Source organism: Oncorhynchus clarkii, chromosome 29, assembly GCF_045791955.1.
Source record: "Oncorhynchus clarkii lewisi isolate Uvic-CL-2024 chromosome 29, UVic_Ocla_1.0, whole genome shotgun sequence".
Taxonomy (NCBI): Eukaryota; Metazoa; Chordata; class Actinopteri; order Salmoniformes; family Salmonidae; genus Oncorhynchus; species Oncorhynchus clarkii.
In genome coordinates, this window is record NC_092175.1 from 13,196,153 (window position 1) to 13,312,367 (window position 116,215).

The 116,215-nt window shown below is 42.1% G+C and overlaps 1 protein-coding gene across 7 annotated transcripts; it reads left to right on the plus strand.

The window, feature by feature from the left end:
• Window positions 1–265: 265 nt before the first annotated feature.
• Window positions 266–65,976, plus strand: LOC139387804 (electrogenic sodium bicarbonate cotransporter 1-like). Of its 7 annotated transcripts, none has more exons than XM_071134034.1 (27): window positions 559–672; window positions 18,164–18,237; window positions 20,390–20,566; window positions 25,954–26,089; window positions 29,725–29,885; window positions 30,092–30,274; window positions 32,425–32,565; window positions 34,368–34,444; window positions 35,519–35,676; window positions 36,107–36,194; window positions 38,789–38,943; window positions 39,168–39,296; window positions 39,797–39,971; window positions 47,201–47,334; window positions 48,921–49,195; window positions 50,485–50,540; window positions 50,889–51,074; window positions 54,345–54,458; window positions 55,473–55,634; window positions 57,033–57,211; window positions 57,579–57,651; window positions 58,955–59,023; window positions 59,242–59,415; window positions 59,733–59,897; window positions 60,511–60,613; window positions 63,179–63,249; window positions 63,409–65,976. In XM_071134034.1, the coding sequence occupies exons 1-26, from the start codon at window positions 653–655 to the stop codon at window positions 63,217–63,219; spliced, it is 3,405 nt and encodes a 1,134-aa protein (XP_070990135.1). In that variant the 5' UTR covers window positions 559–652; the 3' UTR covers window positions 63,220–63,249; window positions 63,409–65,976. The 7 variants fall into 7 exon arrangements, with proteins under 7 accessions (XP_070990140.1, XP_070990135.1, XP_070990136.1 ...); XM_071134035.1 differs by having other exon boundaries at window positions 63,179–63,257; window positions 63,409–63,579; XM_071134039.1 differs by lacking the exon at window positions 32,425–32,565 and having other exon boundaries at window positions 266–672; window positions 63,179–63,257; window positions 63,409–64,615.
• Window positions 65,977–116,215: the final 50,239 nt, after the last annotated feature.

Here is a 116,215-nt window from a genome sequence, read left to right on the forward strand (position 1 = left end):
CCAGCTGGTCATAATTCTGACCACTATGTTATGCGCTATGTTACCTACTAGTCAGGTTATTCGAGGCATTGTGAGACTCCCTGTTAGTGTAGAAAGTAAACAGGTACAAGTCAGTTTCACCTTGTTTTTTTTCTACACCGTGCTGCTGACATGAATTATTTCTCTGACTTTTTCTTACCTCTCCCTCCCACTCGTGGCGTGACGTTGAAAGGGGGATGGAACTTTACAAATTGAAAAAGACACTCCGCGCTCGAAGAGCTTCTTCAGACGCGCGCAGCGAAATACACAACGATCGCAAAAACTCGAATATTTACTTAGAATGCTGTGATAGAATATGTCGCGGTATGAATAATCTGAAACTCAGTTTCTATATAGTTTGTAGGACCGACGAAATAACATTGATTACTGCCAGATAGTTTCACTATAAGCATTTCTAGACGATATTAGGCTACTCCTCTTGGAGATTAATAGGCTACTTCTCAAATCCGGGAGAGTTGCTCTATGGAGTGAGACCCGTGTTGCAAAGTTATTTCGTTGTTTGAAACTCAATAACAACTTTCTTGATTTTATTGAACAAGAGAACTGGGACGTCGGCTTCAGCGCGCCTCTGGAGTCATCCCTGACTAAAAGCTGGACATAAAACTCCGGTAGAATGAGCACGGATAAAAACAAGTGAGTATGAACCAGTTTTACATCTGAAAATAGTTATTTTACGATGACCATAGCCTATCCAAAATTTGGACTTGAATTGTCCACTATATAGTGGGGCTGTTGTCTGTTGTGGCTGGGCATGTTGCGCTTCAAATATTGCCCCAGTCAGAAGTGGGGTAATTTATTTTCACGTTACTACTGAATAGCAGATGTTCCTAATACTACGACTTTGATAGAGTTCCTATTTCAACATACGCTATATACATTTTTCTAGAATCTAAGCGTAATTACGCATAGACCTTTTGTCGCCAAAAGTGTTCCATCATGGAACATCTTTCTGTCATTGCATTGAATCTGACATGGCATTGTGCCCCTTTTTTGAGAATTCCATTTTAAAATCAGGGGGGAACTACTTAAAGTGTAAATTACAACACCTTTCAAGGAAGGATGTTCAGCTTTGTGGTAAAGAGAATTAACTACGTGTTAACTATTTAGCAGCCTACATTTGCTCAATTCTCAGTAGCTAACGGATCTTATAGGCTAAGCAAATGAGGTCTGGATAAGCCGCATGTTACGGTTGCTTCTTCGAGACGGCTTGAGAGGGCACGGTAATCTTTTTCCCGAGATCCTGTCACAGTCAATTAGATTGGACGCGTCTAAAAAAAACACTAGAGCCAAGTGTTATCTCTCGTCGGGGTAAAATAATCCATGGTTACAAACATGTCTGTATATAAAACAACACCACAAAGCATGTGGCACTTCTCCTTCAGCCTGTGTGGCCTCTGTTGTAAAGTATACCCAACCAATTGTGCTTGCTTCTCAGGAACATGCAACCACGTGGAAAGTTTGAATGTTTGGGTTGTATAGGTTGTTACACTCCACTCATTCTCCTCATATCTAATCCTCCAGATGGCATTGTACTATTTTGCCCAGTTATTTGTACAGAGTATGTAATCCATTCATTCTGTAAATGTTATTCTGGTATATGTCTGAAGCAGTAACGGAGGGGAGGGGAGGGGAGTGGGGGGGAGGGATCAGCTGGTCAAATGCATTGAAAAAGAGAGCAAAGAGAACTTTTGGATATATTTGTGATCTCCTTCTGAATAATTTCCACACACATTCAATGTGCATTCATTGCTTCATAGTTTAACAAGGAAACACATTTTAAAAGTTCTGGCCACACCGTTAATCTGAAGTTGCCTGCTAAGAACCTTTAAAAAAAATAATTGATTCCTCATTCTTTGTCTATGTTCATCATCTATTTACTGTCTATCAGTGTATTGTTTCCTCTTGTTTCCGCTTTAGAGAACACAGAGCAAACCAGTGATAGACACTTCACAGACTGCATGGCACATGCTGGTTAGATTTTTAAAACGTCTCTTACTTCCTTGTTCTTTTCTTTCAAGTGGCGTCACACCTGTACAGGTATTGTTAGAGGAAATTCCAAAGTGACTTAAGACTTAAAAGTGCACAGTCACTAGGAAAGATACAGCCACTGTTTACACAATCCTTTAGAGCCGATAGCAAGTTTCCCAAAGATCGTTTTCCAAGCACACTGCAAAAACAGCCACCTTAACATGTGAGAGAGATAGGGAAGCGCAGGTGGGGAAAGTACTTCACCCTGAACCAGGGATGAAGGCCTATGCCTTAAGAGTGAATGCAAAGTTGAATACCAATCAAACAAGACTACAAAGAACCACACATGCCCAGACCAAGCATACCCTCCAAAGGACACAACAGTTTTTTGCTAGCCCTGAGAAGCTAGCTCTCTGTCACTATCTTTCTGTTATTAGCCTTGTAACTAGCTCTGTGCCAACACTGTATTAAGGTTAAAACCCCAGCCAGAGGCTAGGCTTAAGGACCCTCTTCAGGGTGGAGGACCTGACCAGGAACAGTGTAGTGGGATTGGGATTTAATGAGTCATGCTGTAAGGAGCCTGGGTCCAGGGATGATTTCTGATCCTATGGCCCTGGCCTGCTGATCCCACATCCTCACGCACTGACACACTAATCTGGGCTAGCCCAAGAGAGAGGTCACCTATATGCTGAGAGGTATAGTTAGCAAGAGGTCTGTTGGTAGTAGATAAGATAAGATTGTACTTTAACACTCTGTGGTGAAATAAGTCCTTGGTGGAGAGGTTTTGCCCTCTGGTGCATCAACAGCCTATTCAGATTGAAGAGAGTTGAAGCAGAGGTTTCCGAATGAGATTTTAATTTGCATAATATGTACATAAACTTTTATTTTTACATAAACAATGGAAAGGCATGTGCCGAGAGGGTTCGGAGGCTTGGCGACTAAACATTCTTTCCCCGCAGCTAAAATTTTAAGTCAACTCCCCTTCCGTCCTTGACTTTTCCTAAATAAATCAATTTAACAAACTGACTTTAGAATTTCGATATCACAAACAGAGTTTTTGTTATAAGCAGTTTTATGAGGACATGTCACTTTCCCCCCTGCCCTTCACCCGACAGATAGCTACCGATCTGACGATGTCCCATCGAAACTACACCTAATTTATATTGAAACAAATTTCACACATGTAATATTAAAGAAATTATTAAATTGAGATTAGTCTGATGGGTGACAATATATATCAATTGTCTTCTGAATGAAGAGACTGATGAACAGTGCCGTGTGTAATTGACAAAGAAGGGAACGGAACATCAAGGGATAATAAATCCTGGGCTGAAAAATAAAAGTGTCAATGTATGCCGATGACTCAAGTTTCCCCTTAAGTCTGCAATCTGGATACCTGCACGGTCTCATTGAAGATCTAGATTACTTCTCTTGCCCCTCTGGACTAAAACCAAGTTATGATTAGTGTACCATATTACGTATTGGATCGTTAAAATACACAACCTTTACATTACCATGTAGTTTACCAATAAAATGGGCTGATTGTGAAGTAGACATATTTGGTATTCATATCCCTAAAGATATAAGTTCATTTACCACAACAAATTTCCATAGAAAGTTAGCAAAAACAGATAAGATCCTGCAACCATGGAAAAGTAAATACCTGTCAAAGTATCACCCTTTCTTAAACAAGCCATACAAATCTAGTTACAATAAATAATTTATATTCCAGAAAAGACAGAACACATATTACAACAAATATTATGTTTAAACTCGTATACTGATTGATTAAAAAAAATCTTAATGACAAAAAAGGTAATATAGTCATGAATTATATTATGAATAGGAATGGTGGAGTTATGTCATACATGCAGCTATTCAAACTGATAAACAACTGATTGCAACATTAACGCAAAAATGGAGGAGGCAAGTGGAAGGGAAAGAAGTTAGGGAACTTGTTTGTCTGCCATATATTAAAGACAAATTCTCTGAAATACATTGAACAAAAATAAACGCAACATGTAAAGTGTTGGTCCCAAGCTTTTTGAGATGAAATAAAATATCCAAGAAGTATTCCATACGCAAAAAAAGCTTATTTCTCTCATTCTGTGCACAAATGTGTTCGCATCCCTCTTAGTGAGCATTTATCCTTTGCCAAGATAATCCATCCACCTGACAGGTGTCAGGTGTTAATCAAGAAGCTGATTAAACAGCATGATTGTTACACAGGTGCACCTTGTGCTGGCCACTCAAATGTACAGTTTTGTCACACAACACAATGCCACAGATGTCTCAAGTTTTGAGGGAGTGTGCAAATGCAATGCTGACTGCAGGAATGTCCACCAGAGCTGTTGCCATAGAATTGAACGTTCATTTATCTGCCATAAGCCGCCTCCAACGTAGTTTTAGAGACTTTTGCATTACATCCAACCGGACTCACAACCGCATACCACGTGTATAAAACCGAGGAACCGAGAATACCAAAAAGTGACTTTTATTCCTAAAATATGGTCAGAAACGGCAGATTCTAAGGTTTCTAAAACACCTACACTTGCCAAACAGCTCTCAAAATTGATTGGTTGGGCTATATTTAAACATATTTTCTGTTTTTGAATAACTAACACTCGTCGTATTAAGTAGACCAAGGTGCAGTGCAGAGTGGTACGTGTTCATGGTTCGTGATTATTCTCAGAACACTAAACAAAACAACAAAAGAATAAATAACGTCACGTTCTGTAGGCTTTACAGAGCTAACAAAAAAAACAACATCCCACAACCTAAGGTGGCAAAACAGGCTGCCTAAGTATGATTCCCAATCAGAGACAACGATAGACAGCTGTCCCTGATTGAGAACCATACCCAGCCAGAACATAGAAACACAAAACCTAGAAATAAAGAACATGGAATGCCCACCCAAATCACACCCTGGCCAAACCAAAATAGAGACATAAAAAGCTCTAAGGTCAGGGCGTGATAATAACCGCAATTCCATGCATTCCACACCAGAGCACTCGCAGCAGCATAGAGCCTAGGCTAGTGATCACAGACGGCAAACAAATAATATAATGAAGTGTAAAATATGCAAATACATGGCTCTGCTATTAAGATTTTTTACTGTAGGAGAATTACGTTTGAAGAGACAATTCTGTTTATATCCGACTGCTCAGAGAGGGTGGACTTGGGCAAGTTCGACCGCGACCTCCGGAGTTGGAGCACGAGAATTTCGCAGCTTTTTTGATACCTCTTGAATCTATCATAGAGTAAAAATGTTCTTAATCATGTGTAAACCTAAAACAATTCACTCAGGCAGTTATATGAGGAAGACGTGTGTTTGTGATTGACTAGCTACATAGCAGTCGAGTCGGACGGTGCAAAATCACTGGTCTATAAATCTCCATGCAGCCCAAATAGCTACTCATTATGTGATTCCGATGAGCTATTCTGCTCCTCTTGCCTTGCTCAAACTGATCCCCTCAAACATTGGATCTTAGGAAGACACACTATCTCCAAATAATGAGTTGAGTGACTAGCAAAACCGTTGTATGGAATGAAGCCAGTCCTGTAGAGACAAGCCAAACCACAGCTTTGCTGACCTTACACCTGACACAAAAATCAGCTCAACACCAAGGCGTGAAAAATCGTGTTAGGCCAAATGCCCCAGTGGTAACCTCTTGTACACTGCTGTGGCCCTATGTACATGGATAACCACGAACACTACAAATCATGAGGCTGGTATAGAGAAATAGAGTATAGAATATTGTGTCACTAATAGTGGGGAAAAAAATATATTCTGAAGATATTTTTCACCCCCCTGGTGTGTGTACATCTAGTCCTGCGTCCCTGTTGTGGGTTTACCTCCGGTCCTGTGCTGTGCATTACTCATAAGGCCCTCACTTTCAGAAACCGCATCATGGGCTGATTAACTGGCTTCTGTCCTGGGCGGCGTATGGGGCCCCTAGTGTGGTAGGAGCGTTATCCACCCTCATCCATCCCCATCATTGAGCCTGCAACATGACCCTGCTTTCTTTCTTTCACTCTCTCTCTCCCCCTCTTCCCCTTTTGGGCAAGCCTAGAATGAAGGCCCTATCACTCTGTTACTCGACCTGGTTGCCCCCCCCCCCCCGGCCTCACCCCTTCACCCCCTCTGAAGGCTAACCTGGTGAATGCTACGCTAAATGCTACTTGAGAGGGCTATGGTAAAGGCTACGCTAAATTCTACGTGAGTGGATCGGCTAAAGGGTTTGTCCCCCGTCTGTTTGGAAGATCATAGACTGAAAGGGCACTATCAGCCAGTACTTCCATATCACGTTTCTGATGTCCTTCCAATATGCTATATCACAACAATGTAATACTAAGGCTTTATAAAATAATGAAGGTAAGCCACTGTAAACTTCATTCACTCTTCACTTTTTCCAGGGAAATTGGCAAAATAATTAGCAGTTGCAACTTACAAATACACATTTGACAAAGCCTTGTTCTGTTCAATGTTCTCTACTTTATATAGTACTCTAAATACCTAAATTCATGTTCTTAAGTTCAAAAGAATAGTAGATAAAAAAAAATAGCTGACACCATTCAGGCAGAGGTAATTGTAAAGCTGGCTAATTTAACTAGCTAAATATTGAAAACCTGAATTATGCCAGCCTTACAATTACCTCTGCCTGTTTGGCTGTCTGTCTCATAAACCCTCTTAAACCACCAACCAGAACTCCCTACTCCTTTTAGTTAATATGAATAGGAATGACCTCTGACCCTGTACACCTCAAAGCTCACTCTCCCTAAGTGCCTGCAGCTGTCCGCACAGACATTACTCTCTGTCCTTAAACAGAGCTTCAGTTCCTCAGAGGAAGGGCTGGCCTTGTCATATCACCAATGACACCTCAGGGACTTGAGAGATTGACTGGCTGACTTACTGACTGGCTGGCTGACTGAAGCTATGGCCGGCTCTGACAAATAGGAGATGATTCTCTGTAGCTGTTCGCCTCGAAGGCACGTAGTATCTTGGAGGGATTGACTGAGGCCATGGCCTGCCCTCTGTGTGACACATATGACTCTATAACTGTTCGCACCAGGAAGGCACGTAGGCTGTCCTGGAAAGACCGAAGAAGAAGAACCAAGGAGATAATGGTGAGAGATGGAGTATAGTACAACACCCCCCCCCCCCCCATTTCAATCCCTCCTTTACCTCACAAAGAAACACAATGAAACTCAAGGCTGCTTTGATCCCGCTCAAAACACAACTCTGTGGTAACTAAACCTTTTCCCATTCTTTCCTCCATTCTTTCCTTTAAGAATGAAAAACCAAAGGAGGGTACATGAGTCTGAGTCCAAGCTTTGTCATCGCATGGCAGGATGGCCTAATGCCAGGCCCCCAGGCCACGCCTCTCCCCTGTGTGTTTGATGTTGGGAGCTTTGCTTCAACTTTATGGTTATGGCCTGACCCCAATCATATCTGAAGGCCAGATAATGGAGTGATAAGGCTGTCCCTCCACTGGGGAAATGCAGATGAGCTGCTTGCTAGCTGGTGCTATCTATCTCAGGAACAAGTTGTATCCTTCCTGTCTTTGTTTATTATTTATTTTTCAAACTGTGTAGCAGTGTTATTCCAGCCCGGGGCAGTGAAAAGGGAGAAAATAAACATTTGCTAGCCTACCTTGCTGTCCAAGGTGCTCGAATTAAGGAAGTTGAATGTGAAATACCACATTTATCTTCAGTAAAAATCACCTGTTGACGATGTGTCTACAGGACCATATTATTGATGAGTTAACGTATATGTTATTTTTTAAATCTAAGGACAGTGAGAAAGGGGGATGGTCACAGTTCTGCCCTTATCCTGTTAATGATCTGTATTGAAAACTGGCGTGCCCAATTACCCATATGTTGGGTAGATTTAAGAAGTATAGCTTACAATAGGTACTGTAGGTATGTTCAGTATGTATAGCTGCTGCCATCAAACCAACAGCCCCTCTCCAGTACCCTCTAATGTTACAACCCCACTGGTGAACCCGGAAACCATGTGGAAGCAAACTGCTAATTCCCTTACCAACGCCTTCACTCATCACCCTTCCACAAGGCCGGAACCACTGACTGTCTTTTTTTTCTCAATTTAAAGTACTGACTGACTAAAGGAGAACTTACCAGACCGATTGTCAGTCTGCACAGTACGGGGCCGTTTATTCGCCGTTCATTCGCTTGCTGTCAGCGCGGTGTGCTATGGGGACCACCTGCCATTGGCGACTGACAGCCGGCATTTTCCCCCGTTTCTACATGTAGAGCCGATTTGCATTTGGTTTACAAATTACGATGGCCCTCTGTTCAGAGATGCTAACTGCTCTCGGCCGGTAGACGCTTGACAATCCTACCGTTCTGTCCGTGCCTTAATCTGTCTCTTTATGTTAGCATAAAAAGGGGGGATAGAGATTGAGAGAGAATAAGAAGGGGAACAGAGATGTGAGAAGAAGAAGGGGGGTAGAGAGATGGAAAACTCTCTACTGATGTGACCCAAGTCTACGGGTTAAGAACATTGTGCAGGTATGTAGAATACCAAGTGCGCTTGTGTGCTGGGAGTGCGACCCTAGCCCCTGTATCTTCAGTATAGACACTCTAAGCCACGTGTCAAACTCGTTCCATGGAGGGCCAAGGGTCTGCGGGTTTTCGCTCCACCCTTGTACTTGATTGATGAATTAAGGTCACTAATTAGTAAGGAACTCCCCTCATCTGGTTGTGTAGGTCTTAATTGAAAGGAAAAAACAAAAACCAGCAGACACCAGGCTCTCCATGGAATGAGTTTGACACCCCTGCTCTAAGCGGTTGATTCACTGTGAACATTTTAATCCAAGAGTAATGAGGAAAACGGAAGTATAATGTGGTTTCTACAGGACAGATAGGAATGATAGGATTCATCAACACAGTAGTGTAACATAGTAGTACAATGGTAATAAGCTGGGATATTCATGAACAAAGTGGTAAAAATATGCATAATAATATGACGAAATGTACACATAAACATAATGGTAAACATTATAGGGAATATGCATACATAATACGTTGCAGGAATATACATAAGTAATGCAAACAATAACGAGTTATTAGGACCTCTCCGGGAAGTCATGAAGTGGCTGCCTAAAGTGGTCAGGACGTTGTGTCATGGTCCCCTGGAGGCTTTGTTTAGTTCCCGGTTAGTCTCAGGGACATCCCAGAGGATGTTTTTAGGACGTCCCCGGGACAAACCGGGAACTAGACAAAACCTCCAGGGGACCAGGACACAACGTCCCAAGAACGTTCAGGGGACCATGACACAACGTCCCATGAACGTTCAGGTGATCTTCAGGGGGCCATGACAAACCTGTAACTATAAAAAGATCCCCCAGAGAACGTTACCTTTGGACCATTGATGGGAACTACACAAAGGTCTCTCAGAGAACATACCCTTGGGACCATCATGCAACATTCTTAGAACGCTCTCAGAACATCAGTGGTATAACGTCGTGCTGAAACCTTTAAGGGAACTAATGGGAACGTTGCTGAATGTCCTCAGGATGTCCCCTGTTTCCTGGGATATTAGCTGTAATATAAACTGCGTGGGAGAACAATGTAATGCTTTAAATGGCTGACTACCATGAAGACGCCGGAAGGGGTAGAGCTAGTGAACAACAACCTGTTGTAACCAGGGGTGAAAGTAGATTGAGAAGTCGTGTGATTGATACTTCGAAGGAAGATGGCGGAAATGTACTTTTGGTTTAAAACGGTTGGCGAGTCGGTTGAAGATGATGGCACAGAGAGTGAGAATGAGTGGGTGACAGTGGTGAAAAAGAAAGGAAACATGAAGTAAATTGATGGTGGTAATAGGACTGTGGCGGGTATGACATTTTGTCAGCCGGTGATTGTCAAGCAAATGCCTGCTGGTCTCACAGTAATTGAACGTTAATTAACATAAACACGTTTAGCATCTCCTGGTTTCCACGCATAGCCTACAAGCCACTGATACAGAACTTTAGAACATCTACATTTTAAAAAGTCCCAAAAATCTATGTAATATAGCCTACACCTTCACAATAAATCCATTATTTACTTTAGACAGGTCTAAAGAAACATGATATGAAGGAAATGTAGTCTTTTTCAGAAGAACTGAATAGCATACTGATTTTTGCTTATGTTAGGTCCTGATCTGGCTATGCCAAATGGCTGTGGGCTACACTAGTTCATTTAATTTAGCAGACAAGATTTGCTTAGTTATTTTATACTATTTTATAGTATTAAGAATACAATTGAACATAGCTGAATAATATAGAATGGATATTTTCTCCAAATGATTTGAGGGAGTGTGCACACATGCGGCTATTCTGTGTTAAGCAGTTAACAAAGTTACAGGTCCTCCTATATTCTGAGGTGCGTATTGAAGATGTTGGAAGAACTGTCCACATTTACTTTTCTACAAGATGAGTAGGCCTAACGTACAGCAAAAGCACTAGCCTATGTCAATCTACTATCTTCCACAGTAAAAAAAGTAGATCTATTCTGTGCGAGAAACTCTTGCCCTGCGTATGTATGCCAGTTAGGCTCTACACCCGTTGTATAGCAGATTAAAGTTATTTGTCCACTTTAGTTGTAATACAAACCTTATCAAAACATATAGGCCTATGGACTAGGCTACATGAGGTGTGCGACTATGATCCGAAAAAGTCAACAACAACAAAAAAGGCATGCGCTATTTTTTGCCGTAGTGCCCACAAGCTGGGCATCACTCACAAGGATAATATATCATTCACAAGTGATAGGCTAATATTGTCACCCATCAGACTATTCTTTGATTTAATCTTGTCTTTACATATACTAAATTATTTATAAGTGTGAAATTTGTTTTGATTTAGAATTTACCTTTATCATGCACCTGTATCTAAACAGAGGCAGGGAAGAAAAATACATCTATGCACTATGCACTTAAATGGCGAATGGAGGATGCTTTTTTTTATGCCAGCCAGGTAGGCTATACTCCTGTTGTAAAGAGAAGCAATGTGCTTAATATTAGGAAAGTTGAGAAATAAATGTTTTTTGTCAGAGTGAAAGTTTTAGACCAATGTAACCTGGGAGATCCGTAAATGTCATAGATGCGTTGGGTGAAGGGGCATCCGCAGAGCATTAGAGGCGTGCATTGTGCCTCAAGGATATATATGAGTGGAATGTTTTGTGTATGGATCTTCAAAACAGAGTGCCCATCGAGAGGGTTATCTCTGGGGTGGGGGATTAAGTGTGTGCAGACGAAATACCAGAGGAAGTAGGTGGATTGGTTCGCGCCCGTCGACTGACCCGTATGGTTGATGGAGTGAAGAAATTCACTTCATCACACTTTTGTTATTTCATGTGATGTTAGGCTATATGAGATACCCTGTAAGACCATTCGGGTACAAACCCCTTCAGTGCCCTAAATGCAAAAGTTTTGGACATGTGTCAAGTGTGTGCAATTGGGAAGAGTATCGAATGCCAGTGGAGGTTAGATGCTGCATTTGTGGTGGCAAACATGCTCCCGAGATGGAGAGAATAAGGGCTGTCCAGCGTGTCTCCTATCTGCATGGCAGTGGAAGGAGCTGGTGGCTTTGAGGACGCAATGTTTTTATGCCTGCACCAGTGAATTTATCTCGGCAATCAATGGATCCTGATATATTACATGTGAAAAAGGTGGACTTTGTATCATTTATTACTGTGGTCATAAACTGCACAGCACAAAATAAGAAGAAATCATTGTGAGGGCAGCAGAACGCTTTTTTGGACTCTGAGTTTACAGCCGAGGCATTGCAAGAAATCCTGTAAAAGGATGTTCTGCCCTCACAGGCCCCTAAGCCTGTGTAGGGATGTGACTTGAATTGGAATGTGACGGAAGGAGTGGGATGTTGTTTATGTATCTATTTTTGTATTTTGTTGGATGTCGTTTTTTTTTGCCCTTTCCTACAATGGATATTTTTTCTATAGTATACCACCTGTACAGTAGGTGGCGGCATCCACCTCTACCGATTGTTTACCGACCGCCATAATACCATAGAAAAAGAAGATGGAAAGTAGAAGACAAAAGTAGATTGACATTCTTACCGGTACAGGACCTAATATGTCTGCACGCAACATTTTTGCATGGGTCTAATCATAGAATTATACAGGACCTTTATAGTGCCTTCGGAAAGTATTCGTATTCATTCAGACACTTTTACTCAGCACTTTGTTGAAGTGGCAATTGGCAGCAATTACAGCCTTGAGTCTTCTTGCGTATGATGCTACAAGCTTGGCACACCTGTATTTGGGTAGTTTCTCCCATTCTTCTCTGCAGATCCTCTCAAGCTCTGTCAGGTTGGATGGGGAGCATTGCTGCAAAGCTATTTTCAGGTCTCTCCAGAGATGTTCGATAGGGTACAAGTCCGGGTTCCCGCTGGACCACTCAAGGACATTCAGAAACATCCCCACAGCATGATGCTGCCACCACCATGCTTCACCGTTGGTATGGTGCCAGGTTTCCTCCAGACTTCAATCTTGGTTTCATCAGACCAGAGAATTTTGTTTCTCATGGTCTGAGAGTCTTTAGGTGCCTTTTGGCAAACTGCAAGCGGGCTTCATGTGCCTTTTACTGAGGAGTGGCTTCTGACTGGCCAATGCTGCAGAAATGTTTTGGTTCCTTTCCCCAGATCTGTTCCTCATCACAATTCTGTCTCGGAGCTCTACGGACAATTCCTTCCACCTCATGGCTTGGTTTTTGCTCTGACATGGACTGTCAACTGTTGGAGCTTATGTAGACAGATGTGTGCCTTTCCAAATCATATAATTTCCCACAGGTGGACTCCAATGAAGTCGTAGAAACATCTCAAAGATGATCAATGGGAATAGGATGCACCTGAGCTCAATTTCGAGTCTCATAACAAGGGGTTTGAATACTTACTGTTTGTAAATAAGGTATTTCTGTTTTTCAAAAAACCTGTTTTCGCTTTGTCATTAGGGGGTACTGTGTTTAGATTGCTGCAGATTTTTTAAAATGTAATCAATTTTAGAATAAGGCTGTAACGTAACAATATTTGTAAAAGTCAAGTGGTCTGAATACTTTCCGAAAGCACTGTATATAGAGGTCTCCTCTGTATCTGTGGCAGCATTGGCAGTGCCATTGAGGCTATTTCTATTTTAACATTGCATGCGCCATGCTATACCAAATGAGCTAAAGAGGATCACTATGTGGGTAGGGGACACTTCAGGAAACGGTGTAGAATATTGATATGTATAGCCAGCAGGGGGGCTCCAACCCTTCAAGAGCCCCAAAATTGACATATTTTTGGCCAAAACAAATGTCTATAATGTGCAATAATGTACTGTAACCTACTGTACTATACTGTGCTCTACTCTACTGTACTCGAGTTTACTCGACTTGAGTTTCTTACATTTTGAAGAAAGGACCCATGGACTCTTGATCTAGTTGTTTTGGTCTTGAGACTGCTCAAGACCACATACATTTTGTCTTTCACTTATCACAGTCTCAACTCTTTGGGTCTGGATCTTGGGATCAACATCCTCGTATAAATCTTGGTCTTGGCTCCTGGATATCACTGTAGTCTTTGGTTTACAAACCCGAGGCAACCCAATTTGATGAAGACATTGCTCTCTGATCATTGGCTGATCACTCCCAACCCTGATCAATCCCCACCCAGTTGACTACTTTTAAATGGTGGAAGTTATAAGTTACAACTTGTGTAGCTGTGGCAATATAATACAAACATAATACCTTACACTTTATAACATTAGGAGGATTACTTACACAGGCATAAATGCACACAGAACTAGAAAAGAACACAGCTAAATGTTTGTGAGGGACAGCTGTAGCTGTAAGTGACCACTGCCTTTGGTGATTGAGCTGGAAACTGATGGAGAGAATTGTGTGCAGACTCTCTCACCGGGGTGACCTCACACCCCAGCTCGTGTCTGAGGGAGCAGGGAGTTCTTCACAATGTGGAAATATTTGACTATCTCCTTCCTGCTCCTCTCCCTGTGTTGTGCCGTCTTGTTCTGACTGAGACTGGCTCTCCATGTGGTCTGAACATCTGGTCTCTAAAGTCTCCTAAGCTGGCTGGTCTCTGCTGGACTGGAGGAGCCACATTCCTAGCCCTCCCTGCTCCTGGAAGAGCCGGCTGGCTGGGGGATCAGGGGAGATTTTGTAGCCCCAGAAAGTGATCCGACTCTGGGACAGGGAACTGAACATGAGCCCTTACTTCCTCATACACCAGATGAGACCTGCAGACCTGTCCTGCAGCAGGCTTTTAGCACAGACTATTTTGTTCTCTCTACTACGACTGGCACGTTTGAAGCAGGTGTATGGTCATTGTCAGGCGTACGACTAAAGGCAAAATACACAATTAGTCCTACATACCAGTATACACACACAGGAAACATATTAGCATGGACACCGATAAAGGACAGGACATGCATGCATGCACATGCTCAAATCGTTTAACACTGTGTAACAAGTGTTTGGAAATCCTGCTCAGGAAATGCAAATCATTACTTTTCCAGCCTGGGAGATCGGAGCACACATGCTGGTATGAGCAGTGCCACACACTCTCTCATAGACACCGCGTTGTGCTGGTCAGTCATGGGAACGTGAAAGAGCATCTGACCAATGCAATGGAGTCGCATTGTGTCTCGAGACCTGAAGAGTTACTATCCAACAACGAGAACATAGAACTTTGCTCTATCACATGTTGTTCCATAGTCCATGCCAGGTTCGGTGACGTCCCATGAAAAAGATGAGCAATAGAGACTGAATGGGAGGAGTAATGATGTTCTATCTCTCCATTGTAGTAGCAGGATCCTCTGCCCTCTGGCACACTGTTTGACAGGTCTGAATAATAAAGGAAATAATTAGTTAGTCTGACAATGCACAACTGTGTGTGTGTGTGTGTGTGTGAGAGTGTGTGTTTGATACAGTAGAAGTGGGGGAGGTTAGCTATAGCAAGAGTACTTCGTCATTGAATGAACAGCAGCAGATTTTACTCTTTCTATTCCTACTACGCACTTGTTGCCCCTAGAATGAACAAATAAGCATAAAACAAGTTTTGAGACCCTTTACTACACGGCATCTAATGAGTCTTTCTACCATTAGCTTGTTTATCAATCTGCTCGTGTTCTTTTTTTTTTTTTCTCTGCACGCATTTGGATACACAATAGACGGTAGGTGGTGTGATCATACTATACATTTCACAACGGAGCTCATAACAGTCTTGATGTAAATAAACACTGAGCCTTTGATCTAGTAACTTGTCTCTTAGTGCAGGTAGCTGCAGTAAAGAAGCTTTGTGTGTGTATTTGTGTAACACGTGTTGTAGGTCTATTCCCCTGTTCAACTAGTGTTCTAAGTAAAGCTTGGCTAATCCCGACAGCCAGGGCAGATCATTGTAAGAAGCCAGCTGGAGGGGTAAGGCATGTGTGTCTGTGTCACCCTCATAACCACAGGAGTCTCTGCTCAGAGGAGCCTCTGATGTTAGGTTAATGACACACATCCTGCTCTCACTGCTACAGACTCTCTATTGATCTAATAATAGAATAATAAATAATCTTAATGATAATAATGTATATGCTATTTAGCGGATGCTTTTATCCAAAGTGACTTAGTCATGCATGCATGCATATATATACGTATGGGTGGTGTTTCCCAACCCTGTCCTCAAGACACCCTGACACTGACTTTTCACTTATCTTACCTATTCCAGTACTAGCACAACTGATTCAGGTCAACTTATCAGCAAGCCCTTGATAAGTTGAATCTGGTGGCTGCTGGTGGTCATGAGGATGGGTTTGGGAAAAACTGATGTTGCTAGTGGTCTATTCCTCTTGTTCTACAAGTGTCCTAGTTATATTCCCCTGCTCTACGAGTGTTCTAGTTATATTCCCCTGCTCTACGAGTGTTCTAGTTATATTCTCCTGCTCTATGAGTGTTCTAGTTATATTCCCCTGTTCTATGAGTGTTCTAGTTATATTCCCCTGTTCTACGAGTGTTCTAGTTATATTCCCCTGCTCTACGAGTGTTCTAGTTATATTCCCCTGCTCTACGAGTGTTCTAGTTATATTCCCCTGTTCTACGAGTGTTCTAGTTATATTCCCCTGCTCTACGAGTGTTCTAGTTATATTCCCCTGTTCTATGAGTGTTCTAGGTCTATTCCCCTGCTCTATGAGTGTTCTAGGTCTATTCCCCTGTTCTACGAGTGTTCTAGTTATATTCCCCTGTTCTACGAGTGTTCTAGTTATATTCCCCTGTTCTACGAGTGTTCTAGTTATATTCCCCTGTTCTACGAATGTTCTAGTTATATTCCCCTGCTCAATGAGTGTTCTAGTTATATTCCCCTGTTCTACGAGTGTTCTAGTTATATTCCCCTGTTCTACGAGTGTTCTAGTTATATTCCCCTGTTCTACGAGTGTTCTAGTTATATTCCCCTGTTCTACGAATGTTCTAGTTATATTCCCCTGCTCAATGAGTGTTCTAGTTATATTCCCCTGTTCTACGAGTGTTCTAGTTATATTCCCCTGTTCTACGAGTGTTGTAGTTATATTCCCCTGTTCTACGAGTGTTCTAGTTATATTCCCCTGCTCTATGAGTGTTCTAGTTATATTCCCCTGTTCTACGAGTGTTCTAGTTATATTCCCCTGTTCTACGAGTGTTCTAGTTATATTCCCCTGCTCTATGAGTGTTCTAGTTATATTCCCCTGTTCTACGAGTGTTCTAGTTATATTCCCCTGTTCTACGAGTGTTCTAGTTATATTCCCCTGTTCTACGAGTGTTCTAGTTATATTCCCCTGTTCTACGAGTGTTCTAGTTATATTCCCCTGCTCTACGAGTGTTCTAGGTCTATTCCCCTGCTCTATGAGTGTTCTAGGTTGATTCCCCTGTTCACTAGTGTTCTAGTTATATTCCCCTGTTCACTAGTGTTGTAGGTCTATTCCCCTGTTCTACGAGTGTTCTATTTATATTCCCCTGTTCTACGAGTGTTCTAGGTCTATTCCCCTGCTCTATGAGTGTTCTAGGTTGATTCCCCTGTTCACTAGTGTTCTAGTTATATTCCCCTGTTCACTAGTGTTGTAGGTCTATTCCCCTGTTCTACGAGTGTTCTAGTTATATCCCCCTGTCCTACGAGTGTTCTAGGTCTATTCCCCTGCTCTACGAGTGTTCTAGGTCTATTCCCCTGCTCTACGAGTGTTCTAGTTATATTCCCCTGTTCTACAAGTGTTCTAGGTTGATTCCCCTGTTATACGAGTGTTCTAGTTATATTCCCCTGTTCTACGAGTGTTCTAGGTCTATTCCCCTGCTCTACGAGTGTTCTAGGTTGATTCCCCTGTTCTACTAGTGTTCTAGGTCGATTCCCCTGTTCTACTAGTGTTCTAGGTCGATTCCCCTGTTCTACTAGTGTTCTAGGACGATTCCCCTGTTCTACGAGTGTTCTAGTTCTTTCTCCTGGTCTACTAGTGTTCTAGGTTTATTCCCCTGCTCTACAAGTGTTCTAAATTTATTCCCCTGCTCTACGAGTGTTCTAGGTTTATTCCCCTGTTCCACAAAGTGTTCTAGATATTTCCCCCTGCTCTACGAGTGTTCTACGTTTATTCAAATCAAATCAAATTTTATTTGTCACATACACATGGTTAGCAGATGTTAATGCGAGTGTAGCGAAATGCTTGTGCTTCTAGTTCCGACAATGCAGTAATAACCAACAAGTAATCTAGCTAACAATTCCAAAACTACTACCGTAAGGGGATAAAGAATATGTACATAAAGATATATGAATGAGTGATGGTACAGAGCGGCATAGGCAAGATACAGTAGATGGTATTGAGTGCAGTATATACATATGAGATGAGTATGTAAACAAAGTGGCATAGTTAAAGTGGCTAGTGATACATGTATTACATAAAGATGCAGTAGATGATATAGAGTACAGTATATACATATACATATGAGATTAATAATGTAGGGTATGTAAACATTATATTAGGTAGCATTGTTTAAAGTGGCTAGTGATATATTTTACATTTCCCATCAATTCCCATTATTATTCCCCTGCTCTATGAGTGTTGGAGGTCGATTCACCTGCTCTACAAGTGTTCTAGATCTATTCCCCTGTTCTCAGTGTTCCTGTTGTTCCTGCAGGGTGGAGGATGAGGCGGTGTTGGACAGAGGTGCGTCCTTCGTCAAGCATGTCTGTGATGAGGAGGAAGTGGAAGGTAAGAGCACTGAGCCTCTGACGTCTATGATGGCTGGCTAACAATGTTAATATATAATGTCTCCTTCTCTCATGCCTCTCAACCACCAACTCCACAAGTCTACCCCTTTTATTTCTCCCTCCTCTCCCTTCCTCGCTCTTCCTCTCTCCATCACTTCTCCCACCCCTTTCTCTCCTGCGCCATCCTTTTTTGCCAGCTGTCACTCTCCACTACCCTATTTCGTAGTACTCTCTCTCCAGGTCTGTGTTTTCTATTGGTTCTCTATTGTTGTGGTTTTCCCACTAATATCAGGATGACGTATAGGAGGGATTAATATTGAAGATAAAGATGTGGAGCGCATAACACAGGTTTATTGAGCCATGTAATGCCTGCCCTACTCCCCACATGAAGATGTTTACTCCTTTAATCTCCCCAATGGCCAGCACACACACACGCGTTTTCACAAACGCATACATTCTTACAAATTTTGACACCACACACACACACACACACACACACACACACACACACAGAGACAATCATGACACAGTTTAAGATTTGATAGGCAGTGTGTACACAGCCATATCTGCCAGCTATCTCACCTTTCTGTGAGATTGTGTCTTAGAATTTCCCCCAGTTCAAAGAAACTCCAAATCCAGAGTTCACCTCACATGGAGTCACACAGTGAAAATAATCAACAGCCAGAAAGCCACAGTCAAACTGAATGTGAAATCACTCAAAGCCACATTACTCAGTCACGACCAACCTTATGTTTGAATGGATTTCGCCTTTTGGTGGATGACCCCTGGTTGATCTCAACTCTTTTTTTATACATCCCAAGACAGCCTGTCCTGCCATGTAGTCAGTGCTCTGATTTTAAGTGACCTTTGTAAAGCCTAGTTTATAATATAATATTCATAATACTACTTTCAGATAAGATGAAAATATATAAGCAACATTTAAAAAGCAGCCTGTAAAATGTCTTCACTTGACTCCCTAAATCCACTGTGAATGCTACATATAGGCATGTTAGAATGTAGCATGTTAGAATGTAGCATGTAGCATGTTAGAATGTAGCATGTTAGAATGTAGCACGTAGCATATTAGAATGTAGCTTGTTAGAATGTTAGCATGTGTGTGAGATCACACTAGGGCAGTTCTTTCCAACCCTGTTCTTGGAGAGCTACCATTCAGTTTTCACTCCAAACCTAATCAACCCTAATCTGATTCGAATAATTAGCTGGTTGATAAGACGAGGGTAGCTCTCCAGGAACAGGGTTGGAGACCCCTGCACTAGGGAGTGAGGTGTGAGTTCTGTTTTGTATAGATTACCCATGCCAACCAAATCAAATGTTATTTGTCACATGCGCCAAATAAAGAGGTGTAGGTAGACCTTACAGTGAAATGCTTGCTTACAAGCCCTAACCTAAACAACAAAACTAACAACCAAAACTTGTTTAAATGTTTGTTTTTTTTAAGTACCGGTACAGAGTCGATGTGCTGGGGCACTGGTTAGTCGAGGTAATTGAGGTAATATGTACATGTCGGTAGAGTTGTTAAACTGACTATGTATAGATAATAACAGAGAGTAACCAATACCTACATTAGTGTACATTGGGATCGTGTATACAATCCTAAAGAACTTTGACCAGGCTGGGATGCAGAAATCTGTGTGCTGGAGCATCTGGCTCTGTGGGACTGTTTCTTTCTCTCTCTGAAATGACTTCCTGGAGATGTTTAGCAGTTTCCTGTCAGAGCTGCTGCACGGGAAGTGGTTGAAATTTATTTACATCCCCAGCATGTGTCAGGATGAGGACAGATCCCAGTCGGATTGGCCCAGGGGAAACAGCTTGACGAACAAAGGTTGTTTTGTCAGATAACTTTTGTTTGGTAACAGCCTAATTCATACCTAAAGGCAGGTAGCCAAATCGATCAGTAGTCATACATCTATATGTATTCTTTGACATCCAACCCTCCCCCTGTCAAATCTTATCCATCCCTGTCTATCCCACAGTTTTACTTACCGAACTGATCCTCATTGATTTTGTGCATTTCTTCCGTTTGATGCGGATTATCAGCATGGCAGGATTAATGTTACTTCCTTGGCATAGTAATCGTAGTCCTCCTAATCTAACCTGCGTCCTTTGCATTTTGTCCCCTCTCCCTCCCTCAGGTCACCACACTGTGTACATCGGCGTACACGTGCCCAAGAGCTACCAGCGGAGGCGGCGCCACCGACGCAAGTCCAGCCACAAGGAGAGGAAGGAGAGGCCGGTGGAGAACGTAGAGGGGGACAAAACGGACGGAGAGAATGCTGATGAGGCAGCGCCCAACATCCTCAAACCTCTCAGTGAGTTATGACAGGAGAGACTACACTACCCAGCGTGCATCTCCACTAGTAAAAACAAGGAGTGAATAGATCTATGGATCTTTCAACTGTTAGGTTCTAAATAAACAGAGTAAAAAACTCAGACGCTTAATCGAGCTCAAACCAAGTTTATTCACCCACTGGGTCATACAGCTGCATAAGACAATGGATATATTCACACAATCACTGATAATTAACCCTTTCTCATATGCTGAGCCCCTCCTTACAGATCTGAACAGCCAATACACCTCTGTTGCTATCCAGAAGATTAGTGATATATATTCTTCCCCACTTCATCTAACTTGACCTCTGCCCAAATTCCTCACTCCTCTCCAACTCACGGCTGTCATGGTGACTTGTACCAGACTGTTTCTCTTCTCCTCCCATAGGATCCCTAATGGCTAACATTAACATATCCTGATATAATGTAAATGTTATACATTACCGTCTCTTCCTCAGTGAAATTAATAAGTAGGGTGGCAGGGTAGCCTAGTGGTTAGAGCATTGGACTAGTAACCGAAAGGTTGCAATATCGAATCCCCGAGCTGACAAGGTAAAAATCTGTCGTTCTTCCACTGAACAAGGCAGTTAACCCACTGGGCCGTCATTGAAAATAAGAATTTGTTATTAACTGACTTTCCTAGTTAAATAAATGTAAAAAATAAGTATTTCTCATTATTTCAGAGGTTAAGAAATCAGAACCCATCACAACCAATATAGGGAATAATCAACCAACCAGTTCACTTTTCACTCATGAATATCCTGATGAATATCCTGATAACCATTTAATTAGATATATTTGGTAGATCTCTGTCAGCCTTGGGATACCTTACAGTATGTTGACATTAGAAAACTGTTCATCGACAGCATCGCTGACTGAGAAACTATTACCTAATTCCACTGGCCTAGTATTGCCTAGTAACACATCGTTGTTAACTAAACCTCACTACATCAGTATTCACGGATGTGTTACTTTTAGCTGTTGGTTCACACTAGACCACTCAACAAATAAATCCAGGTGGAGTTGTTTTTATGCTAAGAATGCTATTTCCATACTGCAGGCTTTAAACCAGAGAATAAATGGGCAGGACGCTTGTCCTAAATGTAAACTAACACCGAAGCTCATGATAGACTCATCTGTCTGTGATAACTCCGTTGGTGTCACGTCAAATAGAGACGTGTCAAAACCATAATAATCCAAACCACCACAAGCAACTTTCACACATTCAGGGTTTGTCTTGACTGTGCAGTTACCCCTCCTTGCAGTCAACTGCTTTAATCCAGCGTGTTGATAGCCCTTAATGTTGGTTTTATTACTTCGGGGCTCAAAGTTGATGGCCTAACAGCAATAAAGAGTATATCCCCCTGCAGAAATACAGCGGCAAGCAGCAGTATGTCTAGTTGATGATTGAAAAGAGGGGACAGAAGGAGATGAATTCTCCTCTGTTTGGGTCACTGATGGAGTTTAGATCTGGTTGAAAGATCCTGCTGACCCCATGGACGTGACCATCAGTACACACACTTGAAAGGGAAGCAAAGCGGAGGTAGACAGAGATCAGAGTTATGGTCTTGTGTAACTTTGACGGACAGAATGAACGGTCACACTTAATGTGGATAGTTCGGATTTTCCATCTGTAGATGCTCCACAGATGGTCATAACATCAACAAACTGTCTGTTGAAAAGCAACTGCTTGCTAAGGTTAGGGTTAGGTATATATGGAACGGTATAAAACAACACATAGCTACTCCCACCATCCTCCACTGATCCATAGAGATACTTGATTGAAATGTGTGCTCCATGGTATCTTATCTCTGTCAGTGTCTGTCCTTAATTTGCCCTGTAACATTTCTATGTTGTATGATCCACACAGAGCCATGCACACAAATAAAAACCAAGCATTAGCGGCTGTTTATGAAGTTCTTATCTCTGCTCGGATGCATTGGAACAGAACCAGGCGGACTCAGGGATGGGGGACTCTTTTGGCTGTGACAAGGCACCCAGCCAGCCAGACAGCCAGTACCTGTAGTGTGTACTTAACCATAATCCCCTCTCTGTCTGCCTGTCTGTCTGACACTACCTGTAGTATACACTTTTCCATAAACCACCCTCTCTGTCTGTCTGCGAAATGATGTTGCTGTAAACAGCTCTTTGTGGTTGACTGAGAGGGTAACTAGAGGGAATACTATCACACGGTCTTGAACCCCCCGAACCATAAATACCCTGACACACTGTATTGACGATGAACTTAGCTATTGCCAATTACGCCAAGTGTCAGTACACTGAAGAGGATTATATCATTGACACACATTGCCTTTACCTGGTCCTGTTCTTGGTCTATAGCAGGATATTGAGAAGGGTGTGGTCATGTCACCAACCCTGGTTAGCTACTAGGGATGTGCATCTTTCCCTTTCAAGACGATTCAATACGTATCTTGATACATGGGCTCCGATACGATACAGGAACGATACGGTTTAAAAAACAAGGTGAACCCCGAAAGCCAGATGGAGATGGGTAAATTAGACGTGCATTTGGTCTTTATATTACTGTAGCATAGACTATGCCCCAGCAAATGTAAGCCTACCTGTCACAAGAAAAAAAGTTACCATGATGAGATGAGGGGTTGACATGCATTGTGAAGTGTGCTCCGTACTGAGATGGGCGGTCTGTCCCCACCCTGAGCGTTGATTCGTCATTCAGTGGCCGTAGAGAAGCCAGATTTAGACATCACATATAATTGAACAGTTCCATTTCACGCCATCCTGTTCATCTACATCATTTATTAGATTTGACCGGTTTCACACATGTATTTATCCCAGGAAAAGGGAGAGGTTTTGAGCGATAAATCCCAGTAACCAGGTTCCCGCCACACAACCTTAGTATGGGCAACGTGCCATCGCATCACAACACACGCAGACGCCTATCCTACAAGTCTACAGCACAAAAAATGTTAACTTTGAGGATTTTCCGAACTCTGTTTTGCCCTCTGGCTAATTCCCCTTAATCCTGTTGATTTTGGCAAACAGTGTGAAGCCGCCCACCTGAGAGTTGTGTGCAACAGCAACAAAGCCCCGTTTTTTTGTATTGATAATACCAGTTGGTAGATTTCGGAGTTGAATGGCATAATGTTCTGTACGGCGTTAACAAACACTCCGTTGTAAAAGTCAGGCCCTAAAAGTCAGACAGAAGGGCACACGCGATCTAGCACGCATGTACACACACACACGCTGCAGACATCAGAGGGACAAAAGGTTGCGTGCGTGCGTGCGTGCGTGTTTGTTTGTTTTTGTTTTATTTTGTTTTGTTTTGTTTAGGGGAGCTGATATGCTCTAGTCTAGTGAAAATTTCCCTTATGTCTGTATGGTCTGTCAGGGAGTCCTAACAGTCTGGTGTACCATACACAGGACTGAAAATATAACTCTGTATTCCCCTTGTCTTGTCAGGAACATGTGATATTTGTTTACACTCTGTGATTTATTCCCTCTGTTTATTTTGAGCAGTTATGCAGTATGACTTTGTATATGAGCATCTCCGAATGGAACAGGACAAAGTTGTCATAGAAATGAAATCCATATAATAAACTGCAACAATGGAAAACTGTATTTATAGAGCACAAAGTGATTAGCCATGGATTAAAAGCTTACTTAAAAAAAAAAACTTTACCACTGCAAATTATTTCACAATTATTTTGTGAACTATGTAAAGCAACTCTTAAAGGGGCAATCCGAAGCTGAAACAATAACACCGGGGCATCCCCACCCCTGTTTTGGTAAAAAGCTGAGGGATGTGATTGGAGAAATGTAAGCACTCTCAAATTCATGAACAGAGCTAGGGATGCAAGGACTGATCATCTATGATATCAAAATGATAGTTTTAACTGTGTTTTGAGGCTAGACAGTGGTTTGTGACATTAACTTTAATTCTAAACATTGGCGTAAACAAGATTCTATTTTGGGTTCTAATGGGTGTACGACAGTTGAACTAAGCTCATGGGGCATTTATCAATGGGAACATATCATTAATTAATCAGTCAAAAAATGGATGTTGCAACTGCAGATTGACCCCTTTAAGCCCTCTTTGGTGTGTGAGAGTGTTTCTTAGGTGTCAGTAAGTCAGTTAGTCTTTGGAGCTTATTAATGGCTTCCGTAGGAAACTCTCGTCCTTCAGAAATAGCCTGGTGATTGACATCTTCACATCCTCTTTGTGACATCGACTCTACAGGAGTTGCACAATCTTTCCCTCTCCTATTCATAGAAGTGACAGCAGATGTCAATACAACTCTTATCTATTCTCACAAATCTACTTGTGACGAAATGCCTCTCGGGTGTCAGCTTATCGGCTTCTCCAACTTAAAAAAAAAAGAAGAAAAAGGACGTTCTCTGAAGCGACGTCTCTCTATGTATACACCAAGTTATTTGTGTTGCATTTTACGGCCTTTCTTAACGCAATCCCGGTTAACCCAAAACTATGCGTAACATGAGAGATTTAAAAATATGACTCATTAGTCACACACACCTGGTGACAAGTAGACATAACCCCTTTTCTTAGAAGGAAGTCATTTCCTGAAACACACATGCACACAGAACATTTCTGTCAGTCTATCAGGTGTGTGATTGCCTTCCCTTACGCTAAGCATTCCATCAGCTCTGGCTTAGTGAGTGTCTCATTCTGGAAGCCCTGCTCCTAGGAAGTAGGGAGATCTGTAGGGAGGTCAGAGGAGAGTGAGCTAAGCATACACGTATTTACCGTAACATTTATTTACGGGTCATGCACATGTTGTGACTGGTATTTTATTTCTGTCTGAATTCCCGTCTTTATATAATGAGTTATGATGTGATGACGTACAGATGGGAGCTGCCAGTGAGCACACTACAACATGCCCGCCAATAGTAGTGATCAGTAATATTACTGACACAGGCCTACCTCAGACCAGGGGTTTAAAGTTATCCGTCACGGCGACAGATTTCCGTCATATGGGTGACATGAGAGGTTTTGAGTAAGAATGACTGATTATTTTGGGTGAACCCCCCCCCCCACTCCAGGACACACTTGAATGTCTAAAACTACTGTAGATAAAGTATGTAGAAATGAAAATAGACATTTTGTACAGTATTTTTGAATAACTGTCCTTTTTCTTGCCCGAAATTGATTGTGACAAATGAATCGGTCATAAAACAATCTGTGCAACCCTCGATTTCAAAATTTCAATATGGCCCTTCAATATGACTTAAATTTCAGTCATGAGATTTTGTTGTTGTTGCTTTAACCACTGAGCCTCAGACCCTCATGTGATATTTCGCTCTTCTTTGCTCCCTCTCTTTCTCTCTCCACCTGCTCTCTCGCTCTCTCGCTCTTTTCCTCCCCATCCAGTCTCCGCAGCAGCAGAGAGGATCAGGTTCATCCTGGGTGAGGAGGATGACGGACCCCCGCCCCCTCAGCTCTTTACTGAGTTGGACGAACTGCTGGCCGTCGATGGACAGGAGATGGAGTGGAAGGAGACAGCCAGGTGAGCGGTCATCTATACACATGAATATGGTGTACCGTACACACACACTGACTCTTTCCTTTAGTTGGAGAGTTGGTCAGTAAATCACTCAGTCACTCATGTGCGTCAGTTCAAATGTCATGGCTTTACACATTTAACTTGGGCCATCAAGGCTTAGTAATGTTAACCCCTTGTCAACAACACACACCCAGCTATGGTATATTGCAGTATCGGGTGTGTGTATAGATGTAGGGGAGTGTTCGTGTGTGTGTACATGAATTAGGGCTGGGAATTGCCAGGGACCTCACGATACTATATTAACACGATATTTAGGTGCAATTCCATACTGCGCTTGTATTGCAATTTGATGTTAGGAAGGTGTTCTTAATGTTTTGTACACTCAGTGTATGTCTGCTGCAGAGAGAGCACAAGAAAATTAGTTTTCATCAGTCATGAAAATAAAAAAGCTGAAAATATTTTGGCTCACATTTGAAGATGGAGAACAAGCTATAGGAAGACAAATTGTTTTCTTGCAGGTACAGCTGACTAGCGCTAACGCTCCCCAACAAATTATATATTTTTGTATTATTTTGTATTTTTTTAGTGACACTTGGAGTCAAAGCATCAATATATTATCGTTCAAAATAATTTTGCGATATGTAACGGTATACATCCCCCCCATCACTAACATGAATTCCTGCACAGGAGAATAGTGTGTCCTCCAGTGAACTCCTTGCCCACTCTTATCTGGATGAACAACACTGCACTGTCCCCTCAGCGAACCCAGAACACAACCTCTGTTACCTACCATGTGATCTTCTTTCTGGACAGGTGGCTTTCTGACAGCGCCTCAGTGTTGATTTCGGATACATTATGCCTTTTGCAGATGTAGGATTTCAATTGGATCACTCTTTTGTTGCTGTCATTTTTCTGCAAAGCAGGAAATGCAAACTTGTAGTGTATTTGAGTTTTAAAAAGGCTTCTAAAGGTTATCATTTCCACTTTGACATTTCAGACTTGATTTGCCCTAATGGAAAATGTCAAACCCTAAAAAATTGTCCATTAATTATAATAATTCACATTTCCTGTTGCTGCAGGATTATTTTCCTGAACTGTGCAAACTGGCTCAAATTAAGATCCTACATATGTAGATGATTTAAGATTAAGCGGACGGATGGGGGGGGGGGGGGGTCTGATCCAACATCAGTATTAGTACTCTGATGCGCTTAATACATATAAAGTTTTGACCCTAAGGGCCCTGGTCAAAAGTAGTGCACTAAATAGGGAATAGAGTGCCACTTAGGAAAACAAGCACAGTAATGAAATAGAAATGAACCAGTTCCTGGTTGGCTCAAAGTGACAGACGGGCAGACGAACAGACGGACGGACGGAAACAGTAATAGCATTGCAGGTGGAAGACAATGGACATTATCTTTAGGGAAACAAATGTCTGCTTTATACACCTCTGAGTTTCAGTAGTAGGCTTATCTATTATCATACAGCCACACACTGATACTCACACCCTATCATTTTCTCGCTCCCCCCTCTCCACCTCTCTCGCCCCCACCCTCTCTCTCTCTCTCTTGCCCCCACCCTCTCTCTCTCTCTGTCTCTCTGTTTCCTCCCTTTCTTTCTCACCTTACCACTCACTGACAGAGACATGTACACACATACTGAAAGATACGTGCTCCTTTACCCATTCACTTAAAACCTCCAATAAACCCCTGCTGTAATACTTGAATTGAGTGCCTTGAGTGTCTTAGCCCTAGTTCAAACAATGCTCTATCGCCACTCTGAACAGAAAAAAATGCCACTCTTTGGAAGAGCGTGGGTAGAGTGCCGTCTGAAACAGTGCGCCTCGTCGGACATTTGACGATAGTTCGGCAGCCTCTGACTCTCTTTTGGTGCGGTGCAGGTGAAGCACGCCTCTGTTTCATGCAGCGAGCCAGAGCAGTTCTTCCACTGTCGGGAGAAATGGTCATGCATATTAATATATGATAATGCAAATAAAGGTTGCTTTCTACCACACCCACAACGGAAGCACAGTCATGATCTCAGATTTTCAGTTGAGGCTAAGGCTCATGGTTAGCGTCGTTTTTGGTGTTCTTTGAAACCAGAAAAGACGGTTAAAACATGGCTTTTCAACACAGCGGTTGAAACAGTCATAACCGATGGGCAATACATCAGCGTACAAATTGAATGTTTACGTTGCACAGTAGGCATAATATCGCTATCTCTAACAGATCTCATGGCCTATTATAGGGATGAGGAGACTCTTCCTGATTCCTTAGTAAAAGGGAGTTATGAAATCTGAAGACACGTTACATTAACTGGGACATTAAACCAATCATTCACAGTTTCAAACATTAACTTCAGCAATGCACGCACAGGTGTGTGAATCATCTTTATTTGTATTTTTAGTGCAATAAACTTGGTTTCTTTAAAACAAGAGGTCGGTGTTATGCCTGAATTTGACACAAAACCAACGAGGAAGTCTGCAACGGTTGTATGAAACCAATCAGTATGTCAAGCAAAGCTCTCAACCATGCCAGCCCACTCTTAATTTCTATTCAGTTCGCCTCGCCATATGTCCGGTGTCTGAATTGTGCGTTAGAAGATTTCAGTCCACCCCCAAACTCCCTGTGGGTTCCAGCTCCCTGTCCCTCTCCCCCCCTTCCCTCATCCCTGCCTCCCCATTAGAGGGAAAGTAAATCCCTAAGGCTGTAAGTGTCCCAGGGGTCCCCTACCCCTCCCTCCCTCCCTCCTCTCCCCTCCGGGGGCCTGAATGGAGGTGAGTCAGGGGGACCGAGGTTAGATGAGGCCCGGTGGAGCATGAGTTATGACCATAGGGACACTCTATCCTCCTAGGAAACCCCATCCCCTCACCCTCTCCTGGACCAGGTGAATAGCTCTTTGTTATGGAGAAATGTGAAGAATTCTAAAGGGATGAACCTCTCCCCCTCAAGGTTCTGACTGCCACAGAGGGTGTGTGTGGTCCTTGTCTTAGTTCAGAGGCTGTTATTTTAAGATGCTTTGATGTGTACGGTTACAGTGGTTCTACCTTTAAAAGTTTTGGAGCTTACGCCGCAACCGTTTGGTAGATGGTGACAGATTGTGGTAAATTGCGCCATTCTGGCAACAATGGCTGCCACTTAAATGACGTGCCATAGAATTCTGCGGCACCCCGCAAACTGTGCTGCAGTACGCCGCAACTTTTCAAGGAAGAACCACGACTTGGCAATGGAAAGAACCACGTTCAGCATGTAAATGTATAGTTTTTGTATTGGGTCGTCCCGCATCCCCTGCTATTTTCCGTGAACAGTGATGAAAGCATGACATAGAGGTCAGTAACTTAAACATTGTTTTGTAACTTTAAAAAAAGAACTGTCCTTGTCTCCTTTTGTCTTCGGCACGTTTTTGGCTGTGAAATGATATGAAAGACTTTGTTGGGATTATAACTTACCTTGCAGAACCTGCACCTCCGTAATGATTTAAGGATTTTTTAAATCAAACTTAACCAAGGTTATTCCCTTCTGTTTGTCTCTATCTATTTATTTCTGTGTCTCTCTCTCTCTCCTCTCTCTCTCTCTTTCCTCTCTCTCTCTCTCTCACCCCATACCCTCTCTTTCTCTGTGTCTTAATCTATTTCTCTCTAGGTGGATAAAGTTTGAGGAGAAGGTGGAAAAGGGAGGCGAGCGTTGGAGTAAGCCCCACGTGGCCACCCTGTCCCTTCACAGTCTGTTTGAGCTAAAGACCTGTATCGAGAAAGGCACCATCCTGCTGGACCTGGAGGCCTCCACTCTACCACAGGTGGTTGGTAAGACAACTACACTTCACATAAGCCCCGGCATCTCACTGCACCAGACACGCAAAATCATCAGTCAGTGTGTCTGACTGTACAGTGCTTTTACAATTGGGACATTGCAAAACAGTGTTCTTTGAAACCTAGTGTCCTCAATATTGACATGCTCTTCATTCCCCTTTGCCCCTCTCTGCCCCCCCCCCCCCCCCCCCCTCTCTCAGAGTTGATCACTGACAGCCAGATCGAGATTGGTCAGCTGAAGGCCGAGCTGAAGGATCAAGTCATGTACACGTTGCTACGAAAACATCGTCACCAGACCAAGAAGTCCAACCTGCGCTCTCTTGCCGACATCGGCAAGACAGTGTCCAGTGCAAGCAGGCTGTTTTCCAACCAAGACCAGAATGGTAATGCAGAGGCCAGTTTGTTGCAGTCTTTATTTTTTTGTCCTTACCTCCTCCTACCTACCTTATTCCAATCACATCTACAATGATACATGTTTTACCTCTGGTGGACTTTAACATCAATTCTATAGGATATGGTGTAGTGTATGTTCAACATTATGGGCCATCATTTGATTGCATTAAAGATGTTATAGCTACATACAGTTGAATTCACAAGTTTACATATACCTTAGCCAAATCCATTTAAACGCAGCTTTTCACAATTCCTGACATTAAATCCTAGTAAAAATATTAGGATCACCACTTTATTTTAAGAATGTGAAATGTCAGAATAATAGTAGAGAGAATTATTTATTTAAGCTATTGTTTCTTTCATCACATTCCCAGTTGGTCAGAAGTTTACATACACTCAATTAGTATTTGGTAGCATTGCCTTCGGGTAGCCTTTCACAAGTTTCCCACAAAAAGTAGGGTTAATTTTGGCCCATTCCACCTGACAGAACTGGTGTAACTGAGTCAGGTTTGTAGGCCTCCTTGCTCGCAAACACTTTCCGTTTCTCCCACAAAATTTCCATAGGATTGAGGTCAGGGCTTTGTGATGTCCACTCCAATACCTTGACTTTGTTGTCCTTAAACCATTTTGCCACAACTTTGGAAGTATGCTTGGGGTCATATCCATTTAGAAGACCCATTTGCGTCCAAGCTTTAACTTCCTGACTGATGTCTTGAGATATTGCTTCAATATATCCACATAGTTTTCCTCCCTCATGATGACATCTATTTTGTGAAGTGCATCAGTCCCTCCTGCAGCAAAGCACTCCCACAACATGATGCTGCCACCCCTGTGCTACATGGTTGGGATGGTGTTCTTTGGCTTGCAAGCCTCCCCTTTTTCCTCCAAACATAACGATGGTCATAATGGCCAAACAGTTCTATTTTTGTTTCATCAGACCAGAGGACATTTCTCCAAATAGTATGATCTTTGTCCCCATGTGCAGTTGCAAACAGTAGTCTGGCTTTTTTATGACGGTTTTGGAGCAGTGGCTTCTTCCTTGCTGAGCGGCCTTTCAAGTTTTGTCGATATAGGACTCGTTTTACTGTGGATATAGATACTTCTGTACCCGTTTCCTCCAGCATCTTCACAAGGTCCTTTGCTGTTGTTCTGGGATTGATTTGCACTTTTCACACCAAAGTACATTCATTTCTAGGAGACAGAAAGCGTCTCCTTCCTGAGTGGTATGACGGCTGCGTGGTCCCATGGTGTTTATACTTGCGTACTATTGTTTGTACAGATGAACGTGGTACCTTCAGGCATATGGAAATTGCTCCCAAGGATGAACCAGACTTGTGGAGGTCTACTATTTTTTTTCTGAGGTCTTGTCGGATTTCTTTTGATTTTCCCATGATGTCAAGCAAAGAGGCACTACCCCCAATTGACTCAAATTATGTCAATTAGCCTATCAGAAGCTTCTAAAGCCGCGACATCATTTTCTGCAGTTTTCCAAGCTGTTTATAGGCAAAGTCAACTTAGCATATGTTAACTTCTGACCCACTGGAATTGTGACACAGTGAATTATAAGTGAAATAATCTGTCTGTAAACAATTGTTGGAAGAATTACTAGTGTCATGCACAAAGTAGATGTCCTAACCGACTTGCCAAAACAATAGTTTGTTAACAAGAAATTTAGAGTTTTTGAAAAACAAGTTTTAATGACTCCAACCTATGTGTATGTTAACTTCCGACTTCAGCTGTATATCTAGGTGGCTATAGACTGAACTATTAACCATGTGAATGTGCCTGGCAAGATTATTGTAACCCTGAGTGTTGATGCTTGTTTTTTTTTCTTCTAAATACTATCTCCGAAATGGATTCAGACTTTACAGCATCTGATTTAATTATTTATCAAAACCGTAACTGCGTGGATAGCCACTCACAGTAATATGGTACTGCACTTTGAAGTGTGTGAGATTGTTCTTGTTCTCTTTAACCTCTAACTGCGCGCTTTATTCTCCTTAGCAGACTAACATTCTCTACACTGGCTTTGTAGGAAAAGTCTAAGTTCTTGTCTTTTCTCTTCTTTTCACTTCTTTCCTTTCCCTGTCTCCCTTCACTCATTTACGCTCTCTCTCTGGATGCTCTGTCTGCACTAAAGCACGCAGTCCCCATGAACACCCCCAGCCCTTCCCCCACTCCCACCCCCAGTCCCAGTCCCAATTTGTGCCTTATGCAACCCCGCTCGGCTCTGAGGAACCGATAGAGGAGGTCCAAAGGAGCTCCAGCATGCAATACATCAGTAAGTCAAGTTATAATGCATTTATTACACATGGGATACCTTATTACGTCAGGTTATAACACATATGGCACAAGACTTGCCTGTGTAAGTCAGGCTATAATACATTATGACCAGGGGTTGGAACCAAAGTTATTTTCCTATTGTTTCATTCTAAACAGAACCACTTATTTTTGTTCCACTGTTCCGACTAGCAAAATAAAGTTCTGAACTTGAAGCGCTGGGCAGCTTGTTAGGTGGATAACAAGCTTGTGTGTGCAGAGCGGTACCAGAGTTAAAAAAAAACATATTTTTGTAGTTATTAAATCCAATGTGAAATGTAATAACTATGCCTATAGTGTCCTTAAAAAAACGTGAATTAATAACAAATCTCTATCATCTAAATCAAGTTTGTAACGTCAGTACAGTAGCCATTCTTCAGTTGTGGGGATGGGCAGGTAGCTTAAACACACACAGGCAAAGATGATCAGCTTGCTGCCAGCCACTGGAATAAGTTTCGATTTACAGTGTGAGGGCTTTGCATAGGCGCTTTTGTTGCGTTTTGTTGTGGGACTAGGAAAAAATGCCTGTAACGTAAAAGTAATATTATTAACTGGTTCCCATGTTTTTAAAATAACGGATCTGTTCGGAAACAGTATGGATAACTTTCGTTCCAGGTTCCGTTTCTGTTCCTTACAAAATGTCATTATTTTCCGGTTTTCAGTTCTGTTCCCTGAACCGGTTTCAACCCCTGACTATAACGTTATAATGCATTATAACATACCCTTGTGTGGGATACTTTTGTAAGTCGGGTTACAAAACAATAAAACACTCTAAAACATGGACATTTTTCAGTAAGTCAGGTTATAATGCATTACAACACTCTAGTGTGGGATACCTGTGTAAGTCAGGTTATAATAGTCATATAACATTAGTCTATAACAGGTCATAACACCTACCTTGACAATAGTATATGTGCTAATTTGCGATCCAAAATCATATTGCTGATAATAGCATTGATGACTGAAAACAATACTCTCATGGGAAATCACAATCAGTCCACCATTTTTGGAGGATTTTTTTTATACGACTGCATCAAACAGCATCCAAGTCAGTCTGTCATGCCAAGGGAACTAGTAAACAACCAACTAGCTAATGTAGGCCCTACTTGACTTTTGAACAACTTTGTCAGGTTAACAGAACTGCAATGCAAAGCCAGCCTTCTCACTGAGTCTGGCTATCTCTCCCACTCGCCCACCAAATCCACCATAGACTACAAACAAGACTGTCCGTGCCCTCTCTCTGCTTTGAGGGCACGGACACACTGTCCGAGTGTCCGTGCCCTCTCTCTGCTTTGCCGTGTCAGTGAGTGACCAGTTGGCATCAGATCAGAGACGAACAGGGCACGGCAGTGGGAGATTTCAGTCAGAAGATCTGATCCACTGCAGCTGGCATCGGCCCTAAAGCTTAACTAAGCCCTGGCAGCCTTCCCGATTTTTATATTAGGCCTTCTGAAGTTTCTGTTCCTATTTTCTTCTGTTTCTCTTCATCTCCTTCTCTGAGATCAGTCTAATCTAACTGGGCCTTTGTCTTTTCTGTGACTTGTGCTTTACCTTTCATCTCAGTGACTTTGTTGGACCCCAGGGTTGTGTTCATTAGACACCAAACGGAAGAAAACTGCCTGAAACAGGGAGGGACTACCTGGTCCAATAAACACTCACCTCCACTTCAGAAAGCTATAAAAACCATTTGACTGTTTTGGGCGCTAATGAACACGGTGACCCCTCTCAGTCCTGGTCTTTGAACTCTTACCTCTGACCCCACAGGTAGCCCAGCCACGACCCATCGGAACCTGACCTCTAACAGCCTCAACGACTTCTCTGACCAACCAGATCGAGACCAGGTGAGGATATTATTGTGTGTGTGCGCGCGTCTGTTTGGGCACTCTAAATTTCAACTCCTGCTCTAACACTATGCAAGGTCAAAGATTGGGCACAGCGTGTGTGGTTGTATGTGATGGAGTGTGTTCCTAGGGGTGTGTGGCCTTGCTCGACTGATAAAGCCGATGAGCCCTGACACTCTCTCTTAAGTGTTTAGTGCCAATGTTGCTACTCCTCCTGAAGCCTGCTGAAACCAGTACACAGACACAGTAACTAACTCCGGGAATTACACTGACAACAGTAGCTCGTTTGTCAAATAGCTCTGGCTTTTGATAAAAAAAACCAAGGCCTTGCTTAGTTGATCATCTCCTCACCCGAGGTCTCTGGATGTTTAGTTTTTTTTAAACATTTCACTGGGACTAAGTAGTACGTCAGTGTCCCACTTAGGCCTTAATTTGAATTTAGCGGCATATTGACCTAAAGGGAAGGGCTGGTATTCACCTGGCCTGTTATTCTGTATACAGTTGCACAGAGGTGAATATTTTCTTCTGTTGCTACTGTGTTACATTCTCATTACATATCATTATTAGAGACTTGTTCAAGTGTATAACCAATGAACAGAAAGGACTTCATTATGTGTCCTTTTTCAGACGGCTTGTGAGTTAGTGAGTCACAGAGTGATAAAAACGCTTTAATCTGTTTCTACAGACGCGACGAGCTGCAATGTTGCCACATAAATCAGCATGCAATGCCAATGTGCCAGGGACGAGTTGTACTGTGCGGCCCCATTTAATTCATGGAACTATGTACAATTTTGGAGCATGTGAAATGTCCATTGTTACAGTACCTTTGCTGCTCTTCTCATTCTTCTCTGATAAGGACAGTCGTTTCAAGCACCGTGTCTTTTGAATGGAGGTCAATGTGGGTCAAGGCTAGGATTTCATTTCTTTCTTTCTCTTTTTCCATCTCTATCTTTGTTTCTCATGCTCTCTCCTCTTGCTCTTTGTTCAACTCTCTCTCTCTCCCCTTTCTCTTTATCTCTTGTCCCCCCCCTCTCTCTTAATCTCCCTTTATCTTCCCCCCCTCACCATCTGTAGCTGAGGAATAAGTTTATGAAGAAGCTTCCTCGTGATGCCGAGGCATCTAACGTCCTGGTCGGAGAGGTGGACTTCCTGGACACGCCCTTCGTGGCGTTCGTCCGTCTGCAGCAGGCTGTCATGTTGGGAGCTCTGACAGAGGTCCCCGTCCCTACCAGGTAACCTAATGACCTCTGACACCAACTACAATCACAATCACACCAGAACTAAACAAACCCACCAAATATACCACATATCTCATAGCCTGTAGAGCAGGCCTGGGCAATTCCAGTCCTCGGGGGGGCTGATTGGTGTCATACTTTTGCCCCAGCCCCAGCTAACACACCTGACTCCAATAATCGAATAATCATGATCTTCAGTTAAAAATGTAATTTGTTTAAATCAGGGGTGTTTGCTAGGGATGGGGCAAAGGTGTGACACCAATCAGGCCCCCACGAAGATTGGAATTGCCCAGGCCTGCTGTAGAGGATGATTGGTACTGTATTTATAGAGTTTAACCACTAGTGACCACTGTTTCACCCAATTTTGGCTTTTTGTTAACTGTCTATTTCTGAATATCCTTCTACTTTTTTCTCCGTTTCCTTTCAGGTTTTTATTCGTGCTGCTGGGGCCCAAAGGAAAAGCCAATTCTTACCATGAGATCGGACGCGCTATCGCCACCCTCATGTCTGATGAGGTACGTGACCACTGTGTCCAGCCCGCTTATATTGTATATTTACCAAGGAGTTGATACTGTCCAGTCTTCCTGGAGTTCAAGGGACTTGGTCCGTGTGACTGTATATTTTGTTTGTTAATCTGAGTGTGAGTCTATTGCTGCGCTGCTATGTTTGCCCTATGTTTAGTGAATGTCTGGCCAGCTGTAGTATTAAGAGATTAACATAGGCAGAAAGAGGACTCCAGGCCACATATAGCACCCAGGTGGCATATGTCTCAACACGGTGTAGTCTAGGAAACTAAGATGTCATGTCTTACACAAGGCTTTCTGGATCCTACAGTTGTAATTATGAAATTGGCAAGGCTTACAAGGTTGATCTGGGATTGAAGTCATGGTACGGTTAGAGTTGATTTTAGCCTTATACTTCCACATTTTATTTTTTAACGTTTTTTTATTTCACCTTTATTTAACCAGGTCGGCCAGTTGAGAACAAGTTCTCATTTACAACTGCAACCTGGCCAAGATAAAGCAAAGCATTGCGACAAAAACAGAGTTACACATGGGATAAACAAAGTACAGTCAATAACACAATTGAAAAATCTATATACAGTGTGTGCAAATGGAGTAAGGAGGTAAGGCAATAAATAGGCCAATAGTGGCGAAGTAATTACAATTTAGCAAATAAACACTGGAGTGATATATGTGCAGATGATGATGTGACAGAAGAAATATTGCTGTGCAAAAGAGCAAAAAAAGTAAATAAAAACAATATGAGGATGAGGTAGGTAATTGGATGGGCTATTTACAGATGGGCTGTGTACAGCTGCAGCGATCGGTAAGCTGCTCAGATAGCTGATGCTTAAAGTTAGTGAGGGAGATATGAGTCTCCAACTTCAGCGATTTTTACAATTCGTTCCAGTCATTGGCAGCAGAGAACTGGAAGGAGCGGTGGCCAAAGTGGGTGTTGGCTTTAGGGATGACCAATGAGATATACCTGCTGGAGTGCGTGCTACGGGTCGGTGTTATGGTGACCAGTGAGCTGAGATAAGGCGGAGCTTTAACTAGCAAAGACGAGTCGTGGAACGAATATGTAGTGAGGGCCAGCCGACGTGAGCATACATGTCGCAGTGGTGGGTGGTATATGGAATTGATCTTGCGAGATTACATACGATCAGGTCCATAATTATTGGCACCCTTGATAAAGGTGAGCAAAAAATATGGTATAAAATAAAGAATACAATACTGTGCTGTATTGTATGATTATTTTTTTGCAAATGTTTTGCTCATCTTTATCAAGGATGCCAATAATTATGGACCTGACTGTTTATAGTTAAATAAAGGTTAAATAAATAAATACAATATTTATAATTTATTATCCGTGTAGCAAATCATATATGTAAGCTTGTGAGATCAGTGTGGTAGTACAAGGCTAGGTTGACCCTCATGCCTATTGACAAGACATTATGACAAGACAATCGTAAAAAGGAGCAGCCGCGTACTGTACGACAGCTGTATCGTTTAGTGTTATTGCAGGGAAATGCCATATTCTCTGACTATTGTCTCCCAGCCTCATAGTAGGATATAAGGTGTTATAAAGACCAGCACTGCTCCTGCTTTAGAGTTTCTGTGATTGTAATCTCTCATGATTGTCACCATATTCTTATCCTGTGTTGGTGGATATCAGAGTTCTTATTTTACACTCCTCCTAACCTCTCCTGCACTGCCCACACAGACCCACAAAATGTTTACAAACACTCCTCTCCCTCCGATTACCCATATTGCACCTGACTCTCATATTCCCCACACCCCCTTTTTTCCCAAGTTACAGTTTAACTAAAACCTCAGTCCCATAGAGATCTTTATCTGACTGTGGCTCTGATGCTGCTTTTTGACTGTAACACCAGTGTTTCACTTAGTGTATACTGTACCAGGCAAGTTATACTAGGGGAGTTGTGTTTACCTAGCTAGGGCTGACAGTGAGGACTTGTGAAGAGCAGAATCGACAACCCCCGCACAATCAAAACAGTTGCTTTCTGAGAAGCTGTTAAAGCTGAAAGTACCAGTGGCCTGGCTTTGGCCCCAAGTGAGAGCTGGTCCGCCGGAGCCGTGGCCCAGTGAGACACGGGTGCCGGCCCATGTAGATGGAAACGAAAAGGGCTGAGCCTTTTGGGTTAAACACCTGGTTAAATCCTGTATGGAGTGATCTGCCCTGGCCTGGCCTGAGGGGCTCAATACTCTGTGCCTGAGATTTACAGAGATACTCTCAGTGCAATAAGAGGTCCTGGTGGTCCTCTGTAGCTCAGTTGGTAGAGCATGGTGCTTGCAACGGCAGAATAGTAAGTTCGCAACCCTGTACGTAAAATGTATGCATGCATGACTGTAAGTTGCTTTGGATAAAAGTGTCTGCTAATTGGCATATATGTATACTATTATTAAGAGATTATGGCTTAAATAGATTGGATACGGTAAGTCTTTACATAGAAATAGATGATAATGATTAGGATCCAATTACTCAGGTCACAATATGAGGAAGAGGCAAGTGTGAAACAAGAAATGTTTGGTTGTGTGCCGCTGTTGATGTTAATATGATTCCTCATCGGTTGTGTTGTGGTCAGGTGTTCCATGACATTGCCTACAAGGCCAAGGACAGACAGGACCTGCTGGCGGGCATCGAGGAGTTCCTGGATGAGGTCATTGTCCTACCCCCAGGGGAGTGGGACCCCGACATCAGGATAGAACCCCCCAAATCCCTGCCCTCATCTGACAAGAGGTACAGCCCTGTCCCACACACCTCTGGTCCTAGAAGGGTTAAACAATTCTGTAAATGTTCCTAGTTCCAGGAAATTACTTAAATTGCGCATGTTTCTTTTTAAAAGTGACCCGGACTATTCCCTCTCTTTCCTCCAAACTTGGTACTCATGGTGGACCACAAACAATCAGATGTGTGTCGGAGAGTGATGTCTGTGGGTTAACCTACTGTGTCTGTCTGTATAGGAAGAACCAGTATAATGCTGGGGGTGGAGGGGATGGGCCCCAGATGAATGGGGACACACCGGGACATGACGGGGGTCAGGGAGGAGGGGGACATGGACATGTCGGAGAAGAGCTCATGAACACTGGGAAGTAAGGATGACACTGCTCATTACTACTAGCCTAAACCATATGATATGGTGTAGTCTTGAATAACAGAGCAGTCTTCAACTGTCAATACAGAGCTGTCTTCAACTGCCAATACCAACATGCCGTACATTGATAGAATGTCACTCAGCAAGGGCCTCAACTCTCACTGAAATCAGAATGCAAAACTATTTACTTTTACACTGTAACTCCACGCATGTTTACTCCGGAATTCCAGGAAATTACACCTCATGTGTGTGGCCAAAGCAAGACACTATTTACCATTGCCTTTTAGTTACGCTTTGTGCCAGACACTGATTTGTGATGAGACAGCATCTTTAGTTATCTCGTAAACCAGACCGATTCAGTAGCTACGCTGACCAAAACAGAATGGGGATCGTAGCGATCCGTCTCCTTTTACGAGGCTACGTTTTTAAATCATTTGCCAATAACAAAGAGTTTGTGGCATAAATGTAACATTTTACTGTCACATTTTCATTGTTAAGGTTTTGCGGCGGCCTCATTCTGGACATCAAGCGGAAGCTGCCTTTTTTCGCCAGTGATTTCTACGACGCCATTCACATCCAGTCGCTGTCAGCCATCTTATTCATCTACCTGGGCACCGTAACCAATGCAATCACCTTCGGAGGGTTGCTAGGGGACGCTACGGAAAACATGCAGGTGAGCCCCACCTGTTTATGTCTTTGTGAAACAGAATCAGTTGAAATATTTATTATATATATTTTTTGCATAGGTATAACTGGATTTAAGCATTGGCAAATACTATATTAATAATTTGTAATGAGGGACAGGATATTGACCTGTGACCTCAACAGGGCCCTAGTTGTAGCATATAACTGGGACTCCTTGAGCATTTGCCATGACTGTACTATGACAACTTCTAAATCTAAATTGCTTTACATCTCCTTATAGCTCATCTTGTAATGTAGGCTATAATATAATTAACCTGACCTGGGACACAGCGCCCCACCCTACTTGTGCAGTTGCCACTAACTGTGTGTTAAGGGCATATGCCAAGACAGGTGTGTGTATATTGCTGGCTAGGATGATCTGGTTTACTGTAGATATGCAGACGGCTTGTTGACTGTTAGAGTATGAAGTGGGAGAGTTGGGGAGAGTACAACTACACACACGCACACACACACAACCCCCCCCCCCCCCCCACCACCACTACCACCACACACACAGCACGCTGCATCAGTCGTAGCTGAGTAAACGTAACTCCGTATACTGAACATCTCAATGGAGTTCAGCTGCAATGAGTTTTGGCGGAGTGCATCGCCGACTATATCAAGTCGGTATCTGTCGATACTTGTTAAAATGTTTTTAAAAAATTATGCGTACCTTGTACCTATGTTTGGACTGTATAGCTATGTTGTTTGCTTTGGGTGCTGTAGTTTTGGATAAAAATAGCATTTTATACAACCTCTGCCAAGGAAGCTGTTTGTAGCAGCCCCTTTATTGCACGGCAGATTTTTTTATAGAATACAATTTTTTTTTAATAAAAAAACTACGGATCCCAACTTCTATCGTATCGTATACTCCATTGGGAAACAGTGGATTACACGGCCCAATATAATTAAGTTATTAACAAAAACAATGGATTGCAGAACCCCCAAAAAATAACATAGTTATATAGTACAAACATATGTATGCATTCAAGAATGCACATTTTTGCAAGTATCGACTGATGCTGACTTGATGTAGTCTAAGTGACAACTCAACTGTATTGAGATGTATATGGGGTTGAGTTTACTCAGCTACGTCAGTCGAGGCAGGCATGCGTGAGCCGAGGAGAGCTGGTCTCAGGGGATTTGGCTCCACTAGAAATAACTAAAGATCCAGATTACTCAGCTAGCCTCGTCACTGCCCCATCTCCTCCGTCCTCCCCCAACCTCACTCCACTGTGTGGGAGGAGGGGAAGGGAATCCCTCTCCTGACCTCTGACCTTTCCAAGAAGCCATAGCTATCCAAGCATTGGTGCACAGCGTTCCAGGCAGCGTAGCTCTGATCCTGCATCCCATCTGTCCGTTGGCTCCTACCCAGGCCTGGTGATGGTGTGTAAAATACAGCTAGTATAAACACACGATGGCACAATGTGAACTTGAACAGGGCTGTCTGTCCTGATTGACCTGTATAACAGCTCTTTGTATGTCTGGAGCTGTGTGATGGGGGAAATAAAGCAAACACTGAATCGGCAGATTGATATCATGATGTCGAAAGCTTAAAATCAAAAGAAATTACATTTGTCACATGCTTCATAAACAACAGGTGAAGACTGTGAAACGCTTACCAAAAATGTAGAGAGAAAAAAAGATGATTAATATGAAAAATAATAACACTAGGAATAAATACACAATGAGTAACGATAACTTGGATATACATTGCCTTTGGAAAGTTTTCAGGCCCCTTGACTCTTTCCACATTTAGTTACTTTACAGCCTTATTCTAAAATGGATTAAAAATATATATATTTTTTGCAATCTACACACAATATCCCATAATGACAAAGCGAAAACAGGTTTTTAGATTTTTTTGCTAATTTATTAAACCTAAAAAAACAAATACCTTATTTACATAAGTATTCAGATCCTTTGCTATGAGACTTGAAATTGAGCTCAGGTGCATCCTGTTTCCATTCATCATCAATGGTGACTTTAATTAAAACTGAGCAATCGGGGGAGAAGGGCCTTGGTCCGAGATATGACCAAGAAACTGATGGTCACTCTGACAGAGCTCTAGAGTTCTTCTGTGGAGATGGGAGAACCTTCTAGAAGGACAACCATTTCTGCAGCATTCCACCAATCAGGCCTTAATGATAGTGGCCAGACAGAAGCCTCTCCTGAGTTAAAAACTATTTGATACATTATAGCCTTATTGTAAAATGTGGAAAAAGTCAAGTCGTCTGAATACTTTCCTAATGCACTGAATACACAGGGTACCAGTACAGAGTCGATGTGCAGGGGTACACGGTCATTGCGGTAGATATAGGGATAAAGTGACTAGGCAACAGGATAGATAATAAATGGTAGTAGCAGCATTGTTTTATTTTGATTTCACCTTTTATTTAACCAGGTAGACTAGTTGAGAACAAGTTCTCATTTACAACTGCGACCTGGCCAAGATAAAGCAAAGCAGTTCGACACATACAACAACACAGAGTTACACATGGAATAAACAACATACAGTCAATAATACAATAGAAAAAGTCTACATACCGTGTGCAAATGAGGTAGGATAAGAGAGGTAAGGCAATAAATAGGCCCTAGTGGTGAAATAATTATAATATAGCAATTAAATACTGGAGTGATAGATGTGCAGAAGATGAATGTGCAAGTAGAGATACTGGGCTGCAAAGGAGCAAAATAAATAAAGTAAATAACAATATGGGGATGAGATAGTTGGATGGGCTATGTACAGGTGCAGTGATCTGTGAGCTGCTCTGACAGATGGTGCTTAAAGTTAGTGAGTGAGATATGAGTCCCCAGCTTCAGTGATTTTTGCAGTTCGTTCCAGTCATTGGCAGCAGAGAACTGGAAGGAACGGCGGCCAAAGGAGGAATTGGCTTTGGGGGTGTCCAGTGAAATATACCTGCTGGAGAGCGTTCTAGGGGTGGGTGCTGCTATGGTGACCAGTGAGCTGAGATAAGGCGAGGCTTTACCTAGCAAAGACTTATAGCCGAATATTCTGGCGCCGAATATGATGCGAGGGCCAGCCAACGAGAGCATACAGGTCACAGAGGTGAGTAGTATATGGGGCTTTGGTGACAAAATGGATGACACTGTGATAGACTGCATCCAATTTGTTGGGTAGAGTGTTGGAGGCTATTTTATAAATGACATCGCCGAAGTCTAAGATCAGTAGGATGGTCAGTTTTACGAGGGTATGTTTGGTAGCATGAGTGAAGGACGCTTTGTTGCGAAATAGGAAGACGATCCTAGATTTAATTTTGGATTGCAGATGCTTAATGTGAGTCTGGAAGTAGAATTTACAGTCTAACCAGACACCTAGGTAGTTGCCCACATATTCTAAGTCAGAACCGTCCAGAGTAGTGATGCTGGACGGGCGGGCAGGTGTGGGCAGCGATCGGTTGAAGAACATGCATTTAGTTTTACTAGCATTTAAGAGCAGTTGGAGGCCATGGAAGGAGAGTTGTATGGCATTGAAGCTCGTCTGGAGGTTAGTTAACACAGTGTCCAAAGAAGGGCCAGAAGTATACAGAATGGTGCCGTCTGCATAGAGGTGGATCAGAGAATCACCAGCAGCAAGAGCGAAATCATTGATGTATACAGAGAAGAGAGTCGGCCTGAGAATTGAACCCTGTGGCACCCTCATATAGAGACTGCCAGAGGTCCGGACAACAGGCCTTCTGATTTGACACACTGAACTCTATCTGAGAAGTAGTTGGTGAACCAGGCGAGGCAGTCAGTTTGAGAAACCAAGGCTGTTGAGTCTGCCTATAAGAATGTGGTGATTGACAGAGTCGAAAGCCTTGGCCAGGTCGATGCATACAGCTGCACAGTATTGTCTCTTATCGATGGCGGCCATCTTGGCTCTCATTGTATGTGATGAGTCAAAAGAGTTAGTGCAAAAAGGGTCAATGCAGATAATCCAGGTAACTAACTGTTGGTTAACTATTTAACTAACTATTTAGCAGTCTTATGGTTTGGAGATAGATGTTCAGGGTCCTGTTGGTTCCAAACTTGGTGCATTGGTACCGCTTTCCGTGTGGTAGCAGAGAGTGGTAACAGTCTATGATATGGATGGCTGGAGTATTTGACAATTTGTAGGGCCTTCCTCTGACACTGCCTGGTATAGAGGTCCTGGATTGCAGGGAACTCGGCACTAGTGATGTACTGGGCTGTACACACTACCCTCTGTAGTGTCTTGCGGTCGCATGCCAAGCAGTTGCCATGCCAAGAGTTGATGCAGCTAGTCAAGATGCTCTCATTGGTGTAGCTGTTTAACTTTTTGAGGGTCTGAGGGCCATGCCAAATCTTTTCAGCATCCTGAGGGGAAGAGGCATTGTTGTGCCTTCTTCACAACAGTGTGTGTGTGTGTGGACAATGATAAATCCTTAGTGATGTGGTCACGGAGGAACTTGAAACTCTCAACCCGTTCCACTACAGCCCCTTTGATGCAGAGTGAGACGTGCTCAGCTCTCCTTTTCCTGTAGTCCACAATCAGCTCAGGGAGGTGTTCAGTCTCAGGGTCCTGAGCTTAGTGATGAGCTTGGAGGGGACTACGGTGCCTTCAGAAACTATTCACACCCCTGATCTTCTTCCACATTTTGTTGTGTTACAGCTGAATTAAACATTTATTAAATTGAGATTTTTTTGGTCACTGGCCTACACACAGTACCCCATAATGTTAAAGTGGAATTTATGTTTTAAGCAATGTTTACAAATTAATTAAAAAGGAAAAGCTGAAATGTTTTGTGTCAAAAAGTATTTGTTATTGCAAACCTAAATGAGTTCAGGAGTAAAAATGTGCTTAACAAGTCACATAATATGGATGGATGGATCATCAAAAGTGTGGTTATTCTGCAAAACTAACCTAATTGGCAGAGTGAAAATTTGGAAGCCAGTAAAGAATAACAATATTCCAAACATGCATCTTGTTTGCAACACGTCACTAAAGTAATACTGCAAAAAAATGTGGCAAAGCAATTCACTTTTTCTCCTAAATACAATACAATACAATACATTACTGAGTCCCACTCGTCATATTTTCAAGCGTAGTGGTGGCTGCATCATGTTATGGGTATTCTCGTAATCGTCAAGGACTGGGGAGTTTTTCACAATAAAAAAAAGAAAAGGAATGGAACTAAGCACAGGAAAAATCCTTCAGAAAAACCTGGTTCAAACAGCGTTCCCCTGGGAGACTGGGAGTTGAATTCACCTTTCAGCTGGACAATAACCTAAAACACAAGGCCACATCTACACTGGAGTTGCTTACCAAGAAGACAGTGAAAGTTCCTGAGTGGAGGTGTTACAGTTTTGACTTAAATCTACTTGAAAATATATGCCAAGACCTGAAAATGGTTGTATAGCAATGATCTACAACCAATTTGACAGAGCTTGAAGAATTTTGAAAAAAATATTGGGTAAATGTTACACAATTCAGGTGTGGAAAGCTCTTAGAGACCCAGAAATACCACAGCTGTAATCGCTGCCAAAGGTGCTTTTACAAAGTAAAATAGTTCTGTTTTTCATTTCCAATAAATTAGCTAAAGAAACCTAAAACATGCTTTAACTTTGTCAATATGTGTGTAGATGCTTGAGAAAAATAACGACTATTTAATCCATTTTGAATCCAGGCTGAAACACAGCAAAATGTGGAATAAGTTGGTTGAAGGTTGTCAGAGGTTGAAAATGTCAGTGAAAACACTTGCCTGCTCTGAGTATGCGTCCTGGTAATTTGTCTCACCCCACGGCCTTGTGAATTTGAACCTGTTTAAAGGCCTTACTTACATTTGTTGCGGAGAGCGAGATCATACAGTCATCCAGAACAGCTGGTGCGCTCATGTATGGTTCAGTGTTGCTTGCCTAGAAATGAGCATAGAAGGAATTTAGCTCATCTGGTAGGCTCGTGTCACTGGGCAGCTCACGGCTGGGTTTCCCTTTTATAATATGTGATAGTTTACAAGCCATGCCACATTGGAGCGTCACTGCCGGCAAAGTAGAATTCGATCTTAGTCCTGTATTGACATTTTGACTATTTGATGGCATGTCGGCGATACCGGGATTTCTTATAAGCATCTAGATTAGTGTCCCTCTCCTTGAAAGCTGCAGCTCTAGCCTTTAACTCAGTGTCGATGTTTGCCTGTAATCCATGGCTTCTGGTTTGGATATGTATGTACTGTCACTGTGGGGACGACATTGTCGATGCACTAATTAATGAAGCTGGTGACTGATGTGGTAAATGTTATCGGATGAATCCCGAACATATTCCAGTCCGTGCTAGCAAAACAGTCCTGTAGCTTCATTGGACCACTACCCTATTGAGCATGTAACTGGTACTTCCCGTTTTGAGTTTTTGCTTGTCAGCAGGAATCAGGAGGATGAGTTATGGTCAGATTTGCCAAATGGAGGACGAGGGAGAGCTTTGTATGTGTTTCTTTGTGTGGAGTTAAGGTGATCTAGAGTTGTTTTCCCTTATTGTTACACAGGTGACATGCTGGTAAAAATGAGGTTAGACTTTTCCCTGCATTAAAATCACCAGGCACTAGGAGCGCCACCTCTGGATGTGCATTATCTTGTTTGCTTATGGCCCTGTACATCTCATCCTGAATTTAATTTTGCTATCGATCTCTCCATGCGTCAGTCTGAACCTCCTATCCTAGAAGTCGTTTGGGCTGATGTCCCAATTACATGATTCAGGATCTGTGTAGGCCGGCTCTAGTCCCAGAAACCAAATGGGTTGAGCCAATCAGAACGTTTTGAATGTGTTCACATTTGAGAAGTCGTCAGGGAAAGGCAAATCCAGACGCATTGTAGAGAAGAAACAGTGAGTGTGGCTTTAGGCCGGAGCGATGCGGATGGGTAACCGGGCAAGCCAAGTGTGACCAGAGCTTTGCTCTCTTGTTTTTTTGTGAGTAGGGTACGAGAACAGTAGTTTGGAACCAAATCCTGCCTTCGGCCCTCCACCAATCACTCTCCTGTCCAGTCCCACTCGGTTTAAACATATCTGACAGTGGTTTGGATTTTGCCACTCTCGCTGTTTACTCTGTGTTCTTGACCTAGGACCTTTAACTAACTCCACCCGGAGACTAATCTTTCTCTGGATTTGGGACAAACGTCTCCATCTGCCTCTTTTTTTTCTATCTCTGTCTGTTTGTGTGTTTCTTTGACTCACCAGCCCCTCTGTGTCCCTCTCCTGTCCTCCAGGGTGTGTTGGAAAGTTTCCTGGGCACGGCAGTGACAGGGGCCATATTCTGTCTGCTGGCTGGCCAGCCTCTCACCATCCTCAGCAGCACCGGTCCTGTACTGGTGTTTGAAAGGCTCCTCTTCAACTTCAGCAAGTAAGTGTCACCCTCTCTATTTTTCTTGCATTATGAGTACCACAGATATTGATACTCCGTCGGGGAGGCTTTCAAGAGTAGGTTCCTCCAGGTTGTTAACGCTGTGGCTCCCATTATGCAAGTTAGAGTAAAGCAGAGAGCCAACCCTTCGTTTAATCATGAAATCCTTGAAGCCATTGAATGAAGGAACAAGGCCTTCCTATTATTTAAAGGGCTCAGGAATGAGGCTCAGAAGATTGTGGGAGCCAAGAGGGGGTACTATACTGACTACATTGCAGAAAACAAAAATAACCCCAAAAAGCTGTCAAAATCATTAAAGGAATTAAGATGTAGTAACTCGGCCACAAACAAATCCACTAGACTGGGAACTAATGAATTCAACTCATATTTTACCTCAGTAAGTAAGTTGGCAACTTTACCCACCACCAGTCGTTTGTTTCTCTCTCTCATATTTAAATGACCTCCTATGACTGTGGAAATATGTCTGAGAGAATTCAATAGAAGTAAAACAAATTAGCAACAATAATGGCCCTAGGGATGTCTTACTTTGCGCCAGTATTTGTTTTCAGAGCTGGACTGTTGTTGTGAGGATTACCAGTGGTATGTGGTCCTGGCTCAAGGGTACTGTGGTGCCCACTAAAAACCCAAACCCCAATCTAATTCACCATGGGAATGTGTTTAGTTCTCCTTCTGGCAAAAGCTGCATATTGCTTTTCTATTTATACAGGTTCTGTGTATCCTTCAATATAAAACAAGTAAAACTAAAATACAAATAATACACACGATAGACATAAACAATATGAAATTCATCTCCAGTCAGAGGTTGGCCACATTGTTTTGGGCTCAAGTTTTTGTATCTATCTGATTCTCTGGAACAAACAGTCCTTAGATTTATTCACAATAACAAACAAACTGCCTGCGGTCCCGTTGCCAGGCCGATTGTCCTTTCATTTCCCGCTGCGTCCTGCTCGCTACTTCCTATTTCCTCCACTAAATGGGGTCATGTGACCCCGGTCTAGACCTGCTCCCACACGGGCCAGACCAGACCAGAATTCTCGTTCTCTCTTTTTTCCCTCCTCCTTGCCATGCCAGAGAGAAGGCCATCTTCTAGCATTACATTACAGAGAACACTGGAGTGGTTATGTTCCGTTATGAATAATTCACATTCATTCAATGTCATAACGTGAATGGAGACTATCAAAGCTGAGGTGACGGCACCATGTTTCCACGGCTCGGGTCTGAGTTGAAGCCGCCATGCCCTTCCACTGTTTTCACGACTGGGTTCACTGACTCCTGAGTGGTGTTGTTTGCAGGCCTTACAGCCTCTGTCCATCTTTATGTCTGTCTCTGATACACACAAAATACACATACTGTACATGCTGTGCAAGCATCGATTTGGGATAGGAATGGCCAAGTGACTTAGAAGGGACTTCCTTTTTTAGATAAAGGTTAATATATTAATATGCTACCATCTCTCCCACCTGTCCCTCTACAGAGACATTGACTTCCTGGAGTTCTGGTTGTGGATTGGCCTACTCTTACATTAACTAACCATGGTTGTACCATCACTCTCTCTCTCCCTCCAGAGACAATGACTTTGACTACCTGGAATTCCGGCTGTGGATCGGCCTGTGGTCAGCTTTCTTTTGCCTGGTGCTGGTTGCCACAGACGCCAGCTTCCTGGTCCAGTACTTCACGCGCTTCACGGAGGAGGGCTTTTCATCCCTCATCTCCTTCATCTTCATCTATGATGCCTTCAAGAAGATGCTGAAGCTGGCCCACTACAACCCCATCAATGCTGACTACGACCCTAACTACGTCACAACGTACGACTGCCGCTGCATGCCCCTACCGGACGACGGTATGCTGATCAGCACTGTGCTCACAGCTCATTGGCTGTTGTGTGGTTTAAACCAATCAGATCAGAATGTGCTAATGATGATGATCCAGGTGACAACAAGGGTGTACCAAAGAGGGTTTGACCCATTTTATATATAATCCCTTTCTGGTTCTGTGGTTTGGCCAGTGTTGCTCTAGCTTTGAGCCGGTGATCTCACGTCCCATTGACATCCCTATAGCTCAGAAAACAATTTTTCACAATATTTAAACTGGTTATAATTATATGGTACAAGTATGTATTTACTCAAGAGATATCACTGTGTACTTGCTCAACAGTTTTACCAGGTCCTGTTTAGTGAGTGACTTGGCAGATTTCTATGGTTGTAGTGCTGAGCGATTAACCAAAATGTCTGTTATTTTTCCTTTTTTTAAACAATTAATTGGTTCAATTATTTGAATTCCATTTTGTTATTTTTTTCTGTGAGCTCAATGCGCAGTTTCCCTAGAGATAAATCAGATCAAGCCCGAACTCTACGATGTAGTAGGGAATTATAGTTTCCCACAGGCCAATATTCAACATAGTTTAGTGCAGAAAACATGTTAATTAACTACAATGACCATAATCAATTGCGAGCCTACTTGTTCGGTCTGTGTGGAGCAGATACAGAGAGGGAGAAAAGAGACAGAAGACACACGATCGAGAGGGATAGAGAGTAATTGCTTCGCAAAGTATCTCCAACTGAAAAGTATGCCTTATTTACTTTGAAGAACTACTAAAATAGTGCATAGGCAGCAGCTCTATAGAGATGAGATGAAGACTTGGAATGAAATAATAAAGTCATAAAATAAAACAAATGTAATATACACAAAAATATAATATTTTCTATTAAAGTAATGTCAAGAAATTATGGTTAATAAGTGATAAGCAGTAATGGTCAGTCACTACCGTCATGGGACTTTTGTTCTGTATTGTTACAGGATTCAACACACCTAATGCATTTAATAACACATTTAAATAAAACATTTTTTTTTTTTAAACGTGATTCTTTTTTATATTCGAACCGACCTCAAAAGCACTAATCGCTCTGCACTACTGTATATGGTTGGTGGGAGATATGTTCCTCAGGGGCTCGGAGTTAAGTAGCACAGCATATGCCTGAGCCTGTCAACCATCATCTCTCTCCTTTGACAATTCAGACAAAAGGCTAGTGCTTAAAACTCAAAGGAAAATGCATGTTATAGTTTGACAAGTAAAGTGGTTTTGTGGAGACCTCACTGTCGTTGTTTTTGTTGTGGTTTGTTTCCATCCAGGAAATATGACAGGTCTCTATAGCGATGTCTCTTCCTGGATAAATGATACTGATCTGGTAAGCAGCCACTTGAGTGTTTCTTCTCTGACAGCCATATCATCTTCAGTCACGGAGGTCTGAAGGAAGTCTATATTCCTGAGTGTGTCTCAGACAGGAATGTGTCTGAGCTGGTGTGGGTTAATTAGCTTATGACAGTGTTATCCATCAACAATGCAGTGAATTGTTGATGGACAATGCTGTCATTAACTGATTTCAATTAAATCAACATTTAAATAGTCTTTCTTTCACTTATGTCGTGAAATGTTTTTCCTAGGATTTAGGAGATTCTGCATGTACGTTAATCCTTTAGTCATGACTCATGATGTAATGGTTTTGTATGTGTGTGTGTCTGTCTTTCTCCCGTAGCCGGTAAATGCCACGTGGGCGTCTCTCGATAAGGAACAGTGTGTGAAGTATGGTGGTGAGCTGATTGGTCCAGCCTGCGGCTTCGTCCCCGACGTCACTCTGATGTCATTCATCCTTTTCCTGGGGACCTACACTTGCTCCATGTGTCTCAAGAAGTTCAAGTTCAGCCGCTTCTTCCCCACCACTGTGAGTGACTGACATCCCTGACCGCCAATCACATTTCAGGATCAAAGTTGTGACAGCCCAGTCGGCCAATCATGTTTCAGGGTCTTCGTTTCACTGCCCCGCCGGCCAATCATGTTTTAGGATCAGTTTGGTTGATTTTTAAGAAAGGGAAAGGGGCGAATGTAATTGAAACGTCAAAACATTGTATATTACAGGGACGGGGTGTGAACAGGTAGTGGCAATACAATCAGGTTACTTTCTATATATTTACAGATAGAATTGATTCTACAGCAGTCATATGATAGTTAGGCCTATATACCTACTGTATGACTCCTAGGATTTCATTACCTTCTATGTATTCTTGGCCAATTTCCATGATCCATGTCTGGGTTTAGTGGTGAAATCTTCGGTGTCGTCAGATGAACAAATCAAACCCCCGACAGCCCTGACCCTTTTTGACCCAGTTAGCATCCACTGAGCTTCTGTTCTTCCAGGTTTGAGTACATAACGATGTGTCATGATCAGAGTATGTGAGCAGTCGGAAATCCTGCTCATCACTCATGGAGCCGTGCAGGCGCACCACTCCAGTGTTCCACATCCGTTTCAACCTCTCTGCCTATAAACCGCTCCGCGCTCACAAGAAATAAAGGCTGCGCCGAATTCGCTCCATTCTTTAAAATCACAAGTTAATCAACACCCATCAATTTTTGTAAACTACCTGAATCTACCATTTGGTTTTGAAATATTGAAACCAAACCATATGATTTTAATCAAATATTTTTTTGGAAACATGAAAAGGTGAATGTAAGAAGTGCTCATCATTTCAAATAGGTTACATTATTAAACAACATATAAACAAACACTCGAAATAGGTCAGGAGCCAGACATGGAGCCCAATAAGGAATGAAATTGCATTATTTAGGCTATATTATTGCAATTATTTCAAGGCTATGTCCTACAAAGAAATACATTGTGAAGCATTTGCGAGTGCGACACTAGGCTGGTAGGGACATAAAGCCTCGGCATTTAAACAACATTTTGTTGTCTATAAATCTATCTATTGTGCATAATGGCTGTGATTTACTGAGATTTAAATACAAATTCAATGAAACATTCCTTTTTAGGCTCAGTCTACAGTGCCTTTGAATTCATTTTTAGAAACACGAGCTTGGCCAGAGTCTGTGGCTTCAGGCTCATGCGATGGTGCCTGGAGAGCAGGCCAGCAGCAGAGAATATCCTATCGGTGCTTGCAGAGATGCAGAGTTGTTTTTTTAAACATTTTTCTATAGGTAGGCCCAAAGGTTTTTAGGCAAAATAACCCAATCAAAAAGGAAAGCTTCTTTAAAGTGGGAATATGCCAGGCATATTGAGCCAACTATTATTGTATAGATAACTTTTTAAGAGATCTGATTTTTAGTTTATAAATACTTTGCTACAACGACACACTTAGATAGCTACCCACCTAGTTCCTTTCTTTTAGCATGTGCACGTAGTAAGTACACCACCATGCTTTTGGGATATGTGTTTTTTTTTCAGATTCCACAATAGTTCTTAAGTTGTGGACACTACATCACTGTACTCCCTTTCTTGCTCTTGATCCTCATCTTTGTAAGTCACCTTGATTTTGCACCTGTGTTTGATCAGTTTCTTTATGAAAATATTTATCAAACTCAAAGACTAAAGCAAGGGGCTATAGCAGCACACAAGTAGACTACAAATGGATGCTGGGCCAGGCATGCCCTGAGCTCTACTGGAGCAAAATTGGGGTGGGCAAGAAGGCAGACGCTCCAGCCTTTGGGAATCTCGCTCCTCGCTCCAGTCAAATTGGGCCCGCTCCGCTCCAGCTCCCTTCACACACTCTTGTCATGATGTACAGCAAATCACTATAAACCCCCTTGCTCCCCCTCCTTTCTGTGACATTCTCAGGTTAGTCTATAGGCTCAGATGTCAATGAGAGTCTTAGCAGGAAGGTCAGATGTCGACCACTGACACTGTGAAAGGTGCTGTGCTGTAAGGAATGGGATGTACTAAAGTGTAAGTCTATGTGTTAGTGTGGGCATACACTAACACTACGCTTACTCTTCAGTGTATCTGTATCCTTAAATATAAGCAAAACACCAGTGGATGAGCTGCCTGGTATACAGTATGGGCAGTACTCATCTCTGTATTTCCCAGTGGAGGAGGGCCCCATCCTCTTGTCCTCATTCACACACAGTCATTACATTAGTAGTGTGTGTTAAGCCAGCCAAGAGTCCTCTCTAAACTCTGGGGCCTTAGTTGGAGTGTTTATATAGGCAGCTCATAATGGTTAAGAGCGGGGGGAGGGGGCTGATCCTAGATCAGCACTTTTTTTTAAAAATTAGGCCCAGAGCTAGGCTCACTTTACCCTGCTCCTCACTACTCTCTCTGGCAACTGTTTTATCTGTCTCATTGTCCTGCATTGCTGGCTCGGACCCTAAGCAGGACCGTAGATCAGTGCTTGACTTGAGCAGGAGCTCAGCAGTACTGAGTTTTTATTTATTTTTTATTTTACTATGCAAGTCAGTTAAGAACAAATTCTTATTTTCAATGACGGCCTAGGAACAGTGGGTTAACTGCCTGTTCAGGGGCAGAACGACAGATTTGTACCTTCCGGTTACTAGTCCAATGCTCTAACCACTAGGCTACCATGCCGCCCCACTGCACCACTCATTTCCTACTGCTTGAGTTCCTGCACCTCATAAAATATTAGCTCCAAAGTTTTGTGCAGTTCCTGCACCTAAATATAAACAGAACCGGCACCCAAAATGAGTAATGGCACTTATTATAGACCAAGTCAAGCACTGCTGTAGACGTTAACATTTCCACTAATTTATCGCACTCTGGGAAGGAGGGAGGGATCGGAGGGAGAGAAGGGAGGGTGGGGCACCTCCATTACATACTGTTCACAACATGAGTCCAGTAGCCTATTTACAGTAAGGGGTTTCAATGTTTGGAAACATGGCTCAAGTATATTGAGCAATACAGTAACAGTAATCTAAATATACAATATCTACAGTAAGATGAATGTGAAATCTGAGATAATTGGAATATTTTGGTTAGCCTTATTGTAACCATCCCCCCCAATAAAGCTTTGGCTAAATAACTGCACTCAGTGAAACTACATTGGTCATATTGGCTTAGTTGGAAAAATTCTGCTCCACCTTCGTGAACGTATTATTGTGTGACGAAAAATGGTAGGTCTTACTGTACTGTCTCAGCCAAAAGCCTTGCAAAACTCAACACGGTTGTGCCTCCCTATTGTACCCGCAGGTGAGGAAACTGATCAGTGATTTTGCCATCATCCTGGCTATTGTCATCTTCTGTGGTGTGGATGCCTTGGTCGGAGTGGACACACCCAAGCTCATTGTGCCAACTGAATTCAAGGTGAGTACCAGGGCGGATGTCTGTGGTGTTGAGAAAGGCCTTGTGCAGAAACGTTGGCTTTGTATATGGTCCACTATATCCCCTGTTCTTGTTTTGTATAGTGTGCAGGTTTACACCTGCATTCATTTTAGTGATGATGCTTTATATTCAAGTATAAGCAAAGGTGTATATAGTACACTCTGGTCTAGATTTTGATTTATATATTGAAACAATATCATTTTCTAGAGTTACTCTATCAGGGACAGGTGTATCAATCAGATCTCCGCCTGAACAATGCTGCATTTTCTTAGGCAGACATGGTCTTTGTAATCCTTGTCTTAAAGTATTGTATAATCATTACCTGGTTGTGTACTACTGCCAAGGAGGGAGAGCAGATAGAACCTGAAACTCTGATACAGAGCCAGTCACTAAGATTATTAGCTTACCTCAGTTTACCTTACCTCACTGGGGCCCGAATGGTGGGGGTGAGGAAGGGTGAAGTATCGAGCGTGGGGGTTGGGGAGGGGTGAGTTTGAATGGGGCAAGGGTGATGTGAAGGAAGAGGGGAAATGTGAGGTTGGGTGAGGAAGGGTATGAGGGGGTGTGGGGAGGGTGCGTGCATGAAATACAAGGTGATTATAGGACATGGGGAGAACACTGAGGTCCTTATAGTTGCAGGTACAGACACAGCTTTGTGCGGCTGCAGACTAATTTCAGAGTGTTTTCTTTGTCGTGTAATGATGTACCTCTCCAGGACTTTTAGACTCTAACTCAAAGTACAGCAGAATAAGGACATTTTGTTTCCATGAGAGGAAATGTTTCATATAATGTCAGGGCAACCATATCACATTTTACATTGAGTCATGACACACTCCTAACAACAAAATTACATTTCTAAGAACACCCTGAAACCATGACCATGTTAGCTTGGTAAGGATGACGTGTGAGAGAGTCTGTTGTCCTGTGTCTTTTTAAATCAACCCTGGCCTACAATATTTATCTGACTGGCTGTGTCTCTCTGTTCCTGGTCCCCAGCCCACCAGCCCCAACCGTGGCTGGTTCGTGCCCCCGTTTGGAGGGAACCCGTGGTGGGTGTATCTGGCTGCAGCCCTCCCTGCTCTCCTGGTCACCATCCTGGTGTTCATGGACCAGCAGATCACCGCTGTCATCGTCAACAGAAAGGAGCACAAACTCAAGGTGAGGAGCGGAGGGGATGGAGGGTGGAAGGGAGAGAGGGGCAGAGGAATAGAAGTGGAGGGATGAAGAGGCACTCGGTCAGAGGGGTAAAGAGAATAGATAAGATAATGACTTATCACAAATACACCACATGTATGTGGACACCTGCTCGTCGAACATCTCATTCCAAAATCATTATCATTAATATGGAGTTGGTCCCCTCTTTGCTGCTATAAACAGACTCCACTCCTCTGGGAAGGCTTTCCACTAGACGTTGGGGACTTGCTACCATTCAACCACAAGATAATTAGTGAGGTCGGGCACTGATGTTGAACGATTAGGCCTGGCTCGCAGTCGGCGTTCCAATTCCTCCCAAAGGTGTTCGATGGGTTTGAGGTCAGGGTCTGTGCAGGAAAGTAAAGTTTTTCCACACCGATCTTGACAAAACATTTCTGTATGGACCTTGCTTTGTGACGGGGGAATTGTCATGCTGAAACAGCAAAGGGCCTTCCCCAAACTGTTGCCACAAAGTTGGAAGCACAGAATCATCTTGAATGATATTGTATGCTGTAGCGTTAAGATTTCCCTTCACTGGAACTAAGAGGCCTAGTCCGAACTGTGAAAAACAGTCCCAGACAATTATTCCTCTTGTACCAAACTTTACAGTTGGCACTATGCATTGCAGGTAGTGTTCTCCTGGCATCTGCCAAACCCAGATTCATCCATTGGACTGCCAGATGGTGAAGCGGGATTCATCACTCCAGAGAACGTGTTTCCACTGCTCCAGAGTCCAATGGCAGCGAGCTTTACACCACTCCAGCCGACACTTGGCATTGCGCATGGTGATCTTAGGCTTGTGTGCTTCTGCTCGGCCATGGAAACCCATTTCATGAAGCTCCCGACAAACAGTTATTGTGCTGTCGTTGCTTCCAGAGGCAGTTTGGAACTCGGTAGTAAGTGTTGCAACCGAGGACAGACGATTTGCTTCGGCACTTATTGTTCCTAGATGTTTCCACTTCACAATAACAGCACTTACAGTTGACCGGGGCAGCTCGAGCAGGGCAGAAATTTGATGAACTGACTTGTGACGGTGCCACATTAAAATTCACTGAGCTCTTCACTATGGGCCATTCTACTGGCAATGTTTTTCTATGTAGATTGCATGGCTGTGTGCTCAATTTTATACACCTGTCAGCAACGGGTGTGACTGAAATAACCAAAACCACTAACTTGAAGGTGTATCCACATACTTTTGGTGATGTAGTGTATCTTAAGATAAGGAACTGGAAAAAACAGAGGGGCGGCTCCACTTTGCATTGGATGTTAAGTCCATGGCAACTCATTTGATTCCTTGTGGTTAGTGGTTACTGACACGCACATCTCCATTTCCTTCTCTTCTCTCTTTCCTCCTCCACACAGAAAGGGGCAGGCTACCACTTGGACTTGTTCTGGGTAGCAGTACTACTCATTGTGTGTTCCTTCATGGGCCTGCCCTGGTACGTGGCTGCCACTGTCATCTCCATCGCCCACATCGACTCTCTGAAGATGGAGACCCAGTGCTCGGCTCCTGGGGAGCAGCCCAAGTTCCTGGGTGTCAGGTGGGTGAGCAGGGAGGGAAGGGAGGGAGGTGAGAAGGGAGGAATGGAGAAAGAGTCAGTGAAGCGAAGAGAGCTATCAGAGCAGAAAGACTCCTGGCTCCTTTACATGTAGCCTACAGTACAATGGACTTGAGTTTCACTTTGTCGCCATTCCCACACAGTCACATTTTTGTTTTTGTTTGAATAGAATACATTTTACAATCTCGTAGCAGTACATGAACATGATGAAGTTATTTGATTGTCACATCAGAACAGTGGTCAATAGTTTGGACAGAATAGTTTGAAAATTGACTGTGGTTGATGTGGTGTTTGTGCAGTGTGTGTTTGTATGATGTGATGTGGGATGAACTGTCCCTACTTACCGCAGGGAGCAGAGAGTGACCGGTGTCATTGTCTTCATTCTGACTGGACTGTCTGTCTTCATGGCTCCCATCCTCAAGGTAGCGCTTCATACACGTGTTCATTCCCCAATTCCCTTTAAATCTACCGGCTCTGTACCTGTCCATTCTCTAAATCCATCTAATTTATTCCCTTTAAATCTACAATAATATATGCCATTTAGCAAACACTTTTCATATGAGTGGCCTTAGCTGGAATCAAACCCACAATCCTGCCACTAGCTGAGCCTGTTCTACCTGTTCATTCCTTTAAATCTATTACTGGATTACTGTCCTCCCCTTTTAGTGGGAAATCCCATCACTCATTCCAATTGTAAATAATGTGAATTATTGTGGTCATCCAATTAGTGAGGGGCCTAATTGAGGTGATGTGATGTGAAATAAGCATGTTCATCATCGGGGCTTAGGGTCAGGTTGCAGCTCAGTGACTATGACTTCTCCGGTTACCTGTTCTCTCGTTAATCTGACCATCATAAATGACTTTACAGTGCTGTGAGTGGGAATGGACCTCCCCCTTGTGGGCCGTTTAGAGTAGTTACATCTCCATCTCTGAGATGGTGTCTTTTCTAGTGTAGTCTACTGTAGCCTCTTCACATCCCTCAGCACCCTGAGCCATTTAGTGTGTTTGTGTGGAGGGGTGGTCTTACTCTAAACACATTGATCTCCTTCTATTCAGAATAAATTAGTGTTTTGTTTTGTTCTACAACTTCTAAATAAGTAGGAGCTGAAGACAGCAAAAAAGGTTAACGTGGAGGCCTCCTGAGGGGTGCAGCAGTCTAAGGCGTCACTACAGACCCGGGTTCGATCCCAGGCTGTGTCGCAGTCGTTCGCGACCGTGTGGTGCCCATGTGGCGGGACACAATTGGCCCAGCGTCGTCCGGGTTAGGGGAGGGTTCTGCCGGCCAAGATGTGCTTGTCCCATTGTGCTCTAGCAACTCCTTGTGGCGGGCATGCACGCTGACTTCGGTCACCAGCTGTACTGTGTTTTTTTGGTGCTGCTGGCTTCCGGGTTAAGCGAGCAGTGTGTCAAGGAGCAGTGCAGCTTGGCAGAGTCATGTTTCGGAGGATGCATGGCTCTCGACCTTCGCCTCTCCCGAGTCTGTATGGGAGTTACAGCGATGGGACAAGACTGGAACTACCAATTAGGGAGAAAAAGGGGTAAAAAGTACATTTATTTATTTGAGAGTGAACAAAACAACAAATAATCAAAAGTTATCACTGTTGTTATCTTCATATCAGCCCTAAAAAAAAATTTTAAAGGAAGGAATATGTTTTTTGATTGTATTTCTGTGGAAAACAGCCTCTACCGTTGTCTCATTCACCCAGTCCTGTTCTGTCTCCCCAGTTCATCCCTATGCCCGTGCTCTATGGCGTGTTCCTCTACATGGGCGTGGCATCTCTCAACGGTGTCCAGGTGAGTGTCTCTGACCCAAACCTGGTACACCAGTCGCTTCCATGTATCTGGGCCTTAACGCTGTACAAATGTCAGTCAGAGAACACCGAGTCAAAATGGAATCTGAAACTCTGTGCCTGTTAGTTATATTAGTCCATCAACAATAGTGTCTGTGATGCCAGTCGCACCCCCAGCCCATGTATCCTAGCCTTACTTCTGTGCAACTGTCTGTCCATCAGTTCATGGATCGCCTGCAGCTTCTCCTGATGCCTGCCAAGCACCAGCCTGACCTGATCTACCTGCGCCACGTTCCCCAGCGTCGCATCCACCTGTTTACCTTCATACAGGCTCTCTGTCTCGCCCTCCTCTGGGTCCTTAAGTCCACTGTCGCTGCCATCATCTTCCCTGTCATGGTGAGCCATACGCATGCAACACACACGCACATACAAATGCACGCACAGACACACGCACTCCCAGGTATGTGTGCAGCAGTCAGACAAGTAAGTACACCTACAAGATGAAATGTACCAATTAACCAATAATAAACCATTCCTACACATACAGATGGGTAAAATATGGTTGTGACACATCCACTCAGTGTGGAATCCATTACTAGCTGACACAAACACACATATACCGTACAATGAATCCAGCCACATACCCACCAACACAGTATATAGTAGAACCATTATCTATCTCCATTGATGTGTGTCTGTGTCCGTCTCTCCAGATCTTGGCCCTGGTGGCGGTCAGAAGGGCCATGGACTACATCTTCTCCCAGCACGACCTCAGCTACCTGGACGACGTCATCCCGGAGAAAGACAAGAAGAAGAAGGAGGACGAGAAGAGGAAGAAGAAGCAGAAGAAAGGAAGCATCGACAGTGAAATCGATTTTGTACGTTATTTTGAGGCTTTATTGGAAACGGAACAGTTTGTTTAATTTAATGTGTTTTTCCCAAAGGTTCTACCTCGTGATGATGATAAAAGTAGTAATAGTACTCATGTAGCACTATTATGTTACTTTTTGTAGAACACTGACACCCTTAACTCATGACCTGTCGTCCCTCACTTCTCCAATCCTCAATTTTGTCACCTGTGTTCACCCGCTGTCCAATACTATCTCTCTGAAATGAATACTGTCTGTCTGTCTGAGCACGGTCTTTTCCACGGACTTACGGTACAGAAATGACCAGGTATTTGTATAGAAACTACATTGTTAAAATCATTAATAACACAGCAAGAATGACAGTATGAATTACTTTGTTTTAAGACGAGCGCCACTAGACACCATTACAGTAAACGCATGTGTCGTAGTCATTATTTACCAAACAAAGTAAAACGCAATGAAACAGGTAAGGACTACCTGAACTTGTTCAATGAGAAACACACGTTTTGGTTTTCCATTGCAAAATGATTTTTTGCTACTGTGTGCCCAAATTAATACGACCCAGTTAATTAGTTGCCAATATGCAAAAAAATATAGCCGTTGTTATTGTCTCTCCCTCCAGCCCTCTGAGTACCCCTACAATGACAATATCCCCAGTATTAAAATCTCCATGGATATAATGGAGACGGAGCCCATGTTGGGGAATAAGGATAAGACCTCAGACAGTGAGTACAACAGGATTGCGTGGGGTCTCTTACCCACAACCGCACTGGGCTTACTACTTAGTGCTGCTAATGAATGCCTTGGAATTGTTTCTCTCTTACCTTCTTGCCCGCTTCCCTTCTTTTCCTCTGGGAGAATCTAATTTGGTTTTGCTCGACTCCTCGCGTCCTGTTTTCCATCGAGGGAGTGGAGGCAAGGAGAGGAAACATGGAAACACAACAAATCCCACCATCAATGTGTAAAGCGCTAAAAACAAATTTAGCTGGTTGTGCAAGACATTTTATAGAAAAAAGGATAAGTGGCGTATGGGTTTTAAATGTTGGCAGGCTTTTCTTCTTTGAGAAAAGAACAGCTGATTCAAAGGGGATGTGGTGGATTTTAAAAACACTTCTGCACTTGCTGCCAGGAGAATACTCTTGTGCATCCTCTAACGACCTAGGTAATCGCGTAACGGAGCGTACTCCTCCAGTCAGCACACTAACGAATTATGCCCATTTGAAAATCAATCTCTTTCCCTCCCTCCCTCTCTCGCCACAAAGCAGTAACCTCATCTTTGGGGCTTCATCAAATCCCAAGCTTTTCTCTGATTTTGCAGACATCCAGTTTTATTTTGAGAAACTAATGCAGATGACCTTACTTTTCTAATTCTTTCTTACTGTTTTATTTTCAGCTGCTTTCGAATGCTTAATTAAAGGGCCACGATTAAGCACCTTAAGGTGATTGTTTTCAATTAAAAAAGTCAACAAGGAAAATAAAAAAAACAAGAATTTCGCAGTATTTTTGCTAGGACTGTCTGAGTGGGAAACTGAAAATGTGCTGTTATTGGCAGAGAGGTTTGGAACTCTCTTTCTTATTGGTCTACTAAATAATTTACCACATGGTGATGTCACCATGGAAGGCCAAAACTCCATCCCACCAAATCAGGCCATCTTTTCAAACAGCTCTTAATGTTCACAATTTCACAGTATTATTTAAATCTCATAGTGTGAAAATATACACTACCGGTCAAAAGGGTTTTTCTTTATTTTTACTATTTTCTACATTGTAGAATAATAGTGAAGACATCAAAACTATGAAATAACACACATGGAATCATGTAATAATCTTCAAATAGCCACCCTTTGCCTTGATATCAGACTTGCACAGTCTTGGCATTCTCTCAACCAGCTTCACCTGGAATGCTTTTCCAACTGTTGTGAAGGAGTTCCCACAAATGCTGAGCACTTGTTGGCTGCTTTTCCTTAAGTCCGCGGTTCGACTCATCCCAAACCAACACAGCCTGGAGGTGTGTTGGGTCATTGTCCTGTTGAAAAACAAATGATAGTCCCACTACGCACAAACCAGATGGGATCGCATATCGGTGCAGAATGCTGTGGTAGCCATGCTGTTTAAGTGTGCCTTTGAATTCTAAATAAATCACAGTGTCACCAGCAAAGCACCCCCACACCATAACACTTCCTCCATGCTTAACAGTGGGAAATACACATGTGGATATCATCCGTTCACCCACACCGTGTCTCACAAAGAAACGGCAGTTGGAACCAAAAATCTTCAATTTGGACTCCACGCCAAAGGACAAATTTCCATCGGTCTAATGTCCATTACTCGTGTTTCTTGGCCCAAGCAAGTCTGTTCCTTCTTATTGGTGTCCTTTAGTAGTGGTTTCTTTGCAGCGATTTGACCACAAAGGCCTGATTCACACAGTCTCCTCTGAACAGTTGATGTTGAGATGTCTGTTTCTTGAACTCTGAAGCATTTATTTGGGCGGCAATTTCTGAGACTGGTAACTCTAATGAACTTATTCTCTGCAGCAAAGAGAACTCTTTCCTGAGAACTTCCTTTCCTGTGGCGGTCCTCATGAGAGCCAGTTTCATCATAGCGCTTGATGGTTTTTGCGATTGCTCTTGAAGAAATGTTCCGTATTGACTGACCTTCATGTCTTAAAGTAATGATGGACTGTCGTTTCTCTTTGCTTATTTGAGCTGTTCTTGCCATAAAATGGACTTGGTCTTTTACCAAATAGTGCTATCTTTTGTATACCACCCCTACCTTGTCACAACACAATTGATTGGCTCAAACGCATTAAGAAGGAATGAAATTCCACAAATTAACTTTTAAGAAGGCACACCTATTAATTGAAATGCATTCTACCTCATGAAGCTGGTTGAGAGAATGCCAAGAGTGTGCAAAGCTGTCAAAGGCAAAGGGTATTTTGATTTGTTTAACACTTTTTTTGGTTACAACATGATTCTGTATGTATTATTTCATAGTTTTGATGTCTTCACTATTATTTTACAATGTAGAAAATTGTAAAAATAAAGAACAACCCTTGAATGAGTAGGTGTTCTAAAACTTTTGACCGGTAGTGTATGTACACAGGAAAATCACTTTTTGACTGCACTCGGTCTTTAACAGCTACTTCGACTGTGAAACATCCTGGCTTTGCAAAGCTTGCTCTAACTTTCCTCTTTTGCTATACCCGTCTTGAATTGGGAGAATATTTGGGGGGAATATTTAAGTGGCTAAAACATTTGTTAATGTTGTGCATATTTGGTCTTCTCCCGTAGGACCCCCGCCGTCTTTCCTTGGCCCACACTCAGCATGCTGAGGGCTACTTTAAGCCCACTACTGCTGCAAGGTAACTATGTGAGTGTGCCTGCTTGCATGCCTTATTTTATACCCACAGACACTCACACCAATATCACATGTGGTGACAATCTATTCTAGATTGCTGTCCCTGGTTGTTCACTCTCTCATACTTCTCTCTGTCTCCACCTCCACTCTCTTTCTCTTTCAGTCTGAATCCATTAAAAAAAGCAGCGCCTCAGATTAGGATAGAACTGGAGCAGGAGGACAAAAGCTTCTTCTGGAAAAAACAGGCTCCGGGTTCTGAAACGTCCCTTTAGTCTAACAACAACCTGTTCTAATGTCTAAACAACCCAACTGAACCAGCAGCATTACCTGCACACCACTACTCAACACAACACAGGGTGTTGAAATCCCATAGGGCCCTGGTCAAAAGCAGTGCACTATATAGGGAACAGACCTGGGTTCAAATATTGAAAACATGTATTCAGAAAACCTTTATTTGAAAAAACAAGCAGTTGAATATTGGAATGTATTTGGAAACACACTTGGTAAGTATTTGAAAATACTAAAATACATGGACTGAAATACACTCCCATGCATTTAACCCAGCTATATGAAAATATACTTTCAAATACAATTTGGTCAACTATTTCCTTTTTTTTGCATAACCATTTGAATACAAAAATAAAAGTACTTGTTTGGGGCTGTGTATTTGAAAATACTCAAGTACACATGTATTTGAACCCAGGTCTGGTAGGGAATAGGGTGCCATTGTGGATGTAACCACAGAGTCCTACAGCAGCCTCTTTTATACTGTAGCACTGTTGTATACTCCTACTTTTAATGTCCTGCATAAGTACATATTTGTAATTTAAAAAAACGGACAGAATTCTTTGTTTTGAGAGTGAGAAGTATAGGAGGGGACCCTTGTGATAGGGGAGATGTGATTCTTCATTTGCTGTATGAAAACAGTAATGGCCGATTCCGCGGCAGCGTAGCCTGAAAATATTTTCTGCTCCCGCTGGCTTGGAATCGCCCTAATGCTCTGTACCAAGGAAAACTTTGAAGTTCATTGTTAGCCATTTATGGCTAATTCATGAGTAAGGTATTCATGATTTATAAAGCATTCACAAACTAATGCAATGCTTTATGTATTCATAGTACATGCCTGTTAGATCATTAAGTTCAACATACTTTCTTATACAGATCTTATGGAGATGTGACATTAAACTGGACTGTCCTATTTTTGCCGGCCAGAACAGATCAAACTTTCAAATCCCATTATTTTTTCATGTCCTACTGTCCAGCATAGGCCTATTATAGTTTTATTGTTCATGTATATTAATATTCTTCCGTCTTTTATCTTATTCCTTCACACTTGTATTATTTATTTAATCTCTATCTATGCAAAAAAATAACATAAATGCTCTTGATTCAAAATGTTGATTTGAGTATTTTCCTTCCCATTGTGTGTGAAACTTTTCTGATTGAACTGTTTTCCTAAGAATGTCTGTTGTTTCTATCAGCTTTATAAGAGACAGGAGGACTTCAACCACACTTATCTGTAGTAGGGATTGAAATACATGTATATACTTGTATTTTTGGCTCTACCTCTGACTTAATTAATGTAGGCGCCAGGTATTTGTAAGTACAGTATGATGAACACATTGTTAATATGAAATTATCTGTCATCATACTGAATTATTTTTATGAAAGGGCACAGCATAGAGATCCTATCTAATCACTTTCTGAGTTCCTTTTGTTCTGTAACTAATTCATTCAAAGATTTTTATTTGTATCATATTGAAATGAAATGAAAATGCAATAACAGTGACGTATATTATATTGCTGAGAGAATAAGTAAAATAATTAAGTGTATTTACTATTAAGCCGTTAATGAGATGACAGCATTTTTACAGTTGTCTGTGGAGTGACATTTGTATTATTACCTTTTTTTTTAACAAAGTGATGATTTAGTGTTGTTTTTTATTATTATATTAAACTGATTATGAACTGATCAATCATTGAATAATCACTGTGAGACAATGCAATGTTGACGTGTCTTGCAGTTGCATTTCTGCAAAAACTAATGCTGTGTATAGTTTGCAGCTTTTCACAAAGTTCCATACCAAGAGAAAATATGAATTCAAAAAACATTTATTTAATCTCTTCCACGAGCCGATTCGCTCAGTAGCAATTGAACCTGGGGATGAGGCTATTCAAAATTTCAGAGCTGCCATTTTACTGATAAACGGATACATTGCAGCCCTTTATAGAATGTATTATTTTTTAGATACAGTGTACAAATTAAGGCTTAAATTATTCACTTGAGCAAAATTGATTTTGTGGTCTTAGTGATTACTGGGTTTATAAATGATAAAAGATACTTTAGTGATAAAATACCAACATTGTATTTGTTGTAATCTTGAGAGGTATAATCAAACAAGATTGTTTTGTAGGTGTATCGGAAGTGTGAGAGGACTGCAGCGGATGTTGAAATGATGGTACACTCTTAATCAGGGTCACTTTTGATGTCATGTTTTCTATCCCAAATAATGCCAGCATCCCATCTTAATCAGTCTTGGGACAAATGTTAATCGTCTGTACAGTATGCTCATTTTCTGGGATTCTAATTTTAGGATGAGTCCATGTTTTGCTGTAAAATGTGTTGATTCAGCGGGCTAATTGAATAAAAACGTATGTTTTTAATATTGTTGACACATTTGATGCAATATTTCTATCTACAAACATGGTTCATATTAAATAAGCACTTAGATACAGGTGTCGAGCAGTTTATTGTAAAACGTGGTAGAACAAAATATTCAAGCAATAAAACTATAATTACGATCAATTAAACCTACAGTACTTGTAAGACTTCATCAGTATGTCCTTCATCTGTATAGACTAACATGAATGAGTATGTTACTTATAAAATGATTGATTTGGCATATACATTTTTCAAATGACGTATATTGACAGCAATAAACTCACTTTGAAAATGATTGTGTTAGTCTCTCCATGTAAGAAATTATATGTGATCTAATATAACCTTGCCAAACATTCAGGGGCTGGATTTACAAATCCTTCTTAAGAAATGTCTTCTGAACTGCCATTTTCCTGGTCTCTTTGCAAAATAACTGATGTTAGATTGACCACCTTATCAGATAGACTGCGTTACCATAGACGTCATAATATGTTGAAGTTGAATGAGCCAGAGCAATCTATAGGGGTCAACCATAGGGTCAACAATTTAACTGGGATGAGAAACATAACCCTGGAGAAAAGTGAGCTGATGCGATCAAAGTGAGCTACTTAAAGACCATTAGGCCTAGCTCAATCTCCTGTCCGATAGAAAGGCCTAGAGCAGGGCACACAAGGTCTCCATCCACACATGTTGTAGGTGGATAAGCTGTGTTTTGTGTCCACCTAACAGGCCAATATAAAGACGTCCGCTCAAGCATTATCAAAATGACCTCCTGTCACAGCATCGAGTCTAACAGCAAAGATAACCACAAGTGATGGCTGCTGCATAGTTTCCATTGCCGTAGCGAACTGAATCACGAGGGAACGGAACAAACGCCTAATGAGCTCAAATCTGTAACTATCTTGTATGGTGTGCCGGACACTATTGTCATGGTTTCCAGGGGAAAAGACGATCACTTGAGGTTACCCGTTACTTTGATCTTGAGGGCCACGTGACATAAAAAAATATTTTTATTGTTACATGCAGTTAAAGTGTAGTTTTTACAGGTCAGCCATAGTAGTACGGCGCCCCTGGATAAAAATAGGGTTAAGCGCCGTGCTCAAGGGCACATCAACCGATTTTTCAACTTGTTGGCTCAGGTGTTCATACCAACTTTTCAGTTACTGGCCCAACACTGTAACCATGAGGCTACGTGCTGCCCAAAGCATGGTGGTTCACATAGGGGTTTCCATAGCATGTTCCCACGGATTTCAGGCATCCTTAAACCTGATTTGAGATTACAGGTGTCTCTTTCACGGAGGGTGAAGGATGATGCTATGCCAAAACGGGGATTACAATATATTACTCCCTAGGTTACTGCTTATGTCGTCCATACGCCTTCCCATTGGGTGTGACATATAGGTCTACCTGAATGTTGGTTTTAATTGATAGAGACAATACAATGTTTTGAAGATAGATTTTCTTTCTGAATTCATTATTGACGTGAGCACAAAGAACATTTTCACGTCAGATCCATATTTGCAATGCCTCATTGCCTTGAAAGAACTGAGATAAGAGACCTAAATAGTGGCCAGTACTAGAAGTAGGCTAGAGTTAATCTGCACCCTAAAGACTTGTTTCAACATTTCATATTGACTGAAAACATCAAAGGTGGATCAGATACGATAAGAGGAGAAGTGGGAAGTGGATTCTGGCTGTGTTTACACAGGCAGCCAAATTCTGATATTTGTTGACCAATCAGTTAAGCTCTAAAAAGATCTGATGTGAAAAGATCTGATGTGATTGGTCAAAAGACCAATTAGTGTAAAAAAGAATCTGAATTGAGCTGCCTGTGTAAACACACCTAGAGGGCTTTGAGCCTCCAGTCCCTGGTATGACCACTGAGTGGCAGTATAGACAAGGATGGACACTAGGCAAAACTAAAGTTTTATTGACCAAAGACAGCAGTGGGGGTTTTAACTTCTTGTATCCTCTGCCCTGATGTTCAGAGACCTAATACAGGTATTTCTGTTTGTCCAGCATATTCTAGATCTCTTGTGCTCTTGGAGAGAAAACAATGTCATTATTCCTTGAAATAACATTGAACTCTTGAAGGGGGGGAATTCATGTAGGGGGGAATTCTGACCTGAGTTACATACATGTACATTTATGCAACTTTCTCTCTATGCCTATTCTGTCCTTGAACTTATGCATGGGGAAAAGCCACGCTTTTGGGGTGGTGGTCAAAGAGATGTGTGGCGGAGGTGTGTCTACACCGTATTCTGACCTTGGCTTATGCTGTGTTCATAATCAAGTGGGAAGTTGGCCACATATGACTGGTAATTACCAGAGGGAAACTCATTTATCATCCCTGAACTCCGACTTCTCCCACATGCAGACCTATGACGTCACCTACCGTACAAAGGAAATTACCTAGATAACAGCATTTTCGGCAGTTAAATGCAACAACAAAACAGTATTTTATATATAAAGCAGTCAATTAATATGGTTTTTGAATTTGTTTACAAGCATGATAGCTGTACTTTTAGTTTATGGTTGACGCAGCTTGTTCGCTGTTAGCCAATAGCCGTTTCTCAACGAGTTCAAAGCATGTGAATGCATCCAACTGGTATTTATGACTTCACATCTGCTAATTACCACCTTCCCACTTGTTTATGAATGCAGAATTAATTCAACCAGCTTTACATGTGAGGAAACAGCGAATAAGGTTGAGCAACTTGTTGTGAACATATAATTCATTTTCCCCAATAGAAATAACACCATTCTCCATGCACTGTATTTAAAGATTGAAAAGAGCTATTGATAAGAGCTAGGTAAATGAGTAAGCTGTTTGGATAAGGGGATTGTAAATATAAATGACAATTGTTTTAGATCTATTTTACCTGGAGACAAATGTGAAACCAGTCATATGGCAACAAAAGCTAAATCCGTGCCCAGTAACAGTCGGCCAAATGTAACCTTTGTGTGCTCTAGACTTTACTATGTTTTTTATTTCACAATTTGTATCATGTTAAATATTAGCAACTATTGATAGCCACCTTCAGTAACAAACAAATATTTTTACCTGTCACTTTAGTGTTAACTCTCTTGAATTTGTAGCCTATATTTGGCATCATTCCCTTTCTTTCCACTGTCACGTCCGTGTGGTTGATCCTCAGTTGATCCTTTAGCAATAGTGGATAACATTTCACTTATTAAGTTGTTCAACACATAGCCCATTTCATGGAATCATCATGGAACGCAGACCAGGCCTGGAAGTTTAAACCTGGAGCCTGGCACATGGTTTATGACAACTGGACCGTTGACATATCAGTTTCATGATCAGTGAGGATTGGGGTAGATGTATAGGACTATTGGTCAACCCGTATTGTTAAAGTTTTCTCCCCTTCCAATATTTAACGGATTGAACAACTGAATGGCCTTCAGGATTAATCAAACCACTGTATTTTTGATTCACCAATATCAATCAATCAATCAATCAAATGTATTTATAAAGCCCTTCTTACATCAGCGGATGTCACAAAGTGCTGTACAGAAACCCAGCCTAAAACTCCAAACAGCAAGCAATGCAGGCGTAGAAGCACTATCCATTAACTGAACCGTTGGTAAACGAATAGGTTAAAATAACCGTATATTAACAATTAAGCTTGTATGATAGAAAGCTATCTACGTTAGCTTCCTAGCAGTAGCATGGCAGGAAGGGGGGACACCCACTACAATATATGTAGTGTGTAAAGGCTCTCCAAACTTGTTTTATGTAGGTAGATTCCTAAATGCGTACCTAATCCTAAATAATATAAACCCATAGGAAAAGCATAATTGGCATAACTGAATTGGGCCCTGTAGAGATCAACCCGACCAAACCTCAATGAGGCTGCTCTTTGGTCTCTCTGGTCTCTCTCTGGTTCTGTGCTCAAACTGTGCATTACCCGAAGGCCTGCACCCTGCTGTGTGTGTCATTTGTTCGATCTGGAGTTCTCCACTCCTGGGGCCCTGTTACCTCACTGTGAGGACAGAGATTAAACTTGGGATGGGTTTAGATGTGGATGTCTTAAGCGTCTTCTCCAAGAGTGTTCTTCAATCAAACTCCCACAGAGTGGTTAGACGCTAGAGCATGGATATTCAATCTGGGGATCACTGAGGTAATGCAAGTGGTCCGCAAAAATACACATACAAAAATATATAGGAGAATGTCTTTCTTATGATGCCAACTTTATTTCTTATTTCCAAATGCAAATTACACTCACTGGAGTATCTGACATGGGCTTTTGAAAAAGCACCCGAGAGCAAGACTGGCCCAGACAAAATGCAATATAATGCTTAGGGCCCTACGGCTGCTAGGGGGCTACTGTAACAGGGTTATATTGGTGATTCCACTTGCCACTTTATTGTTAAGCCAATGGGTTTTTGGTTTGAGTTTGTTTTGCCTTCACCTACTCAAGATGGCATCTTATTGGCTGGTTTGCGTAGCTTGCTTACGAGGGGGGATGTTCCAGTTAGAATCGTCCCAGTGAACAAGCACCAAACCAGCGTGCGTGAGTGCAGAGTTGGATGGTGAGACGTGCATTGCATGACGTGCAAATTTTGTGTCGTTCTTATCAGAATAAAGCTACATGACTGGTGCTTCATGTTGGAGTTCCGTGTCGATGACTGATTGTACACAACGCAAGACGAGTACTGTTACACTACAGACCAACAAAAAAATGACTTGTTCCTATTATTATGTCAGCCACTGACAGTCACTCAATTAGCTCATGTCAGCTAACATTTTTAGACAGCTGGCTAGACTAATTTACCTAGCAATCTAAACGTGGTAGTAATCATAGCTTACCGACCAGGAATGCAGGGCACGTGCACAAGGGCCCTGACCTCCAGTGAGGCCCCCTTGATTCTGTTAGCCACTCTCACTAAGATATCATGGCAAAATGTGTAGAATTGCAGGAAATTAGCTTATGCTGATTTTAGAAGGGACGCCAGTTTGCCTGGGTGGGGGTCCCTTGGAAAGAGATGTAGAGAACAAACCCACCAAACCGGTACTCAAACTGCATCAGTGTTTCCTGTTGAAAAATGTCTAGGGAAAAGGTCACAGAGGGTGTTTTTTTTTAACAAAGGCCATTAAAACTGCTGTTTTCCCCACGATGGCAAGAATTTTTTAACATTGACTGCTTGACAGAATGTTTTCCTCCCTATGGCACTCGTAACATGAATGTACCTCGAGAATAATATTTATCTGGCACAGAACACACAACAAGCAGACTAGTTAAATAGATAAACTATTCTACCATGGGGTTGTTTGATTAAAAATATATATATTAATGACTAAAATAAATTATACGAAACATATTGTACATATACAAAAGACAGACGCACACAAACAACATAGAGACCCACCCGTTCTCACCCCTATCTCCAGTGCCTGCACTACTCAAATTGTACCATTTTGTTCCTCTCCATCGCCCACACTCTTTCAATATTCAGAAAATGAAGCATATGATTTTTCTATTGTCTTAACGTTGGATGATTGGTTGATTTCCAGTTAGGTATACATTTCGTCAAGACAACTGACGAGAAGAGAATCATCCAACCCATCGGGGTAACTCACTGCCCCCTCACATGACATCTTGAAATATGCAGACAGACCGATTTAAAGTACATTTTAAATGTAATACTTATGACAGCCAGCTTTCTTACTCTGTGCATCATTTTTGGACTTTATAGACTTCCCAGAAGGTATGGATTATTTAGTAATTGTTAGTTTTATTCTTAACGACATGACTCTGTCATTGTGTTGTAGGTTTTGTGAATTGTGTCTCTTGTATAATACATTCTATACATTAGTTTATACCAGGGTTGGAACCTAAATTATTTTCCAATCATTCTTACAGTTTGAACATAACCCTTATTCTTTTCATTCCGTTCTACTATTCTGACGATCAAAATAAAGTTCTGAACCATTCGAAATGGTTTATAATGGTCCTTTCTGTTCCTTTTTAATAGTCTGAAATCATTAAAAAATATATACATTTAGCTCAACAATCAAATTACTTCACCAATCAGTGTGGATAGAGTAGATTGTTATGGAGCGGGTAAGCGATTTAATCAGTATAGGAAAGTTGTTCATTAAGAGTGGGGCTGTTACGTGACCGTATAACCACCACACCGGCGGTCATGAGTCATGAAGGCAGTCAAATTCCACGTGACCGTTTAGTCACAGTAATTAGGCTCCTCAAAGTTCTGACGCTGCTGATGGTCAATAGTAGCCTACCAAACTTGCTAACTGTCTGGTACTCAGCACGCGTTTATCCCTCTAATCACTCTGACATCAATGCAAATGTGATAGAAAATCTAATGAAACACTTCACAAGAGCCCATGAGCTCATGTTGCGCAACATTTCTATTGGCTACGCAATTGCGCGTTTAAAACAGTGATGGCCTCTATTAAAAAGAGGAGGATCCCATCAGCTTTCTATAGGCTAGGCCTACTATATTTATTTCTCAACTTTCCTAATATTAAGCACATTGCTTATCTTTACAACAGGAGCCTACCTGGTTGGCATAAAAATGAACCATGGGAAAAGCACCCTCCATTCGCTATTTAAGTTGATAGATGACATGTATTTTTTCCCCTGCCCAAATCCCAACAATACAAACAAGAATCTTCAAAGTGCGCTTCAGCAGAATATTTCCAGTGCCACAGCTAAATGATTGCAGCGGAATCACTGCTGTGCATTACCCGAAAGCCTGCACCCTGCTGTGTGTGTAATTTGTTCAATCTTGAGTTCTCCACTCCTGGGGCACTGTAACCTTGCTGTCAGGACACAGATTAAAGGGATACTTTGGGATTTTGGCACTTCCCCAGAGTCAGATTAATTCTTGGATGCCATTTTTATGTCTCTGTGTCCAGTATGAAGGAAGAGTTAGTTTTGCGAGCTAATGCTGATTAGCATTAGCGCAATGACTGAAAGTCTATGGGTATCTGCTAGCATGCTAGTATGTACACACGCACATGCATAATACTATTATTATACACATATACAGGTAACTGCCAAAATAATGGAAACAATTCTGTAAATGAGGTATACAAAGTATATTGAAAGCAGGTCCTTCCACACAGGTGTGGTTTCTTTGTTAATTAAGCATTTAACATACCATCATGTATAAAATGCTGGGCAGGTCATTATTTTGGCTACCATGGCATTTTTTTAACATTTTACCTTCATTTAACTAGGCAAGTCAGTTAAGAACAAATTCGTATTTTCAATGACGGCCTAGGAACTGTGGGTTAACTGCCTTGTTCAGGGGCAGAATGACAGATTTGTACCTTGTCAGCTCGGGGATTCAAACTTGCACCCTTTCGGTAACTAGCCCAACGCTCTAACCACTAGGCTACCCTGCCGCCCAGCTATGCCCCAATAAGCAAACAATTCCCCCATCCATAGGGCGCAAGTGGTCACTGAATGGTTTGATGAGCATGACAATGATGTAAACCACATGCCATGGCATTCTCAGTCACCAGATCTCAACCCAATTGAGCACTTATGGGAGATTCTGGAGCAGCACCTGAGACAGTGTTTTCCACCACCATCAACAAAACAAATGACTCAAGTAAAAGTGAAAGTCAACCAGTAAAAAGAAAATTACTACTAAAAGTATTTGTTTTTAAATATACTTAAGCATCAAAAGTATATGTAATTGCTAAATTATACTTAAGTCTCGAAAGTAGAAGTCTAAATCAAATCAGATGGCACCATTTTTTCATTTACACCATTGCCAGGGGCACACTCCAACACATAATCGGCCAGATCAGAGGTTGTTGGGATGACATGGGATGTTCTCTTGATAATTGTGTGAATTGGATCATTTCCCTATCCTGCTGAGCATTTAAAGTGCTTTTGGGTTTCATGTAAAACGTATGGAGTAAAAAGTAGGAATCTTTAGGAATGTAGTGAAGTAAGTTGTCAAAATTATAAATAGTAAATAAGGTAAAGATACCTGAAACTACTTAAGTAGTACTTTAAAGTATTTTTACTTAAGTACTTTACACCACTGATCAAAGTGATGCTTGTTCATAAATCCAAACCATAAACAGCTAGACTGCTTTAGGAAATGGAATACACATTAAAGCCACTAAAGTACAGACAATGACGAAAATGAGGAAATAAGCAACAAAGGAAAATCATATGATATCCTACAGCGGGGATCATCAACTACATTCAGCCGTGGGACAATTTCTTCTTGAGCGGATGGTCGGGGGGCGGAACATGCTGTAATTACAAATCATTTGTAGACTGCAAACTGACCGCAAGAAGCCCAAACAGATATAATATTTTCCTAAAACATAATAATTTCAAACCTTGCTTACATTTGTATATAATCAAGTGGGAATACATGGGAACAGATTTCCAACATTTAAATCACCTGGAGCTGATTTAGTGGTTTTGTTACAGTCTTTTGTGTCCGACAATAAACCCCACTGAGGCCCCATTATAGGTTAGAGCTCCAGCTTTTCAACTCAGTTGTAGTTCCCCAACACTCCCAATACATAATCCGCCAAAGCCACAGCTCATTGTCATCCCTCAAATCATTAAATCCCCAAACTGCCACATTGACTTTGCTTTTAACCACACAATGCCAAATTCATAGAGATCTGGTCTTCATTTGTAACATCTGTGGTCTCATCTACTTCTACTGCAACAAATGGGGCTGCATTCATCTCATTGTCCTTTCGAATCACATCACTGACTGTTTCAATCAAATCATTCTGTATTCGTTTTGATGTACCTGAAAACATGGTGGAAGTCTCAGTGTTTTCCACAAGCACATGGAATAGCCAGCCAAATAGAAATAGTAGCCAGCCAGGCTCCCCCGGGAAGAAGGGAGGGAAATCATATTTATTTATTCCAAAAGCTCTATTTTGGTGGCCTCTGGTACATTCTAATGCTAGATTGTATTTTCAACCAGCAACTACTAGGAAATAACACTGACACATTTTTTCCCCCCACTTTTACAGTGTTAGTTTCATCAGCTGTGACAATATGATAAAGCACACAGGAAAACGTAATGTTGAGTGCACTGGGCCTTTAACGAGTCCTGTAAGTCTGCTGACTTCCACAGGCTTTAAGCTTCTTTTTAAGAGCCATTTTCTCAGCTATCTGCAAAACAGGTATGATTGTATAATGAAGCAGGTGTTAAACATGGGCTTTATGACACAGAAAGCAGCAGTTTATTACTCCATTGTCAACACTTTGATTAAATCAGTAGACCTAAATCAATATCTTTAATAATGCCATATGAATATGATTAGCTTTAAAAACAATTCAATCTGTTTTCTTTTGTAATATTTTGGACCAGAGTGACACTCGCTCTCCATTAGCCTACCTATTGTTCCTGCAGTGAGGAGGATTCACAATTTTCATAAAATGTTTTTGTCAGGGGTGCGGACTGGCGGCAGGGAAGTCAGGCGCAGGAAAGCAAAAACTGGGTTTACAACGGAGCAGTTTAATACATAAAACCACCGGCATCCAGAACAAACAATCAATGGATACAAAACCCGTCGCACACCAGCTAACCGTGCACAAGCACTTACAATAAACAATTCCAGACAAGGACATGGGGTGAACAGAGGGTTAAATACACAACAGGTAATGAGGGAATTGAAACCAGGTGTGTGAGAAGACAAAAAAAATTGAAAATGAAAAGTGGATCGATGATGGCTAGAAGACCGGCGATGCCGACCGCCGAACGCCGCCCGAACAAGGAGAGGAACCGACTGCGGAAGTCGTGACAGTTTTCATAATTTATCTGCAGATAATAGCCAAAAAGCCTACAATTATGCAAAGTAGGCAGCCAAATGAACAGCTTTCTTAACGATGCAATTCAGTAGGCTACTCGGTAGACTCACCCACGTTATAACATTACTGTTTGGCAAGTCCTGATGGACTTCATATCAAAAATACAAAAGAGATCTTAGTTTACTTGTTCGAATGTGATAACATGGACATATAACTATGTTGTATGATTTATGAATGGCAAGTTATATGAGATTGACTTTATTCATTCAGTTCGACACCTTTCATAAAACTAGTCAAGCTTGCTGTTTGTCAATCAAAGCACAGTAAATAGCCAATGCGCCACCACTCCGTGGCTGCAAGTGAAACATGCCAGGGTCCAAGGCTAACTTTTATTCTCAAAGGCAAAAATCTACTGGCCCGAACAGAATTTCTACTAGCCCTGACATGGTGTGGTTATTAAATGCATTGGGGTCACGCAGGGTGTAACGGTTCTCCTCTTCTTCTGACGAGGAGTAAGAGATGTCGGACCAATGTGTAGCGTGGTAAGTGTCCATTTTAGTTTATTAAACTGAACACAAAGCAACGAAGTGACTGATACAAACGAAAACCGAAACAGTCCTGAAATGTGAAACAAACATCTAACAGGAAACAATCACACACAACTCAAAAGTGAAACCAGGCTACCTAAGTATGGTTCTCAATCAGGGACAACGATTGACAGCTGCCTCTGATTGAGACATACCAGGCCAAACACAGAAATCCCAAAACATAGAAAAGGGAACATAGACAACCAACCCAACTCACGCCCTGACCATACTAAAACAAAGACATAACAACAGAACTAAGGTCAGAACGTGACACAGGGCCTATGAGTTTGCATGCTTTCTCTCTATATTCAGTCGTTAGTAGGATGCATTTGGTTATCATGATATGTATTAAGGGATGAACAAGCCAAATTATTTACCCACACAACATGTGTAAGCAATATCCATGTACAAAATGTGAAATTGGCTCAATGCAATGAATTTTAGCTAGGAAGCAGCGAAGCCTATTGATCCTGTCCATTAACAGTGACTGTAGTCAGGAACGGCCGTGCGCATCAAAAATTTGAATGGATGGTGAGGAAGGCATGCATACCCTGGCACCTTACATTAGGATGCAGTTTTATCACATTTTGAGATTTGGAGCATAAAGACCACCAGAAACATTCAGAAAAATAGATAACATTTTATTTTATTTTATGTGATTAATTTATTTTTTTACAGTGCTTTTCATAACAGCTTTAAACAAAACAAAAAGATCACAGGGTAAGCACCGACTGCATGTCACTGCTATATAGGAACAATGACACTCAAATTGAAAATCATTAAACAAAATAATGAGGATTTCTTTAAACCTAATTTAGGTTCGTAAATTCAATCTGGAGTGCGCTCTGGGTGTTCTTAAATTCAGAGCATTGTCATGGAGCGTACAGAGCTCACACTGGATGCTCTGGCTGAGGAGTACTGTTGATCCAAGCATTCTGACTTCACAATGGCAGTCAAGCACCCAAGCTAACTGGCTAACTGGCTAGCTTGCTAGCTACTTCCAGACACAAATGAGAGAACATCTCACTCTGACCATTTTACTCGCCCTTGCAGAGCTGGTTAGGCTGTTTTCATGTTATCTAAAGCGTTGGTGACTGTAACTGTGCTGCTGGCAAAAATTGAATTACTTTTTTTTTGCTGATGTCTACCGACACCGGCCATATTCAAAGGGTGTTGAGCGTTCGTAAATTCATCAGTTATTCTGCGCTATGGCACACTCAGACGAGAGTGCTCTGAAATTGGAGTAGATGGCCAGAGTGAATTTATGAACGCACCGCAATGTTTGAACTTGTAAACAAGGCTGTATGGAATTTATCTTAATGCAACTCTGTGCAGCCAATGGCAATGTCCGCCTTATGTATAATGCTGGGAGCCGCTTGTGGATTTGACAGCTCTAATGCAGGTCCACTTCTGACACCGCCAAATCAACCTCTATGTTATATAGATATCCTTCCTGTTTGGCCCTGTCCGGGGGTGTCCTCAGATGGGGCCACAGTGTCTCCTGACCCCTCCTGTCTCAGTCTCCAGTATTTATGCTGCAGTAGTTTATGTGTCGGGGGGCTAGGGTCAGTTTGTTATATTTGGAGTACTTCTCCTGTCCTAGCCGGTGTCCTGTGTGAATTTAAGTATGCTCTCTCTAATTCTCTTTTTCTCTCTTTCTTTCTTTCTCTCTCTTGGAGGACCTGAGCCCTAGGACCATGCCTCAGGACTACCTGACATGATGACTCCTTGCTGTCCCCAGTCTACCTGGCCGTGCTGCTGCTCCAGTTTCAACTGTTCTGCCTGTGATTATTATTATTTGACCATGCTGGTTATTTATGAACATTTCAACATCTTGACCATGTTCTGTTTTAATCTCCACCCGGCACAGCCAGAAGAGGACTGGCCACCCCACATAGCCTGGTTCCTCTCTAGGTTTCTTCCTAGGTTTTGGCCTTTCTATGGAGTTTTTCCTAGCCACCATGCTTCTACACCTGCATTGCTTGCTGTTTGGGGTTTTAGGCTGGGTTTCTGTACAGCACTTTGAGATATCAGCTGATGTATGAAGGGCTATATAAATACATTTGATTTGATTTGATTTATGTAGGTATCAGCTACCAGAGATCTTATAGAATCTATCCCTGACCTGGGATGGGTTTAGATGAGGAGTGTCTTCTCCTTTAAAGCGTCTTCTCCAAGAGTGGTCTTCAATAAAATTCCCAAAGTGGTTAAATGTTAGAGGGCTGGGCCACTCCATGTTGTTCCGTGAGGCGTAACTATTAACATGTACTACAATGAAAAGAAACATTATTGACTATTGTTAGGAGCCTGGTCATTGAGGTGGGCTAAGGAGAGTTAGAGCTCTGCTACCCGACCCGACTCATACCCTGACTTTGAGAAGGGATTGCGTGACGATTAGCTTAGAAACCACGTGACGCAGCATGGCAACGTGAATGCAATTGGTCCATAGTCTGCTGGGTGGGGTGTTATACGTTCCTCCATTCATTGTCCAATGGGATTCCTATCTCCTTTCTCTAATATCTCTGGCAGAGCTCCCCAAGCAAATAACTTGCTTGTATGGATACATAGAATCATAGCTGCCATGAGCAGAGTGCATGCATAGCGAGCTGCCTGCTCAGAGAGCAATCAAGTGACAGACATAGAGGAGCCGCTAATGGATTTACTAACAGGAAGTTGTTTCTGATTTCAGGTTTTGGGCAGGGTCGGGCCTTAAATTTGGCAGAAGCAATCGGTCTTGGGTAAGGTAGGACCTAAACGTTGCAGACATGTGTAGGGCTCGGGCTTAAAATTCGCGCAGGAGAGTAGTGGAAGAAGGGTCCATCTGATGGCTTTTGTGGCATTAGTGGCACTCACACATTTTACATTTACATTTTTGTAATTTATCCAAAGTGACTTACAGTTAGTGCATCCATCTTAAGATAGTTAGGTGAGACAACTTCATTTCACAGTCATAGTACATTTTTCCTCAATAAAAGTAACTATCAGCAAAGTCAGTGCTGGCAAGAAAAGACAAGTGCGAGTGTTAGTTCATACAAGGCAAGGGTGTTAGATGTATTTCCATTTTTTCTTCAAAGATACTTTTTGAAGAGGTGGGGTTTCAGACATTTTCGGAAGATGGCCATGGACGCTGGTCTGACGATAAGGAGGCACAAGTGTCAAATGCGAACGTTGGTTTGCATATTCGTCTAGTAGCAGAAGTCTCTCTTCGCTAGCAGTTGCAATGAGCTCAAACTAACGTTGAACAAAACAATGTAAATAGCCAAGAAACACAGGACAAAGACAAAGTTTAGTAGACTTTCTGGTAAATTTGACCAACTTCTATGCCTGCGCGCTTCTAAAAATGTATATTTTTAGCACATTACTTACAGTGGCCTTTAGGGTCCACCCTGAGATTGGAAGGTTGTGAGTTCCATTCCTGGCCGAGTCATACCAAAGACTGGAAAAATGGGACCTGATGGGTCTTTGCTTGGCACTCATCATTAAGGAGATAGATCGGGGGTAAAGCCCTGCGATAGACTAGTGTCCTGTCCAGGGGGTTGTACTTGTACATCAAGCTGCCTGATGCTACAGAAACAAGAGATAGGCTCCTACCCTATGAGCCGTTCCGTCTCGCACGCTACGAGAGCTTCAAGTTCCTCGGTGTCCACATCACTAAGGATCTTTCATGTTTCACAAAGAAAGTTGTGAAGAGGGCACGACAATGACTCTTCCCTCTCAGGAGGCTGAAAAGATTTGGCACGGGCCCTCAGATCCCCAAAAAGTTCTACAGCTGCACCATTGAGAGCATCTTGACTGGCTGCATCCCTGCTTGGTATGGCAACTGCTTGGCATCCAACCGCAAGGCGCTACAGAGGGTAGTGCATATGGCCCAGTACATCACTGGGGCCGAGCTCCCTGCCATCCAGGACCTCTACACCAGAGGAAGGCCCTAAAAATGTTTAAAGACTCCAGCCACCCAAGTTATAAGCTGTTACCTCTGCTACCGCACGGCAAGCGATTTCGATGCAGAAAGTCCGGAACCAACAGGACCCTGAACAGCTTCTACTCCCAAGCCATAAGTCTGCTAAAACGTTTGTTAAATAGCTACCCGGACTATCTGCATTGACCCTATTTGCCCTAACTTTTATGACTCATCACATACGCTTCTGCTACTGTTGATTATCTATCCTGTTGCCTAGTCACTTTATTCCTAGTTACATGTATCTACCTAAATTATCTCATACCCCTGCACATCATTTCAGTACTGGTACCCTGAAAATATAGCCAAGTTATCGTTACTCATTGTGTATTTATTATAACTTTTATTATTTTGTATTATTACTTTTCTATTATTTCTCTATTTCCTCTCTCTCTGTATTGTTGGGATGAATAACATTTTATTTTATCAATAAAGTGCCACCAGTCACTAAAACAGGTGTTTCTTATTTTGTAAGGATCAGAATAGATATACAATTTAGTGTGAATTAGTTATACATTGTAAAACCATAACTTGTAACAATACATGCCATGATTTTGACTTTGAGTATAACCTTACGATCTGAGATTGATACGTTTGATTTACACAAATGCAAGTGCCACATTGGAGCACTTTGGCAATTAACGATAAAGAAAACTGAATTGCAGTGCGTCTGTTTGTTATGCTATGTGAATAACTGACAAAAATGTATGAAGAATGACAACAATATTTCATTGCAGTCTGGTTTCTTTATTTACTTTCAACAGTGTTTACTCAATAGAAAAATTGAAATAAGTTATAATCTCCAGTATCATCTCAAAATCTATTTCACAAAATTATGAAATATAGACTTTGTGATAGTGCTGAAGATTATACCATGGGCCATTGCGTCTCAGAGGCATAACACAGAAAGTAATACTAAGTATGTGTTTTGCCTCTGAGACACAGAAGCCAATAGTCTGCCCTGTATATAATCTTGGCATTCTGCAATGACTAGACGGCAGACAGGGTATAGGCCAAGATGGTTTTTGTACATTTTATTTAATCTTTATTTAACTAGGCAAGTCAGTTAAGAACAAATTCTTATTTACAATGACGGCCTACCAAAGGTAAAAGGCCTCCTGCGGGGACGGGGGCTGGGATTAATAAAAAAAAAATATATATATATAGGACAAAACACACATCATGACAAGCGAGACAACACAACACTATATAAAGAGACAACAACTATATAAGAGACAACACTATATAAGACAACAACACAGCATGGCAGCAACACATGACAACACAGCATGGTAGCAACACAACATGACAACAACATGGTAGTAGCAACACAACATGGCAGCAGCACAACATGGCAGCAGCACAACATGGTAGCAGCACAAACATTATTGGTCCACTATGCAAACAGGCTGTTCTGGTCCTGCATCTTCTGGTGACCTATTGAAAACAGTACAACAATGATATAACAAATTAAGATGCATAATGTACTGTATGCCTTTTGTTTTGATGGCAAATCAAAGAAGTCTTCACACCTGTGGAATTCGTCACTTTCAGGGTCCAACTCCAGCTCCAAAAGACTGCAATATTATATGCCCACGGGGAGAAATGATGGTGCCTGTAACTGTATAGCCTATTTAAAACAAGCTATTGTTTCACTCTCTTTTAAGCCTCATCAATAGTTAATTTCATATTTTTGTTGCACCACTGCCAGCCACTACACCCATAATTCCGATTATGAAAATAGCTAAAATATTTTGACAGCATAGCGCTACCGCCAGCACTAAGATCTCCCATTGCATTAGGTTTGTTAAAATATAGCCCGTTATCGGCTGTCATGGCAACCCCAAAAATTGGGAATGGGGAGAAAGAGATAGAGATATATATAGAGTGAGCCTAGATGGAGAATTGATTAAAAAATGTATTTATTTAACCCTTATTTAACTAGGCAAGTCAGATAAGAACAAATTATTATTTACAATGACGGCCTACCGGGAAACAGTGGGTTAACTGCCTTGTTCATTGGCAGAACGACAGATTTTAACCTTGTCAGCTCGGGGATTCAATCCAGCCATCTTTCGGTTAATGGCCCAACGCTCTAAACACTAGGCTTCCTGCCGCCCCAAACTAATGTACAATCTACCCTATAATCAATGAACTGAGCTGTCATGCTGTCATTCTCCTACGGCGGACCATGGTGGCACCCTGAGCCCAGAGAAGAAAGATCATGCCATAAAAGAGGCATGGCATGGGGGCCATGTCCAGTAGAACATGCAGAATACATAGACATGCCTTGATTACACACACACACACACACACACACACACACACACACAATATAACACCCTGGCTTGATTAGGCCTTACAGAGCACACTGAACAGCATTCTCCTCACGACACTCTGTTATTACCACCATTCATCACAGGAAAAAAATCATTACAAATCGACCGCATGCCAAGTGTGTAAAACTTACATAAATAACTAATGGATAGTCAACTGACAATAGATAAAGAGGGAATGCGTTGTGTGTGTGTGTGTGTGTGTGCGTGTGCGTGTGCGTGTGCGTGTGCGTGCGTGTGCGTGTGCGTGTGTGCGTGTGTGTGTGTGTGTGTGTGTGTGTGTGTGTGTGTGTGTGTGTGTGTGTGTGTAAGCACAATATATGAGTGTTGTATTTTATGGTTTTTGTGTGTGGGTTAGTGTGTGCGGTACAGTGTGTTGTGCTGCTCTTTTTGTTGCTGAGAATTTTCCTGCAAGGTAGAAAATGCAAACTTGTAGAGTATTTGAATTTTAAAAAGGCTTCTAAAGTTTCTAATTTCCACTTGATTTGCCATAATTATAATCCACATAATAATTCACATTTCCTGATGCGGCAGGACTATTTTCCTGCTTTAGCAAACTCAAATTAAGATCCTACATCTGTAGAAAAATGTATTTTGTTGTCCTGCTGCATTACTGTATGGAGTTATAGTTTCGTCCACCCACCTTTTTCAGGCAAGATAGACACACAGATAGACACTCTGGCATGTCTGCCAACAGAAATGCAACCTGAAGCACAACAGATTAATAGAGAGAAATTCAGAACGAGAGACTGAGTATTTATCTGCATGTAAATCAGGGTCTATTTCCAGACCTGTCTTTTTTTCTATTCTCTTTTCTTTCTCTCTTTTACGTTGAACTGTATGGAGAGGAACCAGATTATAATCAGGTCAGATGTCGCCCTCAGATATTCTCTCTCCTTCATCTGGTTCTGTTTTTACTTCTAATTCTCTCTTTCCTCTTCTTTTTACTGGATAAATATGCCATCGCTGTGTGATTCTTGCCTTATTTACACCTCCCCCCTCTCGCCTTTGTCCAAGTTTATAGTTCTTGGAGCTTGTCTGAAACGGGCAGGGAGGAAGGCTGAGACTGAGGCTGAAAGGTCAGGGTGAGACTGTAAGGCTGAGAGATGGGTCCTCAATAAGGGCTGAAGCAGACGATAGATAAATAAATAAAATAAATAAAAAAGTATACTGCTGTTTGTAGACAGGCAGGCAGGCAGGCAAACAAGGCACACACACACGCAAACACAAACTCTCACTCTCTTCACACAGAGTCCTTGTTAGCCAATCCCACTTGAATTGAGCCTGGTCATCTGTCAGATGCTTATCAGTATTTGCTCTGTAGAAACTTCCAAATTCTACTTACACACGGTCTTTCCCCCCAAGCCCAGTGCGTTCTCTTGTTAGACTGGCAGACTAGAGTGGTGAGGATGTAGGAAGGTAGACAGTGTCTATGTCACAAATGGCACCCAAGTCCCTTTATAGTGCACTATTTTTTACCAGGGCCCATAGGGGACAGCCAGTATTTTCTTAGGGAGAGAGCCTTCCTGAACTCCCTCCTCCTGGAACTTGGAACAGAGCTACGGTGGAGACAATTGACTTAATCCACACTGATGAAGTGGTGAGGTCATCCAGTAAGGGAGTGAGTTGTAAGGCACTCTACTCCAAAACAGTGTGGCTGTACTGTTCCGATGAAGAGAGAGAGAGAAGACAAAGCCAAAACAATGTCTGACTGCATCACTGGAGTGTTGAGTTGTTGTTCTATCCCATATCCCATTTTATTGTACTCTGCATATAATAATAATAATAAAAATACATTACATTTTAAGTTCTTTTCATGAAATGACTTTTTTCATGACCCAAAGTCACTTTACATACACTAATAAAATGTTTTCCCTTCGTACATCAGCTGATATCTCAAAGTGCTGTACAGAAACCCAGACTAAAACCCCAAACAGCAAGCAATGCAGGTGTAGAAGCACGGTGGCTAGGAAAAACTCCCTAGAAAGGCCAAAACCTAGGAAGAAACCTAGAGAGGAACCAGGCTATGTGGGGTGGCCAGTCCTCTTCTGGCTGTGCCGGGTGGAGATTATAACAGAACATGGTCAAGATGTTGAAATGTTCATAAATAACCAGCATGGTCAAATAATAATAATCACAGGCAGAACAGTTGAAACTGGAGCAGCAGCATGGCCAGGTGGACTGGGGACAGCAAGGAGTCATCATGTCAGGTAGTCCTGAGGCATGGTCCTAGGGCTCAGGTCCTCCAAGAGAGAGAAATAAAGAAAGAGAGAAAGAGAGAATTAGAGAGAGCATACTTAAATTCACACAGGACACCGGATAGGACAGGAGAAGTACTCCAAATATAACAAACTGACCCTAGCCCCCCGACACATAAACTACTGCAGCATAAATACTGGAGGCTGAGACAGGAGGGGTCAGGAGACACTGTGGCCCCATCCGATGACACCCGCGGACAGGGCCAAACAGGAAGGATATAACCCCACCCACTTTGCCAAAGCACAGCCCCCACACCACTAGAGGGATATCTTCAACCACCAACTTACCATCCTGAGACAAGGCCGAGTATAGCCCACAAAGATCTCCGCCACGGCACAACCCAAGCGGGGGCGCCAACCCAGACAGGAAGATCACATCAGTGACTCAACAAACTCAAGTGACGCACCCCTCCCTAGGGACGGTATGAAAGAGCCCTAGTTAGCCAGTGACTCAGCCCCTGTAATAGGGTTAGAGGCAGAGAATCCCAGTGGAAAGAGGGGAACTGGCCAGGCAGAGACAGCCTAGAATTTGTGGATTTGGCTATTTCAGCCACACGGGTTGCTGACAGGTGCATACAATTGACCAGACAGCCATGCAATCTCCATAGACAAACATTGGCAGTAGAATGGCCTTACTGAAGAGCTCAGTGACTTTCAACGTGGCACCGTCATAGGATGCCACCTTTCCAATAAGTCAGTTTGGCATATTTCTGCCCTGCTAGAGCTGCCCCGGTCAACTGTAAGTGTTGTTATAGTGAAGTGGAAACATCTAGGAGAAACAACAGCTCAGCCGCGAAGTTGTAGGCCACACAAGCTCACAGAACGGGACCGTTCTGTGAGCTTGTGCATAGCGCATAGTGTGTAAAAATTGTCTGTCCTCGGTTGCAACACTCACTACCGAGTTTCAAACTGCCTCTAGAAGCAACGTCAGCACAATAACTGTTCGTCGGGAGCTTCATGAAATGGGTTTCCATGGCTGAGCAGCTGCACACAAGCCTAAGATCACCATGTGCAATGCCTAGCATCAACTGGAGTGGTGTAAAGCTCGCCCCCATTGGAATCTGGAGCAATGGAAACGCATTCTCTGGAGTGATGAATCATGCTTCACCATCTGGAAGTCTGACGGACTAATCTGGGTTTGGCGGATGCCAGGAGAAAGCGCCTGCCAACTGTAAAGTTTGGTGGAGGAGGAGTAATAGTCTGGGGCTGTTTTTCATGGTTCAGACTAGGCCCCTTAGTTCCAGTGAAAGGAAATCTTAATGCTACAACAAACCATGACATTCTAGACGATTCTGTGCTTCCAACTTTGTGGCAACAGTTTGGGTAAGGTCCTTTTTCTGTTTTAGCATGACAATTCCCCAGTGCACAAAGCGAGGTCCATACAGAAATGGTTTGTTGAGCTCGGCATAGAAGAACTTGATTGGCTTACACAGAGCCCTGACCTCAACCCCATCGGACACCTTTGGGATGAATTGGAACGCCAACTGGGAGCCAGGCCTAATCTTACCAAATCACTGCCCGACTTCACTTGCTCTTGTGGCTGAATGGAAGCAAGTCCCAGCAGCAATGTTCCAGCATCTAGTGGAAAGCCTTCCCAGAAGAGTGGAGGCTGTTATAGCAGCAAAGGTGGGACCAACTCCATATTAATGCCCATGATTTTGGAATGAGATGTTTGATGAGCAGGTGTCCACATACTTTTGATCATGTTGTGTACATAAGAAAAGGAGCAGCATCAAAAGCAAAAAAATCACATATTAAATAAGTAAATATATTACAAATCGATAAAAGTACACTAAACATGATGACAGACTAACCAGGGAAGTGAACTAGACAGAGGATAAAAGTTAAGACAACAAATAATCTGAGTAAGCCTGTGTGAAGAGGTGTGTCTTTAGTGAGAACTTTAATATGTGTTTGGATTGTGAGGTTTACCATTGCGTTAGGTTTGTGAAAATAGAGCTCTAAATAGAGCATTTGGAAAGTATTCAGACGCCTTGATTTTTTCAACATTTTGTCATGTTAGAGCCTGATTCTAAAATGTATTAAATCGTTTTCCCCCCCTCATCAATCTACACACAAACAAAAACAGGTTTTTAGATATTAATGCAAATGTATAAAAAATAAAAAACTCAAATATCACATTTACATATTTATCCAGACCCTTGGCAGCCTTATAGCCTCGAGCCTTTTTGGGTATGACGCTATAAGCTTGGCACACCTGTATATTTCATATAAATAATGAAATATACATCTGTCACAGAAAACATATGATTGCTGGGGAATGTGAAAGATATATGAATTTGAGGATGACATTTGGCCAAATACTATAATAGACAGCCAAAAGCCAACCCATTCCTAACAATATGTAAAGCATTATGGAAATGAGTTGGAAAAGCAGGACGCTTGAGACTATTTAATAATGAATCACAAATGCAGCCGAGCAATCTCACATTGTTCTGTTCTGCATCTTTTTTCTCTTTAGGGTAAGAGGAGCCCCATAATTATTGTTCTTTGTTTAAACTGAGAGCTGGCACAAGTCTCTGCCTCGGGTCTATAATCTTCACATACCAGTGAGTAGTTGAGATTCTATCTGGTCTGTTTCTCTATGTTGCTGTGCCCAATAGGCCTGTAATATGCATGCAGTTGGACAGTATTCAAGCCAGAACTGGGTTCAAATACATGGGTATTTCATTATGTTATTTAAATACTTGCTTTCTGTGTATTTGAGTATTTTAAAATAATGTGGTCAAATCAGCTACTTCTATTTGAACTATTTACAATTATTTTCAAATAACTTCCTATAAATAGCCAAAACGATTTTCAAATACATTATTTCAAATACCCCTAGGACTAAACAGACCTGGGTTCAAATGCATGTATTATTTAAATATTTGTCTTTGAAAATACACTTGTTTGTGTATTTGTCACGCCCTGGTCTTAGTATTTTGTGTTTTCTTTATTATTTTTGATCAGGCCAGGGTGTGACATGGGTTATTTTATGTGGTGTGTTTTGTCTAGGGTTTTTTTGTAGGTATGGGATTGTGGTTAGTGGGGTTGTCTAGAAAAGTCTATGGTTTCCTGGAGTGGCTCTCAATCAGAGGCAGGTGTTTATCGTTGTCTCTGCTTGGGAACCATATTTAGGCAGCCATATTCTCTGAGTGTTTTGTGGGTGATTGTTCCTGTCTCAGTGTTTGTTTGCACCAGATAAGGCTGTTTAGGGTTTCACGTTACGTTTATTGTTTTGTATTGTACATGTTTATATTTTATTAAACATGTATCGAAATAACCACGCTGCATTTCTTCGACGGAAGAAAACCGCAAACTTTACAGATGTATTTCCAAATAGAATCCAATATTCAACTACTTACTTTAAAATGTCTTTGAAAGTAACCCATGTCTGATTCAAGCTTCTATCTGCACATGAATCCAATGTATTTATTTAAGGTGGAGTTTTCACTTGACCTCTAAACTCATGCAGTCTGCTGAGGAAAACAAATCATGCAACAGACTTGAACACATCTTGTGGGCTTTTGGGGTCACACACTTCACAGAGCTACCACACAGAAACTGTCTTGTACTTTTGTCGTGTACATGGTTGTGTTTTCATGGACCTCCTCCATATGTTAAAGGTCATTTTGATATCAATATCAAATCCTATCTGGGTACAATTAAATACTTTACTTTATACCATTGCAGTGTTGAATACTCATACTGGCTTGAAGGGCATTCTAGAGCGTGCATTATTTCTCTATAACACACAGTATATCCGCACAGTAAAATTCAATGTCTATAGTTCATTCTTACTTGTTCTATGTTTGATCTGGTATTGAAAGCAAAAGTCAAATTGAAAACGTTATTGGCATTGTCAAATTCAATTTTCATAATGGCAAACTAGGACTGTTGGTTTGGTTAGATAAACTAGCAAGTATGTTTGTTAATAAGGCAACTATTATAGCTATCTAGTAAACTTGCTAGCTACTTCAGTGGATGTTGAACACAATTCTAATGGAAAATAAACACATTTCTACCAGCAAATGTGTTAAATTATAGCCATGGTATAAAAAGGATAATTCACTTTGGGCTCTATGTGTTCTCTGGGAAAACTGAAAACTAGCTGTTATTGGCAGAGAAGTTTGGAACTCTTTGTTATTGGTCTATTAACCAATTTACCGCATGGTGATGTCACCATGGAAAAAAGAAACTCCCGCACATGCAAACCTGCTGATTAGAAGATGTATGTAGATAGTATTTTCAACCAGGAAATATCAGGAAATCACTGATAAAATGTTCTCACATATTTACAATGTTAGTTTCATCAGCTGTTGTACAGTATGATACACAGTTGAAGTCTAAAGTTTACATACACTTAGACTGGAGTCATTAAAACTCATTTTTCAACCACTCCACATATTTCATGTTAACAAACTATAGTTTTGGCATGTCAGTTAGATGACACAAGTCATATTTCCAACAATTGTTTACAGATTATTTCACTTATAATTCACTGTATCACAATTCCAGTGGTCAGAATTTTACATAAACTAAGAAGACTGTGCCTTTAAACAGCTTTGAAAATTTCAGAAAATGATGTCATGGCTTGAGAAGCTTCTGAGGCTAATTGACATCATTGTGTAAATTGAAGGTGTACCTGTGGATGTATTTCAAGGCCTACCTTCAAACTCAGTGCCTCTTTACTTGACATCATGGGAAAATCCAAAGATTTTGATGGTTCAACCTTGGGACAAATTTCCAAATGCCTGAAGGTACCACGTTCATCTGTACAAACAATAGTACACAAGAATAAACACCATGGGACCCCGCAGCCGTCATCCCGCTCAGGAAGGAGACGCATTCTGTCTCCTAGAGATGAACTTACTTTCTTACTTATCTTACAGCAAAGGACCGTGTGAAGATGCTGGAAGAAACAAGTACAAAAGTATCTTTATCCACAGTAAAATCCACTATATCAACATAACCTGAAAGGCCACTCAGCAAGGAAGAAGCCACTGCTCCAAAACCGCCCTAAAAAATCCAGACTACCGATTGCAACTGCACATGAGCACAAAGATTGTAGTATTTGGAGAAATGTCCTTTGGTCTGATGAAACAAAACAAACAACTGTTTGGCCATAATGACCATCGTTATGTTTGGAGGAAAAAGGGAGGCTTGCAAGCCGAAGAACACCATCCCAAACGTGAAATACGGGGTGGCAGCATCATGTTGTGGTAGTGCTTTGCTGCAGGAGGGACTGGTGCACTTCACAAAATAGATGGCATCATGAGGATGGAAAATTATGTGGATATATTGAAGCAACATCTCAGGACATCAGTCAGGAAGTTAAAGCTTGGTCGCAAATGGGTCTTCCAAATGGACAATGACCCCAAGCATACTTCCAAAGTTGTGGCAAAATGGCTCAAGGACAACAAAGTCAAGGTATTGGAGTGGCCATCTAAGCCCTGACCTCATTCCTATAGAACATTTGTGGGCAGAACTGAAAAAGCATGTGCGAGCAAGGAGGCCTACAAACATGACTCCGTTACACCAGCTCTGTAAGGAGGAATGGGCCAAAATTCACCCAACTTATTGTGGAAAGCTTGTGGAAGGCTACCCAAAACATTTGACCCATGTTAAACAATTGCAGGTCAGGCTACCAAACACTCAATTAGTATATGTAAACTTCTGACCCACTGGGAATGTGATGAAAGAAACAAAAGCTGCAATAAATCATTCTCTCTACTATTATTCTGGCATTTCACATTCTTAAAATAAAGTGGTGATCCTTACTGACCTAAAACAGGGAATTTTTACTTGGATTAAATGTCAGGAATTGTGAAAAACTGAGTTTAAATGTATTTGGCTAAAGTGTATGTAAACTTCCGACTTCAACTGTAAAACACAGGAAAATCACATTTCTGACTGCACTGGGCCTTCAAAGCCGTTTTAATGGCTGAACATGAGCTATTCCACAATACAGTTGATTGCTACAGTACAGTTCCACTATAATTATGCATTACATAATACCCCATCTGAGTGTGACTGTGAAACTGGGGCACAGTATTCACACACTCTCACCCCCACTGTTCTTTATCATCATGCCCTTATACATCCTTATCATCATATCCTTATGAATCTTTCAGATTCTTATAAATACTTCAAAAATCCCCTTTTGATCAAAAGGGGGGGGGGGGGCAATTCAGGGCATATCAATGATAACAGGAAAATAACATATTTAAGATGCTATGAAAGAGGATGAACTAAGGACAGTAGTTGGGGCTACAGTAATAAATTAATTTGATGTGCCTACTGACTTGTGGATAGTGTATTTTTTAACTAGGCAAGTCAGTTATGAGCAAATTCTTGTTTACAATGACAGCCTAAGAACAGTGGGTTAATTGCCTTGTTCAGGAGCAGACCGACAGATTTTTACCTAGTCAGCTCAGGGATTCGATCTTGCAACCTTCCGGTTACTGACCCAACGCTCGAACCACTAGGCTACCTGCCGCCCTAATAATAAATGTATTGGACATCATATTTTGAGGAGATTTATTGTTAAATTAATACACTGCGTGCACAATTATTAGGCAAGTGAGTATTCTGATCTTATCATTATTTCTATTCACATTTTCAAACTCCAAACCATATAAACTTGAATGCTTATTGGATTTAATCATTTTCAGGTGATATGTATTTGTGTAATGAGGGAGGGTGTGGCAAAAGTTAATACACCCTATATCAAGGTGTCCATAATTATTAGGCAGCCTCATTACCTCAGGTAAAATGGGCCACAAAAGAGTTTTAACTGACACTGAAAAGCCCAAAATGTAAAATGCCTTTCAGAAGGATGCGACACTCTTTAAATAGCTAAATTATTGAGGCGTGACCACCGGACAGTCAAACGTTTTGTTGCCAATAGTCAATTGGGGCGCAAAAAACACATGGGGAAGGCGCAAATTAACTGCAAAAGACTTTAGAAGAATTAAACGTCAAACTACCAGGATCCCATTATCCTCCAGTGCCACCATATTCCAGAACTGCAACCTACCTGGAGTGTTCAGAAGTACAAGGTGTCAAGTGCTCAGAGACATGGCCATGGTCAAGAAGACTGAAACAAGACGAACACTGAATAAGATTCACAAGTTGAAGCGTCAAGATTGGGCAAAGAAATACCTGAAGACAGATTTTTCAAAGGTTTTATGGACAGATGAAATGAAAGTGACTCTTGATGGACCAAATGGAAGGGCCCATGGCTGGATCAGTAATGGACACAGGGCACCACTTTGAGTCAGGCGCCAGCAAGACGAAGGAGGGTTACTGGTATGGGCCGCTATCATTGAGGATGAGGTAGTTGGACCTTTTCGGGTTGAAGATGGACTGAGACTCAACTCTCAAACCTACTGCCAGTTTCTGGAAGATTCTTTCGTCAAGCAGTGTTACAGGAAGAAGTTCTCAGCAGTCTAGAAGGCCATGATCTTTATGCAGGACAATGCTCCATCACATGCATCCAAGTACTCCACTGCTTGGCTAGCCAGCAAGGGCCTCAAGGATGCTTGAATATTGCCCTGGCCCCCTTCCTCACCTGACTTAAATCCTATTGAGAACTTGTGGGCCCTTCTCAAACGTGAGATTTACAGTGAGGGAAGACAATACACCTATTTGAACAGCATTTGGGAGGCTGTGGTTGCTGCTTCAGCGAAAGTTGATCGTGAACAGATCAAGAAACTGACAGACTCCCTGGATGGAAGGCTCATGGCAGTTATTGAAAATAAGGGTGGCTATATTGGTCACTGAATATTTTTGAAAGGCCAAAAATGCTAAATAATTGTCATTTTGTATTACTTATTTGTTACACTTACTCTAAAAATTGTAATTATTTTTGTAATTTAGTTGCCTAATAATTCTGCACACTAATAGTTGCCTAATAATTGTGCACACTTATATATTTCCCTGAGAAACACAAAACTCACTTTTCCTTTGTTAAACATTCAGGTTTGAGGTTCAATAACATTTTGGATTGATAGAGAGCATTGTTTAATAATAAAAGGAATCCCAAAGAATACAATTTGCCTAATAATTGTGCACGCAGTGTATAGTACCAAGTATTTTTTTTTAAATTATTATTGTATTATTATTATTTTATTTTATTAATTTAAGGGGTAGATCAGCTTTAATATTGCAGATTGTGGCTTCTATCAATGTAATTGTCTGTGTCAATATATATTATTTGGTAAATATACTGAACAAAAATATAAATGCAACATGCAACAATTTTACTTAGTTACAGTTTTTAGAAGGAAATCAGTCAATTGAAATAAATTAATCAGGCCTTAATCTATGGACATCACATGAAATCAGGGGCGCAGCCATGGATGGTCTGTGGTTGTGAGGCCGGTTGGATGTACTGCCAAATACTCTAAACTACGTTGGATCCGGCTTATGGTAGATAAATGAACATTCAATTCTATGGTAAAAGCTCTGTTGGACATTCTTGCAGTCAGCATGCCAATTGCATGCTCCCTCAAAACTTCAGACATCTGAGGCATCGTGTTGTGTGTCAAATCTACACATTTTAGAGTGGCCTTTTATTGTCCCCAGCACAAGGTGCACCTGTTTAATGTTCATGCTGTTTAATCAGCGTCTTGATATGCCACACATTTCAGGTGGATAGATTATCTTGGCAAAGGATAAATGTTCACTAACAGGGATGTAAACAAATTTGTGGACAAAATTTGAGAGAAATACACTTTTTGTGCGTATGGAACATTTCTGGGATCTTATATTTCAGCTCATAAAAAATGGGACCAACACTTTACATGTTGAGTTTATATTTTTGTTCAGTATATATATTTTATATATATATTTTCCTTCTTTATTAATTTCCCCTAAGCCTATCATCCCTCCCCTAATTGGAGTAAACTAATGGACAACAATACTAAGGCTTCCATTTCCAGTTTATACCTACTATTTACATTTTATGGACACAGTATATTTTACATTAGATATTTCGTCCGATTTGCAGTAGCTATTACAGCGAAAACATGCCATGCAATTGTTTGAGGATGGCGCACCACATCAAAATATTTTTCCACCGGCACAGGTTTCATACATTCACAAATTACGATTAAATATTCACTTACTTTTTGAAAATCTTCCTCTGGTTTGTCATCCAAAGGGTCCCAGCTATAACATGTAGTGTCGTTTTGTTAGATAAAATCAGTCTTTATATCCCAAATAGTTGGCACCATCGATTTGAGTAATCCACTCGTTCAACATGCAGAGAAAGGAATCCAAAAATCTATCCCTAAACTTTGTTTCAACAAGTCAAAATATGTTACTATTTACTCAATCAAACTATAATATTTTGTCCGGAAAGATGTATGTTCAATAGGAAAGCGATTTTAGCAGGTGCGTAAATGTCTTCATGGTGCGGGCAAACACAAATTTCCAAGACTGTGTCCCTCTACTAAAACGGATATTTCTTATTTGTTTTTGAAGTTACAAGCCTGAAACCTTGAACATAGTCTGTTGACACCCTGTGGAAGCCACAGGAATTGCATCCAGGGAGCAAATTTTTTCTTTCTCTTGCAATTCTAAGAGGATGGTCCCTCAAAATAATTCATTCTGGTTGGTTTTCTTTTGATTTTCTGCTATCATATCTATTGTGTTATATTCTCCTACATTACATTTTTTTCTACCAACTTCAAAGTGTTTTCTTACCAATTATATGCATATATAAATGAGCTACTGGCAGTTTACTTTGGGCACGTCATTCAGACAGGAATTGGAGAAAAAGGGGGCCTAGCCCTAAGAATTTAAAGATAAATGTTTTTCTAAGAGTATTATTATATTATTGATTGATTGATTATGACTTTTCAAATCACCCAGCAGTGCTATTTACAGAGTTAGCTCCAGGTAAATGTTGTAATTCTTCAACCTGTGACCAAAAACAATCTACGTATGTGCAGTACCAAAACAAGTGATCTAATGATTCTTCCTCTCCGCAGCAAAATACGCAGAGCTGGGATGGTTGTCTCCCCTATATACAGTGCCTTGCGAAAGTATTCGGCCCCCTTGAACTTTGCAACCTTTTGCCACATTTCAGGCTTCAAACATAAAGATATAAAACTGTATTTTTTTGTGAAGAATCAACAACAAGTGGGACACAATCATGAAGTGGAACGACATTTATTGGATATTTCAAACTTTTTTAACAAATCAAAAACTGAAAAATTGGGCGTGCAAAATTATTCAGCCCCTTTACTTTCAGTGCAGCAAACTCTCTCCAGAAGTTCAGTGAGGATCTCTGAATGATCCAATGTTGACCTAAATGACTAATGATGATAAATACAATCCACCTGTGTGTAATCAAGTCTCTGTATAAATGCACCTGCACTGTGATAGTCTCAGAGGTCCGTTAAAAGCGCAGAGAGCATCATGAGAAGTAACTTACACACATTTGATGAATATAAAAACATCTTACATATGTTACCAACAAATTCTGAATCTTCCCTAACATTAGTTAGTTTTGAATAGAGCAGACATTTCGAAATATTTTTGTTAGCTGCATGTGTGACAACTCCACCAGTCCTATTTATGATATAACCTATTATGGCTGCAAACCCGATATCGGGATCGATATGACAACTACCAGCGAAAATAGAGGGCGCCAAATTCAAACCACATAAATCTCATAATTACAATTCCTAAAACATACATGTGTCTTATATCATTTTAAAGCTATTCTCGTTGTTAATCCCACCAAAGTGTCCGATTTCAAATAGGCTTTTCAGCGAAAGCACTACAAACGATTATGTTAGGTCTCCACCAAACCACAATAAGCACAGCCATTTTCCAGCAAAATATAGCATTCACAAAAACCAGAAATAAAGATAAAATTAATCACTAACCTAGAATTATCTTCATCAGGTGACACTCATAGGACTTCATGTTACACAATACATGCATGTTTTGTTTGATAAAGTTCATATTTATTTCAGAAAATCTGAGTTTACATTGGCGCGTTAGATTCACTAGTTCCAAAAACATCAAGTGATTTTCCACATTGTTTCAACAGAAATACTCATCATAAATGTAGATGATAATACAAGTTATACACATGGAATTATAGATATACCTCTCCTTAATGCAACTGCTGTGTCAGATTTTTTTTAAAGTTTCCCGAAAAAGCAACCCATGCAATAATCTGAGTTGGCGCTCAGAACAGTAGCCAAATTAGCCTCCATGTTGGAGTCAACAGAAACCAGAAAATACATGATAAATGTTTCCTTACCTTTGATGAACTTAATCAGAATGCAGTCCTAGAAATCCCAGGTCCACAATAAATGCTTGATTTGTTCTAAAATGTCTGTTATTTATGTCCAAGTAGCTACTTTGGTTAGCACAATTCCAAATGTCCGCTACCTCTGGCGAGCACATGGAGGGCTGTGCGGCCACCCAAATAAATGCCACCCCACACCATGACTGACCCACCGCCAAACCGGTCATGCTGGAGGATGTTGCAGGCAGCAGAACGTTCTCCACGGCGTCTCCAGACTCTGTCACATGTGCTCAGTGTGAACCTGCTTTCATCTGTGAAGAGCACAGGGCGCCAGTGGCGAATTTGCCAATCTTGGTGTTCTCTGGCAAATGCCAAACGTCCTGCACGGTGTTGGGCTGTAAGCACAACCCTCACCTGTGGACGTCGTTCCCTCATAACACCCTCATGGAGTCTGTTTCTGACCGTTTGAGCAGACACATGCACATTTGTGGCCTGTTGGAGGTCATTTTGCAGGGCTCTGGCAGTGCTCCTCCTGCTCCTCCTTGCACAAAGGCGGAGGTAGCGGTCCTGCTGCTGGGTTGTTGCCCTCCTACGGCCTCCTCCACGTCTCCTGATGTACTGGCCTGTCTCCTGGTAGCGCCTCCATGCTCTGGACACTACGCTGACAGACACAGCAAACCTTCTTGCCACAGCTCGCATTGATGTGCCCTCCTGGATGAGCTGCACTACCTGAGCCACTTGTGTGGGTTGTAGACTCCGTCTCATGCTACCACTAGAGTGAAAGCACCGCCAGCATTCAAAAGTGACCAAAACATCAGCCAGCAAGCATAGGAACTGAGAAGTGGTCTGTGGTCACCACCTGCAGAACCACTCCTTTATTGGGGGTGTCTTACTAATTGGCTATAATTTCCACCTGTTATCTATTCCATTTGCACAACAGCATGTGAAATGTATTGTCAATCAGTGTTGCTTTCTTAGTGGACAGTTTGATTTCACAGAAGTGTAATTGACTTGGAGTTACATTGTGTTGTTTAAGTGTTCCCTCTATTTTTTTGAGCAGTGTATTTGAGTTAAACCAAAATATAAAATACTGAAATAGCAACCAACTTTCGATGGCTTCTTTTAAGTATAACAATATTTTGGAAATGATTTCATTTTCAAATAACCTAAAGTGAGAGGTTATAATAAGAATAAAGGGGAAAAGGCCATTCTTACTAATCTGGTAGAGAACCCGTTTGAATTTAAGTATATTTTTTAATTTTTTTAATCATTTCTGCCCTCCGAATTCATATTCATTATATAAATAGGCCCGTTTCCTTTTGTCTGGATTAACGTACTAAATAAAATGGCATATATTTTCTTCATATAATTTTAAAAAGTAATTAGGTGTAGGCAGGGCCATAAGTCATTAGGTGTGGGCAGGGCCATAAGTCATTAGGTGTGGGCAGGGCCATAAGCAAATAGGTAAACTGGAAAATGCCTAAAGAGTTAATCAGTGTGATTTTTCACAAATAGACGGGTATTTTCCTTTCCATGTTACAGAGTTAGCTCCAGGTAAATGTTGTAATTCTTCAACCTGTGACCAAAAATAAGAGCTTACCTGTTTTGCTAACTTTCTATTCAAATGTATTGTAATGAGAATTTCTTTCTGCCAGGATATGAATATCTAGCATGTCCACTTCACCGTCAGATCATTTTATTGGTAAACTACACAGTAATATAAAAGTTGTATTTGTTAGCAACTTTTTTACATATCATTTTTCAGACAGGGCGCCTTTCTTTCGCTGGGCGGGCCGTTTGGGAAATTTTGAGCAGTATTAGAGTATACCCACTTCTCCAGGCACCACTCCAACACTGTGTGCAAGGTGTGATGTGCTATAGCCTCTAAAAGTCAAAGCCGTTGTGGGGGTACTAAGCTAACATATGGAATTGTTTTAAGATGGTCATACCATGGATCATTTAGCTACTTGATTTTACATTTTACATTTAGAAACTGACAGAATATTGAATTTGGCCTATACTAACACATTCATAAGTGGCAAAAAAGACAGTCAAAAAATAAATCATAAGGAATAAGGTTTTAAAGTGTCTGTCCTATATCTAGGTGATACGAGAACACTTAAATATTTTTCCTTCTTTGGACACATATTTACCCCCTTATTCTTGCTGGCACAAAACTACCTCCATACTTCTAATAGTTTGTATGGGTTACCTTCTGATTAGTCTCGTGACACTTGTGGGGGTCGTAGAGCAAAAAACCTGATAAGTCTATCTTAAACTGGCAGATTATGCTATTATATTACTTAGACTGACACACAGGTGTGTCAATACACTCTTAGGCTATGATACAGACAAGTTTTGGCATGATTGCCAAAATCAACCTACACTTCTTCTGACAGGGAATTGTCTAGGAGGTGGACAACTGGGCAAATTAAATAACCTTTTGTTTATCAATCACGTTCTTTTATATCTGAAATGATTATGGTTTCAGTAAATGTCATATCAGAGAGCACACAATGTTTCCATTTGTCACTTTTTGCTTTAAGGTCAGTAACCTGTCAAGCCTGCCAGAAGTTTGAGACGGTGAAGACTGGCGCAGGAGTTGAAGCCCATCAAAGTTGTTTCACCATGGCACATGATCAGTAAGTGTCCCAATTCAAATTTTGCACTGATAAGTTGTTTTGTAATGGTTACTTTATTTGACCACAGCAGAGTTCAAGGAGGTATGTGAGTGTGTGTTTCAGTATCCTTAAAAATATGAAAATATGCATACTGTATGACACAGATATAGGTAAGAATAAAGTCATCTTCTCTCTAACACTTTAAATGTTAGGGATGGACCTCATCGGACCCTTCACGAAATCCAGGAATGGCAACAGCTGGTGTCTGACAGAGACCAATCACTGGGTGGAGGCAATACCCATTAAGGTCAGTAAAGGAAGAGTAAGTGTTAATTTCTAAATTACCTTCTGTAACCCATTAAAATGCGTGCTTGGAACCAAAAAATGATTTTTGTTTTGTATGATGCCCATCAAGGACAAGACTGGCGAGGCCACTTCCAAGGCGATAGCGGACATCTTCAACACCCACGGTTCTCCTGAGGTCATCTTAAATGACCGAAGTCATGAACGCTGGAACAATGTACTGATGTTATAGGTTATATTCTGTCACCAATGGTTTGTTTAATTTATTTTTACAATTTGTTTTTGTTTTTCCATGGTATACATCAGACATATTTAAAATATATTACATTGTCAATAGATATTGCTTTCCTACCCCCTCCTCCAGGTTTGGTGGATGGACCAACAAGACTGCCATGGGCAAATCCCTTGACTGGTACCAGGAATGGTGGGAGAACAAATTCAAAGGTAATTCTCTTTGCACACAACAGCAGTAAATCAGCAGCAAATCAGCAGCAAATCAGCAGCAAATCAGCAGCAAATCAGCTGATGTTCAAATCAAATTAGATGTATTTATATAGCCCTTCTTAGATCAGCTGATATCTCAAAGTGCTGTACAGAAACCCAGCCTAAAACCCCAAACAGCAAGCAATGCAGGTGTAGAAGCACGGTGGCTAGGAAAAACTCCCTAGAAAGGCTAAAACCTAGGAAGAAACCTAGAGAGGAACCAGGCTATGAGGGGTGGCCAGTCCTCTTCTGGCTGTGACGAGTTGAGATTATAACAGAACATGGCCAAGATCTTCAAATGTTCATAAATGACCAGCAGGGTCAAATAATAATAATCACAGTAGTTGTCGAGGGTGCAACAGGTCAGCACCTCAGAAGTAAATGTCAGTTGGCTTTTCATGGCCGATCATTGAGAGTATCTCTACCGCTCCTGATGTCTCTAGAGAGTTGAAAACAGCAGGTCTGGGACAGGTAGCACGTCCGGTGAACAGGTCAGGGTTCCATAGCCGCAGGCAGAAGAGTTGAAACTGGAGCAGCAGCACGGCCAGGTGGACTGGGGACAGCAAGAAGTCATCATGTCAGGTAGTCCTAATGCATGGTCCTAGGGCTCAGGTCCTCCGAGAGAGAGAAAGGAACAAAGAGAGAATGAGAGAATTAGAGAGAGCATACTTAAATTCACACAGGACACCGGATAAGACAGGAGAAATACTCCAGATATAATAGACTGACCCTAGCCCCCCGACACAAACTACTGCAGCATAAATACTGGAGGCTGAGACAGGAAGGGTCAGGAGACACTGTGGCCCCATCCGATGATACCCCCGGAAAGGGCCAAACAGGCAGGCTATAACCCAACCCACTTTGCCAAAGCACAGCCCCCACACGACTAGAGGGATACCTTCAACCACCAACTTACCATCCTGAGACAAGGCCGAGTATAGACCACAAAGATCTCCGCCACGGCACAACCCAAGGGGGGGCACCAAACCAGACAGGAAGACCACTCAAGTGATGCACCCCTCATAGGGACGGCATGGAAGAGCACCAGTAAGCCAGTGACTCAGCCCTGTAATAGGGTTAGAGGCAGAGAATCCCAGTAGAGAGAGGGGAACCGGCCAGGCAGAGACAGCAAGGGCGGTTCGTTGCTCCAGCGCCTTTCCGTTCACCTTCACACTCCCGGGCCAGACTACACTCAATCATAGGACCTACTGAAGAGATGAGTCTTCAGTAAAGACTTAAAGGTTGAGACAGTGTCTGCGTCTCTCACATGGGTAGGCAGACCATTCCATAAAAATTGAGCTCTATAGGAGAAAGCCCTGCCTCCAGCTGTTTGCGTAGAAATTCTAGGGACAATTAGGAGGCCTGCGTCTTGTGACCGTAGCGTACGTGTAGGTATGTACGGCAAGACCAAATCGGAAAGATAGGTAGGAGCAATCCCATGTAATGCTTTGTAGGTTAGCAGTAAAACCTTGAAATCAGCCCTTGCCTTAACAGGAAGCCAGTGTAGGGAGGCTAGCACTGGAGTAAAATGATAATTTATTTTGGTTCTAGTCAGGTTTCTAGCAGCCGTATTTAGCACTAACTGTAGTTTATTTAATGCTTTATAGCCGGAAAGTAGAGCATTGCAGTAGTCTAACCTAGAAGTAACAAAAGCATGGATACATTTTTCTGCATCATTTTTTAACAGAAAATGTTCTGTTTTTGCAATGTTACGTAGATGGAAAAAAGCTGTCCTTGAAACAGTGTTGATATGTTCGTCAAAAGAGAGTTCAGGGTCCAGAGTAACGCCGAGGTCCTTCACAGTTTATTTGAGACAACTGTACAACCATCAAGATTAATTGTCAGATTCAACAGGAGATCTCTTTGTGTCTTGGGGCCTAGAACAAGCATCTCTGTTTTTTCCGAGTTTAAAAGTAGAAATTTTGCAGCCATCCACTTCCTTATGTCTCCAATGCTAAAGGGTGGAGATCCCTCAGATGCTAATAACTATCGTCCTATCTCCAAACTCACTATCCTGGCCAAAGTCTATGAATCCATAGTGAACTCACAGGTAAAAAACGTCTTAATTGAAAAGAACATACTGAGCTGGGTTCAGTCTGGCTTTAGATCGGAGCACAGCACCACAACTGCAACTATGGCAGTGGCAAATTACATCATAAATGCACTTGATAAAAAGCAACATTTTGCTGCTCTGTTCGTTGATTTATCAAAGGCTTTTGATTCAGTTGACTATGAATTGTTGCTAGCTAGACTCAGTAGCATTGGTCTCAGTGAAGGGGCAGTAAATTGGTTTAGGGACTATCTTCCTGAAAGAATATAGAGGTCGCCCCGGAGGACGAGGTGCAGGGCGATCCGGATGGAGGCGATGGAAATCCCTCAACATGGACGGATCCAAGATGTCCCCCACCGGTACCCAGCACCTCTCCTCCGGACCGTACCCCTCCCAGTCCACGAGGTACTGCAGGCCCCTCACCCAGCGTCTTGAGTCCAGAATGGCCCGGATCGTGTACGCCGGGGACCCCTCGATGTCCAGAGGGGGGGGAGGGACCTCCGGCACCACACTGTCCTGCAGGGGACCAGCTACCACCGGCCTGAGGAGAGACACATGAAACGAGGGGTTAATACGATAATAGGAAGGGAGTTGTAATCGATAACACACCTCGTTTATTCTCCTCAGGACTTTAAAGGGCCCTACACACTGCCGTCCCAGCTTCCGGCAGGGCAAGCGGAGAGGTAGGTTTCGGGTCGAGAGCCAGACCCTGTCCCCCGGTACAAACACGGGGGCCTCACCGCGGTGGCGGTCAGCACTCCTCTTCTGCCGTCCACTCGCTTGTTGTAGAGATTCCTGGATGGCCCTCCAGGTCTCCTTGGAGCGCTGTACCCATTCCTCCACCGCAGGAGCCTCGGTCTGGCTCGGATGCCATGGTGCCAGGACCGGCTGGTACCCCAACACACACTGAAAAGGAGACACGTTAGTAGAGGAGTGGCGTAGGGAGTTCTGAGCCATTTCAGCCCAGGGAATGTATCGTGCCCACTCCCCTGGCCGATCCTGGCAATACGACCGCAGAAACCTACCCACCTCCTGGTTCACTCTCTCCACCTGCCCATTACTCGCGGGGTGATAACCGGAGGTCAGGCTGACAGAGACCCCCAAGCGTTCCATGAACGCTCTCCATACCCGAGACGTGAATTGCGGGCCCCCACCCCGATCAGAAACGATGTCCTCCGGCACCCCGTAGTGCCGAAAGACATGGGTGAATAACGCCTCCGCAGTCTGTAGGGCTGTAGGGATACCGGGCAACGGGAGGAGACGGCAGGACTTAGAGAACCGATCCACAATCACTAGAACCGTGGTGTTCCCCTGAGACGGCGGAAGATCGGTCAGGAAATCTATGGACAGATGTGACCATGGCAGCTGTGGAACGGGGAGGGGTTGTAGCTTCCCTCTAGGAAGTTGCCTAGGAGCCTTACTCTGAGCGCACACTGAACAGGAGGAGACATAACCCTTAACATCCTTAGCCAACGTAGGCCACCAATACCTCCCCTGAAGGCTCCCCACTGTCCTCGTCACCCCAGGGTGACCCGAGGAGGGTAGGACGTGAGCCCACCGAGTCCACCTCCACTATGAATGCTAGAGAGGGGTCCGGATGCGCCAACACGGGCGCATCAGTGAACAGCGCCTTCAACTTGTTGAATGCTCCGTCCGCCTCTGCTGACCACTGCAACCGCACTGGGCCCCCCTTCAGCAGTGAGGTGATGGGAGCCGCTATCTGGCCAAAACCCCGGATAAACCTCCGGTAGTAGTTGACAAAACCCCAAAAACGCTGCACCTCCTTTACCGTGGCCGGAGTCGGCCAATTACGCACGGCCCTAATGCGGTCCCCCTCCATCACTACCCCCGAGGTGGAAATGCGATATCCCAGAAAAGAGACGGCTCGTTTAGAGAACACGCATTTCTCAGCCTTGACGTATAGGTCATGCTCCAGCAGTCTACCAAGCACCTTGCGCACCAGAGACACATGCGCGGTGTGAGTGGCAGAGTAGATCAGAATGTCATCGATATAAACAACCACTCCCTGCCCGCACAGGTCCCTGAGAATCTCGTCTACAAAGGATTGAAAAACAGCTGGAGCATTCTTTAACCCATACGGCATGAGGAGGTACTCATAGTGGCCACATGTAGTACTAAATGCGGTTTTCCACTCGTCTCCCTTCCGAATACGCACCAGACTATACGCGCTCCTGAGATCCAGTTTTGTGAAGAACTGCGCTCCGTGGAACGATTCCACCGCCGTAGCGATGAGAGGTAGAGGGTAACTATACCCCACTGTGATGGCGTTTAGACCTCTATAATCGATACACGGACGCAAACCTCCCTCCTTTTTCCTCACAAAAAAGAAACTCGAGGAGACGAGTGAAATGGAGGGCCGAATGTACCCCTGTCCCAGCGACTCCGTGACATATGTCTCCATTGCCAACGTCTCCTCCTGGGACAGCGGGTACACGTGACTCTTGGGAAGCGTAGCGTCTACCTGGAGATCTATCGTACAATCCCTTCCCGGTCGATAAGGTGGTAATTTAGTCGCTTTCACTTTACTGAAAGCGATTGCCAAATCGGCATACTCGGGGGGAATGCACACCGTGGAACCCTGGTCTGGACTCTCCACCGATGTGGCACCGATGGAAACTCCCAAACACCTTCCAGAACACTCCTCTGACCACCCCTGAAGAACCCCCTGTCTCCACGAAATTTTAGGATTGTGCCGGGCCAGCCAGGGAGTCCCCAGCACCACTGGAAACGGGTGCGAATCAATAATAAAGAAACTGATACGCTCCCTATGATTCCCCTGCGTCACCATGTCCAGTGGGACCGTGGTCTCCCTGACCATCCCTGACCCTAATGGCCGGCTATCTAGGGAGTGCACGGGGAAAGGAGAATCTATCGGCACCAGCGGAACCCCCAACTTAAGGGCGAGTCCGCGATCCATAAAGTTCCCAGCTGCGCCTGAATCGACTAGCGCCCTATGCTGGAAAGAGGGAAAAAGGTTAAGACAAACATGTGGCCAACAGGGGGTTCTGGGTGAGTTTGATGCTGACTCACCTGGGGTGACCGAGAAGCGTTCCGCCTGCCATCTCTACTCCCAGACGGACCCCCCCAGCACCGATCAGACGTGTGTCCTCTCCGACCACAGTTGGTGCAGGGAAGGCCTCCTCCTCCGGTACCCCTCGGCGCAGCCCCTCCCAACTCCATCGGAATGGGAGCGGAGGGGCTGGGTGGTGGAACGCACAGGACCCTTTCTGAACGCCCGCGGGCAGCCAGCAGATTATCCAGTCGAATGGACATGTCAATCAGCTGATCCAGTGACAGAGTGGTGTCCCGACACGCTAACTCCCGGCGGACGTCCTCTCGGAGACTACACCTGTAGTGGTCCATAAGGGCCCTGTCGTTCCACCCAGATCCGGCTGCCAAGGTCCGGAACTTCAGCGCGTAATCCTGGGCGCTCCTCCTCTCCTGCCTGAGATGAAATAGTCGTTCTCCCACCGCTCGGCCGTCTAGAGGGTGATCAAACACGGCACGGAAGCGGCGGGAAAACTCTGGGTAGTGCTCCCGCGCTGAGTCTGGGCCATTCCAGACTGCGTTCGCCCACTCCAGAGCACGACCCGTGAGGCAGGAGATGAGGACACTCACCCTCTCTGCTCCTGAGGGAGTGGGTCTGATGGTGGCCAGGTATAGCTCCAGCTGAAGCAGAAACCCCGCCGCCGCTCCATCATAAGCCCTCGGTAGCGTCAGACGGAGGGTGCTGGAGTCGGGAGATGGGGAGTCCTGAACCGTGGGTGTTGAAGGTGGAGAGAGGAGACCACTCCTCTCCCATCTGTCCATTCTCTCCATCACTTGATCCATCGCGGATCCGATCCGATGGAGGACGGTGGTGTGGTGGAGAACCCGTTCCTCCATCGATGGGAGAGGGTTGGCTGCTGCTCCTGCTGACTCCATTCAATTTGATAGGTGCGGGATTCTGTAAGGCTCCGGGTGTCGTGGGTGTGGAGTCAAATGCAGGAGACAGAGAGTTCAATGCTGTGCGTCTTTTAATAGCACCAACGCACCACAGGGTGCTCACAAAAGTTACGTTCCCAAACACAGGGAATCAAAATGTACAATGGAAAAACTCACGACCAGGCACTAACACGTACCTCTTACAACAGAGCCGAAGGTTACATTGAAATAATCCCGCACAACAACCAGGCGGGCCGGCTGTCTAATAAAGACAAACTAATTAAACATAAACAGGTGCTACCATTAAACATACAAGGAGGGGGAGGAAAGACAATCAGTGGCAGCTAATAGGCCGGTGACGACGACCGCCGAGCGCCACCTGCCCGGGAAGGGGAAACACCCTCGGTCGGACTCGTGACACTAGCTCTCTTGAGATTAATAGAGGTGTGCCCCAAGGTTCTATTTTAGCTCCTGTGTTGTTCTCCATTTGTATTAAAGATCTGGGAAATGGGATGCAGCCAGCAAAATTGCACCTATATGCAGATGCTACAGTCATATATTAATGTGCTCCTTCTCTGGTTCAGGCGGTTGAAGAGCTCCAGACTGCTTTTCAGTCACTGCAGGCCTCCCTTTATGGCCTCAAACTGGTCTTGAATGTACAAAAATCATGATTTTTACCAGAGCATGCACTCAGCCAGAGAAGGTTAGCATTGTCACATCTGGTGGCTTATCCATTGAAAAAGTGTCATCCTACACATACCTACAGTTGAAGTCGGAAGATTACATACACCTTAGCCAAATACATTTAAACTCAGTTTTTCACAATTCCTGATATTTAATCCAAGTACAAATTCCCTGTCTTAGGTCAGTTAGGATCACCACTTTAATTTAAGAACGTGAAATGTCAGAATAATAGTAGAGAGAATGATTTATTTCAGTTTATATTTCTTTCATCACAGTCCCAGTTGGTCAGAAGTTAACATACACTCAATTAATACTTGGAAGCATTGCCTTTAAATTGTTTAACTTGGGTCAAACCATGCACAAGCTTCGCACAATAATTTTGGTCCATTCCTCCTGACAGAGATGGTGTAACTGAGTCAGATTTGTATTCCTCCTTGACAGCCAGACAAGCCAGTATATGAATCAAATGGATTTACATATGAATGGGATGGAAATTAGTAACTTTAATGTGTCAAGCAGATTACACGTTTTCTTTGCCATTTCTGAAAAATAGTAACGTTTAAGACATGGATTTCATGTTGTAATGTTAACAAGGTACCCAAAAGTAGTTTGAAGTAATGTTTTCATTTGATTAACTAAACATAACTTGTTTAAACAGCGAAATTGTCACTGAAATCACGCTTGTTTGCATAGCGATGATGAAAATAACATAATTTAGGCTGTAATGATCTCCAAATTTCTAATCATTAGGTCATCATACCATTGATATAGCAAGGGACGCTAATAGTTAATTGAATCCCATTGTAATGCCACATTTCAGGCTTCAAACATAAAGATATGAAACTGTATTTTTTTGTGAAGAATCAACAACAAGTGGGACACAATCATGAAGTGGAACGACATTTATTGGATATTTCAAACTTTTTTAACAAATCAAAAACTGAAAAATTGGGCGTGCAAAGTTATTCAGCCCCTTTACTTTCAGTGCAGCAAACTCTCTCCAGAAGTTCAGTGAGGATCTCTGAATGATCCAATGTTGACCTAAATGACTAATGATGATAAATTACAATCCACCTGTGTGTAATCAAGTCTCCGTATAAATGCACCTGCACTGTGATAGTCTCAGAGGTCCGTTAAAAGCGCAGAGAGCATCATGAAGAACAAGGAATACACCAGGCAGGTCCGAGATACTGTTGTGAAGAAGTTTAAAGCCGGATTTGGATACAACAAGATTTCCCAAGCTTTAAACATCCCAAGGAGCACTGTGCAAGCGATAATATTGAAATGGAAGGAGTATCAGACCACTGCAAATCTACCAAGACCTGGCCGTCCCTCTAAACTTTCAGCTCATACAAGGAGAAGACTGATCATAGATGCAGCCAAGAGGCCCATGATCACTCTGGATGAACTGCAGAGATCTACAGCTGAGGTGGGAGACTCTGTCCATAGGACAACAATCAGTCGTATATTGCACAAATCTGGCCTTTATGGAAGAGTGGCAAGAAGAAAGCCATTTCTTAAAGATATCCATAAAAAGTGTTGTTTAAAGTTTGCCACAAGCCACCTGGGAGACACACCAAACATGTGGAAGAAGGTGCTCTGGTCAGATGAAACCAAAATTGAACTTTTTGGCAACAATGCAAAACGTTATGTTTGGCGTAAAAGCAACACATCTCATCACTCTGAACACACCATCCCCACTGTCAAACATGGTGGTGGCAGCATCATGGATTGGGCCTGCTTTTCTTCAGCAGGGACAGGGAAGATGGATAAAATTGATGGGAAGATGGATGGAGCCAAATACAGGACCATTCTGGAAGAAAACCTGATGGAGTCTGCAAAAGACCTGAGACTGGGACGGAGATTTGTCTTCCAACAAGACAATGATCCAAAACATAAAGCAAAATCTACAATGGAATGGTTCAAAAATAAACATATCCAGGTGTTAGAATGGCCAAGTCAAAGTCCAGACCTGAATCCAATCGAGAATCTGTGGAAAGAACTGAAAACTGCTGTTCACAAATGCTCTCCATCCAACCTCACTGAGCTCAAGCTGTTTTGCAAGGAGGAATGGGAAAAAATGTCAGTCTCTCGATGTGCAAAACTGATAGAGACATACCCCAAGCGACTTACAGCTGTAATCGCAGCAAAAGGTGGTGCTACAAAGTATTAACTTAAGGGGGCTGAATAATTTTGCACTCTCTCTGGCAGACCTCTGACTCATTCAGCTCCCATTCGCCCCTCCTCCACAGTAGAAGCATCAAACAAGGTTCTAAAGACTGTTGACATCTAGTGGAAGCCTTAGGAAGTGCAATATGACCCCATAGACACTGTATATTCGATAGGCAAAGAGTTGAAAAACTACAAACCTCAGATTTCCCACTTCCTGGTTAGATTTTTTCTCAGGTTTTTGTCTGCCATATGAGGTCTGTTGTACTCACAGACATCATTCAAACAATTTTAGAAACTTCAGGGTGTTTTCTATCCAAATCTACTAATAATATGCATATATTAGCAACTGAGCCTGAGTAGCAGTCAGTTTACTCTGGGCACCTTATTCATCCAAGCTACTCAATACTGCCCCCTTCGGTTAGGGACTGAGGATGAAGCATTTGACATGGATTTGTGTTCCATGAACCACATGGTGCCATCTTCCTCTGTAATGTTCAGTAAAGACCTCCTGCATTCATGTGCTGACCATGTAATGGCTTGCACTTCCATGTGCAGGCATCTTGGTTAGAGAACACAGCACCTGGGTTCAAATATTAGTAACATCTTTGAAATACTTTGAGCGTTTGCTTTGCCAAAAGAGTAGTATTTTGGCCCATATTCCTAGCACACAATGACTACATCGAGTTTGTGACTCTACAAACTTATTGGATGCATTTGCTGTTCGTTTTGGTTGTTTCAGATGATTTTGGGCCAAATGAATTGAATGGTAAATAATGTATTGTGTAATTTTGTAGTCACATTTATTGTGAATAAGAATAGAATATGTTTCTAAACACCTCTACATTAATGCGGATGCTATAGGGGTGTGCCGATCTCATAATAATATCCGTTTAATTACACTTGATACTTGGATTTACTGGTGAACGGCAAACCCGGAAGTGTGCTTTAAATGTCGGAAAGCCTAAACCTTAAATCTGCATTACTACGCTCAGAGTGCATCGCAGTGCGAATCATTATGTTCCTTCACTCATTTACAAACATTGCTCAAAGTTAAACGACCCCGACAGATGAAAATGCAAATTAGGGCAATTTACTTACTTGGTCCTATTCAATTATCAAAGAAATAGGCTAATAAATACCCTAATGCATGGCTGGCTACTACGGCCTGAATTTATTACAGACATTAGATGAAGGTAGGCTAATTCGCTTGCCTTTTCCTCCCGACTCTTATGTCACAACATTTGTACAATCAAAATAAACTATCTGCATTTATAATTAGATGTTATAATGATCTGTTGCTCGTTAAACATTCTTGGCCTAGAATAAATAATAATAGCAAGACACATGGGCTTGGCTCACGACATAACGACAGACGTCATCAGCAATGGAGTAATTATACGGACAGACATAGTAGGCCTACTAAACAATGCCAAGTAGACAGACAAAAACAACCATACGGCATCAGCAAAGTCTACAGAAAATAACTAGATTGAACAACGATTAGCTACGGATTCATACAGGATGCTTGGAGAAGGCGAGATTTATGCCCTGAGACGATTGACTCTGAGTGAGTGAAACAAAATGACACAATACATCATTTACCATTCACAAAATAATCTGAAACACAACCAAAACGAACTGCAAATGCATCCAACAAATGTGGAGATTCACAAGCTTGATGTAGTCATTGCGTTCTAGGAATGTGGGACCAAGTACTAAACTTTTGACTACCTTATTTATAAGAATCTTTAGGGGTGTAAATACTTTTGACACCTACCTTCTTGAGGAAAAAACATATCTTTCTCTGAGCAATTGTAAAATAATATAACCCCCCTCCCCCCAAATTTTTTTTATACAATATAGCTCAGTATTTTAATTGTTTATTTTAAACAGTCATTATTGCTCATCTTTAAGTCAATCTCGACAAACAGAAAATACATCCCTTCCTACCTTCTAGGCTTACCAAGTGTTGAAGGCCTGATTTGACAATCTCCGAATGTCATTAAACCTTTTATCGCTTTGTAACAGATGTCTCTTTCCATTTATAAAATGACCGCTGTACAGTTTGGATTGATTGATTTTTATTTGTCAATAATTTTATAAAAACAATAGAGGGGTCTGACATTTTAGACATTCTTGAAAGTCTGTGTATTGAGGTGTTGAAAAAGGCAAACCATGATATTGAAACACCAGAAGTCGGTATGCTTTGATTATTGGTTGTGTGGAGAGTTGGCACAGAAACCTGTTGGTGGAAAATTTGTTGCATATATATTATATCATTATAAATATGGCATCAAAATGTTGAAAATCTGATTTCCCTCTAGCTGATCATTGTCTGCAGCCGGCTTTGATCGTACTCACAAACTTCTACAGATGCACAATCGAGAGCATCCTGTCGGGCTGTATCACCGCCTGGTACGGCAACTGCTCCGCCCACAACTGTAAGGCTCGCCAGAGGGTAGTGAGGTCTGCACAACGCATCACCGGGGGGAAACTACCTGCCCTCAAGGACACCTACACAACCCGATGTCACAGGAAGGCCATAAAGATCATCAAGGACAACAACCACCCGAGCCACTGCCTGTTCACCCCGCTATCATCCAGAAGGCGAGGTCAGTATAGGTGCATCAAAGCAGGGACCTAGAGACAGAAGCTGTTTTTCAATCTCAAGGCCATCAGACTGTTTAACAGACACCACTAACATTGAGTGGCTGCTGCCAACACACTGACTCAACTCCAGCCACTTTAATAATGGGAATTGATGGAAATGTATGTAAAATATATCACTAGCCACTTTTAAACAATGCTACTTAATATAAAGTTTACATACCTTACATTACTCATCTCATATGTATATGTATATACTGTACTCTATATCATCTACTGCATCTTTATGTAATACATGTTTCACTAGCCACTTTAAACTATGCCACTTTGTTTACAAACCCTACATTACTCATCTCATATGTATATACTGTTCTCGACACCATCTACTGCATCTTGCCTATGCCGTTCTGTACCATCACTCATTCATATACAGTGGGGCAAAAAAGTATTTAGTCAGCCACCAATTGTGCAAGTTCTCCCACTTAAAAATATGAGAGAGGCCTGTAATTTTCATCATAGGTACACTTCAACTATAACAGACAAAATTAGAAAAAAATCCTGAAAATCACATTGTAGGATTTTTAATGAATTTATTTGCTAATTATGGTGGAAAATAAGTATTGGGTCACCTACAAACAAGCAAGATTTCTGGCTCTCACAGACCAGCTCTCTTCTTCTTTAAGAGGCTCCTCTGTCCTCCACTCGTTACCTGTATTAATGGCACCTGTTTGAACGTGTTATCCGTATAAAATACACCTGTCCACAACCTCAAACAGTCACACTCCAAACTCCACTATGGCCAAGACCAAAGAGCTGTCAAAGGACACCAGAAACAAAATTGTAGACCTGCACCAGGCTGGGAAGACTGAATCTGCAATAGGTAAGCAGCTTGGTTTGTAGAAATCAACTGTGGGAGCAATTATTAGGAAATGGAAGACATACAAGACCACTGATAATCTCCCTCGATCTGGGGCTCCATGCAAGATCTCACCCCGTGGGGTCAAAATGATCACAAGAACAGTGAGCAAAAATCCCAGAACCACACGGGGGGACCTAGTGAATGACTTGCCGAGAGCTGGGACCAAAGTAACAAAGCCTACCATCAGTAACACACTACGCCGCCAGGGACTCAAATCCTGCACTGCCAGACGTGTCCCCCTGCTTAAGCCAGTACATGTCCAGGCCCGTTTGAAGTTTGCTAGAGAGCATTTGGATGATCCAGAAGAAGATTGGGAGAATGTCATATGGTCAGATGAAAGCAAAATATCATTTTTTGGTAAAAACTCAACTCGTGTTTGGAGGACAAAGAATGCTGAGTTGCATCCAAAGAACACCATACCTACTGTGAAGCATGGGGGTGGAAACATCATGCTTTGGGGCTGTTTTTCTGCAAAGGGACCAGGACGACTTATCCGTGTAAAGGAAAGAATGAATGGGGCCATGTATTGTGAGATTTTGAGTGAAAAAACCTCCTTCCATCAGCAAGGGCATTGAAGATGAAACGTGGCTGGGTCTTTCAGCATGACAATGATCTCAAACACACCGCCCGGGCAACGAAGGAGTGGCTTCGTAAGAAGCATTTCAAGGTCCTGGAGTGGCCTAGCCAGTCTCCAGATCTCAACCCCATAGAAAACCTTTGGAGGGAGTTGAAAGTCCGTGTTGCCCAGCAACAGCCCCAAAACATCACTGCTCTAGAGGAGATCTGCATGGAGGAATGGGCCAAAATACCAGCAACAGTGTGTGAAGACTTACAGAAAAAGTTTGACCTCTGTCATTGCCAACAAAGGGTATATAACAAAGTATTGAGAAGCACAAGCATTTCGCTACACTCGCATTAACATCTGCTAACCATGTGTATGTGACAAATACATTTGATTTGATTTGATTTTTGGTTTAGGCATAATAAAACAGTCAGGTAGATTTGTCTGTGGTGGTCAGCGAACCCTTAACCTTCTGGCCCGTAGCCTTGTGCGGCATTTACTGTGCCAGAAAAGCATGAACGTGCCAACGTCGACATCTACATTTATAAACAGGCTCCTACAGTTGTGATCGTAAACATTATTTTGAGTTAATTCTATGAGGGGAACATTTCATATTTTACAGTAGAGCAGTGCTGGTATTTCATATTTTCCAAAGAGCAGTGTTGGTAGCCTCAACCGTATAAACAAACCATCAGTCTCGAAAAACCATCAGCATCATAACAGCGGCACGCACTTTACCTACCCGCCCTGCAATACTGCGCATCTTGTGCTTGTTATTGGATTTATTTGTGCCAAAGCGTGCGGAGCGACAACAGTCAGTCCATGTCTCTCTCTCTTCTCGGTCGTTGCTATGTACAGATCTTCAAAGCAGTGCTCTCATTCAGAAGTGAGCACATCTATCTCTTTGGACTTTTGAGTCTTCCTCTTCTAATTTTCTACATCACCTTTTGGAAGGTGGACATTTTATGAAGTTCTTAAGGTAAGGCAAGATCTTTCTTATTTTTTTTGTTGGTAACACTTTAGTTGACACCTAGCATCATAACACATTATGACATGGTTATAATATGTCATATAATGTCATATAATATGTCATAACAGCTGACATAACTTGTCATAACCTGTCATAATATGGTCATGACACATTTTTTTAGACCGGTTGTGACATATATTGCGTTATTTTATGGCTGATTATGACACCTACATAAGAGTGTCCAAACCCACAAAACCTACCACGGTAGTTATTGTATGGCTGGTTATGAAACCTACGTAAAAGGTTCAAGACCCACAAAACCTACCACACAAGGCAAACCATTCCATTACACCATAGCATACTTGTCAACAGTATTTTTATGTTATATCACATTTTCTGAAATTGACCATATTAAATGGTAATTGTGTACACATTGATGTCACACATGCACCCACAACAAAGCTCTGTTGCTGATGAATGCAAGAGCAGATTTCAGGAGCAGGACAAGACATCCTCTTTTTAACTGATGACTGACTGACTGTACTTTGGTAGGCCTATCTGGCTTACATGATTCTGATGTTTATAAAGCTTATTGACACTGTCATAAAGTGTATTTTCTACAAATTCTTTAAAATCTGATGAAAAAAACATGACTGTAAAAAATGCATTACAAGTTACCATAAAGGATTTAAGGAACACACTGTCAAACAAAAGGAAGCTTCTTGGCAGGGAAAAAATGTGAATACATGTGGGTCTTGACACTTATGTAGTTGTCACAATTAGCCGTAAAATAATGCAATATATGTCACAACATGTGTAAATATATGGGTCATGACAGCTATGACCATATTATTACAGGTTATGACCATGTCATAATGTGTTATGACGCTAGGTGTCAAGTAATTTAAAAAAAAAGTTTTCTTCTAAATGTTAGAAAGTAATGATAAATCATCAAAGCATTATGCCTATCCATTTAAAAAAGACATACAAATTGTCACTTTTCAAAGCGAGATGACGACTGCATTCACATGGTCCATAATCAACCTAATTATATGACTGACCTTAATTGATACTCTACAACTACATATTTAAGTTGTAGTGTCAAAGTTCAGTGAGTAGATGGCCTACAGTGTATACGACTGTCTTTCTGATCAATGGCAGGTGGTATAGCAGTCCACCCACTCCCATCCATCTAATTTCAGCTAGAGATTGGCACAATTAAGTTTATAATTCAGGAACTGAAATTTAGTTTGTGTGAATGTAATGAAATATAGATATTTTATTACATATTGAATTCTAACATCTACATGAGTTAAATTTGAATTATTTCCATAATAAGGTTCTGAAATCTCTCTTGATTTCTTCACATCTGGCATTCTGTGTATGTGCATAGGGTGACTAATTGCTTCTCATTCATTCTGCTTGCTGATTTTAATATCTTGGTTTTGGTCTGGTCTTGGATCTGGTCATGTCCAGTTGTTGACTGGAGGTTGTAGAGGATTACAGATCAGTTTATCTGTGTTTAGCCTGGATTCAATTAGTATTTGTGATCTTTCAAATAATTTAGCTGTAGTTGATTGAGCTTGCCAACCAATTAAATTTATTAATTAAATAAACCACTAGAAAACCCCACTTGGCACTCCAGGCAGTCAAACGGTCAATGTTTTTACGTATTTTTTAAAACCCAGATCTGCCCAGGAGACAGCCCTAGAGAATATGCTGATTGAAATTCAGAATGATTGCTATATGGTAAATTCCATCAGTGGGTCTCACCTGTGGCTTAAGTAATGAAGTGCTGCAGGTGAACTGACAGCATCTGGAAGTCAGTCTGATCGGATCATTTCTCATGTTGGTGGAGTTTTTTTCTAAATCCAATTGAACTTCTTCAATTACCTTTCTTTAGAAGTAAAGAGTAAAGTAAGGATGAAAGTGCCCACAGGTGGTATGTGAAGTGTATTTAGCTAGAAAAGAGGACTTCAAAACTACTTGTCAACTCTGTTAAAATGTCATATGTGAAAGTTAACAACAGCCTAAAGGAGTGTACTTATCAATCATTGGCAGTTTGGAGCTTCAGAGAGAAAAGAGCTTGATATCAAGGATAATTCTCTCCAGTCAAATATTTGAGAAATTTGCCAATTTTTTGAAGTGATGTGATTGATCGCTTTGATCGTTTTGATGCCTTGGTGCACAGAGGGGTACCAGCATGCCAGCAGAATATCACCATAAAAAATACATTGGAATTTTTCACTCGAGCTCATGTTTTAATTGTCTGTGTGTGTGTGTGTGTGTGTGTGTGTGTGTGTGTGTGTGTGTGTGTGTGTGTGTGTGTGTGTGTGTGAGTGTGTGTGTGTGTGTGACTAGGTTGTGTATGTTGTATGTAATGGTGACCAATCACTATCCACTTCATGTGAGTGTGGTATTGCCTTTTATTACCTGTAGATTGTGAAGGCTTTAACCTTTCTGAGTATGGGCATTCTTGATTGGATGATTTTGTAAATAGGATGTTTCTAACATAGTCTCAGCACACGGTTCTGGTAATTTAAATCTGAATGACTTCAAAGGTTGAAATGGTTACACCCAGTGATGTAGTGGTAAAATAATAGGTGGGTGAATGCTGATAGCCATTCAGGATTGTTTAAAGAAGTAACGCTCCCTATACATTTTCCCGCAAAAGGTGGGTAAACGCTTGAGCAAAATAAAAAATGTTCATAAACGGTATTTACTTGCGTTTACCCTCCACTACAGCCCCGTTTACGCCTCCCTCCACTTACTGCCACACACACACATCCA

Coding starts and splice junctions, on each gene's coding strand:
- LOC139387804 (XM_071134032.1), top strand. CDS start 653: ATGAGCACGGATAAAAACAA. Junction 39,297..39,796: donor GAGCTCATGAACACTGGGAA/GTAAGGATGACA, acceptor TTCATTGTTAAG/GTTTTGCGGCGGCCTCATTC. Junction 39,972..47,200: donor ACGCTACGGAAAACATGCAG/GTGAGCCCCACC, acceptor CCTGTCCTCCAG/GGTGTGTTGGAAAGTTTCCT.